This window comes from Girardinichthys multiradiatus, chromosome 9 (genome assembly GCF_021462225.1).
Source record: "Girardinichthys multiradiatus isolate DD_20200921_A chromosome 9, DD_fGirMul_XY1, whole genome shotgun sequence".
In the NCBI taxonomy this organism is placed as follows: Eukaryota; Metazoa; Chordata; class Actinopteri; order Cyprinodontiformes; family Goodeidae; genus Girardinichthys; species Girardinichthys multiradiatus.
In genome coordinates, this window is record NC_061802.1 from 35552605 (window position 1) to 35668959 (window position 116355).

Below are 116355 nucleotides of genomic sequence, written 5' to 3' on the forward strand. Positions count from 1 at the left end.
TGTGTGGCCTCCACGTGTCTGTATGACCTCCCTACAACGCCTGGGCATGCTCCTGATGAGACGGTGGTCTCCTGAGGGATCTCCTCCCAGACCTGGACTAAAGCATCCACCAACTCCTGGACAGTCTGTGGTGCAATGTGATGTTGGTGGATGGAGCGAGACATGATGTCCCAGATGTTCTCAATCAGATTCAGGTCTGGGGAACAGGCGGGCCAGTCCATAGCTTCAATGTCTTCATCTTGCAGGAACTGCTGACAAACTCCAGCCACATGAGGTCTAGCATTGTCCTGCATTAGGAGGAACCCAGGGCCAACCGCACCAGCATATGGTCTCACAAGGAGTCTGAGGATCTCATCTCGGTACCTAATGGCAGTCAGGCTACCTCTGGCGAGCACATGGAGGGACATGTGGCCCTCCAAAGAAATGCCACCCCACACCATTACTGACCCACTGCCAAACTGGTCATGCTGAAGGATGTTGCAGGCAGCAGATCACTCTCCACGGTGTCTCCAGACTCTGTCACGTCTGTCACATGTGCTCAGTGTGAACCTGCTTTCATCTGTGAAGAGCTCAGGGCGCCAGTGGTGAATTTGCCAATCCTGGTGTTCTCTGGCAAATACCAAGAGTCCTGCACGGTGTTGGGCTGTGAGCACAACCTCCATTTGTGGACGTCGGGCCCTCATACCATCCTCATGGAGTCGGTTTCTAACCGTTTGTGCAGACACATGCACATTTGTGGCCTGCTAGAGGTTATTTTGCAGGGCTCTGGCAGTGCTCCTCCTGTTCCTCCTTGCACAAAGGTGGAGGTAGCGGTCCTGCTGCTGGGTTGTTGCCCTCCTACAGCCTCCTCCACGTCTCCTGGTGTACTGGCCTGTCTCCTGGTAGTGCCTCCAGGCTCTGGACACTACGCTGACAGACACAGCAAACCTTCTTGCCGCAGCTCATATTGATGTGCCATCCTGGATGAGCTGCACTAACTGAACCACTTGTGTGGGTTGTAGAGTCCGTCTCATGCTGCCACGAGTGTGAAAACACCACCAACATTCAAAAGTGACCAAAACATCAGCCAGAAAGCATCGGTACTGAGAAGTGGTCTGTGGTCTCCACCTGCAGAACCACTCCTTTATTGAGTGAGTCTTGCTAATCACCAAATATTTCCCCCTGTTGTCTTTTCCATTTGAACAACATCATGTGAAATTGATTGTCAATCAGTGTTGCTTCCTAAGTGGACAGTTTGATTTCACAGAAGTTTGATTTACTTGGAGTTATATTGTGTTGTTTAAGTGTTCCCTTTATTTTTTTGAACAGTGTATACAAAAACTGAAGACTTGTTTATATAAATAATGGCTCACATTATTATAATAGCCGAAGAAGCTGACCTTTCCTTAAAAACATGAGGTGTAAGCTTTTCCAATTTTTTAAAGCTTAGACCTGCCGATACAGTCAGATTAAGGTGGGTCAATATAGAAATTACAGTTTTCAAAATACGTCTTCCTACCCTTCACGTTATAACAGGTAATTAATTATTCATATAAGAATGAGAGGCAAAGTCCAACTGTGTCATTTTTTCGTAATAATTTAAAGATAACATTTGAAATTTCCTTCAGAATCCTATATCCATTTCCAGCATGTTCTAAAACAGACAGCTCAAAAGGACGAAACCGAGCAACTTTGCTGCTCTGCCTTCCTAGTATTTAATCAGCTCCGTGTCAGCAAAATGTAGCCAAGGTTGGTCCTCACGGACGCCAAGTGGCAGACAGCTCCTTTTCGACACCAACAAAACTCTTTTACGAAGCGACCAAATCTGCTAAAGTTTGAAACAGTGAAGGACGAAAATGACCATCACCTGAAGAAGTCTAGGTCTCTGTTAGAGCAGCCTGGAAAAACACCTGAAAAAAAATAGTTTCTTTTTAAACAGTTCCTAGCACTTGTTGAGCTTCCTCTGACGACAAATTAAAACACCTCACTGATCATTCTAGTTGCTAACGTCAAGCTTTCTGTTGCACACTGAAAACTGCTGCGGTTAGTGCAGCCTGGAAACTCATCATCAGGAGTGTTTTTAATCAAAAAAGGATGGATTTTGAAATCATTGACAGGCTGATTCCTTAGTGCATTTAAAAAAAACAACAACTTTGTTTTCTTTAAAACAAAGCTTCTAAGTACCACATTTTAAGCAAATAATTAGATTCATGTACATATCACTGTCAAAACTGAGCCAAATGTTCCACAATAGGTTATACATAGCATCACTGTAGCCCTCATAGAAAAATGATTTCAATTACCAAATTCATGACTACATCATCATCCTCAGGTTTATTCTACTGAACTAAAATACAACGTGGAATCAGAGCCCTTATTCCTATATACAACATCATCAGTCCACACAGTATTAAAACTTCACGGAGGTCAACTTGGTGCATTGCATCATAATTGTTCAGTAGTTTAGGTCAGCCCTGCACACTGATCCATACCATTTGTACAATTACTAAGGTCAGTGTGTAGGAAACAGTAGCAGCATTAACAATAAAAACCATCCATGGGAAGAACAGTTTGCTCCGGCTATCCAAACAGATACATTCCAGCGAGAAATCAGGTAAGATATACAGTAGAAAAGGGAGTCCTGCAAAATTGCCAGTTTGGTCATCAGCAGTTGTATTTAGCTTGGTTTGCTCTGTTCATTAGTGGAGGAAGCGGCTGAGGTCTTCCTGAATCTCAGCCTCATCCCAGGGCCCGTGGATGTTGTCCTTGTGCCTTTGCAGCCTGACCAACAGCAGGGGACAGATTAATGTAACACTCACTAAGGCCAGGGATAAGAGCACAGCTCCCCCAAGTGACTGGGATCCCAGACCTCCTACCCCTCCGACACACACTCCCGCACACACCCCAGTAAACTGGCCGGGGGCATTCTCCCTTAACCTCTGGAGCAGACAGGGCCACAGGGCGAACACTAGCAGTGCGCATGTGAGCATGGCAAAGGTGTGCAGAGTACCAGGTAACCTTGAGGCCAAGCACACAGAGGCAAACAAAGCTGCGTTTAAAGAGAGGCTGCCAGGGGGTGAGGGGTGGGCGTAAGGAAACGACACCAGGTGGGCCAGCAGCATCAGAGCCGACATGGCATACACGGTGTCTGTGCTTACAGACTCTGTTAAAGTTTTTAGAACCGGTGAGAAGCCGAAGGTGAAGGAAAGGAAAAGAGCAGCACTCTGTGAATCCGCCAAATGTGTGCGGTTCTCACTGCAGGATTTAGTCTGAGATGTCAACGCTTGGTACAGTCCATAACCCAGGAGGGCACTCATGAGGCTGGTCCAAAGCAATGTCTCCGGGGCAAGGAGACCCTGTAAGAAAAAAAGAGAACGATGTTTACTAATCACGAACAGTATGAAGACAGAAGCTGTTCTACAGTTTACCTGCTCCATGTAGAGCCAGAGAGTGATAAAAACGGCCACACAGGACAGCTGCTGTCCCACAAAGCCTGCTTCTTTCACTACGGCCCAGTAGCGGTACTGTCGGATGCCCTCATTCCTCCGCAATTCCTCCAGGAACCTCTGGTCCACGTAGTTGTCAGGAAACGGCTGCCCTTCCCACAGCACCTTCCGCCAGGGCACAGACTGACTCGGGACCCCATCTGGCCCCATTGCCCTCTTCATCATACAGACACATTATAGCGAGTTAGTAAACAGCATAATACACTGGTCAAGGCACATGATAGAACAGGTCAGTAAAGTATACAGCTAACTCAATGAGAACCTAATATTAAGACTTGTGTCTTTAATTTCTTTAGGGATTTAGTTTAAAAAATAAAACACCGATAGCATGGAAAAGCTTGAGTTTAAAGACACTTTTCAGTCTGCTGATTTTCCACTCTAAAATTAGGGAATTACCCGAATCTGCTCAACGAAAATGAGTTATTTTTGCCTTGTGTGACGTCGCCATGGCGTTTGGGAAGATATTTTAACTTGAAGCGGCATAACAAATAGAAAACAATGACCAGCACATCTTGTTTTATAGCTGAAAGCTATATCTAGAGTAATAGTTTTTCATGAAAGCTCTCGCTTGACGCACAATTTACCCTAGAAAACGAATTTAGTTCAAGTTATTGACAGGTTTGGATGTCATTTCAGAAGTGGTCATTCCTAATTACTGCATCGACTGTTTAAAGATTCAAATAAAGGATAAAGTTGGTATGAATGTTTGGTGTTTTTGTTAAATGTCATTTGCTGAGGCGTTTTGGCGGCTGATCAGCCAGACAGCAGGGCCGATGTACTGGTTCCTCCGGTTTGGCGTGAAAATAAAACCAGCCTAGTTCTACTAAACACGCATTTAAAAAGCAAAAATGTGTTCAGAGCTGATTAAAGTATCTCTGCTTAAATATCATAAGCGTCGTCCACCTACCTAGGCTGGGATTTTGTTGTCGCTAAGGGCGCAGATGCGTTAACCTCAACTCCTCGTAGTCCCGGAAGTAAAGGACTCAATTGGCTCTCACAGCGCCCCCTGTTGTCTTCTTCTTTTTGAGATTTTTGGCGGGTGGCATCCAACGTTAAGATGCGTTATCGCCATCTGCTGTGCTGGAGTGTGGGCCAGAGTATCTAACTGAGCTATTTTATATTCAGAATCAGAATCAGCTTTATTGCTAAGTTCGTTCATACAAACAAGGAATTTGACTCTGGTACACTTTGCTCTTTGGTTTTGTTTAAGTATTACAGAATATACATATTTACAATGTACAATATACACATATATAAATAAAAAGGTGCATTTGCAACATCTGTATGCTGTTGTTTTGTACTATATTGAATGTTCAACAGAGAAACAGCCTGGGGGAAGAAACTGTCTCTGTGGCGGCTGGTTTTAGTGAACAGTGCTCTGTAGCGGCGGCCTGAAGGTAAAACTCTAAACAGTTTATGTGCAGGGTGTGTGGGGTCTGCAGAGATTTTAGCAGCTCTTTTCCTGAACCTAGAACTGTATAAGTCCTGGATGGAGGGAAGGTCAGCTCTGATTATTCTCTCTGCATTCCTAATTATTCTTTGCAGTCTGGACCTGTCCTGTTTTGTGGATGAGCCAAACCACACTGAGATGGATGAAGACAGGACAGACTGAATGATGACAGTGTAGAAGATGACCCAGCAGCTCCTGTGGAAGGTTGAACTTCTTGAGTTGCCTCAGGAAGTACAGTGTCTGCTGGGCCTTCTTTCGAACAGTGTCTATGTGTGAAGACCATCTCAGGTCCTCAGAGATGGTGGTTCCTAAGAACCTGAAGTGATCCACGGCCGATACAGTGTTGTTGAGGATGGTGAGGGGGGTGTATGGGGGTGGTGTTCTCCGAAAGTACACCACCATTTCCACAGTCTTGAGTGGGTTTCTGCAAATTCCTGCAAATAATCCCGTTTGTCTTAAAAATCTTATAAATACTCTATTTATCATTTCATGTTTAGCTAGTACTGTGTTCACTTTTGATGTTTCCATACCATGCTTCCTTAATTCTTGCTTTAATTTTTCTCTACTCACCCTATATTTTTCACACTGAATTAGAACATGCTCTACTGTTTCCAAATCCATTCCACAATCACATCTGCCTGTTGGATGTTTACCCAAAATATGTAATGTTTTATTTCATCGTGTTTGAGCTAATCGTAATCTTGTTATGACTGCCCGTTCTTTCCAATATTCTACAATTACTTCCATTTGACCTACAGATTTTTGTATTTGGTTCCCTCCTCCCAAAGCCACTGCCATTCTGATTTTACTTTGTTCTTAATAACAGATTTTATTTCAGATTTACTATATGCAATTTCCATAACTCTATCTTGACTTAAAGACTGTTTGGCTAAACGATCTGCAACTTCATTACCTTCTATTTCTTTATGAGCAGGAATACACATGAACTTAACTATTAAATGAAATTGTATAAGTCTAAATACAATTTCTAAAATTTCATATACCAAATCTATATGGCTTTTGGGTGAGAAACCCATAATCGACATCAAGGAGGACAGTGAATCTGAGCAGATAAGAACTCTTTCTATTCAGTTTTGTTCTACCCATTGTAACGCCATCAGAATTGCAATCATTTCAACTGTAAAGACAGCTAAATGATCTGATGTTCTTTGTTTCAAAGATATGTTTAACTCAGGAATAAAACATGCAAATCCTGTTTTACCTGAATCTGAATCCTTAGAACCATCTGTATATATTACCAGAAATTATATGTATGTGTTCTCAATTCTATGATGTACTACATCTGTCCAATTCCTCTTATCTTTATAAATCTGCATTTCTTTGTGGACATCTAGATCAACATTAATGCTAGGAAACAACCAATAAGGTGTAACTGAATAGGGCACAGCTGTGCTAAATCTCTTCCCTTGTAATCCCATTTCCTCACCACATTTGTTTGCTGCCCAAGCAAAACAGTCTACTTTTGCCTTTCCACTTTCCCAGCACAGCTATAAAGTTTTAACTCCTGGATGTCTTTCTACCTTATGCCCTTGCAAATTTGCCCAATAATTCATCATAACTTGTTTATATCTTTGATGCAAAGGGAGCTCTCCCATTTCCACCCGTACAGCCAAATTTGGAGAAGTTTTCATAGCCCCACAGCATAATCTCAGCACTTGATTCTGAATTATCTCTAATTTATGAATCACTGTTTTTGCAGCCTGTTTATATACTACAGATCCATAATCTAATATTGATCTTATCAGAGTGATATATATTGTTTTAGAACAGTTTTATCTGCCCCCACTCTGATCCTGTTAAGCACCTCATTATATTCATAATTATCTTACATTTTCCCTCAATATATCTTATATGGTCACCCCATAGAAGTTTTGAGTCAAATTATATTCCAAGAAATCTAAAGTTACTATTTGTTCAACCTTCTTTCTACTAAATACAACTGTTTTAGTTTTATTCTACTGAGAATTTTACCCCCAAGTATAAGCCAAATTCTCAACAGATTTAATAGCATTTTATATTTTTTCACACACTAATGCTGTCATGATTTGGGGTTCTTTGGTTTTTGGTTTTGGGGTTTTTCCTTATGTTTTTCACTCTTCAAGTTTTGAATCATGTTTCTGTTTATTTTCCTGGTCATGCTTTTGTTTTGTCGTCTTGTTCATGTTTTGTCAAGTTTGGTTTTCGGATCTGGTTATGCTTTAGCTTCATGTTTTTCTAGTTTGTGTTCAAGTGTCTCTGTTTTGCTCCAGTCATGTTTTGTTCTGTTACTTAAGTTTATTCAGTTCACCTGCTTCAAGTTAATCTGTCTCCTTACTCCACCTGGTTTTCACGCCATATATTCACACCTGTTCTGTTAGTCTTCGCGGAAACATCTTTCACTCTCATGCTCATGTCTTGTTTTCAAACCAAGTCTTGTCTTTTTGATCATGCCATGCCTGTCTTGCCTGCCCGTTTGTTTTGTTTCTGCCTCCTGCTGTGAGTGAGTTTTTGTTATTAAACCTTTTTCTTCACTTACCATCACGCTGCCTGCTCGTCTGCATTCTGGGGTCCAATTCCAAGTAACCCGTGACAGAACCGTGACAAATGTTAAATTTTTTCCCCTTCTCCATAAAGCCCCATCATCAGCGAATAACAATTGCATAATATCCTGATCAACTCCGGAAAACATATCATTAACCATAATCGAAAACAATAAAGGACTTATAATACTGCCCTGTGGAGTTCCATTTTCTACTCTACATTTATCTGATCTTGCTACACCCATCTGTACCTGAATAACTCTATCTAATAAAAATGTTTTAATCCACTTGTAGGCTCTTCCTGTTATTCCCATGTTATGTAGTTTTATGAGTAATTCATCCTTCCATATCATACGCCTTTTCAATATAAAAAAATATCGCTACCACCACTTCCTTATTAACTTGGGCTTTTCTAATATTTGATTCCAAACATACTATAGGGTCCATTGTACCTCTTCCTTTTCTAAACCCACTTTGATATGCTGACAGTAATCCTCTACTTTCTACATAATATGTAATCCTTTCAGTTGTCATTCTCTCCATAATCTTACATAAACATGGTGTTAGTGCAATGTGTCTATAACTTGAAGGATTTGTTGGGTCTTTCCCTGGTTTGATTATAGGAATAATAATTGCCTCCTTCCAATTACTACGTAGCCTTCCTTCTTCCCATATTTTACTAAACAAGCCTAAACGTTTATCTTCGATTTTGTTTCCTAAGTGCTTTAACATAATATAGCATATTTGATCTTTACCTGGTGCCATTAATCCTGATTTTGATATTGCTCTCTTCATTTCTTGCATGGTAAATGGAGTATCCATAATATTACCTATGTTTGTTTGATTATCTAAGATTATAGCATTCTCTTCCCTTGTCTGTTCCCTCCAATTTTTCCCTTGTTCTGTTAAATTATCCGAACTATGAATCTTTGCAAATGTGTTTGCCATTATCTCTACCTTCTTCTCATTTGTTATAGCCATCTCTTGTTCATATTTTAAAATTGGATATGTTCTCTCCTGTCTATTACCTCTAATTTTCTTAATCATTCTCCATACATTATTTATAGGTGTTGTTCCTATTGTTTCACAAAAATTCCTAGATTTTTCCTTCTTTGCTTTTTTAATAAATTTTCTGAGTTGTGCCTGAGCTCTTTTATATTTAATTAAATTTTGAAAATTGTGTTTTCCTTAATATTCTAAAAGCTCGATTCCTTTCTTTTACAGCTTCACCACACACTTGTGTCCACCATGGTACCGCTCTATTTTTTTATCTTACCCTTACTCATAGGGATTGTCAATTTTGCTGCCCTTAGTATAATTTCCCTGACTTTTCCCTCAAAATCCTCTACATCTAAATTTAAATTAATTTCCTCACTTTGTTTTTCACATAAATATTTAAAAATATCCCATTTAGCTTTGTCAAATACCCATCTTCCCTGCCTTTCCTCCACTTCTATCTCTATTAGTATGGATCCTACACAAAATTGGAAAATGATCACTACCAATTGTTGTTTCCTGCACTATCTCCCACTCACATATTCCAGCTAAATCTCTTGATACTAGAGTTAAATCTATTGCCGAGTAGTTTCCTGTGTGAACATCTATTCTTGTCCCTTTTCTGTCATTCATACACACCAAGTGATTGTCTTCCAAAAGTTGTTCTATTATGTCCCCATTTATATGTTCTTTGTCCATTCCATAAATTGCTATGAGCATTAAAGTCCCCACACCAAATCATTTTATTTCTTTTCTGTCCCTGAATTCCCTTCAGTTTGTTTAGATCTAATCTTTCACATGGATTATAATAATTTATTATTATAAATGGTTCTGCATTAATCCAGATCTCCTCTGCAACAAATTCATCTTCCTTCCCTATCTTAATCACTCTGTAAGGCAAGTCCTCCTTAATAAAAGTGGCACAGCCACCTCCAATACCTTTCTCCCGATCACATCTTATAATGATATAATTTACAATTCTAAAATCTAATTGGGGTTTTAACCAGGTTTCTTGTATGCATATCACATCTGGGGCATCAACTAACTTATTAATAAAGTGCTTTAATTCCTGACCATTAGATATTAACTTCTTGCATTCCAATGTAGAATCAAGACCATATATTAGCTATCCTATCCATGCTGCCTCCTGATCAGCCTGAGCACTGAGGTCATCCCTCACTTCCTCCCAGGTTGGTCCATGAATACCAAGATGATTTGCTGCTGCTTTCACTATTATCTGAATTCTCTCTGTTTTCAACTTTATTTCCATTGTTGCATTTATAACTCCTGCAATAAATGTCACTAATCTTTTTAACTCCATATATAGTTTATTTTTATGTGTTTGGTTTACCTTTACCTCCATCCTATTTTCCATCTGAATTTCTTTCTTTTGTTTTACCACTTTGACTGCCTCTGCGTATGAGATTTTGTTTCGTACTCTAGTCTGTTGAACCTGCACCTCCCTCTTCATTACCTCACAGCCCCCATATGACACACTGTGGTTCCCACCACAACTGCAGCATTTAGGTTGTCTGCTTTTATTGCACTGTTCATCTTCTCCACATCGTGCACACCTTCTTTTTTCCTTACATGTCTGAGCTGTGCGGCCAAATCTTTGGCAGTTAAAGCACCTCAACGGTCTTGGTACATCCTCTCTTACATTATAGGTCATGTATCCCAAATATTCCTTTGCTGGAAGTTTTTCCTCAAATTCCAACAAAATGCTTTCACTATTTCTTTTTTCTCCATTTTTAAAAGTCTGAAGTTCTCTTACCTCCTTAATTCTCCCTCCTCTGATATTTGATTTTATTCAACTGAGACATCAGCAGGTATTCCCCAAATCACTCATTTTTGCCATTTTCCTCCTTCTTTTATGTGGCTCACTTGTCACTTTCCACATTCCTATTTCTTCCTACATGCTCTGTCTGTTTGTTCTTCTGTGTTACAAATAATCATCAAATTTCCATCTCTTAGAACTTTTGCAGTCACAATTTCCCCAACTTGATTCTTAGAATAGTAGATAGTTTAACTGGATTAATTGACTGCAGTCCTTTTTCATCACTAAATCTGACAATTACTTTAAACTCACTTATCTCCCCCTCCATTTCTTCTTCAGATTCAGCCCAGTTTATAATCCCCCTTCCTTTCTTTCCTGTACCTGCCTCCGCTGAAGAGTTTACTCTTTTTGGACTCATCCTTTCACTATCAAAATTTTCACTACTCCTGTCGCTCTCAGTACCTGTACTAATGTCCCACTCTGGCCTATTCACAGCACAGCCGTGCCTACCCGCCGTTTTTCTCGTCAAAAGTTCTTTAATTAATTCACGGGATTTCCCGATGATATCTGGTGTGATCCCTCGACGCCGACTTCCAGACGACCGACGTGGCTTTACTTCTCTTTCATCTACATCTTCTTTTCCATTTCTCAATGTATGCTTCTTAACCATTAATAATCGTCCTTATCTTTTAACTTGACAGATTCACGTTCAGTTGTTAAATTCAACAAAACAGTTTCTGTTCAGATTTTCCCCGAAAACCGCCTCCGCACCACACTTCCTCTGCCATGTCCAGGCCTCAGGTTCCTCCCTCTACAACCATGAAACCATACTAATGATTCTCATTCCTGACGCCTCCGGCCCCTGTTGTCAGAAAGGATTACAAGCATTCTATTTGTCGAGGGCCAAGAGAGTCAAAATTAACAAAAATAAATAATCAAATAAGTCGCCAGATTAACAATTATATATATGATGATTTAAATAAGGTTGAAATGCATATACGTACTAATAAATACATTCTCCTAAATCAATATGAATAATTATTTAATTATTTGAATGTTTAAATGATTTATAAATCACATAAATATTGACTTAAATATGTAACTCATTAACTGACATGTTTATAATTATTTTTGTATTTTGAAATTATTATTCCATAGTCCTTATGAACAATGTTTTTTTGAGAAATCGTTTATCTTTGGTTGTAGCATTTCTGATTCTAAATATCTGCCAGCCATATTGTTAATGATTTTATTCGTTTCTTGACAAGGTGTCGGTGCTGAACATACGTGACCCCTTCTCTACTGAACACATTAGACTGCACCAACAGATCAGCACATTGCCTAAAGGGTATCTTCATAATTTTCAGCCTACAAGTCTTTGCCTAAAAGGATTTGTGCACCACTTTTAAATGTTCCTGTGTTATGATGTTTTATAAAGCCTCTCAGAACACAGACTCCATCCGCTTCCGTCGTTGGTAAAGCCTCAGCCAGAAAGGGAACCTGTAGGGGTTGACAGTGGACTAAAGGAGCTGCAAACATCCAACATGATGGTACGTTCTGACAAAAAATGAACAGAATTGTCATGTGAAGTCAGAATTTGAAATAGCAAAATTGGAGGGTTCGCACCACCTCCAACCACAAATCCAATATGGCTGCCATATACATATGCTGTATACAACACTTGGTGGTAGTCAGTAAAAGGTAAATCTGCATTTTTGATGATTTCTTTCTGATCAAACATGCTCTTGCAGTATTTGAAAGTACAACATGCAGAACTAATAGTAGTTAGCATGGTCACTGTTGAACTGGATGGTGAGTTTGGTGTCACAGAGGTTTTATGTTATATAAAGAAATTTAAGAAAGTTCTTGACATTTATCTGTCTGGTAAAGGTTAGGAAAGTCATTTTAAAGGTTTTTGGAGCTTCAACAAACAACAGTGAGAGCCATTCTTCATAAATGGAGAACACATAGAACAGTGGTGAAGCTTCCAAGAAATGGCCAATCAACAAAATTACAACAGGAGTGCATCCATACCTCATCCAGGATCTCAAAAGCCACACCATCATTTAAGCACTACAGACCTCATTTATCTCAGTCAGGTCAGCATTCATGATTCAAAAATAAGGAGTTCAAAGGCAAAGACCAATGATGAAAAAAAGAGCACAAAGGCCCATTACACATTGACAAAAAATACATTTTGATAATCTCCAAAACTTTTGGCTAAATGTTCTGTGGACTGACAAAGTGGAATTTTTTGTTAGGTGTGTAGCCCACACTGAAAAAAAGGAAACTGGCATCTGTTGAATCCATGCAAACGTCTTTATTAACTTTAACAAGATTGTTTTATGTACTGAACGAAAATGTAATTGCATTGTGTAGATACTACATAATATACATAGTCTGTGTTTTAACATGTTCAATTCATCTTGGGATAAAGTGAATCACTCATGTTAGTACAAGGTTTCTCGCAATATTGCTCTCTTAAAACGAGAAAGTTTAAAAGAAAATCCCGCCCAACGGTATCTGACTCCTTTACATCAAGCAAGTGCAAGGTGCAGCTCAGCTCGGTAAGTATGGAATCTATTTCAGTATTAACTTAGCAGCGATGTTTAATATATTCTTGGATAGCAACATGAAAGACCAGTTTTTAAGGGATATATTCTTGTCGCGCTGTTTAATGGGCATATCCAGAGTTTCAGCTGCCATTATTAAATGCGCCACTTTCTGTACAAGCTAACTTTTTGTTGCTAACTAAATGTTCCTAACTTGTTAAATCTAACAGACTAGGACATAAAGAGGCAGAATGAATGACTTTGTATAAATAAGCTGTGCCATATTTCGTGCTGTTGCGACGGCGTTTGTAAAGTTATTAACGTTAAGGCGTGGCTCCCTTGTAGTTTTTCACCATGCTAATGCTGTCTGCTAAATTAGCATCTGCTCTCAAATATTTGATATATCGTTGACTGGCGTTGTTGGACAACCAGGAGCACATCTAGTGTTTCTGGCCATTTTTCCGACAGTACAGGGATTACTTAATGGGGCCATTAATGGAATGCTGCAAAGTACATTTTCGTTTGCTCATTTATTTAATGTTGGCTGCAGTCATATTAGTAAGAGGCGGGAAAAAGACGCTTTGTCCATCACCAAAGGCTCTGGCTTGAGAGCAGGTACTCTGTAAGCGGAGGGATACGGGATTCTCGTTTTTCCCTCAAACCTAATCAAATACACAATCTAAAAACTTCAAAATGCTGTTGTGGACACTTTGTGACCTGCACATTCACCACGCTATGAAATAATAACGTATAATTATGTAATATTACGAGACATGAAGCAAATACTCGTAACTACATTCCTAGGACGGGTGTAGCTGTACACCACGCGCGCTTTTGAAATCCCTCCGCACAGCATCCGTCTCTGGAATGTAGTTCAGGTTCTGTGCGAAGTTCTGTTTCCCGAACTTCTTTAGGTTTTGGCTAGAAAACAACTATGTCTCGTGATGTTACGTTATTATTTTATAGCGTGGTAATTATGTAGTTCACAACTGTTCCACGAGAGCGTTTTTGAGTTGGTGGATTGTGGATTTGAGGCAAAGGTAAAAGTTCCGTTCACTGCATTGTTTTTTGTTGCTGTTTTTGCTGCAGATTGACAGACCAAATCCATCTCTGGATATCCTGTTGTCAAGTCTTTCGCTGTGGACTCTAGTGTTTGTGGTGGTGAGATACGTTTTTGTTATGTAATCCAATGTAGAAGATGTATGAATTCTACTTTTAGAAACTGTTTTTTTTTTTCATTGTTAAGGAGATAAATAGATGCTGAATATGTGCTTTATATTGAAAAGTGTTCTTAATATTGTCTACATCAGGTATGTTAATAAATGAAGTAACTTTTCAAGAAATGTCACAAGAACGTAAATACAAGTATAAATATACAGAACGTATAAAAAAATCATTAACTTTTCAGTTAATGATTTTTTTTCATTAACTGATATACAGGTCCTTCTCAAAAAATTAGCATATTGTGATAAAGTTCATTATTTTCTATAATGTAATAATGAAAATTTAACATTCATATATTTTAGATTCATTGCACACTAACTGAAATATTTCAGGTCTTTTATTGTCTTAATACGGATGATTTTGGCATACAGCTCATGAAAACCCAAAATTCCTATCTCACAAAATTAGCATATTTCATCCGACCAATAAAAGAAAAGTGTTTTTAATACAAAAAACGTCAACCTTCAAATAATCATGTACAGTTATGCACTCAATACTTGGTCGGGAATCCTTTTGCAGAAATGACTGCTTCAATGTGGCGTGGCATGGAGGCAATCACCCTGTGGCACTGCTGAGGTCTTATGGAGGCCCAGGATGCTTCGATAGCGGCCTTTAGCTCATCCAGAGTGTTGGGTCTTGAGTCTCTCAACGTTCTCTTCACAATATCCCACAGATTCTCTATGGGGTTCAGGTCAGGAGAGTTGGCAGGCCAATTGAGCACAGTGATACCATGGTCAGTAAACCATTTACCAGTGGTTTTAGGCACTGTGAGCAGGTACCAGGTCGTGCTGAAAAATGAAATCTTCATCTCCATAAAGCTTTTCAGCAGATGGAAGCATGAAGTGCTCCAAAATCTCCTGATAGCTAGCTGCATTGACCCTGCCCTTGATAAAACACAGTGGACCAACACCAGCAGCTGACACGGCACCCCAGACCATCACTGACTGTGGGTACTTGACACTGGACTTCTGGCATTTTGGCATTTCCTTCTCCCCAGTCTTCCTCCAGACTCTGGCACCTTGATTTCCGAATGACATGCAGAATTTGCTTTCATCCGAAAAAAGTACTTTGGACCACTGAGCAACAGTCCAGTGCTGCTTCTCTGTAGCCCAGGTCTGGGGAATGCGGCACCTGTAGCCCATTTCCTGCACACGCCTGTGCACGGTGGCTCTGGATGTTTCTACTCCAGACTCAGTCCACTGCTTCTGCAGGTCCCCCAAGGTCTGGAATCGGCACTTCTCCACAATCTTCCTCAGGGTCCGGTCACCTCTTCTCGTTGTGCAGCGTTTTCTGCCACACTTTTTCCTTCCCACAGACTTCCCACTGAGGTGCCTTGATACAGCACTCTGGGAACAGCCTATTCGTTCAGAAATTTCTTTCTGTGTCTTACCCTCTTGCTTGAGGGTGTCAATAGTGGCCTTCAGGTCAGCAGTCTTACCCATGATTGGGGTTTTGAGTGATGAACCAGGCTGGGAGTTTTAAAGGCCTCAGGAATGTTTTGCAGGTGTTTAGAGTTAACTCGTTGATTCAGATGATTAGGTTCATAGCTCGTTTAGAGACCCTTTTAATGATATGCTAATTTTGTGAGATAGGAATTTTGGGTTTTAATGAGCTGTATGCCAAAATCATCCGTATTAAGACAATAAAAGACCTGAAATATTTCAGTTAGTGTACAATGAATCTAAAATATATGAATGTTAAATTTTCATCATGACATTATGGAAAATAATGAACTTTATCACAATATGCTAATTTTTTGAGAAGGACCTGTATAGACTTTTTAGCAGCTTGTCATGCATTATTAAATCAAAAACATTTGGTCGATTTCTTATCAGATACTAATCCATTATTTTCCTTTTTCTTCTTTTCAGTGAATGATGTTGTGAATGTGGCCCTGTAAAGCATGCCCCTCAGTTCTACCAAGTAGGTCTAAAGTATTAAGTCATTATAGAGTAAAAACATAGATATCATGGGAATAATCGTTTTCCATGTCCTCATTTAAGCTGCAATTTTAGGACACTTTTGATTCATTTGAATAGAGTTCATGTGTCTGAAGGCCGTCGTCAATAAGAGTGCTGTATATTTAGTTGCCATTTATGTCCTTGCAAAGATCTTGTCTTTGAAAGGAATTATTGGGCTCATATTTATACACACTTGAAGAAAACGTAGGTGGTAACTTGCCCATTTTTTGATTGCAACTTTCAAATGAAAATCTTTGAAACACTTGAATCCCATAAGAGCGGAACACATATTTCATATTCAATAACAAATTTTAAACCTGAAATCATAACAATAGCTAATGCTGTTCCACTGGAATCTGTGGAAACCCCTGTTGATGACAGTGTTTTTAATTTATTTATTTATTTCCAATTTTTGTCTTTCTTTTGACAACTTGTTAAAATGTTATGTGTTGTAATAACCTTTCAGGATGACATTGATACTACCACGGAGAGTCTCATAAGAGGACTCTGCATTTTCCTCATCGAGGACCCTGATGACCTTATGCAGGAGTACATGGTAAGTTTGTGTAAACATAGGCAATATGCTAAGCACAATATTTTAATGATGTTACTTGGATTCAAGTTTAAGTTATTTACCATTTTAAATGTTCAATATCACTGGGGTGTAAAGCAGTATTTTCCAGTTACTTAAGAATAAACTGAATAGGTTTTTGTGATCTATCTATCTATCTATATCTCTATCTCTAGATATATATCTATATATGTATGGTGTGGGTGGGTATCTGTATAAAATTTTACTTTGAGGCATTCATGCAATTATTTCATAGTTGCTTATCTTTAGTGTGCCACTGTGTGCTTTTATATTTTTTTTTCATATTTTTATACAGTTTTGCCTCAATTACTGCTCTGGGTGTGTTCATCTTTTAGGAAATGGCATGTTTTATTTGATTATTAAATTAGTTGATTATTTAATCGATTAAATGGAATTAACCCAATTGTTTCAACCCTACCTGTAAAGGATAAAAGATCTAAATGTGTTTTAAAAAAAATCTAAAAATAAATTCTTGTTTTATCACCAGGACATGACTAAGTCTACTACACCACAGTGCCATAGAAGCAACAGCTGTTGGAATCTACATATCTAGAGGAACTCCCAACAGTGACAATAAGTGCAATGTGTGCATCAAACTCCATTTATAATATAATGCTGTTCTACAACGGATGTAAAATGTGCCATTTTGACAGTTCGTCCAGGTTATAGAATATAATGTGTGGGTAGGGAGGGGTGGTGGGATCTGATACCAGTTTTGTTGTACGTATTGGAGCAATGTGTGCATCAAGACACCATTTATAATGTAATGCTGTGCCATTTTGACTGTTCTTCCAGGTTATAAAATAAAATGACTGCACCAATGAGCCAATGCAATAATTGTTAATGAGCGTTTGCATTTAAAAACAAACTGACATTTCATGTGTGTGGGGGTCCAGATACCAGTTTTGTTGAACGTTTTGGTGCAAATTCTTTTTACGCCATTTATAATGGCTGTAAAATTTGCCATTTTAACTTTTTGCAAGTCATTGAATAAAAGCTTTTATTGTGTCAAAATGTTTTCTAAATGTTAACGTATTTGGTGGGGGGAAGTGGGTAACAAGATGTTGAAAATAGATTGTAGAATAGAACTTAATTTGCATTTAAAATTTGGTTTTAATTTAGAATAAGGTTTATTTTTTGAGTAACATTTATTTTTGAAATTTTTAATGATATTAAAGTGTTAACATTATCAAGGTGTCAGCATATAAAATGAATGTTGAATTTAAGTAATCAAATTGTGTTGGAATAAAATGACTGAGTTGTGCTGAAGTCAAATGACAAGTGAAATGATAGCAGAACTTAATTTATTCAAACACATTTTAATCATTTTGTAGTAACATAAAATACTTGTATTTACTGAATATAACAACTTTGTGTTAAATGAACACAACAGTGTAGATTGCTGCCAAAGTAAAAACTTTGTGTGCAACCAATGTCCACTATTGAATTGCTTAAATCCAATGCATTATTTTTTTCAGTGCATTACATCTGGTTAAAAACATGGTGATGGTATTGTGGAGGCCAGTGACTGCTTCTTCAGAACCTGGACGAGTTTTTGTAATTGATGGAACCATGAATCCTGCTCTCTACCAAAACATCTTGATAGACAATGTCCAGCCATCAGTTAGTGACCTTTATGTGGGGTTTATGCTGCATGACAATATTCCAAAGAACACCAGCAAATCCATCTCTGAATCGCTCACAAAACCCAAATTAAGGGTTTTAAACGGCCTACTTAAAGTCTGGACCGAAATACAATTGAAATGTTGTGTCATACTAACAGAGGCTGTTAATGCTTAAAACCTCTCCAATGTAACTGAATTAAAACAATTATAAGACGAGCGGATCAAAATTCCCCCACAGGCATGTAAAACATTCATTGCTAGTTGGTTTGGATAACTTTTTTATCATCCAACTGAAATCATTTGAAACTGCTTTTTTAATTTACTCATGTTATCTATTTCTGAAGCTAAAATTAGTTTAATGATCTAAACCATTCAAGTGTGACACAAAAAAAAAGCAAAACTAGAAGAAATCTGAAGGGAGGCACATGGCTCAGTGTCATCTGCTTCAGGTCCTGCTGGGACGTCCCAAACATTTCCTCACTGCACTTTTTATTTGAGCAGTTTCTGATGACACAGATTGATGCCCATGAACAACTCTTCTTTTTTCTTTATCACAGTTAATTTGATCACATTTGCCTCCGAAATAATTAATAGTAACAAGTTTCTTTTAATAAGTACTAATAAGATGCAACCTGTGATGCTTGTACCACAGTTTGAGAACCAGTGAAGGAATAGACTGGGTGCTTACACTTTCTCTGTTAGTCTGTATAAAAGTCAACTGTACAATAGTCATTTTAGAAATGCCCCCAGACATTTATGGGATCACGTTTCCATTTCAAATGACATATTTCTTACAGATGGTGTCAGACTTCAACGGTGTTTCCAAGACCGGATCATCCACACGGTATAATTAACCATCATGGGTCCAAATGAAAACTATTTCTGACAAGAATCCCAAAATGTCATGTTTCAGTTCTCCAAGGACTGTCAGCTCAGAAAGGCCGACTCCCTGCGCACTGAAGAACTGTCTGATCATCACGTCTTTAGAGCCCCACACAAACAAGACAGCTGATATCCAATAAAGGTTTTCTCTCTCCCAGTAAAGCAGAAATAATCCCTTTCTTTTTTCAGGGGCATCTGAACTACTGACTGGTTCAGACTGTCCTTACGGGTTTAACAGCCTCCAAGGCAATGGCTTGGCTACCAGCATTTTAAAGTTACGTTTTCAAAACTTTAAAAGTTTTTAGTTTTGCTTATCTCGAGGGTTAAGGTCCTTTTAATGAGGGCAAAGAAAGTGCTGAAGCATAGGGTAATGCAGCATCATCCCTGTAACACCAGCTGCTGCACACTGCCACCCAGCTGGCAAAACCAAGGCTTGCACTCCATTCCCATGCTTTGGAAGACAAATTTGGCTGTTTGGAAATATTTCCAGTTGTGAAAAATGCAGACGGTCATGGAGTGGAAACTAAATAAGAACCACCTAATGCTCCTTTTATTAAAACCACGGTTGTATAAGTAGCATTTCTGTTAAGCAGCTTACTTCAGGCTCTAACTGAGCAGATAGCCCAACTAAATGGGCTTCTTGATACTTTTGTTACTCCATAAAGAACAGAACAGCACATAAACAATTGAAAACTACAACTAAATTTAGCAGATTTGCATATGTTTGTGATAAAATCAGACTAACATCAAAGAAATGTTAGAACATTGTTTCAACAACGAAAATTAAAATATTATTTTAGCAGCAGCAGGCACAGTTCTGTTTAAAAGTAATCAGATCACCCTATACATTTAGTTTAAATACAGTGAAGCCTCAACATCGTTGTATTTTTACTCAAGGTTACCATGGGACCCTCTTGTCAGCCCGGGCCTATGTAGACACATAAGGAAAGACACAGATCAGAAAAGATAGTCTTGTTTAATTTACAAGTACAGGACATTGGTGGAATACATGTCATGTTCCCTCAACCTGCCTCCACTGCTCCATCAAAATCATACAAAATATTTTTTAAAGAGTTAACGGAGCACTTTATTTCTTCTCAGTAACATAGAAATACTATTAGAAAACTTATATCATACCAGTCTGGAAAAAACATTTTAAATTTATCAGAAGTTAATTATTAATCTACTATCACAATCCTAAAATGCACACTCACACAACAATGAAAGCTGAGCAGACAATCAATCAGAGAATCAAGTTTTATAATAAATTTGCATAATATTAGCACAGGTAACAAATGTTTGGTTTTAAGCACTTTAAACATAAGGCTCCATAGTAAAGCTTTGATCTCATGATGTGTCTATACTCTTATAGCAGAGATCAACTAACAGTGAGCAGTGAAGTCAAGTAAAAAGAAAAACCATGAAAACCCACAGCAGATTCCTAATAGAGAAGAGGCAAAACAACATGAATATAAACCTTTAACAGGCGATACCTTCCTTTAACGCACCTCTAAAACACCAGAAAGAGACGACATCTTCTCAGAGGAGCTGGGCTGTAAGCAGACACCCACAAGCATCTACGGATGCCGTGGATTCCTTTTCTTCCACTCCACAGTCCTTAACGTTAGTTAGCACAGACCCACCTGAGCAATCCGCACACCTGACTGTTTGGTAGGCGTGTTCACGGGCCTCAGAGACACGTTAAAAACTGACCGGTAATAATTCAAAGGTAGATTTCTTTAGGGTAATAACGACATGCTACCTGACTGGTTGAACCTCCTCCTCCTGTTTGGCAGAAATAAGTTATTCAGGCAGCAAGTTGCTCCTTCATTGTCTCCCACTCAGAGAAACATTAGAAAAATAATTGCATATCATAAGCAAGCTTATTACGTGTTCTGTAAAGCCCTACAGCAGCTAAGAAAGGACCTTAAAACAGCATAGACCTTTAAAGAGAAAACATTTTGTTGTAAAAAGATGGTGGAGTTGGAGGGATGGGCAGGCAGAAACCCAAGCAGCAACAGGGCTGAATTTGTCCTGATCAAACGTTTCTGTTGGTTTTTGCAAACATTTGAGAAACATCATGGTAGAGAAAAACAAAACAGAACATCCCTAATGTAACAGTATGAATGTGTGTTAGTTTCTTGATTTCTGTCCGTCCAGTTAAGGCGATGTTATGTGCGAATTTTCCTTTTGTCCTCAAAAAGCGAGCGGACTAAATAGACCTGGACAGCCGACACCACCATCATCACGACGAGGTTCACCACCGACCAAAAGTTCACCCTCTCGAAGTTGCTTTCCTGGATGTTCCGGTCGCGAGCCTCGAACGCCCGCAGGAGCGTCTGGATCTGCATACTTTTTCCCAGACGAGATTTCACGTTGTTGATGGTGTCCTGGAGGACAGAATACAACAGATAGCCAGGATCTGAAAATAGAGCTACCACAACACCTTTCAAAAGTAGTCATTCATTTTAAAAGCTGTCATGTTTTTAGCTCCCTTTACTCTGATACCCCGAAATAAAATCCAGAGCAACCACTTGCTTTTAGAAGTCACCTGATTAATGAACCATTTCCACCTCTGTGTACTTTAATCCAGCTGTTCTGCAGAAAATTCAGAGGTTTGTTAGAAAACATCATGGAGACAAAGGAACACAGCCGACAGGTCAGAGAGAAAGTTGTGGAGATATTTAAAGCAAGTTTAGCTTAGGAAACAATATCTGAAGCTTTAAACATCTCACAGCGCATTGTTCAATCCACCATGAGCTTCAAGAGGTCCATAGTAACTCTGAAAGAGCTGCAGAGATATACAGCTCGGGTGGGAGAATCTGCTGACAGGACCAGGATTAGTTGTGGAACACAAATATGGCCTTTAGGGAATAGTGAGAAGAAGAAATGCATGAGAGGCCTTGTTTGCAGTTTGGCACAAAACATCCAGGGGTTGCAAACATCTGGGTGAAAGATCCTGGTCAGATGAGAGCAAAACGGACAATCTTGGCCAACATGCAAAACACTCTGTGCTAAAAATAAACTTTGCCCCTGAAAACACAATCTCCAGAGTAAAAAAGCAGGGACAGTAAAACCGCACTACTATGTGTTGGTCTATCAAATGAAATCCTAGTAAAATGCATTGCAGCTTGACGCTGTAAAATGACCAAATGTGGAAATGTCAAGCGATAGTAATTCTGCTGCATGTGATCTATATGGAAATCCTGGTGAACTTGGTTACCATCTGTAAAGCAAATCCAGAGTATGTTCCTAAATGAGCAGTCCTGTCAGGGCTGCTCCTTCCTCCTTGAGAAGACAACTTCCTCTAAATCTGGAAAACGCATTTCCTGCTTTTTACCATGTCATGCCGCTGTGGCTTCTGACACAGATAAAAGTCTTTTCTAGAGAAGGGGCAGTGCTAGTCGATGTGGAGAAACTGAAACAACGAGCTGCTGTCAGCCAGTAGATGAGAGTTCATGATGCTCTCATTTCGTTTGACATACACCGAATCTCTTAGGATGCTTCTTTGTGGGGAACATATTGGGTCACAAATGGGACAGTGACAAGTCCCTCAATGGGAGACAACAGAGGGACAAAGTCCAAAACACTGAAGCGAAAATACAAAGAAAAACATATGCATATATTAAGTTTTAGATTTCGAATGATGCTGTTTAGATCAAATGGTTTAGAAACATGGAATCATTTCAGGTGGTGAGAAAATTTCCACCTCACCATAATGTCTTCCAGCTTCATGTCCAGAGTATCTATCCCAATGATGTGCTCCTTCCAGTTGTCTGGGTCTTCGGACGTATCCATGTTGTCCAGGATTAGTTCAAAGAACACGAGCTTCTCCGACATGGAGCTGAATGTGTTGTCAAAGCAAAACATGTAGTCCCCATCCTCCAGAGTTTCCAAGCTGAGGGACAGAACAAGCTTTGAGAGAGACCTTGAACATGCAAAAGAAATCAATGGACACATTGCCCCCGCTGCTCACGTGTGGACGCCATCCGACTTGCGTTGATCGTTGAACAGCAACTGGCCGGATGGAGAAGAGATAAAGAAGTCTACGTCGAGACCCGCACCGTCTAGCACCTGTTGATGGTGAAGGTAAATGAAAGAGGCTTAGATGTCACCAGGGTTCAAACTCAAATGATGCCAGAGGCCAAAAAGTTCCTCCTAATGAAATGTCAGATGCAGATTTACATAATTAAATCTAAATTAAAGTATTTGCATGCATCCTATCATTTTATAGCCAGTACACATTAATGACTAGTTAATTTTGTCAGCATTCAATGCCTTCTTAAAGTACCTTATTAGGATTTTATGTGACAGATCGGCACAAACTGCATCATGACTGTCATGTGGCAGGAAAACAATGGTTTTCATCATCTTTTAACATTAAAAATCTAAAAACACTGCTGTTGTGTGAAGGCCTTGGAAGTTTGCTACAGAACAAAAAGCATCATTAAGACCAAGGAACACAGCAGATAGGGCAGAGATCAAGTTGTGGAGATATACAGTACAGACCAAAATTTTGGACACACCTTCTCATTCAAAGAGTTTTCTTTATTTTCATGATTATGAATATTGTAGCTTCACACTGAAGGCATCAAAACTATGAATTAACACGTGGAATTATATACTGAACAAAAAAGTGTGAAACAACTGAAAATATGTCTTATATTCTAGGTTCTTCAAAGTAGCCACCTTTTGCTTTGATTACTGCTCTGCACACTCTTGGCATTCTGTTGATGAGCTTCAAGAGGTAGTCACCTGAAATGGTTTTCACTTCACAGGTGAATAAGTGGGATTTCAAGCCTTATAAATGGGGTTGGGACCATCAGTTGTGTTGTGCAGGAGGTGGATACAGTACACAGCTGATAGTCCTACTGAATAGACTGTTAGAATTTGTATTATGGCAAGAAAAAAGCAGCTAAGTAAAGAAAAACGAGCGGCCATCATTACTTTAAGAAATGAAGGTCAGTCAGTCCGAACAAGTGGGAAAACTTTGAAAGTGTTCCCAAGTGCAGTTGCAAAAACCATCAAGCGCTACAAAGAAACTGGCTCACATGAGGACCGCCCCAGGAAAGGAAGACCAAGAGTCACCTCTGCTGCAGACGATAAGTTCATCCGAGTCACCAGCCTCAGAAATCGCAGGTTAACAGCAGCTCAGATTAGAGAACAGGTCAATGCCACACAGAGTTCTAGCAGCAGACACATCTCTAGAACAACTGTTAAGAGGAGACTGTGTGAATCAGGCCTTCATGGTAAAATAGCTGCTAGGAAACCACTGCTGAGGACAGGCAACAAGCAGAAGATACTTTTTTGGGCTAAAGAACACAAGGAATGGACATTAGACCAGTGGAAATCTGTGCTTTCGTGTGATGAGTCCAAGTTTGAGATCTTTGGTTCCAACCACCGTGTCTTTGTGCGGCGCAGAAGAGGTGAACGGATGGACTCTACATGCCTGGTTCCCACTGTGAAGCATGGAGGAGGAGGTGTGATGGTGTGGGGGTGCTTTGCTGTTGACACTGTTGGGGATTTATTCAAAATTGAAGGCATACTGAACCAGCATGGCTACCACAGCATCTTGCAGCGGCATGCTATTCCATCCGGTTTGCGTTTAGTTGGACCATCATTTATTTTTCAACAGGACAATGACCCCAAACACACCTCCAGGCTGTGTAAGAGCTATTTGACCAAGAAGGAGAGTGATGGGGTGCTGCGCCAGATGACCTGGCCTCCACAATCACCGGACCTGAACCCAATCGAGATGGTTTGGGGTGAGCTGGACCGCAGAGTGAAGGCAAAAGGGCCAACAAGTGCTAAGCATCTCTGGGAACTCCTTCAAGACTGTTGGAAAACCATTTCAGGTGACGACCTCTTGAAGCTCATCAACAGATTGCCAAGAGTGTGCGGAGCAGTAATCAAAGCAAAAGGTGGCTACTTTGAAGAACCTAGAATATAAGACATATTTTCAGTTGTTGTGTTTCACACTTTTTTGTTCAGTATATAATTCCACATGTGTTATATAGTTTTGATGCCTTCAGTGTGAAGCTACGATATTTATAGTCGTGAAAATAAAGAAAACTCTTTTAATGAGAAGGTGTGTCCAAACTTTTGGTCTGTACTGTATATAGCAGGGTTAAATTATAAACAATATCCAAAGCTTTAAACATCTCACAGGGGACTGTTCAATCCATCATCTGAAAACTGAATAAGTACGGTAAAACTCTAAAGACATGGCTGCCCATCTAAACTGACAGGCAGGGCACAGAGAACATTAATCAGAAAAGCAGTCAAGAGGTCCATGGTAGCTCTGTAGGAGCTGCAGAGAAACCCAGCTGTGGTGTGATAATATGGCAACAGTCCAACTGTTAGCCGTGTTCTCCACAAATTCGACCTTTATGGTAAAGTGTCAAGAAGAAAGTCATTATTGAAAGACAGCCATAAGAAATCCTTGTTCGAAGGTGGTTCAGCAGAGCATTGACTCGAGGAAGCTGAATATAAATGCACTTTTCTTTTTCTTTCTGCCTTTAACATTTTGAAAATCACAAATCATTGAATTACGTAGTAATTTGTGACGGTTTCATCACATGAAGCCCCAAAAAAACACATTAAAGTTTGCGCTGTAGCAAGACATGATGGGAAAACGTTTAAGGGGCATGAATTCAATTGTAAAGCATTACATAGACTGTAGTTAGATGTCTCCCCCAAACATTCCTGTTCTACATTAAACTGAGACATTATAGTGTTTCTTCTCAAGTCCTTCCTCGTACAGCACTGAAAGTAAAAACCTTCATACTTAATCTCTGAGGTTAGACACCACAAAATGTAGAAACGTCCAGGAATGTCCATCATGGCCACAGCCAAACAGCATTGCTAAACTTCTGTACCCATTTGGGACCAAGAAAGACATTCATTTTGGGAAATAATCTGTGCACTGACAAGTAAAACTGGTTCCTGATAATATGAAAAATCATCAAGGTGTGAGCCACAAAGCCAACTTGTTCTGCTGATCTAGATGTGATAATTTAACAAGCAAGAAACTGTTGCGGGTAACAGACTGTCCAATCTTTATAACGTGTTTATTACCTGATATTCAATCTCTAGTGAAGCCTCTTTCTTCATGGTTTGGTAGAAACACTCCTTTCGTCCTGCAGGTAAGCTGAAGGTGAAGTCGCTGTCCGTAGCCTGGGAGAAGGAAGCCTTCACTACCAACCTGTCCGAGACTAGCGAGATAAACACGGACAGAACCCACAGGACGACCCGGACCGGCTCCATGCTCAAACCTGTGACCCCAAGATCCCAAAAGAGTTAAAAATCCCGCTTCAGCAGCCGAACCACGAGTCACTGGGATGAAGTCGAAGCTCCGGTGAAAATTTTTTGGCGTTCACCAAAAGTTGACTTCTATCAAACTCTGCTCAGCGAAGACCGCTAAACGATTAGGACCCCGCCCGATAATAAAAACAGATGTATTTATTGCTCATGTTAATATCCCGTTACGCTGAAATACGTTTAACATATTCATTTTTCTTTTTGTGAAATTTAACATTAGTAAATTAGGCCAATAAAGAAACATAATTCTAACAGGCAAGTTTTAGGGGCTTTACTCGAATTGCAATTTGGGATATGTAGTTCTTCTGTGCCATGTGGGAGAGACGACGAAATTCGGTGTACGCAAAACGTAAAACAATCCATTTAAATTGTGTCCGAGCTATATTAATCTCAGTGTTGAAAATGTCAATTTGTACCTATAAACCAATCAGACATTATGGAAAGATTATATAAATGTCTATAAATGTGACGTAATTGGGATTTAAGATTTGTTTTATCTAACTACCTAAATGGAATGCTGCTCATTTTGCTGTTTAAACATTTCATTCATTTGCAGTTTTGGTCATTTCATATCCGACTTTTCAGGAGTGAAATGGAGTCATCGGCTGCTGCTTTATATTGACCATACATTCTTTCATACCCAGCAGGGTGTGCTTTTTGTAAAGGAAGAATTAAAGTAATTTCCTATAATTTGCTCATAATCTCCTAGAGTGGTTCACAACCTTTTCCCACAAAATAACAATTGAATACTGTAAGTCAATTAACAAGGCTGTGTAATAACATCAACAGCATCACAGCCAATGTATTGATTTCTTTTAATCATTAATATTTCTCACATAAATGTGCTTTGCCATTATCCTTTTTATAATACAGTTTCCTTTTTGAAGAGGATCTCAGAACCGCACACCTATGCCCTATGAGGATCCACCCCTAATTTTGAGAACCACGTAAGAAAATGCAGTTAAATGAGTAAATCAATAAATCAGGTAATATATACATGCATACATGCAAGAAGTTGCTCAGAGTTGGTCATAATCTGTTGTAATTCAGAAGAATCAACTAGCCCAAACCGGAATTAGAATCGTGATCATTGGAAATATGGTGTAATAATATACAATCAAATTATATGTGAGACTTAGGAATTTGTATTGCTATTTATCGGTACAAAAACATTTAGCCACACAGAAAAATAAACTGACATGCAATGGTTTAAGAACAGGTATATGTGTTGTTTGCGGTAAAACATAGAAGGAGGGGACAATATGGCAACACATGTACACAAAAAGGGGTAGATAACAAAAATAGAGCCATGCCATACAAACATTTTTTCTCTTAACTACAATCATACCAAAATTAGTAAGCCACAAGTGGGCCCAAACTCAAGGGGCCACTGGTCTAGAATAGTGGAAGTTTTCAAAGGTTTTATAGTTGCATTAAACACAATGAAAATTATTCTACATGTAATGTTGTGGAGCACTATCTTACAATCTAATCTATACACAAAACAACATTTTTAAAACAGATATGGGTTTTACAAAAGACAAAAGTAGTGTATGTTTGCTGGACTCCTTCAACATAGCTGGCATTTTATAATAAAAATCCCAAATACATGAAAAAAAAAAAAACGTGTTAAGACAAGCCATTTCCACTGAAGCGTGGGATGATTGTGCAATAATTTTAAATAAGGCGTACATTGCTAATGTGCTTATCAAAAAGTGTGACGCGTCTAGTCGTACAATCACCAACTCATCCTCAACACTGGAGGCGGGGCTTTGTGTCAACTACGTCACGCCCAAGTTTCGTATGATTAGTCGACAAATTTTCTTCTGTGATTTGATTGGTCAACCGTGGGGCAGGCGTTGAATTATCCGGAGCCCAGCCACTCTTCCAGAACAGTGGCTGTTGAAGCAGAAAAGAGACGAACGAAAGGTCCGTGTAACCAGTTATGCACACCCTGAAGTGTGGGTTTTAGCTTCAGAGCGCCGTGGCCTGCTTGTTTTTTTTTAATTAAAGCAGACTCACGGCCAACACACAGCTGGTTTTCGGTGAATTGTCTCGCCGCGACAAACCAGAAACAAACCAAATAGCGAGGATGTCGGTCCCCGCTGGAAGATAATGAAGAGGCTGCGCGTTTTGTTGGTGTGTCTCATTGTAGCTCTCCTGTGCTGGTAAGCTTGGCCTCCTGTCTTCCCTCACAGTATTACCACATGTTTAACAAAAAGGCGTCTCAAGAGTACTTTGACCCCTTTTTATATACATTTGTGCCCCGGCTTGCTTATATTCCTTGTGTTTTGCGGCACAATATTCACGAGTTTAAATGTTTACTGAGACGAATCGCCCCTGCTACATTAGCTAACGATATCTTCTTGTTTCAGCTTGTTGTGTTCAATATATCTGTGAGTCTGAAGAAAACAATTGACTTTTTCTGCTTATCACCATTCCTAATCCCCCTCTGCTGTTTAAATGGGTGTTTGTTGGGTTAGTGATGAAGCCAGCTGTTGATGGCAGCTCAGCTAGCTAAATCTAAGTTGGTCAGTGTTGACATATGTTACTCCGTTGGAAGATTGTAACGTTCATGTAGGTCAAGAAATACAATTTATACAATAATACAGAAAATATACAAAAAAAACCTGGATTTCTAGTGCATAGTTCTCATTTTTTTCCTAACCCATAAATGTAAGGCTGTAAAAGAAAATTGAATTTATGTTTATTTTGGCTAACTAACCTAAAATCAAAATGACATTATGACCCTTATTTAGAAAAACAGTCTATTACTATAAATGAATTTAGGCATTGTCTTTTGGTCTGGTTAATATAACCGTTTTTGTTAAAACCATGTAACTAGTTAGATATGCACCAATCATTCAGACAGATTAGAATCAGCCCATTATCCTTTTTTGTTTGGGCCTATATTGGTGATCAGCAGGATAAATACTATTGTTTTTCCATAGAAATTAAATGCAAAGAAGTCCCACGATTTCAACACATCATGCACATTTTGAGTTTATTAACAATCAGATAACTGTTTGGGACATGGGCATCCATAAATAGGGATCATTTTGTCATCCCTTTCTTTTCTGCTGGATTCAAAACTTCCAACTGTATCAAAGAACCAATAGAACATGGGAATCGGAATCTTCCAGGAAAATTGGCAGCTGATTGGTGCATTTTTAAAACATTTTATTGTTAAATCTGCAGCTGGGAAGAAATTCAGAAATTATCCCTGTTTTGGGCCCAGTCAATAAATAAAAATATTAATTAGCAAATTTTAAAATTATTTAACAAAATAAAGAACAGTGTTCATAGAATGTTTTGTGTAAACAAGTTGCATTCTTAAAATAACGATGCATGTTTAGGCAGATTTGTATTTTTGTAGCCCAACTCTTCTTAGAGGCACGCAGCAGGTAACAATGTGCTGGATTTATAGAATTGGATTAAGAGTCCAGCTAACGTGCCAACTTTATCCAGCTTGTTGACTCTGGAACAGCTAACTATCCCACTGAAAGAATCCAAACTGTGCTTCCGATTCCCTCTACTCTGGACATTTTGTCGCTTTAACCCTTATAGAGTTTGTCTTTAAAAACATGAACGGTTCGTTTCATGCATAGTTGAAAAATAATCACTGTCTATTTTAATCTTTTGCTGTCTTTAATTGGATTCCAAGGACATTTCCCGGTGCTTTATGTCCAGTTACAGAACTGTAAGTTTGTTTTTGTATGCAGGGTATGAGGATCACATCCTCATACCTGAGGCCTTTGGACAATAAAACAAAAAGAACGCACTTTGCTTTTCTCATTTCCTCAAAGCATTAGAATCAGACTTTTAGTGCTCGTGTTTTATTGATCCCGCCAGGGATCGGTGTTTTGTAATGCCATCATTACTAAATAAAACCTTTTCTAGCTCAGGAAAGTGCAGAGCAATGCACTGCTAAGGAAATTTTGATTCTGTGTTTGCTTGAAAGGAGAAACAAAATTTAAGTGTTCCATATCTAATATTCCACCTATTCAAAAATTATAACTAGTTATTTTTTTTTTTCAATGGATTATTTCAATTCCTTTAGATTATTTTTAAAATACATACAGTGCTTAACTATTTATCCATGCAATAAAAAAGGGGGGATTTAAAATCTCTGCAAGAAGCAGACCAACACACAGTTTCTGTCTTTAAGAACATCAGTCGTTGATGCAGATTGACATAGTTGTGATTTATATCTTTTATTTTGATCACTTCCAATGAAACTAATTAAATGTAAATAATTTGAGTGAGCTGGCCTTTGATTACAGCCTTAGAGCCCAGATGTTTTATAGGACCCCATAACATCTATTATGTTTTTTTTTTTTAGATAGATTTAGATTTTTCCCCAAAGTGTTTTTCTTTCTCTTTTTATTTTAACCAAGTCAGTATTTTCAGATGTACACACGTTTTCCTAAAAAGAAATACCATGACAAAAAATATTTGGAGAAAGCAGGAGGACGAAAACAATAGAGTGGATTTCATACAGCAACGCTGACTTGTTGAAATCACCTTGCCGACTTTTCTAGAACCCAACAAATGGCTGCGCTCTGACATGTTCTGCAGTCATTACCAATGCAAACGGTTTTTAGCGTGCTGCTGTTAGCTTCTCGTCACCTGGTGCCCTCCACTTACAAATTCCCAGTTCGAATGGAGAAAAAATGGGAACGCAGGCCTTGCAGCAACACCAGGGTTTCCATGGAAGCATTGTTTTTTTTTTTTTTTTTGGCTGGAAGTGCAGCTGTTTGTTTAAAGGGTGGTGGTAAATGGTTATTTGGAGGTTTTTCGTGACCAAGCTGTTTTCGTGACCAAGCTGCTTACTTCCTCCTCCGCTATCACATTGTCAGCAAAAGGGATCTCGCTGCGTTTACGGCATGCCAGCTCAGGCTGTTGAAATCTGCATTATTGGAGATTCTGTGTTTAGGTCTTCTGAGCCCATCTGCATGAAGGTGCTCATTCCCAGCCAGGTGGACCGTCAGTAATGATAGCTTCCTTGCAAACATGTATTTTCTCTCCATTTAAATGTTATTTGTACTGCAGTCCATTTTATAGCAGGTTATAACTGTGTTTATGTTCTGTGAAAGCTAATTTTATGTTGGTTTAAACCCCCTCAGCGTCAAAAAGGAATCAGATTTAGTTTTTTGTATTTGCAGTAAAGCATTTTTAAACAATGGGTGTCTCCATCAGTTCATCTGTCGATGTTCCATAAGCTTATTAGACTCAGTTATTGAAAGATGATTGTGTAACGTGATTAAGACTTAAAAGATAATTCAGCAGCTGACTTACCAGGTGAAACATTTTATTTGCACTCCTAGACTGTAGGTCGTTGAGCAAACATAGGTAGAACATGTGCTAAAATTTGGAGGCAGTTGAATCCTTCTTCTGTTGGTTGACTAAATTTGCTATTTTTCTAAGTTAATTTGATATGGTTATACAGCTAGAGTTGTAATGACTTAAATGTTGTGTTTTTCTTGTGCTTTGACCATTGATCCAGTGAGAGAATGGAGGCATTTTGCTTGAAGAGGGGAACATTCACGCTCCTGTAGCTCTCATTCTGGAGCTGGCCTCAAAATAAAGCCCTGCTTTGTAGCAGCAATGCAGTATGTTGCATATACATGCTAACAATAACGGTTGGTTGGAAACTGCAGATCAGAACTGGTAACAATGTACTTGAGTGTTCCCCTGAACTTTATACTGTGGTTAAAACAGAATAATTTTGATTACAGTTGTAATATGTTGTAACAATTATTTGTTGTTTTGATTTTGATTCTCAGGCCTAAGCAAAGCATTTAGAAGCTGCTTCATTTAGTTGTCATTTTTAGTTTAAACATCCTTCTGACGTGCTGTTAAACCGCTGCGCTGCTTGTAATTTGCCGTCTCTGAGCTCCGTCTGACCATGAATAAATAACAAGTGGATAAGACGATGTCTCTCATAACTGTGTGTCCCGAAAATATAGCTAGCAGCACAGGATGACAGGAGGTATCGCGCGGCATCACTACACATCAAACCTGCGTCGCAAGTGTCCCTGTAACAGTCCTTTCCAACATAATGATGGCAGATAAGCTCAGTGTATCAATACTGTTGCTAATCGAGCTAATGCTTTTAATTAAAATTGTATATATCAGTTTCTTGATCTTCTCATTGGAAATTATGTTCCGAGTCCCGTTTAAGCTTGTAAATCATTGGTTGGTTGCACAAACCCTGCGTCATCACTACATCACTGCTTCTACCTGTGAAGCCGGCTTGTCCTTGTAGAGGTCAACCGATGCAGGCCTTAAACTACTTGGCTTAACCAGTCCCCCTGACTGGTTAAGCCAAGTAGTTTAAGCAGAGGCAGGCTGACCTTAACACCCCCTGCCACATTTTTTTTTTTCTTCCACAAAATGCGCAGAGATGGCAAGTGAGCGTCTTAATCACCTGAGGTGTTTTGTGACGCATTTTCTGCCTTGATTCGCAGCTTGTTTTCACTCATGCTTATGTTTCAGTTCCGCCTAACTCAGCCTTTAATGGGCTTCCCCAGGTTGTTAGGGCACTTAGGGCGAATGCCGTCTGTTATGTAAAATTTTAATACATGTTCAGTAAGTGCAGATGTAGAATAACAAACAAATGAACCTTTATTGATTTATTGATATTTATTAGTTAATATTGATTAGATTAAGCCTGTTTTAGCTAAAACTCAAAAGCTGTGTGTATGTGTTAGTGTTCGCTTACATGCACAGGGCTTAAATAGTGCAGGCATTAGGTTATTATCGTTTGAAAATGATACCAACAATGTTCCTTATACTGTACCGACCCTAAGCAGTTGTTGTTCATACAGAACATAGTTTTAATGTAAGAGTAAAGTAAAGTCAAACAAGATATTTCAGAGCAACTGCCTGTTGATTTATTACGTAGACATAATATTTTGCTGGTTTACTCCTGTTTTCTTGAAAGTGATTTTAATCAACATTTTGCAACTGTGCTGAATGCCGTTTGCTTTCAGTATTTATGGAAAGCAAACTAAATCAAAGCGCTGATTAAATTGTAAAGAGAATGATGGGAAAGTCAAACCAAGGCAAAACAAGGGTTACTTAAAACAAGTTATATTTGATAATTGGTGGTGCAGGGGTAAAATGACCCGTATTCGGAGGCTTCAGTCATCCAGGTAGCCCGGCGCAGGTCCGACTTCCGGCCCAGGCGACCTTTGCTGCATGTCTTCCCCCTCTCTGTACCCCTTTCCTCTTAGCTTACTGTCAAAAAAATTAGAAAAATAAGGTCGCTGGTGCCACAAAAAGTGACATTGTCATGATTAACTTTGGAAATCAGGTCTTTGAGTTTTTTTTACTTTTAAAATGTATAACTGGATGAGAATTACTTACCAATAATTTTGAAAATTAAAACCCTTACTACACGTGGTCAGAAATTGACCACTTTTTATTCTATAAAGTGGTAAATCAACTGGCCAATGGGGAACTTGGCTTAAAATTGTGTAAAAGCCTTTATATGTCTAGAACCACATTACCATTGTCCAATCTCGGGGTACAGCCCCAGTGGTTTGGCAGATCCACTTTTATGGGATGCGATGGAGCCGGGCCTGACACGGGGTATTGTTTCTGCTCACTGCTCATGGAGGCTAATGGAAACAAAGAGCTTTCTTGCTCCCTGCTTTTCCTGTGCTCTGCTTTTTACAACACATTTCTGAGGTGTTGTGAAAGTGTTTTCAGATCAGACCTAAAGATTGCAATTATAACCCCTGACTAAATAAACATCTCGCGGTTTATCTCTAACTCCAAAAGATGACGTGAAGGAAGTAGATGTAAATCATTGAGGAACATTTCTCTGCTGCTCTAATGAATCTGCAACTTTACCTTCAATTAGCCCTAATTTTTAATTCAGATGCTTGTTTTTTGTTTCATTTAAAATAAAAGACAGTCCCATTCTGTTCCTTTGCAGGAAGATGATGTGTTTCAGAGAATAGGTAATCTTGTGTTTTGAGTTGAATTCAAGCTAGTAGCCTGAGGCTCTGTCAGTGGTTTGAAATAAAATACTTCTGTTTGCTGTGCTGGGGAATCATGTTCCGATGGTTGGGAGTTTTAAAGGTAGGAGCAAACATAAACATGATTATGCATGTTTGCCTGTGTGAGAGCAGGGCACAGCTCAGAACGGAGCGCATGAAAAGAAGCATTTTAAATGTCTGACGATCAAATGTGTACCACATTTTTAAAGTACATGTAGATGCAGTAAAACTTTATTTAGATCGAGTTTACTTTACTTTCTCTGCTTTTTAAGACCAACACATCGACTGTATTTTTTTCCACTTAAATGTCTTGCTTCTTCTCCTCCCTCCTCTTTATCTACCCTTTACTTTTTTACTGTTTATGGTTTTTTGCAGCTACCAGACAGCTCTTACATCCAGAACTATTAAAGTTTTCCTTTTTCGTATTCTTTGTTGTTACAGACTTCTTTGTACCTGTGTTTAATAACTTTTAAAAGGGGCAATTCATAGAAAGGGGCCCCACCAATGGCTGACCGATGGAATGACTCGGGAACATTGTGTACTGAGGGGATGTTCTGATGAAGCTGGTGCAGAAAACATTCACCCTCAGTTGGCTGCAGCATTTAGATAATAAACTGATAATAAACTGATATCAGACTTGACGTACATGTTGTTGCATTGTTCCATATTTACTAAATTAGAGTGAGAGTTTTTGAGAGTTTTTTTTTTAGCCAGCTGTCTCGACAGTATTATGCCATCGATGCTCGCCCAAACTAACCCGGACCAGCAATGTGGCTTCTGCATTCAAACTAAATTATATCACATGAATGAATCCTTCCGTCCCTTTGTCCTGCACGGACGTTCCCAACGTCACTTTCCCAGGCCTGTTTGATCCCTGTCTGTCTGGAACCAGTGAGATGCTCTACATGCAGTTTTTTCAACCAACCCTGGTCCTCAAGGCGCACTGCCCTGCAGGTTGTAGATATTTCCCCGTTTTTACGGACCGCATCCACATGATTGCAGTTCATCAATTGAAATCAGGTGTGCTGAAGCAGGGGAGCATCTAAAACATGTAGGGAAGTGTGTCTTGAAGGATACCATGCACTGCTCTACAGCAGTACATTGTGAACCAACATATACATACAGATGTATGTTTTGGATTTATATTGCATACAATATACAATAATAATACATCCCCTATTCAAAAAGTGTTTAGTCAGTCAGTCATTTTCTACCGCTTATTCCATAGTGGGTCACGGGGGAGCTGGTGCCTATCTCCAGCAGTCTATGGGCGAAAGGCGGGGTACACCCTGGACAGGTTGCAGGGCAACACACCAACAACCATGCACACACTCATTCATACACCTAAGTGCAATTTAGAGAGACCAGTTAACCTCACAGGCATGTCTTTGGACTGTGGGAGGAAGCCGGAGTACCCGGTGAAAACCCACGCATGCACGGGGAGAACATGCAAACTCCATGCAGAAAGACCCCCACCTGGGAATCGAACCCAGAACCTTCTTGCTGCAGGGCAACAGTGCTACCAACTGCGCCACCGTGCAACCCCCAAAAAAAAAAATGTATTTAATAATACAATAAAAAGGTTAACATCCCAGATAGCACTGTTAAACCGGCCATTCGTAAATGGAAAGAGTCTGGCGCCACCGACAGCCTTCTTGGCCTTGGCCACCTGTTAGAGAGAACCATAAGATGTCTTCAGCAGGAGAAATGAAGCTGGTCAGAGTTCAAGGGAAGATCAGTTGAGTCAGATATAGGGCAATGCTGAAAGAAACCTGTTAGAGGCCGCAAACGACTTGGGACTGGGGTGGAGGAATATAATCCTAAACATACAGCCAGAACTTCCATGGAATGACTTGGATCAACGCATGTTTGTGTGTTAGAATGGTCCAGTCAAAGTCCAAACCTAAATCAATTTGCAAATCTGTGGCAATACTTTAAAACTTATGTTTACAGACACCTTTCATCCAATTTGACAGAGCCTGAGCTGTTTTACAGCGAATGGGCAAAACTGTAAGTCTGTGGATGTTCAAAGCTGGTAGAGACGCACCACAAAAGACTCACATTTGTAAGTGCAGCAAAAGGTATGAATACTTTTACAAGGTACAGTAGCTACAAAATATATGAACTCCTGTCTTTGGTTTTATGGTTTGGTTGTTTGGTGCTTTTGTTGAATAACATATTTTTGCTGCAGTTTTCTTAATGTTTGATGAATAATAACCCATTAAGGCCATTTGTCTTTGTATAAGTATGACGTGCAAATCTCCGTCCTGTTCAGTTTGCGATGTTTCGTCAGAACTCTTCTGACTTGTTAACTTAACAGGATCCGTTGCTCTTCGTCACCTGGTGACTTGACCTGCTTGACGTTTGCAGGATTGCTGCCAAACGGAGGTGTGTCTCTTCAGCTCTCCTAAAGAAAAGCTTCTGTGTAGATTTGTAAGGATTTGTGTGCGTCACACTACTTTTGTGATGAGTTAGGGATTCTTGCAGATCGGTTAGCCAAACAAGAAATCCGAAATAAGAATCGAGATCAAGTGACTTCATTTAGTCAGTGACTATCATGTTCATGCCGATGCAGGTCTTTTAGCCCCCCAGCGAGTTAAAAATGGAAGTTCTCCAAACAGAAGTTGAACTCGAGTTTTAAGAAACACTAAACTGTTGCTGCAGATGTGACATTAAAACAATAAATGCAACGTGCAGGAAAAGATTTACAAGTTTAAGCATCTTAATTAACAAAAAACAAAAAAACCAATTTACCTTCATTTTGCAAACAAAACAAACTGTCTAGAAAGCAACAGCGCTTTTCCATAAAAGTGTGTTTTGTTCATTTTTATTTTAAACAAATGAGGTTGTTTTAAACTGCCGCTACGTTGCTTTTAGTGAGCAACATGATTTGCACATCTATTACTGGGTAGCTGTGCATGTCCTCCAGTGCTGAAAGTCGGTGTCTGGAGGAATAGGTTTCAGTTGCAAGAGGAAATAAGCAACTTTCTTTCTTTGGTGTTCACCCTAAAAAAGAACGATTAAAAAAAACACCAAAATACGTATTGTTCCTATTTTAACAGAAGTTAAAGATGAATTTTAGTTGTACATTTTTCTGCTCTGAGATTTTTATTGCTATGTATTGATGTATGTTTGGTCCAGAAACATTTACTGTTGATGTTAATACAGATTTCTACTTTAGAGCTTTCAAGTGAGCAGCCATGGGTCGTATGTCTAAAGTGAACTTCTACATCTTGATTCCTGCAATATAGCAAGTCAGCACAAAGCATTGAAGTACTAATGGAACTAAGCTCCCAATTCAGACTCGCAGTTGTTTAATGTTGCAATGACTATCTATTAAGGTAGTTGTTTTTTTCCCCCATCATCACGTGCTGTAAGCTTTAGCATCACTGTTTTACATATGATGATTAGTGATATAAATACATAACTGCTCTGCAAAGGATAATAACCTGGCAAAACGTACATCCAGGCAGCCTTTTGCATATTTTATTTTGCACATGTTCATAATATTCCACAGCTCTCATGGAAGCTATATTTAAAGTGAGAATTTAAATTATTAGGAATGTGGGGCTTCGTATTAGTATTAAGCAGCAAACTGCTGGTTTGCAATAGGACATTCTTGGGGTCTTTGTCAACAGGTTTTAGAGGTCTGAGATCAATTCTGTACTTCAGCCCAGTAAAAGGAGGCTGGGATAAGGGAGATACAGCTTCTCTTCTTGTAGCAGATCTGTGTTTGCAGGAAGCCTCAGAGCTGTGGCCATGTGGGCAGCAACCAAACTATTTGCCAGTTCAGTCACTGTCTCCTGGCTGCTATGACGACCAACAAGCAGGCAGGATTATGGAGGATCAGCAGGGTTTACAACAAACTGCTGCTGTACATTGTTTCATGCTTCGATGTGAAGGAAACGTAGTCCTTGCTTGCACACACATACAGCCCATCGTCCCAAAGCAGAGTTTCTCAGGGTCTCCCTCCTCCTCCTCCTTCAAACAGTGATGGCGTGTTTTTGTCTGCTGGGCAGATGTGCTGACCTACTTTGTCTAGAGAGGCCTGGCCCATGTCCCTGCCCTACAATCCTCGACTGGCCGCGTGGATCCTGGATTGTCTCCTGAGCCGTTTTTTTTATCTCTACTGGAGCTTGTAAGGATGTAAAACCCATGCTTACTCTCTTAGGAAAATACATCCATCAGGGTGAAGAGAGCTACATTGTTTTGGGCCTCTTGGTTGGCCTTTTTGCCCCATAAACATATCATTAAGCAAGTTGACCTTCTCGCTTATAAAGAAAATGTTACTAAGGTGATGCATCTGAAGGCTGTTGCGTCTTTCTTGCAGAGTTAACTATTCTCGAGCAGCCATCTTCACATAATATGGTCACAAAAATATGCTGAAGTTCAGTGAGAAACATCACAAGACTCTCCTTTTCATCAGGTCAGGAGACAGTGGTAATTCAGTTTAGCTTTTTGAAGCAGCCCATTTTTTTTGCGAAGAGCAACAAGCTGCCCTCGGGTGCAGATCAGGAGAGCAGCTTATCTTCTCCGGTTTGGTTACCCAGAGTGAGATTTGCAGCGTAATGCTTTGACAAGTGGGTTTGTATGAGTGGGCAGAATCGCAAGGTCAGCTTTGAGTGTCACACTAGTTAAAAATAAACGCAAGGAAGAGCAGGAACCGAAGTGACAGTTGGTTACATGTTCTATATCTCACTGCCTTTGAAAACTTGCATTCACCAGGAAAACATCCTGCCTGCGAGGGGATGAAAGCACACTTTGCATGCCGTGCAGCTGCTGATATGATTGACTTGCTGCGGGCAGATTCATTCTCAACTTGAAGCCTCTGTAGTTTCGTCTTCTCTGCATCAGCCCACTGAGCCATTACAGGAGCGGTTTTTACTCGTGGTCCCTGGTTCGTAATTGTCTCAAAGCCAGCAGGAAATATCAGGAGCTTTTGGCAAGTCGGAACCAGTTCAGCCAGTTCTTAAGGACGCTGCAGCCAGTGAGCCTTTTGTAGCCTTTAGAACGTGGCTTAAAAGCTGAGTGATGTCTTTTAAAATCCTGCAGTAATTCCCAAGTGAAGCAGGACGTGGGCATAGAGGTCAAGTGAGGAAGATGGTATTTGCATACTGCTGAGTTATTTGACATTCCTCAAGCTGATCCTTCGTTAGCTTGGCTCACTGCTTGAATGAAACACATAGAAGCATAAATATCCTAGTGATGGGTACGCTTCTTTAAATCTGTGTAAGCATCTGTATTTAAACTGAAAGTAGGTCACTGTGGCCCCAAATACACCCCCAAAGTAGATGCCCTCAGATTGGCTCCTGATTTTTTTCTCCTCCTCCTTTTACTGACTTTTCCTTTTTTTTTTTTAAAAAAACCTTTTGTGGGAATGTTAGCTCTGAGGACTTTTTGTCCATTAATGACGTCGAGGGAGCCTCCAGTGTGTTTAGTTTGGGCTTACATGTATTTGTGTAAGCATTTTATTGCCCTTGAGTTGAAACTCTTTTTAATCAGTTTTTTTTTTTTTTTTTTTTTTTTTTTTTGCATGTTTATAATTTCAATATGAGACGTGGCTGAACGAGTCCAGTTCATCGTATTTGCATTTGTCATCACGAAAGTTCATAGGGATGCTTTACTTTATGACGTGTCCACGATTGGTTTGTTAAACACATCTGCAGCTTATCTTTGCTTATCTGACTGATTAAAGGCCGAAAAATGTATATATGCAAAGTTAGGGGGGATAAATGTCCTTTTAACATAAATTATTTATAAATAAAACATTTTGGTTTAGTTTGGAATAATTTCAAGTCCAAAAGAAGAGTTTTTAAAATAGTTTGCTTCTCTATATTTAAGGGATTGCTAAAGATTTTTTATCTTAGGAAGTGAGAAGTTAATAAACTGCAATGTGAAATAAGGATATCAGCATCTGTTAAAGTGTGAACACAGCTTAAATTCCTCCGAAACATTTTTAACCACTTATGTCCCTCCACCACTTAAAGGCCTCGTGTAAACTAAGAGTTTAGCTAAAAAGCACTTGGGTGGTTTGAATGATAACGATGTACGCAGCAAATCTTCCAGAGAGATACAAGTTGTAGCAAGCAGGATCTAGTATTTTCTGTTTGGATAGGGATGTTTGTGGTCACTATATTGTTCCATATCTGACTTATTGTATAGAGGTATGGGGCAACACATAAAACCAACATTAAGCCTCTGTTTGTGATACAAAAGAAAGCGATGAGACTTTTATATAAAGTGAATGTTAGAGGACATATTAATAAATTGTTTATTCAATCAAATACCCTGAAATTAAGGGATTTTGTTAATTTAAAAATTCTATTAGTCACATTTAACGATAGAGATTATTTGCCATTTAATTTACAAAAGTTCTTTGTTTAAGATCAAGTGATAGAAACAGCAAAAAAGAAGTATGATTTCAAAAGTACAACTGTGCGCACTACATCAAAGGAAATGTGTATCTCTGGAATAAAACTGGAACAATTTGGTTAAGGAGTGAAAAATGTCCAACTATTCACCAATTCAAAACACATTATGAAGAATAAATTCATATGTACTTCTGAGGTAATATTGAGGAGACTGATATAGTTTGCAACTTATACTGTAAGTTAATATATTGTATACGGCCATTACATTTATTTTGTAATCATTGAGGAAGGGGCAGGATTATACAAGATTTGTCCTCTTCCTGTTCCGTCTTCACTTGTGTACAGTAAGTAATGTAAGAGTATGTGTTTGTGACTTAATGATGAGAATTGTTAAATCGAGTGAATAAATTGATTGACTGATTGTTTTGCTGGTTTCGGGAGTGTTTGGCTTGTTTGTTGTGACCACTGTTTTTTGTCATGTCTTCCTGTGGTGTGGAAAGGCTAAATCTGACATGCAGCTATGTTATTTCTAACTTCTGTTGTTGCTAGACATGATTGGCAACCGTCAGTATTTAACCTTTTAGAAATATTACATTTTACCATTTGATGTTGATTTTTGTCCTGTTTTATATGTTTCCTTTTAAAAAGGAAAGCATTATTTACCATAGTTGTTCGGCATCTTGTCTTTGTAATTTGCTGGCAGGCTGAATCAAATGATTGCATGACCTCCTCAGCAGCCATTAAGTGCTGCAAAGGCCTGTTATTCGCCCATTTATTTAAGTCAGGTGTGTGAAGGCAGGGAAACACCTAAAACATGCAGGACAATGGGTCCTGAGGACCAGCATTGAAAACCACTGCAGTAGAGTACCTCTGAGTAATACATTTTGCTGGACATTTGGAGTTTACTTACAGACTTTGGGGCTTCTATAAAATGTTCCGGTAAATCATTTGCCATGAGTTGTAAAGTATCAATAGCATTCGGATCTAATAATACACAACATCTTACGAAAAACAGACGTTGAACGGTGACGAGTGTTGGAAATTGAGTCATCAAACTTTGGTCAGCCAAATATGAAAAGCTAGGAGAGTGGAGACAGAGTGGGTGCAGACAAATGGGATCATCAACTTGAGGTGAAAAATGACTTCACCTCAGGTTGATAAACTTTGGATGTAGTTTTCAGCTCTCCACAGTCCCAGCACTTAGGTCAGCATTAATAGCATTTTATTTGAGCAAAAAGAGATTAAGAATGTGAGAAGTGACAAGAATACAGAAAATGTTGTAGTGTTTGTAGTGTTGAATATGGAATTGAAATGGTTCACCTTCCATTGCCCTGCATATATCGCCCTCCGTGGTTGGTTATTGTAAATCCTTGGCTTTTGGTAAAGTTAGTGGGATTTCATGTTCCTGAAAAAGAACATTTTCATTTCATTTATTAATTCTCTTTGAAAACGTGAAGTTCACATTTTCTATAGGTTCATTATCTGCATATCTCACACATGTATTTCTGTTAATTTTTGTGATTATAGCTTACAGCTAATGAAACTCTCAAATTCAATTTCATGTTATAACCAGGGGTGAAAGTGAGCCGGTACGGTCCGGTACTGCGTACCCTTAAAAGATTCTGCGCCGGTACACAGTACCGGGAAGAGGGAAGAACGGCTGTCTGCTATGAAGCAGTCATCCAGAACCAGTTACGGCTGCACAAATTCACGAGCAAACGAAGAACAGATCCGCTACCAAAAGCCAGTCTAAAATACGACTTAATCTGTTTATAAATATAGTTTTTTTTCCCTTCATTCCAAATAGTTTCTGAACTGTTCTGCTATGCTGGAGCCTCAATGTTCTTGCTTTGCTTCTCTCCCCTTGGAGTTCGAGGTTTTTGTGAACGGCCAGCGTTTAAAATGAGCACCGCTACGTTTAATGTCTGTCTGCTCGCTGCTAAATACCCCAGTTAAAAGCAAAGGGAGAGTAACTAGTTGTGTTTCATGTTATTTTGCTGAATTACAACAACACAGTACAGCTCGAAAAACCACTTATGACCAGAGATTTCACATACACTACACGAGAGCGCATGCGCGCTTACCTCAAACACAGAGCGGTTGCCAAGGAGATCAGTGCGTTCGATTTAATGGACTGGGAGATTTTACACAGGTGGTGCACAGACATAAAAAACCGTCGCTTGCATTAGGACAGTACGAACAATAAATCACTGACCATCTACAGACTTTAAAATAAAAACTACAAAAACAACCGAAGTGTCAAATATTTTATTTAAATGAAATCAAAACCTGACCACAATGCAGAGAACAAAAACTTTTTTGTTCAAAAGAAAAGACGGAAACTGAAGATGAAACGTTATGCAACAGAAAATGGTTTATCATTGTTTCATACATGGCAGCTCTTTTACAAGTGAAATCTATAAATATATAGATTCTAAATTGTCAAGTGATTCTAATTTCTGCCTTATACAGACAGCCTACAGTAAAGTAAAATATTGATACATTTTAATTAGTTTGAGTTTGGACTTTGCTGAGAGAGAGAGAGATCTCGAGGGGGCCACAGATGAGAGTATCATTTAACACACACACACATTTTATACAAATATATATATATACACACACACATACATGCCCCCAGTGCCTCCCCAGACCCCCCTCTAGCTCTGCCCCTAAGTACCAGCAAGAATTTAAAACTACTTTCACCCCTGGTTGTAACCTACATAATCATGGGGAAGATCACTGAGTTGACATCTGTCAAGGCTGTTCAGAGTTGCTATAAACATATTTATGGAAAATGTAGTGGAAGAAAGAAAGTCTTGGAAAAAGGTGCACAACCGACACGGAAAAGCCCAGCTTCTACAGTCAGTGATGATTTGGCTGTCATATCAGCTGTTGGTCTGTGTTTTATCAAGACCACAGTCAGTGCAACCATCTACCAGGACATTTTAAAGCACTTCATGCATACCTCTGCTGATAAGCTTTATGGAGATGCTAATGTTATTTTCCAGCAGGATGTGGCACTTTCCCACACTGCTAGAGGTATCTGTAGCTGGTTCATTAACCGCTGTGCTTGATTGGTCAGTAGACTGGACAGACCTAAGCCCCATTGGGCAGTATTTTCCAAGGTGAGCCCTCGAGACACTGTGTCCTCCAACTTTTAGATGCATCCCTGATTATGTCATGAGGTTCTCTAGTGGTCTGGCAAACAACCATTGATTTGATTTCAGGTAACACTAGCAATGGCTTTGTCCAAGCTTTGGAAAAAAGCTCAAAAGTCTTACTGAAAGCTTCATGATTGATTTGGTAAATCTCCATACCAACGAAGCACAAATGTTTTCGTTTTTAGATAAATCTTCGTCGGTCTGATGTTACCTGTTTTGTGAATCTGAAAGAATTTACAAGCAAACAGCATTCAGTAAGTCCTCATGTGTCAACATGTTGTTATCCGTTAGCTGTCGATCAGCCTTTGATGTTAATAAAATCCAGCTGGCAAAAGCTCTGTTGATGACAGGAAATGGGTTTGCACAGATGGTCGTATCCTATTGCTTGTAAGTATGCATGTTTAGTGCTTCTCTCCCTCTCCACAACCAGGGTGACAAGGTGCTAACAAGAGTGTCCATGTGAGCTGGTCTCTTATGACGTAATTATATTTGACCACTGACAGAGGGTGCACTTTCTTTTAACCACGTTTGTAGATAAAGGTGCTTGCTTATCACAGCTGGTGTCATTGTTTACAGGATGAACTCCAGCTTGGTTTTTGTTGTATTTCTACCTCAACTGCTGAGCTTCTTATCACAAGAATGAGGCCACCCATTTATTTTGATCAGTTCCTCGTTGCCTTCTATCAGTTCTCACTTTTCCTAACTTCTTGACCTTTTCTGTGCCTGTTTGTCCTCTTTTGTCCATTGTGCTCTGTTATGCTGAGTTATGTATGCTTGCTTGTGCTAACTCTTTTAAATGCATTTCACCCAACTTACAACCTTACTGTAAAAGCTTCGGTTATATCTCGCTGGTTGTCCCTGTAACCAGGGTTCACAGCTGCTTCAGGCCTCATTGGCATCCAGCTTTCTGACTTCAAGGAAGCTGGAAGGATTGCTGCTATAATCCAAGCTCTGGCAACTCTTTTTACGAGAAAGGTGTGATCAGGAAGAGAACCAGTGGAAGTGAAGGTGGAGATGATTAATTTACAGAAATCAGGTCTGACTCATTAACTTTTAAAGAAGCACATGAAGATTTCAGCTTTGTACCTAGTTGCTTCTCATTAATGTCAGTTTTTTTTTTGTGCTTTATGCACCTTCTTAATTGTAGTATTATGTAATTATTTTATACTATCTTACATAACTTGGTTTCTGCCAAGGAAAGCATGGTATATGTTAAAAGCTCTCTTTGGTCTGGTTGGTCATATATACTCTGTATTTTCCTTTGTTATTTTACGCTCAGCAGCTTTACTTGTGTTTTTCTAACTGATGCTCTTGCGTTGCCTTTATCCCGATGTTAATTTCTTGCATTGCTGATCAATGTCGCTCTGTTTCTGTTGTATGTACCCCAGTCAAGATGTGCATTGTTCAGAGCAGAGCTCGTCTGGCTCAGGTCACTCTGCCCGGGACGAAGACCCTGACAGCTATGAGCAGGAGCAGGACTCCACACAAAACAAGGTAAAGCCTCGGCACCTTTACTTCACTCAAACTCACTAACATCAAACTCTTTGTTTATTTAACGTGTGATATTCACTCTGCTTTAATGAGTTGCACATTTCAGAAAACCCTAAACTTGCAACCACAAAATGTTCTCTTAGTTGAAACAAAGTATATGAGATAGATGGAGAACTTAGCTCTGCTAGTGCAGGTCTTAGATGGTGAGCAGTATTAATAGTCTCAGGGCTCGTGTTGAGATGAATTAGTTTGCTGAAATCTAAGAGGCTAGTGGTGGTTGGAGTTGGGTCTCTTACTTTTATGACCCACTAACCCCTGTCAGTGTATGAAGGGAGAAAGGATAGTTTGAGGAATTAGGCGTAGGTGATCATGGAGACCAGACTGTAGCTATGGTAGATGTCATAGCCTGCCAAGTTATACTTAATAAGGTAACAAGGCAGCAACAAAATGTCAGTAAATGGAATAATCTGTCGTGGAAAAGACACGTTTGCTCCTTGGATAAAATCTCTGTTATCTTTGTTGTAAGAATAACTTCATCTGTGTTTTCTGTTCCTTATCAGCTTCTGAAATGAGCTTACCGGAGGTTTGGCTACTCTTTAGATTCTTCCTCTGTCCTTATTGGGCAGAATAGAAACAGTGAGAATGAATTTACTCCCACTATTAATGTGTCTATTTCAGGCACTCCCTATTTGGATACCGGCCTTTGCTTTTAAAACTTTAGATAAAATCATTAATAACTATTTGGCAAAGGAGGAAGCCAAGAATCATACAGAAACTACTATTAAGCCCAAGAGAAAAAGGTGGTCTTAGTTTGCCTAATCTGAAATTGTATTACTGGGCAGCACAACTTCGTGTTGTGGTCAAATGGCTTGTACAAGATGAAGAGACGAACTGGATTGGTCTGGAGTACAATGCCTGCCAGTTGGTACCTCTTGAAGTGATCCCATTTATGGAGGGGAAGAAATGGAAAGATTTAAAAGTTGAAATGAGTGGATTATCTGTACGCACAGGGTTTGGTCCCTGGTGAGGAAGAAAATAGGAGCACCTTTAACAATATCACACATAGTGAAAATAGCCAAGATTGTTGACTTTTTTCCAAACAAACTGGATGCAGGATACCAGAGATGGGCACAGCAGGGATTAATAAGAATTAACCAGTTATTTAATGGAGAAACCCTTAAGTCATTTAAGCAGCTACAAGACAAATATGGATTATGCTCTAAAGATTTTTACAGATACTTACAATTAAGGGATTATGTTTTATCACACAATGAATGGCCTACTTTGAAACAAAATATAGTACCCTTGGAAAGATTTGATAAAATGCGTAGAGGAAAATAGTAAGAGGAAGATTGTGTCTAATATATATAAACATTTACAGATGCATTTTTCTGATAATTCTATAGATATAAAACAAAAGTGGGAACTGGAACATTGTTATTGAAGATGAGGAGTGGGAGAGGGTTTGTGAAAATGGTCATAAGATCAACCATAGTCCAGGTTGGAAGGAATTTGATTGGTAATTGAAAATGAGATTCTTTAAATCGCCCATTAGTATATCAAAATATGACATGCTATATCAAACATAGCAAGAGCCATTTGAAATTATTTTGAGACTTCGTTATAATCCTTTACCAGAGTCATAAGGTGCTGCAGTCCTCTTTCTGATGGCCTCACAGCTCAATGATCCCACCGTGGTGTTTACTCTAACTTCAAGAAGCATCAATCTAAATGTTTGAGGGTTAAACAGGGCAAGCCTCCTTCAAAATGCTATATCCATGTGTGGTATTTTAACTAAATATGGAAGAGTCTCATTTAAGTCCTCATCTAAATAAAATAAATTAGATTTTACAGAAAGTTTAAAAAAGTTTTTCTTTTTGTTTTTCCAGTTTTGTCATATTGAATTTCTCATTGTTGAAATATTTATTATCAAACTCATTCCTTTTTCTTTGTAGCGATGCCGTATTGTCTGTCTGCAAAAAGGTGAAACCGGCCAAACATTTTAAACTTATGAGATCTTATTACTCGGACCTTTAACGGTGCTGCTTTGTGTTTGTTTGCAGCCACATTTCGAAATGAGTGATAATTTGTAGAAGTGAGTGTTCTGTATGAGGGCTGAAGAAAGGCAGTCATTGTGAGCTCCAGGCACAAGCAGGCTTGCCGGGGCAGTTCACCAAGTCTGTCAGTCTGTCATCAGCCCCTGAACATCGGCTTTGTCCATCAACAAAAGCTCTTTTCACGTCCAAAAATGCGAATACCTTCTTATCTTCCTTTCTTTTTTCTGAAATGTGCATTTGAACTGGATATTTCCTTTCAAAATGATTTGTAACTTTGTACTGTAACTTTTCTGTTAGAAAATCTGAGAAATGTGTGATTTTGCTGTAGGTGGTGGAAGACCAGACGACACACACCTCAAACGATCTAGGATTAGAGTCAGAGAGGGCAGCGCGAGAAAAGCTTGCAAGCATACATCATGAACAGGTAAGAAAAACATGGCTCTTAGTAAATGTTTTCTACATTACACAGTTAAGCACAAGATTATTAATTCCTTTGGCAGATTTACATAAAGGCTAATTTTTTTTATTTCTGAGTGGAAGTAAGATTACTATTCTGGAGGAGCCCAGCCAGTCCCTACTCTCTGATGTAGACTTTTTCAGCTGGTCATTGAGAGGGGTACAAAGAAATTTTGACATGTAATGTAGATAAAAACATATTTTTATCTTTTGAGAGGTTCCTATCTCATTTGAGATAAGAACCTTGGTAAAATTGTTTTAAGTCTTCTCGGCAGGTAAGTAGGAGTGCAGCGAGGGCTTGTCGTACGAGATCCTGCGATATTAAAACATCGTGTATTTCTGCTACCTCACGAGCCCCAGCCAACTACTCTTAAGTCATTTGTTTAGCAGCATTTTGGGTTTCCAGTAGAAATGAGAAAGTGTGACAGACAAGACACAAACAATATGTAAGCACTGCAAAAAAATATTAGTGTACATTGTGGCTAACGCTTGTGAGGCACCCTTAAGTTTCAACATTTTATTCATCTGATTAATCTTTTGTGTGTGTATGTGTGTTAGATAAATCTGTTTGTGTTATGCACTGAATTTTTCACATTTCTTTGCCTTTAAGTTTAGAACATAGTGAGGCAGTTTCTCCTTTGCCAGGCTTGAAAACTTGGGAATGTAGGGTCTGTAATATGAGAGGAAACCCAGAACCTTGCTAAACTCCCCAACTGCTGTTGGTGGTTTGTTTTTCAGTGCTTGCACAGGAGCATTTTCAGCTGGGTCCATGGTATATCCCTCTTCTGTTATCATTCGGCCCAGGAACCTAATTCTCCTCTTGAAAACAGCACATTTGTGTGGGCTGAGCTTCACCCCATGTTTCTGGTAACGTTGTAGGACAGCACGGAGGTGGTCCATATGACTGTCAAATGATGGAGAGTGTACAAGGTTATCGTCCAAGTCTGGCTGGCAGATGACATCCCGGATGACCCCTCAAACAGTCCTACATGCTCCTCTGGAACTCAGCAGGTGCTGATCTCAAACCAAAGGGTATCCGGTTCCACTGATATAAACCCCAAGGGGTTATAAAGGCTGTGAGAGGCTGGCTCTCAGAGTCCAGAAATCCCTGGTGGTATGCTTTATGCTGGTCCAGCACTGAAAACCAGGAGCTACCATGTAGGGAGTCTGTTCTGGATGTTCTGGATTCTTGGAATTGGATATCTGTCTGGTACAGATTTCCTATTGAGCTCTCTGTAATCACAAAACAGTCTCAATTCACCAGACTTTTTACAAGCACACACAGTTGGAGATGAGTAGGGTTTTCTGGACTCTGAGATCCATCCTCCGTTCAGCAGGTCTTGAAGATAGTCCTTCACCTCTTAGTGAAGAGGTTTTGGTACTGATATGTCTTCCGCACAGGTGTTGTATTGGGAAGGGCGATGTGCATGTTCAAGCTGGGTATACATCCAACATCCTTGTCATCGTATGCAAAAGCATGAAATTCTTCTCTTAACACCTGTCTCTTGGTGGTCTACGTTAACTTGGGGATCCCATCAACATGTGAGACTGGCATTGATCCAGACTATCTGCCAATGTATTGTCATTTGTCACAAGAGGATAAGCTGATTTTTATCTCCTCTAATGCCCCTTTTCCACTGGCTCGATTTGGCCCGACTCGGCTCCACTCGGCTCGCTTCGCGAGAATTTCCATTACTGTTATTTCAGTACCGGTCTCTACTTTTTTTGTACCTCCTTAGCAGGGCTAAGGTTTTTAAAGTGAAAAAATAACTGTTGTAGATAATATGGATATAAATAAAAACTACTGTCTGGCTTCTAACATTGTCATTTTGTTTTGTATACACTACACATCTGACACACGTAGCTTGTATTTCTCTAAAACTGATATTTGGCGGAGAACGGTAGTGCTCCAATACCGCCGTTACGTGTTTCATTTGCGGTTATGCAGCACGACACATGATGCTTTAAAGCTGCGCCTCCAGGAGGTGTTCCCTTCAGCGGAGCGAAGCGGGTCTATAGAAATGCAACACAAAACGCGCAGAGCTGTGTGGAGCTGTTCCGGGCTGGCCAGTGGAAAAGGGGCATAAGTGTCCCAGAACAATACAAGGTAATAGAGTAATGTTATGTTTGGTGGTTTTTGCAATAGAGATGGTAATGTATGCTGACTTCCCCTTACTACAGGTGACTAGTCCATCTTGGATGATCAGATCCTCAGGTAGCTGTAGCGGTATCTCTGGAACAAACAGGCTCTGTCCAACAAACTGTGCTCCTACAAGTGCACGTACACACACAGTGGTAATCTGTTCAGCAGCTAATTGTGTTCCTCTCTTTCCCGACAGCACTGTCCCCACACTTCTTTCTCCCATGATGCGGAGTGTGTAGTATCTTTAGCATTGACTTGCATTGACAGCGCTTTGAGTGCCTTGTTGCTGAAAAGCACTATATAAATAAACTTGACTTGACTTAGCAATGTTCAACGACACTGAGAAAATGGTGCTGATTTTCTTAATATTCTGGGATTTAGCATTGCGTTTGTCCCACTTACCAACCATCTCTTCAATGACGTTGTACCAATTTATGGGTTGTTCTGCAACGTTGGGGTCACTGGATACTAATACGGGAACAAGCAGTGTCTCTGCTGGGCGTGTGCCACAGTCCAAGAAAAACTTTGTTTCTATCCACCCATCACATAGAATTTCACCCCTATTTGCTGCTATTGCCACAAAAGATTCTGTCCCCAACAGCTCAGTCAGTGGTTTGATAGTTGTGTGTGTGGCAGGTGTTGTTTCTGCCACTCGTTTTTGATGATGCTTGCTTGGGCTCCAGTGTCCCATAAAACCTCATTATTCCTTGGTGGCTTGACAGTCATGTTTCACCTTGAGTTTGTTCTGTCTCTCCATCTCGAGACTGAAGGCCTCATTTATTTTTTTCTATCAAGACCTCATCTGTAACTCTGCGGTTGCTCATATGGAAACTTCACTGCCTCACTGAAAAGACGAGTCTCTAATGAGCACAGAAACTTACGCTGGATTAAGTCAGGACTAAACTGTTCTCCTTCATCATCATCACCTGACTTCCATAATAGTTTCCCTCGTAGATCTCTTGCTCTAAATAAGAAGTCCTGAGCAGACTCCTTGGGGTCTTGGTATATGTTCATGAGTCTATGGAGTAAGTTAAAGGAGGAATCTACTTTATAATGTCCCCTTAGTATGGTTCTCAGTGTAGTAAGAGTCAGATCTCGTTTAACTTCCATTAGGTCTCATAAGTGAAGTCCAGGGCTCACTGCTTTAATGACAGCCTTGATAATTTCATTTTCTAGGTAGCCCTTTTTAAGACCAGATTCAATCTGGTTGCTCAGACTTGTGAAAGATAATTTATCTTTTTGTCCAGCCTCCCCTATTTGGCCCCAAATGCAAAAATCTTTTCTTAAAGTTTCTGATACTGTGACCTGTGTAAGATGGCTCGCTCACTTTTCTCTTGGCTCTACTGTGCTCTTCAATCGGACACTTAGATCTTCAATTTTCTCCTCCAGGCAGCGATGTTCATTTGCTCGAGCCTCCTAAAGCTGTGTGTATTCTTGCTTCAGCCTCGCTATTTCATTGGTATCCGTCTGTTGTTCTGGTGGTTTGGAAATGTTCTGGTGATGACTGAATAAATACGTGGAGATCAATTATGAGCTGCTGGAAAACATGAGATTCCTCACACCTCTCAATCTCATCTAAGGTGTCTTCTGCTAGATTAATTAAAACACGTCGAGGCTGTCCTTTGCATCCCTCGCCTCCTGGTTCGCTGCACTTTAAATACTGGCACACCTCAACGAGTTGTGTTTTCTCAAGTGTCCACAGGGCTCTGGTGATTTCATCCTTTTGTTCCTCCATCTTTGACTTTTTCTTGAATTCTGTTGTTGATCTTTGTCTCTCCTGGCTGACTCGCCAAATTATGTTACACACGGAATGAGGACAACTGTAATTCTGGTGCCACAAGTGTTTTATTTGTTCTGTAACACAAAACAGAGCTTCCATAGACAGCAGTACACGACAGCACGTTCCTGACTGAGCTTCTCACCGCTCGCTCACTGCTTCTGCTGTAAAATACACTAAATATATGGTGGAAATAAGTATTGGCTGCTTTTGTGCCTAAAGCAGATGATGCTTGAAAAATCCAGTGCATAACACAAACTGAGATTTATCTAACACACACACACAAAAAAAGATTAATCAGATGAATAAAATGTTGAAACTTAAAGGTGCCTCACTAGCGCAATGCAAAGACACCATCAGAACCACCTCAGCACCGTGCTTAAACCAGCAGCACCTGTGAAGATAATAACCGAAAGGAGACGATGGTGAAAATGCCTTTGCACCTCAGCTGATCCTTAAAAATGTATTAAAATTATTATTACGATCTCGTTCCGTCTTGTTCTAGTAAACTTAATGTTGTGTGTCTTCTCGTCCTATGAGTTTTATGTATTGCCACACCCCTATAGGTAACGTTATCTGTGTGTCTTGTCTTCAATCTGTTAACAGAGCAGTGGACACACATTGAAGAAGGAAATTTGATACAGTGATTGTTGCCTGGAGTTATTTTCTCAGCTAAAAGCCTGGGATGATGGTTTTACCTACATCAGAATATTACTGACGCATTTTTGTGTTGTCTCTTTGCAGACTGTGAATCAATTGGAAGTTGAGACAAAGGAGACCAAGCAAAGCCGAGAGTTGGATATTATACCTGTTCTTCATGAGCCAGAACTTCCCACAGAGCCCCAGGCTCACCTTGGATTGCAGACTGACACACAGGACCATGATCATGACAAAGAATCCCCAGTGCTCACCACTCCAGAACCATTGTCAGAACTGGTCCATGAATCAGCAAATGCTGTAGTCCAAGCTGCGTCCTCTAGTGAAGATCACGATGCACAGCCGAGCCTGGACTCAGACCCATCAGTACCTCTAGATGAAGCTGAAAACGTACCTACCTCAGAGAGTGCTGGCCCCACCGACACAAGGCAAGTTCAGATCCTCTTTATCAGTAAACTGTTAGACAATTTATTTTAAGTTTTGGTTGGTTAACCTTAGTTTCCCCCAGTTTGTTAATTATTATTTTATTACAACCCCAAAAAACTCCTGATCACAGAAAAAGGTGTTTTAATCTTTGACAAAACTTTTTAAGGGACTGGCTTCCTGCTTTGAGAAGCAGGCACCTTTTGCCACCTTTTGTTTGTTTGTTTAATGGCAAATCGACTTCACAATGGAAGTTCATGAGCATTTGGGAGAATCAACAATGTGGACATGAAAGCTGAACTTGGAAGAAGAGCCTGGTTTTTCGGTTGCAATGTTTTTGTGTTTAACGGCGGGACCTTTTAGACCTCTTTTAGACTTTGTTACAGTCCGCTTCAATGGCACTGCCAACAACCAACCTCTATTCCTACTCTCTCCATCTCTCCTTCTTTCCTCCTTGATTTTAGCTTTCTCCCTCCCTTGCTCTCAGTCCGCCTTTCCCCTGATCACCTCCTCCTCCTATCCCTCTTACTCTGCCCTCCCCAGTGTTAGGAGGTGTGGTAAACGCCATGTCCTTTCTTTCCCTCAGTGCAGTGTGGGTTGCCAGTGCAGGCGATGAACTCCCAGTAGACAGCTATCTCTTTGCTGAGCACTCTGATTCACAGTGCAGGCTCATTACCCCCGAACTGGCAACCTGTGAAAACTCCCCTTTTGGCCGCCCTCTCCTCAGGTAAGTTTCTATCCACTGAAAACCAATCAAAGCAAAGCGACAGGTAATCAAGGTTGCAGCTACACCTCTCTGCTGTGCGTAACCATCAATCGCTGGCCTTACACTCCATTTGTGCTTTTATATATTTAATTTCCTCTTACTGTTTTGCCTTCTCCAACCCAGGACTTTAATGAAGGGATTGTTGGTCACATTTGACTCATTATTTCTAACATTTCTGAGGACTAATTTGTTTGTCGATGTTCCTCCCCTATCCATATTTTCTCCTTGATTGGACCCATGTTTGTGATGCAGTGTGGATGAGGCTGGTACAGATGACCCGTTGTCAAGCCAGAGCCAGAGTTCTGATTTTGAAGCAGATTCCAGGCAGTCCAGTCCAGAATTATCAGAGCCGGGAGCAGCAGAACGTGTGGGCCAGAAAGAAGAGGAGCAGCTGGAAGATGTGCTGTCCAGTTTGGAACAGGAGGGCAACGCTTCCCACCTCCACCATAAGCAGCAGGTCAGCAGCTTAACAGTTTCCATGTGCAGAACTTAATCATCATAAAGAGTTTGGAAAATGCTTTTGCAAACACCAAATTACCTAGAAATCTAAGATGTTCAGATTTTTCAGCTTAATTGGACTGGAGCCATTCACAAATTCAAAAATCAACGTTTTTCCAATCAGTGAATGTATGATAACTGAGTATGAGTGACCCCGGAAAAGACGACTGCCTTCGGTGTGAAAGTTGTTACAGAGAAAAGATGACTCCGTTAGTCACTAAGATGTTTTAAAACAAGTTAGTCGAGAAAGAGCAACACATTCAGAAGATAACAGGAAGGCTGAACAGAGTACAGCAAAGCTGTGCTGGTTCATCCTTTTTTGCTTTCAACCTCAGACTGTTATTGGGCATACTCAATTTGGAAATGTTAACAGAGTTTTGGAACCTTCAGAGTTGAGGTAAGGGTGGATGTTCTCTAGGGAATACACAGAGAGATGGCTGTTTAGTAACCCTAGTATTGCTAATCAGTAATTTAAGATGCTGAAGACTGTTTAAAATCTCAACTCTTACCACCGTGTGGCGTTGCCTCTGCTCCTAATATAAATAACTAATCAGTATTGATACATCAAATGCAAGGAATTCAAAGTCAACACAGAATAGCAAGTCATATTTGGAAGATATCACAGGGCACCAGGTATCATCTGTTTGGACAGGATGGTGGTAAACTACTTTGAGAAAGACACTATCCACTTAGAATATTAATCTATACATTAATTTATTCTCTATACAGCTGTTTTATTGACATTATTGTCCACGGCCCAGTCCCTGACCCAACTGAAAAGAAGCAAGAGCAACAACCATTCAGGCTAACACTCACATTTAAAGCTAGTTTTAGATCCACCTCTTTGCTCCACTTCAGGAGGAAATCTGGACATCAGACTAATAAAAGGATGTAATGCTGCTGAAAAACTGCAGCGTCTTAACCATAAGATCAGTGGCCAGGAGGTGTTTGTGGGACAACTCGAAATTGTTTGCTGGATTTGAATAAGTGTTTTGAATAATTAAGCACATCTGTTCCAACAAACAGCAGTCTGCTTTAGATTTCTCTTGCTGGTTTATTCAGGTATCAGCGTTTCCTGATTGAAAGAAAAACTAGGACATGTTTATTTCCGATAAATAACCTGCATTCACTGGGACTGAGCTTATCAGGAATGTCAACGTTGTTTTGCTGATTTGGAGCAAAGATCTAATGACTAATCTCACTGTTGCTGGCAACGATTCTTGTCTGGGTGTACATAAGAGTGGATTTCTAAGATCAGACACACTCGCTAGGTCTAGAAGGTCACTTATATAACACATCAAGAACATTTTTTGCACCTCAGTGCATCTCCATGCTTCAATGGCCAGAGGCTGGCTGAGGACCATGAGCGTAAAATAGAAGCCTCTCAGTTGTTTTTGCATGATACTCAGCTTGAATGCTATTAGAAATAACATAGAACTCTTATACTGCGTAACTGATGTGAGACAACATGTGTCGTGAATTGCCGCTATATAAATAAAACTGAATTGAATTGAAAGTAACTTTATTATTCATATCCACTGTGCTACACTTAATGGATCTCTGCATGGCTGGTATGTGTCCGGTTCAGATGGGAGATGCTAATGTTGCCAGAGAAGCTGATCATTCTGTACCCAGTAAAGATGACATCCCTACCTTCGACGAGTGGAAGAAACAAGTTATGGAGGTGGAAAAGGAAAAAAGTAAGTGAACACAACCCCAACACCGGAAAAGTTGGAGGTTCTGTGAAATGTAAATGAAAATGCTGCGGCATAGTTTGAAAAAACTGAGTATTTCCTAACTTTTCTGCTGTTTCGCAAAAAGTTTTCTCCATGTTCTGTAATCAGCCTAATGTTAATTATTTTTCCTTCCAGGTCAGACTCTCCATACCTCAACCAGTGGCAACCCACATTCAGCAAAGAAGGTCCAGAAAAACTTCAAGAATAACTACGCCTCAGTAGAGTGTGGTGCCAAGATCCTCTCTGCCAACAGTGAGGCTAAGGTTAAACACATTTCTGTTCTGTTGCCAGCAAACAAACACACATGCTCTCCATGGATTTACATGTCATGCTGTCACTCTGTATAAGAGAAATGCAGATGCTGTGCATTATATGTATGTATATAATGTTAGTCATGGCAGTGAATGCTTAATTATGCCTTTTACATTTATTTCTAGAGTACGTCAGCTATCCTTATGGAAAATATGGACCTTTATATGCTCAATCCCTGCAGCACCAAAATCTGGTATGGGCTCTGGTACTCAGCCTTTGCTGTTCATGTGCAGCTTTGACAGAGCTTTCTTTTCACAAGCATTTCCTTCCCCTCAGGTTCGTCATAGAGCTCTGTGAGCCGATTCAAGTCAAACAGCTGGACATAGCCAACTTTGAGCTTTTCTCTTCAACACCTAGAGACTTTTTAGTTTCCATCAGTGACAGGTAAGCTCATGGTTTCTTGCGTGTCGTATAAGCTCATAAATCAAGTGTTTGCACACACCCAGGTGTTTAAATGTTAGGTAACAATGAATTCTTACATTTCTGAGCGTGAGTTATAGCTGCAAAGCTGTCAATTCATATGCACATTTAAACCATATTCGTATAACCACAAGCTTAAAAGTACACTGCTGAAAAGAATAAAGAGAATACTTAAACAACACAATATAACTCCAAGTAAATCAAACTTCTGTGAAATCAAACTGTCCACTTAGGAAGCAACACTAATTGACAATCAGTTTCACATGATGTTGTGCAAATGGAAAAGACAACAGGGGAAAATCTTTGGTGGTTAGCAAGACACACTCAATAAAGGAGTGGTTCTGCAGGTGGAGACCACAGACCACTTCTCAGTACCGATGCTTTCTGGCTGATGTTTTGGTCACTTTTGAATGTTGGTGGTGCTTTCACACTTGTGGTAGCATGAAACGGACTCTACAACCCACACAAGTGGCTCAGGTAGTGCAGCTCATCCAGGATGGCACATCAACAATGCTAGACCTCATGTGGCTGGAGTGTGTCAGCAGTTCCTGCAAGATGAAGACATTGAAGCTATGGACTGGACCGCCTGTTCCCCGGACCTGAATCTGATTGAGCACATCTGGGACATCATGTCTCGCTCCATCCACCAACGTCACGTTGCACCACAGACTGTCCAGGAGTTGGCGGATGCTTTAGTCCAGGTCTGGGAGGAGATCCCTCAGGAGACCATCCGCAGTCTCATCAGGAGCATGTCCAGGCGTTGTAGGGAGGTCATACAGACACATGGAGGCCACACACAATACTGAGCCTCATTTTGACTTGTTTTAAGGACATTACATCAAAGTTGGATCAGCCTGTAGTGTGTTTTTCCACTTTAATTTTGTGTGTGACTCCAAATCCAGGCCTCCATTGGTTAATAAATTAGATTTCCATTGATGATTTTTGTGTGATTTTGTTGTCAGCACATTCAACTTTACACAGAACAAAGTATTCAATGAGAAGATTTCATTCATTCAGATTTAGGATGAGTTATTTGAGTGTTTCCTTTATTTTTTTGAGCAGTCTATTTTATTGGGATTTTATTTGGTGAACGGTCTCAAAGCAGTGTATATCCGAGGTGAAAGGCAAGACACACAAGGTTTTGAATTTAATTTTTTTGCCAACAAACATCAAAAAGTGTGACATACATTAGTATTTTTCTCCTGATTTAATGGTTTGTAGAACATGTTTTTGCTCCAGTTACAGCTGCAAGACTTTTGGGTTGTGTTGCTACCAGCTTTGCACAAAGATAAAGGTTTTTGCCCATTCCCCTTTGCAAAATAGCTTACGCTCAGTAAGATTGAATGGAGAGCATTTAACAACATCGACTTTCAGTCCGGCCTCAGATTTTCTGGTGGAAATAAATATAAATTCCACCTTTTTGCATGGAACAACAGCCTTAAATGCAGTGCCAGTTACATCGACCCTGCGAGAACATGCTGGATTCTTGAAGTCGGCCACAAACATCACATAGTGCTCTTACGTGTTCCCTGTTCTTTTTGCAGATATCCCACCAACAAGTGGGTGAAGCTGGGTACTTTCCATGCGAGAGATGAGCGGATAGTCCAAAGTTTCCCACTGGATGAACAGCTTTATGCTAAATATGTGAAGGTACTCCGTTTTCTTGCAGTAGTAAAACTCTCTGGAGTGCGAAATGAACACTGAATTTATTTATTCTCAGTTGAACATTATAAACTTGACTTACTGTCACATGTGTAAAGGCATTTTACTTCAGGAAAAGCCATTTCTTCACAGTGTAAAATCTACAGCTATATTGATAAAGACGGGCGACACGTTTCTCTTGTAAGAACCTGCGTTCTTCCAACCTGACCCTGAATTTGATATTGTATCTATGATGAACAAGAGATCAAGTCATACTGTTAGATACAGGTTAGATTTCGGTCATTTTTCTTTATTCTTTGCTTTTCTTCTTGAAGATTTTCATAAATTTTAAATGCTTAACGATTTGATTTTATCTTTTGTGATGAGATCACTCCAAGGTTGAACGGGTAGAACAGCTGGAAAAGCAGCCTTTGAAAGTCTCTGGGTCATTTTTGAGACTGAAAGGTTTTAATTTCAGCTCAGTCAACTCAAAGAGTTTATTTATAGAGAACTTTAAAAATAGCCAAGAGCCTTTCCAGTAACTTCCTCAAGCTTTCAACTGTGACTACAGAGTTTATTCTTTGCTTACTGCTAATTATTATTGATATTATTGTTGATGTTGCTAATGCTAATAACAATATTAATGTTGGAAAATCGTATTAATTATCCAGTGTTTTTTTTTTTTTCAAATGTCTTGTTGTGATAAAAAGATACCGTTATATGTTTTTGCCTTTTTAGAATAGTCGCAAAGGTCTAACTGATTGTTTTCTTGTTTAGTCAGATTGTTTAATCAATACTTCAGTTTGAGAAAATGAGGATGATTTTTATTGAACGTTTGAATGTTTACGCCGAACAGGACTGTTAAAATGCAAACATTTAATATCTGTGTACATCTGAATGTGTGTGGACGTAATGAATGTGCTTCTCTCGCATCTTGCTGTTCTTAGCTTGGTATTCTTAGTTTTGGCATGTTAGATGTTTGTTCATGCCTTCAGTAGTAATATTTTCTGCTTGTAAATGAGTGTGGATGTTCTCCGAGTTATGTTTTTTGGCTTTCTGCTCTGCTTCATAGTTTTTATTACATACACAGATGTTTGTTTTTCATGTAGAGCTTGTCTATGAATTTTTCGCATTGTTTGTGCATCGTGTCCCACTTCTGACGCATCTTTCTGCAGCGCCTTGCCTGTGAAGTGTAACTGTACATAACAGCTGTATGTTTGTTTTATCAGAAAGCTGAAAAGTTTGCAGATTCTTGACTTGCTTGTAGCTTGATACGTTCTTTACTGATTGCTTTTTCTTGTTTTATTTCTCTCTTACTCTGTCCCTCTCCTGCTCTTCCGCTCACATCAGATGTTCATCAAATACATAAAGGTTAGCACTCTTCTCCTGTCAAAGCGTGGTAAAAACATGCTCTCTTAAATGGCGATCTACTGTAATGGATGGCCTTTAATGCATGTGGTATTAAACTAGGAGTGCACCGATCGGCCCCGATTTTCTTAATTTTTGGTGATTGACGATCGGCGGATACTTACATGTCAAACCGATCTTATCCACTGGTCTTATCTACTTGTCTGACATGTTGTGCAAGTCTTTAAAATGTGAAAAATGAAAGCCTAAAGGAACTGATTACCAAACGGGTTGGACAATGAAACTGAAACACTTGGTTTTAGACCACAATAATTTATTAGTATGGTGTAGGGCCTCCTTTTGCAGCCAATACAGCGTCAATTCATCTTGGGAATGACATATACAAGTCCTGCACAGTGGTCAGAGGGATTTTAAGTCATTCTTCTTGCAGGATAGTGGCCAGGTCACTACGTGATACTGGTGGAGGAAAACGTTTCCTGACTCGCTCCTCCAAAACACCCCAAAGTGGCTCAATAATATTTAGATCTGGTGACTGTGCAGGCCATGGGAGATGTTCAACTTCACTTTCATGTTCATCAAACCAATCTTTCACCAGTCTTGCTGTGTGTATTGGTGCATTGTCATCCTGATACACGGCACCGCCTTCAGGATACAATGTTAGAACCACTGGATGCACATGGTCCTCAAGAATGGTTCGGTAGTCCTTGGCAGTGACACGCCCATCTAGCACAAGTATTGGGCCAAGGGAATGCCATGATATGGCAGCCCAAACCATCACTGATCCACCGCCATGCTTCACTCTGGGCATGCAACAGTCTGGGTGGTACGCTTCTTTGGGGCTTCTCCACACCGTAACTCTCCTGGATGTGGGGAAAACAGTAAAGGTGGACTCATCAGAGAACAATACATGTTTCACATTGTCCACAGCCCCAGATTTGCGCTCCTTGCACCATTGAAACTGACGTTTGGCATTGGCATGAGTGACCAAAGGTTTGGCTATAGCAGCCCAGCCGTGTATATTGACCCTGTGGAGCTCCCGATGGACAGTTCTGGTGGAAACAGGAGAGTTGAGGTGCACATTTAATTCTGCCGTAATTTGGGCAGCCGTGGTTTTATGTTTTTTGGATACAATCCGGGTTACCACCCGAACATCCCTTTCAGACAGCTTCCTCTTGCGTCCACAGTTAATCCTGGTGGATGTGGTTCGTCCTTCTTGGTGGTATGCTGACATTACCCTGGATACCGTGGCTCTTGATACATCACAAAGACTTGCTCTCTTGGTCACAGATGCGCCAGCAAGACGTGCACCAACAATTTGTCCTCTTTTGAACTCTGGTATGTCACCCATAATGTTGTGTGCATTTAATATTTTGAGCAGAACTGTGCTCTTACCCTGCTAATTGAACCTTCACACTCTGCTCTTACTGGTGTAATGTGCAATCAATGAAGACTGGCTACCAGGCTGGTCCAATTTAGCCATGAAACCTAACAACACTAAAATGACAGGTGTTTCAGTTTCATTGTCCAACCCCTGTAGATGACAGTACACACAGTAGGAAATGATCTAAACCTTTCATTTATATTTTAGAGCACTACCTCATGTGCTGTTGAAACTAGTTTGTATTGTTTTTACGGGTATTGTTCAATGTATTTCAATAAGATAAGATTAGAACATTGAAGCGATATTGTGACCTTTTAAGACCTGAGTGTCAGTTATTAATAAAATCAATATCAGGCAACTTTGGAATCGGCAGGTCAGGCTTTTTAAAGATTGGTGATCGGTCAGAAAACCGCCATCGGTGCACCCCTATAGTAAACGGTTAAAACATCAGAACCATATGCTTCTTATTTGGGTAATATTGTTTTTTGAAGGTTGCATATAAATGCTTTAAAAAAATTTTTTTTTTTTACAGTTTTTATTGAAGCTGTTTTTAGATTATCGATTTGCTCGTTTTCCCTGCAGGTAGAACTTCTCTCTCACTTTGGGGCAGAACACTTCTGTCCCCTCAGTCTCATCAGGTACGATCTTAAATTACTGAATATAAATTCATAAATAATTTAAAACCCCAGCTTTTCTATGCTTGAATAATATTCAAACAAGGATTTAACTTTCTCTGGAAGAACACTGAGCGTTATTTTCGCTTTTGTTTTTTCTAAGGGTGTGTGTTACCTTTCAGATTACAGCAGCTTACTATGAAAAGTTTTATGTTCATTTCCGTGTTTGTCCTTCAGGCAGTCATACTTCTAACTTCAAACCGCAGCTTTTTATCATAGCAATATTTGGCAAATTGAGAAATGTTTTCTGTAATGAATGGGTGGGGCAGATATTTAGGAACCAGTTTAATGACCTAAATATATCTTTATGTGCTGTTTAGTCCCACTGTAGTTTTAAAATGTTTTCTTGTAAATTCCTTCTTTACAATATTTTAAATGTATTTAAACCCGTAGGCCTTATAATGAACCTCAGCCAAATACAGGGCAAAGCTGGAGAAAAACCTATTAAAGGCTGAAAAAGACTCGAGACTGTGGTTGGGGTTCACCTTCCGGCAGAAAAACAACACTAAATCGAGACAAATCATATGTTGGAATGGTCCAGTCAAATCCAGGGCCAAATCTGAATTAGAATCTGTGGCAAGACATGAAAACTGCTATTCAGACTATTATTCACAGTCTCTGCTTCCAATCTGACAGAGTTTGAACTATTTTACAAAACAAATTGGGCAATAATTTTCATCTCCAGATGTAGAAAGCTAGTAGCCTTGTCTGCCTCTTTAGATTTTTACTAGCTAAAAATTGTGAAAACTTCTACTCTCTCACTTAAAATGACAATAATATACATGGAATTTTGTTGTTGTAATGTTTCTACATTACAGATGTGATTAATTGTTTCTACATTAGATGAGATGAATATGTTTGTGAGGAATGTAGGTTGTTTGTTTCTGTAACACATTATTTTTGGTGTGTAGGGTGTTCGGTACCAGCATGGTGGAGGAGTACGAGGAGATAGCAGATTCCCAGTATCCCTCCGAGAGGCTGGAGTATTTGGATGAAGACTATGGTAAGATGCTGAAGGATAGTCTGAGAATATTCACTCAGCCAAGACGGATATTATTAGCCGTCTCCGTTGCTTGCATGCTTTAAATGGTTCAGCTACAAAGAACGAGGAAGGAGTTAAAATTCAAATTTGCTTTATAATTAAGCTGTGTAATACCTGTGCATGACTTAGAATATTTTGCCACATTTGGAAGGCATGTTCTCTCAATCTGTTTTTCGTTCCACATCAGTCTTGAAGTGTGATGTTTTTGTAGAAATGTTGATATTTTTGTCAACTTTTTTGACTTTCCTTGTAATTTTCTATAGACTATCCTCCTGGTTACCAACCATCAGAGGAAAAGGCCTCTAAAAACTTGCTTGGTTCAGCAACCAGTATGTATACACACACATGCAAACCTTCATGCTCATACATGCATATGTAGTCGCTTTACTGTTTAGAGGCCAAATGTCTACAATGTTTTGAGATATTTGAGACAAACATTATTACATCTAAAGTCACTTAAAGAAATACGGAATCAGTTTTTGGGTGTTAAATATAAATTAAATATAAATTGTTTTTTTCTTTATCTAAATCTGACCTCAAATGTGAAAAAAACACCCATCATGTCAATATTTAGTAAACAGAGATGATGTCAATACAGACGTTTGTAAAAACTAGATACATCCCAAGCCTTGGATGTATATAAATATGTAAAATTTTTTGATCCTTAAAAGGGGGTGTACTTTCTTTTTATAGGTAACTGTAATTAGATGTGTCCAAATCATAAATGTAGCATTCTATTGCTGGTTTAGACACTGAAGACTTCAATTTTCCAAAGTCTGATTAACGTTTTTCATGCTGGGTATACTTCCTCATTGATTTGCATAGGTATTTGCTTGTCCTGCTATTTTTATCATCCCTGAATAAATAGTTCAAACCTTTACTGGCAGCTGTGGCTTCATGAAGCGGCCAAATAGCCCTATGTTTATGAGCTCAGTCAGGTATAACATTATTCTTCCGATAGCAGAGTTGAATATTTTATTGGTTATTTTAACCACCGAGCACATTTTAACCAACTTGCTATCTGACATATCCATACACTGGGGTATATTGGGTGTATAAAATTGCTGTGTACTTTCTCCTCCTTTTTTAAACAGCACACAACTCTAAAAAAAATACACATATGTTTTTCTTGAGTGAGTGGAGGATCCCTCCCTAACACTCTGTGACCAGAAAATAATAAAAGCATCAACAGGGCGCTTTGTGCTTTCTCTGTTCTGGATGGATTCTGAGAGGATTGAACAACTTGGGAACGATGAGGGTGGAAAAAAAAAAAGCGTAAGTGACCAAGGGGGAAAAACAGAAATAATGATGAGTCCGTCTCAGCATCAGATTGGACTGTGTGTGAAAAGGGAAAAAACTGTTAGTAATGCCGTGGTGTGTTTGATGTGAGTTTGACCTGAGGCTGCTGCCTGTTAGGAGTCGCATGTTCACAGATGAAGTGAAGTGCGTATTTGTTTCTTTTCTTCAGATGCGATCCTTAACATGGTGAACAACATCGCCGCTAATGTACTTGGTGGCAAGTCTGAACTACAGGATGGAGCAGAAATAGGAGGTACTCACTATTCACTCTTTGAAGTGTCAATAATCCTTTCCATCGGAAAATCCTGAGGATGCTACACTTTTTTGATGGATTTAATTTTGGGCCAATCAAATTGAACCTAAATCACCTAAAGGATTGAAACCATAGTAATAATTTATTTATAAAAAATTCGGCTGTTTTATTTTTGCAAGCAATAATATATGAGAATTATGATTTTAGAAATACAGATATTGAGCATTACATTTTGTGCTTCTTTCTGCTCTAAAGTACTAATGTTTAAACATTTTATATAACCTAAAATAACAGGGAAATAGACTTGAGACCCCAGCACTGTCTGTTTCAAGTAATTAATAAAAATAACAGTTTCAGCAGGCTCTATGCTACTTCTATTTATATTTAACTACTTTTATCAGATTTAAACCATTATCTCACAAAGCTGCCATCAGTATTGATTTTTGTTACTTATTTGATGCATAAAGATGTTAGGGTTAGGGTCAGACACCATAGTTAATGTTTCAGAAGCAACAGTAATTCTGGGAATTAATGAATCAAAACCGTTTTAGATTTTTAATTTATTGTCCTTTCTGTGTGTACTGTCATCTATGGTTATCTGTTTGTATTTCTAAATGTGTGTTTTAGTAGTTCAGCCAGCTACATTTTCACAGTGATGATTAATCTGCTGGCCAGTGACAGAAATCTGCCAGTTCCCCGTTGATCACATCTGGCTGGTGATCAGCAGAAAGATCTGATTCTTTGTTTTTGTTTTGCTTTTTACCCCGTTGAATAAATGTAATGTAAACACATCAACAGAAAGTATTTCCTGTTTTGAGTTTGGGAAGAAACTTGTGCCATCAGAAACTGAATCTGAATTGCTCTGACTGAATTTGTATTTGTGTAATTTGAAATGAAATGCATTGGTTTGAAAAGGAATTTCACTAAACTGAAACTGAATTTTATGGTTTGAAACTGAATTCATTTGCTTTTAAAATGTATTTCGTTGTATTAAAAATTCAGTTTGACTACTTTCACTTTCAAGTCTGTAATTCAATTTCAGTTCCAAAATTCAGTTTTTTGTGTCACACATCCGGGTCCTTGAGGACAGCCACAGATTAATCAAACACAGATTCATCGATTTACGTTTCACATCAGATTAAACTTCCTTTTTTGAGCTGGAGCAGTGCAGCATTTATTAGCTTGGCGGACGTCAATCACCAAGTCAAATGAGCATCTGTAAGAAGCGTCATGTAAACAAATGATGGTCAAACAGTAACATTTATGCTACCTGTAGCTATTAGCTAAACATGCCAGATTAGCATAGTGTGCCGCCGGTGTTACGTCGGTCTGCGTTTCTCTTGCCCTTACCTTAGCATAACTTCTGTTGCCTAGCAACCGTGTTAGCGTGAAACGCAGAGTTGTGAAGCCGAACAAATGGAGCCTGAAGGTTAATTACGCTGTCTCTACTGTGAATAAATACACGGTTTTAATTTACCCTTTTACATATTGCTGATTGCTTATAATGGTGTTTTGTTTTAAAATGTTATTGTTTTATGATCTTGTTCATTATTTAGCCATTTAAAATGTTGAAAATTTGTTTTGCGTTCATAGATATAAATCTAACACTAGATAAAATACATTGATGACAAATACTATTTGTTTAATTTATTTGTAAAGCTTTTAACAACTTAAACACTAACATATTAACTTTAGGAGCAAAGTTTAAATCAGTTTTTTGCAGAGCAGCATAATAATAATAATAATCATTATTATAAGAAATAAACCAAACTTCAATATAAGATTTCATCTGACTGAATTATATCTGTTTAACTTCCACCCATTGGGGAAACCCAGCGGGATTTTGAAAACAATGTGCCGGCAGTCAGCTGTTCTCTCGGGGTTTAGCGCACCTCAACCACCTGGTCAGCTGACAGCTGGTGAGGCGAGCCGGCTGCTGGGGCAGTGGACGAACACATCGATGCATTTGTGCAATTAAGTGATATCTTGATCAGATATTTTAGGTTTACACAGCTACATTCTTATCTAAAAACATTGTTAAAGTTCAGTTGTTTCACAGAATGCGCAATATAATTTTATTCACAACTTTTCCTTCTCCTCCGGCCTTTGCCACTTCCGTTTGAACAATCTACTTTGACCCGCAATGAATCATGGGACACGGAGGATACACTGGACCCATCCTTCACATCTGGGGATAAGAAGGACGCATTTGTTGGAACCTTGGAGATTGGACAGCATTCGTCGCCTCATCCAGGACGTTATCGGCCAACAAATGTGTCCTTTTAAAAGGATGCGGTCCTGAATCTGGACCCAGCAATAGTGAATGACATGAATCAGTAAATCTGTGTTTGATTAATCTCTGGTTTCAAGAACCCGGATGTGTCACACAAAAAACTACATTTTGGAACTGAAATTGAATTACAGACCTGAAAGTGAAAGTAGTCATACGGAATTTGTAATACAACAGAATACATTTTAAAAGCAAATGAATTCAAACCAAAAAAAGGAGTTTCAGTTTAGTGAAATTCATTTTCAAACCAATGCATTTAATTTCAAATTACTCAAATACAGATTCAGTCAGAGCAATTCAAATTCAGTTTCTGATGGCACAAGTTTCTTCCCATACTGGCTGTTTAGGAACAAATATCTTTATGCATCAATGGGAATAATTAGTGGGAATCCCTTAAATTTCTGATAGATTTAAATTGATATTTGTTTTCTTCTATATGAATAATTGAGTTGGTATGCATCATAGCTTTTATAAAAAATGTCAGACTGAGACAAAACTGGAATTATCAAATTCAAAATAAAGAAGAAAACTGAAAATGTTTCCCTGCCAGTAAGCCAGGGAAGATTAAATGTGTTTTATCAATGAAGTATTCTTGTTGAAACATTTTAAGGTGCTCCCAACACTTGTTTCAGCTTGGTGTACAAAAAAAGCTTTAACGTTTTGTTGAAGCTGCGATTTGTATCGAGTTCACCTCTATTTGAAAGCTGGGCCTCTGAAATGGATCCTTTTGTGCCTCATTGAGCAGCTGCTGCTCCTCTGCATTCAGTATGAGGTAGAATAGGTTCATCCATTTAAACTAGTCACTTCTTTTTAGGTCGGTGTCATTAAAAAAAAATCATATTTTATTGATTTGCAACAGTCATGCATCAAGGTTTAATTGGCAGTGCAGCGGAAATCTGGGGGACATTTTGAGTTATTAACCTGTAAAAATTGTATAATTGATTGACGGAAGAAAATGCATGAATAGCAGATGAAGCTGAAAGAGATTGAAGAGGCTTATTGATATTATGTAAATGTATTCGAGGGATCTCTCAGTATTTTTCTACCTTCTTATTAACTTCCTTCAGATTTGTGCTTTTGATGTTTGTGTCTTCTTGTTTCCAAACAGCAGAGGAGAAGTCACCCTATGAAAGCATGTGCTTTTTCTAACTAATTTATTAATATCAATATTAACAATACTGGCAAAGTTCTAGCAGTACAAATAAACACCTAAAATGAAAAGACTGTCTAAAACTTTCTCTAAAATGTCATAGAAAAGCATTTAGTTGATAAAGGACTACTCCACATTTATTACCACCTAAAATGGCTCAAAGCACACAGAGCAAAATCACATCAATTACACATAATTCAAACATCACGTTTAAAACTCAAACACTCAGTTTGGGGCTCCTGACTGTTGAAGTGAACCTGAACACCATGATGAGATCAAAGAAGCTGCCTGGGGCCTTCAGAAAGATGTAGCAGCTTTTGAGTCTGTTGAGGCGTTTAAAAAATGAGAAATCCACCATTCCTCTGAACAGAAATGTCTCCATGTGGAGGACATTGAAATCAGACGCAACATGTCAAGGTCTGGTTGTCCAAGCAAATTACAATGGAACCAGACTACAAGATCCCGATAGAAATCTCCATAAAACCTAAATGTCATCACGGGACATTTACAGCAGTCTCCTGATACTGTTGATATAATAGCTCATGTCTGTAGAATCAGAAAGTGACGGAGCAAGTTTAACTTTCATGGGAGGTGTGCAAGGAGCCCAGACTGATCTTTGCCAGAGACAAAGACTAAGACTTCTGGAATAATGTGTTTTGGAAAGAAGAGACTAAAACAGAGTCAATTAGACGCCCTTTAGTGCAGCAGGACATGGCTAGCTCACAATTATGTAATCCACCATGAATTCTACCATGTATCGGTGGGTAAGTAAGTAAAAAAAATTAGACAAGTTTAGGCAGATCTGAACCCTGCAACATGACGATGACTTTAACATACTAGTAAATCCACAAAACACTGAGAGTTAAGAAGTTGAAAGTCCTGGGCCTAGTCAAAGTCCAGATCTTTTTCCTCAGATAGAAAACACATTTTATTGCTTTTACAAACAAGTAAAGCAAGGTTAGTTTTGTTGTTTGAATGCAATTCAATCGCCTTATTTTTCAGTTATAGAAAATGAGGTTAGACAATGGCATTGAACATTTGTTTTTTAATAAAGGTTTAATGGGGTGTCCTAATATTTTTCCACATGGCTGATTTTGGCCAAATAAACAGAACCTAAGAGCTTCATCACCTTTCATATCCAACTAAGAAACACAAACTCAGTTCCTCTTTTTTGCTTGTTTTTTTTTTTTTTGTGCCATTTCCTGCCTTTCTTCCACTTTCTGTAAGCACTAGTTGGTCTGTCTGTCTGTCTGTCTGTCTGTCTGTCTGTCTGTCTGTCTGTCTGTCTGTCTGTCTGTCTGTCTGTCTGTCTGTCTACATTTTGCTTAGATTAAGTTCTTTGAAAACTGGGTCACTTTATTTCCCCCCAGTGTGAGCCTATGTGTAGCCGTAGTGTGTGCTGAAGGAAGCAGATGTTTACTCTGCTTCTGACTGGAGGTCTTCTGCAGCCTTTCAGCAGGACGTTGTCTGCTTTCAGCTTCTAGGCAGAAACCTCAGCTATGCTGGAACAGCAGGGGGGTTGACGCCAAGTCCTCTGGTAGTTCAGTTTACCACATGGAGAGGTTTCTGAAAATGTCTCAGCTTTTTTGTACTGCAATCATGTTGAAAGGGATGACATAACAGATTTTCACTTGATAAACAGGCTAAACTAAATATACCAATATAACAAAATAGATTTAAAAAAAGGCATTTTGTAAAAACCCTTACTGCCCCGTTACGCCTGGCTCCTCACAGCTACCAGTCTGATTCCAATGTACACCCACAAAGTTGGAGGCAGGCTGCAGGAGAGCTCAGTTCAAACTGGCCTAAACTGGTTTCCCTTTACATGGAGTGGGGGCTCCCGGCACATTGTGCAATGTGTCTACCTCCCATTGAGGAAAGGGGGGCTATTATGCAACTGGTGAACTGTTTTTCACTCTCACTGATTGCTCTGATGTGTAGGTCTTCCGGTGACTTTGTTTATTGCGGTCTCATTGTGAAAATCACAGGTAATTCAACAGAGGAGGGGGGTGAAATAAAGGAGAGCACAGATGTGAAAGTTGACTCACCTGAAGCCTCTCTGGACTCTGCAGGGTAAGATCAATCCACAATAAGATGTCATCACTGTTAACTGATTTCCTTCATGCAACTATGATTATAATTACAGTACCTTTCAACATTTTTCTTTCTTCTTTTTCAACATACAATGGAATGATTTAGATTTAATTGTATGGACGTGTTAAAATTGTCAAGTCAAAGTCCAGACCTTAAAACAATTTAGGACCTGTGGGAAGAGCTTCTCTATCCAATCTGACTAAAGTGAGCTATTTTGCAAGGATTTAAAAGTTGGTAGATGCATAGCCCAGAAGACTGTAAATACTACAGCTGCTGTAGGTGGTTCTTTAAAGCATTGGCTCACGGGCTGAGTACAAACGGATGCCACACTTTTCAGATTTTTGTGTATGAAACATTTTTAAAGCTGTGTGTCTTTTTCCATTTCTCCTTACACTGACTGTGTTGGTCTCAAATAAAATTCCTATAAAATATCCTGAAGTTTGAAGGTTGTAATGTTAAAAAAACGTGAAAAGTTCAGAGTGTGAATCCTTTTTCAAGGCTCTGTGTAGGTCAGTGAAAGACACTAAAAGCCTGTTGTTTTCCTCAGTCTGGACCCTGCAAAGCCTGAACAAACTGCAACAGAGAAGCTTTCTAATACCTCTAGTGACTCTACTTCCTCCTCCTCATTATCTGACTCCAGTGAGGACAGACAGATTGTCACACTTGTGGAGGAGGATGAAGATGAGGAGCCAAAACAGTCAACTGTCACACTGTTGGAGGAGGAGGTCGAGGAAGAGGAGGATAAATGTGAGGAGAAAATGAGGAGGTATGCTAACAGGAACCAATGGGAGAGTCAAACATACTGTCCTTTCTCCTCCTTGTCCTCCCTGTCTCTGTCCTGCATGGCCACGCTGCCTGAGCTGCTTCATCGCTGGTGCTCTGCCAGGGTGGCAAAGGAGCGACTGCAGAGCCTCAGGAGGAGGCAACTTAACACTGAGACCCAGACTGATGAGAACATCTCTGTCCAAAGACTTCCAGTCATCCCTGTCCCAACACCTACCCAAGAAGTCTTCCCTCTGACGGAAAAAGCTCCAGAATCGGAGGCTCTGGGTGAAATCCACAATCAGGGGAAGCCCTTAGGTGAGGTACAGACTGATTTACAGGTCAATGCTCAACCGTCTGACATACACACTCCAGAGCTTAACATCCTACTAGAGCCTAGTAGAACTGCCACGATTCCCCCCCACACTTCATCAGCCCCTCACAGCACCATGATGAGGCCCACCCTCACACATGAGGAGAAGCTCTTACCTCCTGTAAAGGATGAAGCCCTTGACCCTGTCCCCACTCCTCCCCTCCAAGCTGTCTCTATCCCAGAGACGCAGCCGGTCGGAAGCGCCACACTGACACTCTCTGTCAGTCCTCCCCTGCTGGTTCTGCCCCTGGAGACAGCCTCTTCAGTTTCCTCATTGACACCCGTCAAAGAGCAGCCTGTAGTTTCTCTTCCTACCGCATCAAGGCCTGAGAACCTTCTACCCCCTCCCACTGAGCTGCCAGCCGCCGTCCCACCAGCTGACAGCCACACAGACTCAGTAAAGTCGGGTACAGATAATGGTGGCAGCAAACAAAAGCAGAACACTGATGATCCTCAAATCCAGGGAGAACAGGGGAACAATCTGTCCCAGACAGGACATCCCCATCGGACCGAGGACTTTGTGGAGGAGGATCTGTTAAACACTAACATTCAGCGGACAGCAACAGACTTCTACGCAGAGCTGCAGAATGGAGGAGATTACTCCGGGGGAACACTGAACGGAGGCGCCGTTCACGGGTCCAGTCAGAAGGAAAGCGTGTTCATGAGGCTTAACAACAGGATCAAAGCTCTGGAGATGAACATGAGTTTGTCCAGCAGATACCTGGAGGAACTGAGTCAGAGGTAAAACCTTCAAAAATCCAAAGTTTAACTTAAACCCTACAATAGCAATTTGTTGTTAAATGTTGTGAACTTAATGAAACATTTTCATCTTTGCATCTGTCCTCTTCAGGTACCGTAAACAGATGGAGGAGATGCAGAAAGGCTTTAACAAGACCATCATAAAGCTGCAAAATACCTCCCGCATCGCTCAGGAGCAGGTCTCATGACGTTCAACCCAAACATTTTGAAACAAATTCACCCATTAACAGTAAATGCGTGTATTTACTGTAGTGTTGCCTGACAACTGAACCACACTTGTTGCTTTTTTTGTCATTTTGTCAATGAATACAGGACCAGAAACAGACTGACTCTATCCAGGTTCTGCAGAGCCAGCTGGAGGATGTTACCAAACTGATGCTCAATCTTACAGCTACAGTGAGCCAGCTGCAACGAGAGGTAACATCTGCTGTTCTTAATCTTTTTAACTGCATTTAAAACAAGTCAAAACCAACACACTGAAGGTAAGGGATAGGCAACCTAATGTGGAAAGATACGGTGCACCTTTTTTTTTTTTTTGGCAAACTACACAGATAAGGAAAAACATGATCACCTAAAAATGTGCAGGTGTGACTTTTTGCTGCCAAAACAGGACTGGAGGCATGAACTTCACTAGATCTAAAGGTGTGCTGTGGTATCTGGTACCAGGAAGTTAACAGATTCTTTAAGTCCTGAAAATTGCGAGGTGAGGCCTCCATGGATTGAACTTGTCTGTCGAGCAGGTCTGTCAGATTGGATTGAGTTCTGGGGAATTTGGAGACCAGGTCAACACCTCAAACTTGTGGCTGTGCTCCAGAAATTATTACAGAACCATTTTTGGTTTGTAGTAGGATGCTATCCTGCTTAGACAGCCAGCATGGGCACCCTGACTGCTCTGCAGACCCACATGCAACAAACTAAGATGTTCTGTGTATTCTGACACCGTTCTCCCAGTTAACCAGGATTAACCTCAGCAGTTTTGTCGTGGCCTCAGAGGGGGATAGTGGAGCTTTTTGAAAGGTAAAGGTGGAGGATGGTTTGGAAGGGGAAACACTGTTTATGTGAACTCAAAGGCCTTCAGAAGCAAAGATCTCAAGACCTATTGTGATACTTTTGTTTATCTCAGTTGAACACATTTGAAAATGTTAAGAGTGAACTAGTACTGGCTTTACTGCAGCCTACGCTCAGCTGCAGAGGAGGTTTCAAACCCATGCAGCATAAGTGGGTGGGATGCATGTAACACTAGCAGTTCCAGTTTTAAACAAGAAATATTTTTTTGCTTGTTTGGCTTCACAAAGTGGACACACTGTGCCCAGGTGGATTAAATACAGATGTTCTTGATGAACCATTGTATGCGAAATGAACTGAGAAGAGCCAAGTGTCAGGCAGACGCTATATCCTACATAATAATTTCTATTAAATTTCTACACCACACCCAGAAAATGCCACATCTTGTACAGTCCCTACCACAAAAACCTACAATTATTTTTCTGTGTGTTTTGAACTGTTTAATTTAGTCTTCTATTTAAAGGTACTTTTCTTTCTCCTGTACCAGCATTTAACTGAACTTTTCCTCTACAGGTATCTGACCGTCAGAGCTACCTGGTGCTCTCTCTGGTCCTGTGCCTGTTGCTGGGCGTCCTGCTGTGTCTACAGTGCTGCTGCAGCTCGTCTCCTAGCCCTAAAGCCAACTTCACTCCCCTTCCCAAGAGCAACCACTACCCCAGCCCCAAGAGGTTTGCCTCACCCTCTTAGTGTGACACTCTTCCAGTGAATGTAACGCTTAGTTTCTACAAGCGTCTCATTTGAAGCTCCTTGAATTACTTAAATCGTCTCGGATATGTAGTTATGTAACAAACACATCTTTATGTGATTCCTGGAACATGCTGGACTCCTTCCATTTGAAGGTTTTGTTAAATGCCATCAATCCTGTCATACCACTAACTGAAGTGAGCGTGATGACAAGGTTAACAACCCCTAATAAATGTCATACATGTTTTTCCTTCATCAGATGTTTCTCTTCTTATGATGACATGAGCCTAAAACGTAGGGTGACGTCCCCGCTCGTTCGCTCCAAGTCATTTCAGCTTTCCTCTACAGAAGGTGAGAACCCTCATCACAGTAGACCCATGTCTCTCCTTCAACTTACCTTTTAAATCCATGCTCTGCCACTCTTTTAGCCTCTGCCACTGAAACCTAAGCAGTGATTATACTTGATACCACAGTCAGCACATTGCAAAGACTTGTCGCAACTATTTCAGGCCAGCTGCTTTAAAACGCTGCACTGCAACGCCCAGGCATTTCCAAAACTCTGTTCATTTTCTCCATCTCTCACTTCGTAAATCTTTGCTGTTTACTCATGCAAGCTGGAGCCAAAAGGCAACACACAGCCACACTGAGAGGCTGGTGGAGGCAAGAAAACATGGAAGCCTTTAACTTGGAGTACCTGCATTGCCATGCAAAAATGTTCATACCCCTGTTGAAGGTTTTCATATTGCAACCACAAACAGCAATGTTTTGGGATTTTATGTAATACACCTACAGGAATTCGTGAAGTCAGTGGTCCCCGGTATAGCTTGTGGCAAGCTGCAAACATGTAGTGGAAAATGTTCTGGTCAGAGGACAAAATTGCACTTTTTGGACAACACGAAAAGTGCTGCGAGTCAGAGTCTTCGCACCACGAAACATGGTGGTGGCAGCATCATGCTGTGGGAATGCTAAATTCAGCAGGGACAGGGAAATTAGGTCAGCTGATGAAAACATATTAAATACAGAGCAGTCCTGGGTAAAAAATATATTAGAAGCTGCGAAAGACTTGAGACTGGGGTGGAGGTTCACCCTCCAACAGGAAAAGGAGCCTAAACATACAGCCATAGCCACAATAAAAAGATTTAGATTAAAGTAAAATTCTTTATTAGAAGACTCTTGTCAAAATTTAGAAGTATATCTAGTTCACAATCTGGGGCAGGACTTAAAACATGATGCATACAGATGCAGTCCAGCTAATTGGACTGAGCTTGATCTGTTTTGCAAAGAAGAGTAAAGAAAAATTCAGTTTCTTGAGGGCTGAATACAAATGCATGCCGCACTTTTCAGATTATTTGTTTTAAAACACTTTGAAAACCATGTATCATTTTCCTTCCAGTTGTTCAGCACTAGTAAAACACATTGAAGTTGGTGGTTGTAAGATGGCAAAGTGGAATGTGAGAAATTTCAATGGATATGAATGGTTTTGCAAGGTATTGTACATCGCCCCCTGCTGGTCCTTACCACTGAGCTGTGTGTGCGTGTGTAGATCTCGCCCTTGAGGCAGAGCGGCTGTCATTGCCTGCTCGTGCCCACATGCAGGCTTCAGGAGTGTAATAATAGAGCACAATGCTTCACTGGCTCATGCTAGACGTTTGCAAGTAGCGACGAGTACTGAACTGGGGCTGTATGTCCTATGATGTCAGTTTAATGTTGGATTGTAATTTTTTTTTACTAATTGTTTTTGCTTACTGGTTTCTTACAACTGTAATCTGGGATCAGAAGGAGGATTTTTAACAATTTTGTTACAAATAAAAACTACTTGCAAGGTCATTTCATGCTTGTTACGTGTATGTATTCCTGTTTGCCATTCCATCATTAACCTGGCCCCTCTCTCCCCTCCCCAGTAGGTCCAGATGACTTGTTCATTGTAGAACCTCTAAGGTTTTCTCCAGAGAAAAAGGTACAGTGTCTGCTGGCTGTGATGGCCGCCTTACCTAAGTGCTGTGTGTTCTCTAGTGTCAGTCGCTGTGTACAGTGCATCTGTTACATAAAGCAGGGAATCACTTCCTGGTCAGATTTCCTATTTCACAAGTTGAGGGAAATATGCTGATGTCTAGAGTTTCAGCCCATTAACACCTGCTCTTTACTGAGACTGGTTTTTGCTACTACACATCTAAAGCATCTCCCACACCCAACAGGCAGTTGGATAAAGAGATTTCACAGCACACCTCCAGAGTGACTTGTAAATACTGTAAGATGATTTTTATAAGTAGTAACTTTTTTTCCACATCATATGCTCCATTATTTCCTAACAAACCTTTCCACCATGCTCTGACCAGTTTGTGTGCCATCAGTGTGTAGCTCTAAAGATGTCTATGTAACATTGTATTGTTACAGGTGCATCTCAGTCCTTTAGAGCATTACCAGAATATTGATGTATTTCAGCAATTCAGCTGTGAAATCCTAACGCAGAGTGACACATTTCAAGATTTTATTTCTGTTCATCTCAGAATCAGCTTTATTGGCCAGGTTTATTCACACAAACAAGGAACTTGACTTTGGTTCCTTTTTGATCTCGGTGTACAAACATTTAAATATAAAAATTATAATTGATAAGAAATAGAAAGATTGACCTGCTGCTGCCAGTCAGTCAGGAAACTGGTGATCCACTGAGCGAGACTGGGACTCACAGACCGGCACTGTGAGCTCAGTGAGCTTCTGGTGGAGGATGTCTGGGTTGACTGTGTTGAAGGTTGAGCTAAATTTTACAAACAGGATCCTGGCGTACGTCCCTGGATGGTTGAGGTGGCACAGGATGAAGAGTAGTTCCATGTTTGCGTTATCATCACTAGATTGTCTTCTGATAATGCCTTACAGCTGATAAAAACTCAAAAATCAGTTTTAGAAAATTGATTTAGGCCTGCATAAAAGGGTTTTTAAATAAAGAATTGTGTTAGAAAGTATGTCCATGTACAGTCTATGCACTCAGTGCTTGGCCAGGACTCGTTCTACACATGAATTACTGCATCAATGCAGCATGGCATGGAGGAAATCAGACTGTGGCCCTGCTCAGGTGTTCAGAAAGCCTAGGTGGCCTTTAGCTCCTCTACAATGTTGAGTCTGGTGTCTGATCTTCATCTAGACAATACTCCATAGACTCTCTTTGGGGATCTGGTCTGGCCAGGTTGTTGGCCAATCAAACACAGTAACACCATGATCACTGAACCATCATTTGGTACCTTTGGCAGTGTTGGAAAGCTTGTCAGCAGGCGGAACCAAGAAGATCTCTAGAATTTCCTGGTAGATGGCTGTGTTGATGTTGGACTTCATAAAACCCAGTGGACCAACACTAGCAGATGACGTGGCATCCAAAATCACCACTAACTTTGGAAACTTCACACTGGACTTTAAATAACTTAGATTTTGTTCCCATCCACTCTTCATCCAGACAGTGGGACCTAGTTTTTCTTTCCGCTAAACTATTTTGGACACTGAGCAACAGTCCAGTCCCTTTTCTCCTTAGCTACAGTCCCCACCTTGTGAATCTCCCCCAAACTCTTGAACGGACTTTGCTTCATAATCCTCCAAAGGCTGAATGTTGGTTTTTCATTAGCTGTAAGCCATTACCATCAAACCTGAGAGAAATAAACACTTGAAATACATCACTTTGTTTATAATTAATCTATATGAGTTTGACTGAAATTACTAAAATAACTTTTAACTTAGTTTTTTTAATTTCTTGAAATGCACCTGTAAATGTATCTTCCTCTGAGTTTTAAAGTAAGGTTCTCCTCTTCTTCTCCTGTGTTGTTTGTTCTGCAGAAAAAACGTGGCAAAACAAAATCTTTGGACAAAGTTGAGACCTTGAAGCCATTTGACCCCTCTCTGCCCCTCACAAACGGGGATCTAAAATGCAACGGTTTCCATTCGAGCCTCCCTGCAATGCCTCCCCCACCCCCTCCTCCTCCTCTCCCTCCTCCCCCCGTGTGGCATCCTCTTCCATCTACAGACCAGGTGGCGTCTTTGCCCACTCTAACGTCGAAGGAGTTCCCCTCTGAAACCAGCAGCTGCAGCTCCTCCACTCAGTCTGAGGAATCATACACTAACCGCCTTTCCCCCCCTTCTCCCGTCTGCCCCTCCGCCAGCATGTGCAACGGCCACGGCGTTTACGCCCCCCTCACCCAATCTTCCACCATGTCCCGTCAGGAAAAGCGCTCCATGAAGCGGCAGAGGTCTCGACAGTCAGAGCTGCAGTTTCCTCTTGTGCCAGGGGGAGGCGTCGACTCTTTGCCCAGCCTGCAGCAGCTCATGAAGGGAAACAAAGACATGAGTGTTGGGACCATCAGGGCGACAGCCGTCACTGGACATGTCTGAAATGCTACACTTCACATTTACACAACACCCTGTTCACTATAAAAATGACTGTATCCCAAAGAACCACATTTCCCATGAACCTCCAGGCGCACAGTTGAAGTGAAAAAGAGTTTAGCAGCATTAGCTCATCCAGACCGTATCCACTCTTGTCAAAGACCTGTTCACGGTTATGTGCCTTTCTATATGTTGAAGACCTTTTAATTGTTAAAAACTTTAAAGCTGGACGAGCTGCTGGTGTGCAAAGAGAGACACTGTGGTGGAGAGCGACACATCAGCACACATTCGGTACAACAGGACTTGTTTTATTGAAAAAGCACATTGTCTCCAGATAGCGAAGCATCAGTTAATTTTTTCCCCTGTTCTGAGCACAGTGAGAAAGGTGCTGACCTCAATTCTATGCTCCTTCAATAAGTATTAGACTGCTGGTGTTTGATAACAAGTGTCATTGTAAGGGAAACGTGGAGCACACAACTTTATCTCATCCATTTTTTCCTTCTGTTATCTTTTATGTTGTTCTCATCTATCTTGTTTGAATGGGACCAGAGTGTTCAAAATCTTACTGTGAACCTGTCTGATGCATCTCTGTTACAGTTTGAAACCAACCACGGAGCTGAATGAAGAAAATAACTTAAAGTTCTTTGTCCTTTTTAGCTTCTTATTTAATTTGACCTCAGATTACAGTTAGAGAAGCAGCAGTCTGTGCATCCTACAAGCTCATAATGAATCATTCCCCTGCTTTACGTAGTTGGGCTGGGCCCAGAAACATCAAGCACACAAACTGTATGTTGACACTTCATATTGGATTCTATATATGATGTGAACAAGCTAGAGGCATTCTGGGATCTGTTTAAATGTTTTAAGCCAGTCTGAGCCATGGTTGTTTCCTGTCCCTCAACCTGTTTTTGTGACTTGTAAGAACGTGCTGGGGAAGCTGAGTCCAATGTCTACACTCTTTTCACTCACACAACTACCGGGATCCTGCAGAACAATCTGGCCCACCGGTTTATTTATCTATTTATTTATTTAAAAAAGTCTATAGATTTTTCTAATTGAGGCACTGGTTTGTCAGTTTTCCAGTTCTACTGGGTCACTGTGGTTTATGTGAGTTTGTTACACAGAAATGTTAGGCATGATGGATGGCTCAAATACATATTCCTTTTTTCCTTGTTATAATATGTGAAAAACCTTTTTGTTAGCCTCTTAAATATCAACTATCGATGGATCAGAAGACTGCTGCTTCTGTCGGCAGAGCTGCTGTTCAGTTAAAAGGAGGTGAAAGTGCTCAGCTGAGTCTTCATTACTGTCCCTGCTTTTAAGTCTCCCTGTATGTTATCACAACTGATACCACACAATGCTGTTTAAATTCTCCATAGCGCTGCATGCAGCATAACCTAAATACCCTGCAGAGTTCAGGGTGTTTGTTTTTAACAGGTGAAGTTTTCCTTGGTGTTAATAGGGTTTCTGATTGGCTCCACGTGGTTGGTGTCGTGTCATTTCTGCTGCTTGATCAGGCTCCACATGATTTCCCTCACCTCTGACCCTTGCTGCACTTCTACTAGTCATTGTGGAGAAACCCTGCCTGCTTGCATTAATGTCTTTTAGTTTTAGGTATTCTGTCACTAAAATGTTTGTGTCCTCGCTCTCACATTACACTCCACTTGTCTTCTATCCACTCATTGTGTGCCCCACCTTGAAAAGATCCTGATGTTTTGTAAAGAGGAAATGAATTGAATTAAAGGGAACGCAACAAAGATTAATCTGATTTGCAACACTATTAATGTGATTACAAATGTTTCGCAAGCTAAGCAAATCCTTTATTTTATTTTCCACCCTTTAATGTGGATGACATGTTTACCTGTATGCATGGGAGATTGTTGTTAGTTTCATGGGTGTGTGTTTGTCATGAAAAAGACTACTTAGAACCTGCTTCAATCCATAACAGAAGAGGAGGAAGCACTTCTAGAGAATTTCTAGAGATGCACGTGCACTTTGTATGACTCCTCATGCCTTTTTTTGTTTGTTTTTCTACTTTGTCAAGTGCTGTTTTTTTTCTGTCGTCCCCCTCCCCTCTTTCTCTATGAGTACTCCAAAAAGCTGCACAGTATTTTTGAGCAGGAATGAGTTACTACCACAAACTGTAGTGCCATTAGAAACTGTGAATTCTTTCTAAATAAAACCTTTTTTGTTGTCTTTCATTTAGTGTTTGGATTTTATTCATTCGCCTGCAGATTCTATTGAGTGGGTTAGTGGTTTTAAGGGAAGTGTCTGGCTTTAGATTTAGTGAAAAAATGCTATCTAATAAGTGTTTTTCTTATATGCTATTTCTGCACATTTGCTATTCTGTGTAACTGCAGTTACTCAAAATGGTAAAATTAAACATTTTATGAGCAGAGTCGGTTTTGTTGGGGGGCACAATCTTTTCAGAATCAGAAATTTGACTCCGGTACACTTTGCTTTGCTCTCTGTTTTTGTTTTTGTTTGTTTAATGCCTTATAAGATATATTTATGCATATATCTTTATGTCCTTAAATATACATATATACAAAGGTGCAGGAGACATAGAATTTAGGTTTATTTAATGGTTGCCAAACAGGAAAAAAAAAAAGAAATCTTCAGACCTATGGGCTGTTTTACATGAACTTTTAAAAGTCTGGTATTTATACATTTAGGAAATCTGTCTTCCCCTGACATGTTTATGCATTGATCCTTTGATATTAACCATTTGCCTTGGTGGTATAAAACACAAAGTACAGGCTTTTTCAGGCAATTTGCCAGTTCTGGTTTCTGACAGGTATGACCCTTAATTATTTACCTGCTGATTATTTTATCAATTATTATCAAGAAGTTTAAGTAAAAAACAAACTCCTTTTGATATATTACATGGAGAGAGAGAGCTATTTCAAGTTTTTATTGTTCCTTTCAATGATTATGGTTATGAACAGTGGTAATTCATTTTTGCTTTTTATTTGGAAATGAAGGTCCCAGAGAACGAGTGGAAAGACAGAATCCAAGCTAATTGAGGCTCAGTGTGAAGTTTCCACAGTCACTGATGATTTGGGGATTCTGTATGAAGTATTGTCAAGAGGAAGATGTGACATCAATGCAGATGAAATGAAGGCCACCAATAAAGAAACCTGGGCTTCCGGAACATCTCCATGTAAAGCTGCATTGATGTATCATGTATGGAGTGTGTACCATACAGTACCTGGAATAACTTTTCAAGAGCCCAAACGTCCTTTATTAAAAATAAGTTTTTGTCTTATACAGTCTAATTATCTGAGAAACTGAATTTGTAGTATTTATTAGCTGTTAGCCATAATCATGAAGATTAGCAGAAATAAATACTTGAACTACATCTTTGTGTGCAATGTGTCTATATGAGTTTCACTTGAATTACTGAACCTTTTGATTATATTATAATTCACCAAGAATGCACCTTTAGTAGTTTTTTTTTTTTTTTTCAGCAGGAAACAAACTACAACATTATCCCTCCTATGTCCCTAACCTGTGTGTTATTTTTATTAAACTCAAATAAGTGCATCAGTATTTCTTTTGCTAATCACCAATCAGGGCGATCAAGAGGAAAATACATCCACAAGCTGCACAACATGCAGTCAATGTCAGCTATGAGCACTGGACAGAAAATGAGAAGCCAAGTCCAGTGATGACTTTATTTTAAAAATGAGACAGGCAGAAAGTCTGACTTCTTGGAAGCAGAGAAAACCGACTGAAGGCAGTTATTTGTTTATGTATCTATTTTATTTTATCTTTGTGTTATGCTTTTTTAATTGGATGTTGTTTTCTTTACTCTTCTAATCTGCAAATCTTGTTTTCGCCGTTTGTCAATACAATTTACGCCTCAGTTCCTCTCAGACGTTATCTTCCAGCCTGAAGGTGGCGCTGTAAGTAAAGCTGGACACTTCTTCCCCGTTTTCTGTTTACGTTTGTCCTGCAACATGGAGGACGAAGTGGATATTGACATCGAGGGAGACGATTTTGATAGCAATCTGGGGTAAAACGTCGCTCTGTTTGCTGTTGTGTCCGGTTTTTGCTGTCTTGGGGGAGTTCTGTTTCCCTAAACGCTGGTTAACAGGATTATTTTCAGTGTTTCGGTGCAAGTTAGCCTGTCTGTTACAGCTGGTTTCCGTCTTGTTGCAGAGAGGTGGACGCAGCAGGGCTAGTCCAGGAGCAGTTTATCAAGCCTGCGGGCAGAAACAGCGCCTGGATCCTGGTAGGACCTGATGAAATCCCACCGCTTGTCTATCAGGTGTGACTGTGGGACTCAGTGCTCTGTCTTGTTTGCAGCCTTGGGAGCTGGACAGCTCCATCAGCCCGGAAAACAGAGAGGTGATAGAGAGGATGCTGCTGGAGGAACAGTATCCTTTAACCACGAACCTGCAAATGGATCACTGCACAGCTGACAGGCTTCAGAGGGATGCAACTTCTAGTGTTTTGCAAAAGCTTTCATACATCTTGGACGTTTTTCAACTTTTGTAACGTTACAACCTCAAACGTCAATGGGTTTCTGTTTCATTCCTTCCTGACTGCGAGTGGCAGTAAACAAAGTGGATATGTCTCCTCGCGCTCCGCGCAGGTCGAGATTAAATGTAAACAAAGTCACGCACGTGACACGTAGCCCACCTGGGCGTGCTGTCTATAAGTAGCACGTGGAAGGCTACGTTCGGTCTCTTTGATCTTCTCGCTGTTGACCGTCGCGTGTTTCGCAGGTTGGTCGCTCCTATAAGTCCGTGTTTCGGCGCTTATTGGGTATTGCAGGTCTAAGAGAGGTAAGCACACTGTTGGTGTGATAAGGCGTCATCCTGCCGGGGACTTTTTCATCGGAGTGCTCTTTGTAGCCCTCTAAGGCTGTGGTTGACGTGTCTCTGTTTCTGTGTTCATTCTAGTAGCCGGAAGCTTGATGCTGGCGCTTCTTTTCCCCTGTTGAGACCGGGTGGGGAGGAGCGGACAGCTGCAGTTTTCAGGTGAGTGGAAGCTGGATGTTCTGACTGCGTTCTGTGCTGCACAGTTCTCGCTCGGATTGCCTGGCTCGTTTCTGTATAGGAGAGCGGTGTAATTAAATAGAGGCCTCTGATCGCGTTCAGTTTTATTGAAGGCTCAGTTTCCCTGGTGCCTGCCTGCATTTCCCACGTCTGTGATCGGGATGCTGGCGTGCGCCTCAGGTAGAGGACGGACATGATCTGTGCCCAAAATGCCAGGGCATGGGTCATTTCAGGGAGACTCTGACGGACCCATGCATGAACTGCAGCATTTTGCCATTGCCTGTTAGAGAGAACAGGCTACGTCAGGTAGAGAATCTCCTCTTCGCGGCCGAGGTGCCACCCTCAGGGATGCCTCAAGCGTGTTTCGGGAGGCGGGGGGATGCGCCAGCGGAGGGACGCCGCAGCCCACGGAGGAAGAGCCCTCGGCTGGAGCGCCCATCTTGGCAGGAAGTGGACTCTTTGAGGACCAAGGTGGAGCAGCTCAAGGCTCTACTCAAGGCCCCAGAATCTACGCCTGCCTTCCAAGCAGCTGCAGCTTGGGAGTCGGGGAGGACCTGGAGGATGATGGAATCTCTGTGAGGGCCTCCAATTCAGAGTTTAAGCCCCTTGAGGACCAGTGGGAGCCCTTCCCGGACCCTCGGGATCGTGAGGGGGATCCCCCGAGTATTGGAGGAAACGATGGCTCAGGTAATTCCCTCGGGAGTTCATTTAGCTCTCGCCCAGGGGAGTAACCATGCCCGCTACGGGCAATTATTTTGGCAGCCTTGGCCAAGGTCGACTTGGACGATGCACCCGTGGCCCGGCCAATGGGAAATCCATTTTTTCGCCGGATTCCGGCAGGCGGCAGAGGGCGGCCTGAGGGCTGCAGGTCGACGGTGGGGAGGTTTTCACAACGGCACCTGGCCTTTTGGAAAACCCACTGCAGGGATGCGTGGGTGTTAAGAACTATGTTCCAAGGGTACAGGCTGCAGTTCTGCCGTTGGCCTCCACCCCCATCGGGGGTCAAGGTGACCCCTGTCACAGATCCTGCACAAATTGCGGCCCCCCTCCTCCGGCGGGGCGGATCGGGCGACGTCAAAGGTCCTGGCCCATGTCAGAGCACTGTGGATAGCAGTGAACCATCAGAAGAGTTCTCTCATCCCGGCCCAGCAGGTGGTCTTTATTGGCATGGCCTTGGATTCAGTGGCCATGCTGGCTCAGCCGACCTCGGACAGGGTGGACAGGATTCAGTCCCTGCTCCAGTCTTTTCGAGCGGGTGCGGCACCCCCAGTCAAACTGTGGCTGAGACTGTTTGGGATGCTGGTGGCGGCCTCGGCTCTGACTCCTCTGGCATTGCTTTATCTACGGCCCTTGCACAAGTGGTTCAACGGCCTCCACATGGTCCCCAGGTTGCACCGGCAGGTCAAGGTGTGGGTTACACCCGGCTGCGCAGTGCTCCTCCATCGCTGGTGGGACAAAGCATATCTGCAGCCTGGGGTTCCCCTCGGTACGGTCCCCGCAAGGCGGGAGGTGGTGACTACGGACGCATCACCTCTCTGATGGGGAGCAGTGTGGCAGTGCAGGTCCGTCTCTCTCTCTCTCTCTCTCTCAATAGATGCTATTGCGCTGGCTTATGAGTGTGTGGGGGCAGCTGCCCCTTCTGGTGCTGTGTGCCATTCCACCAGGATTGTGTCTACGTCCTGGGCGGCACTGAGGGGCGTGCTGCTGGGGGATATCTGCACGGCGGTGTCATGTGCAACACCGTGCATGATGGCATGCTTCTACCGCCTCAATGTGGCACATGAGTCCGCACTGGCCTCGGCAATCCTGCCTCTGGCCCCTTCTACTGACTGAGAGGTGGGTGGGTTCTACATTCCTCGTGACATTGCTGGCATAAGTCATCCACTTTGTTTACTGCCACTGGCAGTCAGGAAGGAATGAAACAGAACGGAAGTTACGCTGTAACTGTGGTTCTGTGAATTCTTGGATGACTGCCAGTCACACTGGTCACTCGGAACTTCTCCCTGCGAGAAGATCCCAGAGACCGAATGTAGCCTTCCACGTGCTACTTATAGACGTATGCCCAGGTGGGCTACGTGTCACGTGCGTGACGTTGTTTACATTTAATCTCGACCTGCGAGGAGACATATCCACTTTGTTTACTGCCACTGGCAGTCAGGAAGGAATGAAACAGAACCATAGTTACAGCATAACTTCCGTTTATTGGAATGTTATGTGTTGGAATTATGATTATCGATTGTTACTTATAATTCTTGATATTAATTAATCATAATTTGACAAAATTAATTTCTTAACCAAAATCCTCGTTTATGAATCGAAGACCAGAGATGTCTTCTGGTGTTGTAATTGTGGCTCAACGCCTCTGATAATTACAACCGTTAAATACTCAGTAATAATTAATAACTATTACCAGAGATGTCACTGTTTAATCGACTGTTTCTGCTGAAACGTGTGGAACGTTTAACCTTATTTTGACTGACGAATCACTTTTGCACAAAATAAACACAAACCACTTCTCTTTATCCATGTGAATATTTATTAAATCACAGCCCTGATACAATCAACTCTTCCGATTTAATAATCTTCACCTACTCAAACATGCAAAGTTCTACACAAAAAGGGTTAAAATATCTAACTAAACAAAATAAAGCAAAACGGCAGTGTATGGGATCAAACCAGCAGTTATGACAAAAATGATAATATGACAAAGGGATGTGGTGGTGAACAGAGTACTCGGTCATAAAACCTCCCCCAACTCTGCGCAGGGTGAGCACACAAAGGGTAATAAAACTTTTGGCGGCAAGCTAGTAGGCAGTAAAGTTAAAGACAAAGAATGGTTATAATAACAGTCCAGTCTCACAGCGCACCTGCGCTTGCTCTCAGGTATTCAACAACCCCGCAAAACACACACAAAGCTGGGTAGCTCAGCGGCTTCCAGACATCCAACACGGCACATCAAGGTTTCAATAAAAAGGTTACATGCACATATAATTCAGAACATATTAGATTAAATGGTGAATCTCATCGCACTAAAACCTCCTCTACCCTGCCCAGACTTTTTCTAAGAAATAAATAAAAATAAAGGATGGGTTTTACTTGTCGTTGTCTTCCTTCTGAGCGGAGTTGAAGAGAGGAAACAAAAAAGTTGCAAGTTAATGTGTGTCCACAGTTAACTTTGGGAAGAGCGGTCAATTTTTGTCCTTTCTCCTCCTTGGCAAAAAGGAAAAATATGATCTGACCGTCAGCAGTCGACTAGAACCGAGCACGGAGGGAAAGTTGCGTCTCCTTGAAACTCCGTGGTTTTGGTTACGTGTTAAACTCACGTCTTCCATCGGCAAAGTGAAATTTGTGGCCTTCTCATTCCAGAAACCTCGTTCATGAATTTTTCGTTGGCCAACGAAGGAGAATAAATGAAATCCACTTGGGACTCTTCTCCAGAAGTGATGCGCTTCAGTTGCTGATCCGGTCTCCAGCTGAAAAGCAAATGGTGGGTTGTCTCATCCTGTTATATAGTTGACGGTGGCCTCAGGGCTGCGACGCCCCCGTCTTATTAGCCGCAGGGGCCGCTGGGTTTTGTGGGACAGACTATCCTGCGGTACAAAATGGCCGATGACGTTGGAAACGCATAGTGGCGTCCAACAATGTGCAAATGGTCCAATATTCAGCAAACAAGTGGTCCAACATATGTAACAGACCAAAAAAAAAAGTGCACATTCGTTAGGTGAAAGGAAAACCTTACTTTCTGAGGTATGTCTCTACCAGCTGCAAGCAAAAGTTCAAGCTTAGTCAGACTGGAGGAATAGCATTTGTTAATAATATCTACTTCTGGACTATAACTGGACCATTCTGACACATAGATGCTCAGATCTAAACAATTCCAGCCTGTGATCAAAGCACATTCTTCCGCTTGTTTGCTTCATTTCTTATGGCTTACGTCTTTCCATCTTATCTGTCTGATAACAGACAGATTTGTGGATTTCACAGCTAATGGTTTTCCTGTTAGCAGATTCTCTTGGATGAGCGGTACATGTCTGCACCTCCTCCAGAGTTACCATGGGGCTCTTGGCTGGTTCTTTTATTTATGCTCTCATTTCCTGGGCTGTCGGCTTTAAATTTCTCCCCAACTTTATTCCTGTCCTGTCTGATGTGGCCCTTGGTGCTTGTTTGTTTACCAGTGTTATCGAACAAACCTCTGATGTCTTCACAGGACAGACATATTTGTTCTTGAGAATAATTTTTACAGAGTTGGACTCAGAAATTTGGTAACGTCTGAAGGTATAAAAGTTCTCAGGCTAAATTTAAGCCATCAGTTAATCAGTTAAACGTTCATTAAGCATATTAGCCTACCTTATGGTGGCCTCTTCTCATTTCTGTATATGTACCTTTACAAATGGGTGCTTATAGATGAAAGAAAAAATTGCTTCAAATTCTGTCAGGGTGTTATTCTAATTTTTGTTTTAGCAAATGTTTAATCAACAATATTCAGCTTAATGTATGATCCAGAATACATCAAATAACAATCTGCAGCTGTAAAGGTTTTGCTATTCTGGTAGGAAAATCGATCCAAAATATTCATTCATCTTCTATACCGCCTATTCCATAGTGGGTCACGGGGGAGCTGGTGGATATCTCCAGCAGTCTACGGGCGACAGGTGGGGTACACCCTGATCCAAAACAGCTGTAACAACAAAACCCAAAAAAAAACATTAAACATCGAGCAATTGTACTTAACTCCACTTGAAGGTATTACTTGACGGGTGAGAGGATTCCTGACATTTTACCCAGTGATCCCAGTAAAAAGCCCAAAGTAAAGAAGTAAGTCACTTTAGTTTTAAAGTTCTCCCCCACCTGTTATTTTTGTTGAAAATCTTTCTCTTCAATATTCAGATCTCCAACTAAAAGCTCAACGTCGGCCGCTGCTTCCTCTCGCTGGTCCAAACAGGAGAAAGAGCTGTTTGAGGAGGGACTGGTAAGCTTCTTAATTTTAATGGTGTATGTCGGCTTGAAGAGAATTTCGCAACTTTCTATTTAAAAGACACGAGTGTACTTTGTACATAATTAAACTGGAAGTGTTCATATCACTTTTAAAATTACAGGTTTTTGCGATGTAAAAAGATGAAGCAAAGAAATAAAAAAAATATATGTTACACTTGAATTGCTAAATGTTTTTAGACCTTTAATGTGACATATATCCCGTGGTATTCAACTGGAAAACTATTATATATAAAATTTGAATATAAAAAAAGCACTCTAAATGAAGATTTTGTTGAAGGACATTTTTGATTTAGTTGAGCCATAGTTCTCAGAGAGGTTACAGAAGATCATCTGGTTCTCATTGTACAAATGTATCTGTAAGGGGAAGGGTGCAAAGAAAATCCACAGAATTTTAAATAATACTAAGCCAAAGAGAAGACAGCCAGCAATGTTAATTATGATTATGATGTGACGACAGGGATGTTACAAAAACATGACGTTTAATGGCTAATGCAATAACAAAAAAGAAACTGAGCATAGAGGTTGCCAAGAGGTAAAAAGATCACTAGATTGGTTGGAGGAATATGCAGTTAGGACTGGTTTTGCTTTACATGTGACAGAAATTGATCATTTTCCATATGTCTGGACTATGTCTGGAGTAAGGTTGTGAGACAAGCTTTTTCTTACAAAGGAAAAATCTGATTTTGTCCAAAATCTCTCAAACCAAGAGGGAGAATCTCTTATAGTTTGATAAAACCATACTTTAACCATCGGGGCACATGTTGTGTGTAAAAGCAACACTATACAAATACCCACAGTGAACACTCATTCTGAAAAAGGCTGCAGGACACCAGTTACAGAGTGTGATTTTTTTTTAATCAATAACCTGGACGCGATAACTGTATTCAATCATGTTTTAGAATTTTTTTTATATTTATTGATGCCGTCATGAAACAGAATTAACAATACTGTCACCATTAATTGGACCGTATTGTTGTTACGATAAATCAAAATTCTTGCCACGATGAGATATGTTTCACGATAACATTAAATGCCTATCCCTAATTTTCAGTAGTATGTGCCTTTTTGGAACAAAGTTTTTTTTTTTTCTTTCTACTTTTTGAGGCTCAGTATGGTCGAAGGTGGACAAAAATCGCCAAGCTGGTGGACAGTCGAAGTGTTCTACAGGTCAAGAGTTATGCCAGGCAGTACTTTAAACACAAGGTGAGACCACCCGACTGTGGCCCACTGGTCCACACCGATAGCAACATTTTCAAGCACATTTCTGTTTGTAATGGAGTCTTACTGCCTTTCCTGTTTATTCAAACTAAAGGCTAAATCTGACCCTGGAGCTGCAGCTCCCTCTACAGGTCCAGAGCAGGATCTGCAGCCTCCTCTGCAGACTATGATCAATACTGTCCGCATAGAGAGGCTTTCTGATGACGAAGATGTAGACATCACTGACGACCTGAGTGAGGATGAAGGGGGGGACATCATAACTGAATTCAGTGGGCCAACGGGGCAACCAGAGGCTGAGACAGAGACTGAGACCCCAACAGAACGGCCCACAGAAGAGCAAAAAGATCTGACTCTGTTAGAGAGCATCAATGAAACGACAGAACAACCCTGCCAGAAATCTCCTTCTGGGCAGAGTCCTCTATCCGCTTTTATCTTTTTTTCCCCAGAGGAAGTTGGAAAAACTACATCAGATGAGAATGTTTTAAAGACAGAACATCCTGAGATAGAAGCTCAGACAGACTCAAAGGTGACGACTAATTGCAACAATTACCAGAGCTCCCAGTGTGACACCTCAGCACATACTGGTCAGCTCACAGAAGCATGTCTTGACTTCACAGGTAATCCAGATCAGGAGTTTGTTTGTATCTTAGAGTCCTGCACCTGTCAGTTAGTTATTGTGTTTTGTTGGCAGATTCTGCTGAAAACATTGGCATCCATGGACCAGACAAAGACCAGGAGGAGCAGGAGGATGAAGACGAGGAAGTGGAGGAGCTCAAGGCCCCTGAGCAGGAAATTGAGATGGACACAGTGACGATCACAGAGGATGAGAAACAAGCCATCCCTGAGTTCTTTGAGGGTCGACCATCAAAAACCCCCGAAAGATATCTGAAGATTAGAAACTATATCCTGGATCAATGGTAACAACAAACCCTTTTTACCCTGACTTCAGCTCAGCTGTAGGGTAGAACTGAGAGCTATTTTGTGTATCATTAGGCTGAAGAGCAAGCCCAAATACCTGAACAAGACGTCGGTCCGTCCTGGTCTGAAGAACTGTGGAGATGTGAACTGCATTGGGAGGATACACACATACCTGGAGCTCATTGGAGCCATCAACTTCAACTGTGGTAAACTTGCAATCTTTGAGCTACAGTTACTTCTGCAGCTTTTATCTTTGTTGTTTTAGCATCTAGGCTTATGCTTTTTTTCTTTCAGAGCAAGCGGTGTATAACCGTCCAAAGGTTGTGGACCGGACCAAGCCGAAGGAGGGCAAAGATGTGCTTGAGGCTTATCAGCTAGCTCAGAGATTGCAGAGCATGGTAGGTTCCTGAATATTGTGACTGTCTGCAAAACTTGGGCTTGGTAGACTCGAGCTAACATCTGATTGGTTGCAGCGGACCAGGAAGAGGCGTGTGCGAGACTTTTGGGGAAACTGGTGTGATGCTAAGGATTTGGAAGGACAGACTTATGAGGTATGGACACTGTCTAACTCGCCTGTATACTTCAGCAAGTGTATCGGTATTTTTATTTCTACTGAATCTGTGAGGGTGACATGTTTTTCAGCATCTTAGTGCGGAGGAGCTGGCTCAGCGGAGAGAGGAGATGAGGAAGCAGCCTAAACCCTGCAAGATATCCAGATACAGAGGGTGAGCATGATGGATTCAGGAATCGAGTATTAATTTGTACGTTGAAGACGATTAAGCATATAATCAATCTCTGTCCAATAGGTCTTTTGATCCATTCCAGCTGATTCCTTGCAGATCTTTTGAGAAGGATGTACAGGTCAGTAAGCATTTGTTCCATTGTTTAATCATACTATTGCATATCTATCTTGCGTTACAAAGGCAAATGAAGATACACTGCCTTAAGTAATTAACAGTCCATCATTGATACTGCACCATTTTTAATATGATTTCCATCTAAACCGGGCCTGCCATGGCATTTTTGTACATTTAAAAAAACATTGCCCTGCATGAGCATTGCATCTTAGCAACTCCATATAGACTACTGGTCAGAAGTTTTAGAAACACTTTCTGTCTTAATGGGTCTCTTTGTTTTCATGACTATTTACATTGTAAATTCTCACCAAAGGTAACAAAACAATGAATGAACTAGCATGGAATTATGCAGTTAACAAAAAGTGTGAAATAACTCTAAAAAGTTTTATATTTTAGATTCTTCAAAATAGCCCCCCTTTGCTTTTATTACTGCTTTGTACCCTTGGCATTCTCTCCATGATCTTCATGAGGGGTTCACAAGAAATGGTTTTCCAAAGAGTCTTGAAAGAACTTACCAGAGATTCATTGAGAGACACCCAGAGGTTAATATTTCAGTCATCACAGTAAAGGGGCATCTACTTATATTTTAGTTTGCTACATAATCCCATGTGTGTTCATTCACTGTTTTGATGCTTTCAATGAGAATCAATGTACAATGTAAATAGTCATAAACATAAAGATAACCATCAAATGAGAAAGGCGTTCTAAAACGTTTGACTGGTAGTGTATATACTACATTTATGTGCCACTGGCCCTAAATTCATGCAAGTGCTTCTGAAATTTTCCATCAAACTGACCCAAAATTAGGTTACTTGGTGTCATGCTACGCTATGCAGACACTTGGTCTGCTCTAATGAAACATCACTGACCTCAGCATACCAAATGCTTGCCGTTGCTCCAACAGTAGGCCATCAGTAGTTCTGGATCCAGAGCATCAAATTAAAACAAGTTTAAGGCCTAATATGGTGCTGAGCTGCACTTGCCAAAATGATGTCACACACTTTATTGGGCCAATATAGCAAAGATCCAAGGAGATCTCTCTTTCAGAACTCCTGAAACAGTTCTGCTCAGTGCACCGTTTTCACATGCCTAGCCTTTCATTGAAACGTTCCAGCATCATAATCTCATGCTAAGTTCTCGAAGCTGCTCCAACAGGAGGTTAATCTGTTCTACTTTCTGATTTTTTTCAATAATTAATTTACCACCCATACATTTTGCATAGAGCATGCCACTTTCATTTTCAGATGGTCAGGCATTCATTAAGGAGGAAAAGGGATAAAATGCCACAGTAGCCAACTTTATATTTTACACCCTTCGTCCCGATACACATGCCCTATACAGAAGGGAGCTCATCATAAGTGACACACATACTTCATAGGGGTAACAGGATTTGATGTTTTATGGATTGTTCTTCAATTATGCTTTGACCAACATAGAAACAAACGTTTTAGATTACCCAGGGGTAACAGGGAAGATGAGAAACATTAAAACAGCAGATTTAACACAGATGTTGCCTTTTACATGCAGTATGAGACAAGTCTTATTGGAATCACTTGTCTTAGGAATGAATGTCTTGTTTTTGTGACAATAACTATTCCATTTATTATTTGAAACCATATTTTGCTCTAATGTTTGTCTCACTTCAGTCTTCTTGAGGTTGTCTTCATTATGTTTTTCTGAAAGTGTTTGCACAACCGTGGAAAGTCCTACATATTGGTAGCTGTGTTCCACTAACATGCATTCATCCAACCTTTTTTATGTGGCATTGGGATTTCACTGTGGTTTGTGGTAATATTTGCTGAGTATCGTTATTAAACCTTTTGAAAATCGTACTTGTGGTTTTCCACAGGAGCCATTCCAGGTCATTGTATGTGCCGAAACTCTTCTCATCATGGACATGGTACATTATAAACACAGCCTCATCCAAAATGGTTTCTTATTTTGCTTTCAGTGTATCATTCAATAAGACATCCCAGCAATTTTATTTTATTTATTTATTTTTTTCTAACTATATAAAGTCATTACATGTTTTTCAATCCTATGTTCAGCATGCCCACGTCTCGAGAGGGGAAGTCATTGGTCTGTTGGGTGGAATGTTCGACCAGGAGGAGAAAGTACTCAAGGTAGGAGGCAATCTGGGTTTATCTATATTCTTAATTATTCCGAAAGCTGACAAACAGTTTTGTGTGCAGATCTGTGCAGCAGAACCATGCAACAGTGTGAGCACAGGCTTGCAGTGCGAGATGGATCCGGTGTCACAGACTCAAGCCTGTGATGTGCTGTCGTCACTGGGCTTTAGCGTTGTGGGCTGGTACCACTCACACCCCTCCTTTCACCCAAACCCGTCAGTGCGGGATATCGACACACAGGACCAGTTCCAGGTAAAACGAAACAATAAAAGAACTTGTGCAGATTTCTCTTCAATACCACACCAAAACATTTCTAACACTTGTACAATATTTTGTTACGTTACAATGACAAACGTTTTCTAATTTATGGAATAGCGAACACAAACAACCTATTTTTACAAAGAAACGTCTGGGAAGTGTGACATTTATTTGCATTCAGCCTCCCTGAGTCAATATTTTGTAGATACACCTACAATTAGTACTGCAAGTATTTTGTTGTGTGTCTCTACCAGCTGTGGTTTTTACCATTTTTTTAAAATTTATTTATTTTTTTGGTAAAAAGGCTCAAGCTGAGTCTGATTGGATGGAGGCAGTCTGTGAGTAGCAAGTCTTGCCAAAGATTCTCTATTGGATAAAGGTTTTGAATTTGACTGGGCCTGTTTTACCACATGACTATGCTTTTGTCTAAGCAATTTAATCATAGCTTAATTGTATATTTATGTTCATAGTCTTGCTGGAAGGAATACCCCTGCCCCAGTCTTGAGTCTTTTGGAGCTTCAGATATAATTTTCCTGGATTGCCCTGTATTTAGCTTCACATGTCTTCCCATCACCTCTGACCAGCTAGCTTCTCTGTGTTTAAGCAAAGCATCCCCACAGTTTTATGATGCCTCCACCATGTGTTAACAGTAACAATAGTATGAGCAGAGTGATGTTCAAGGATTAATTTTCTGACACACAGAGTTTGCAAAAAACATAATTTTGGTTTCGTCTGACCAAAGCACCACATGTTGACTGTATGACCCCCACCTTACTCCCCAATCTAAATTATACTTTTTTTTTCTCTGACAAACCTCTAAGGCACCACACAGTTGAAGCAGATGCATGACTTCTGAATGCAAAGGGTTGCCCTAGAGTTTATTTATTGGCAAAACGGAGGATTAATGCATACATGAATGGAGGTCACACTTTTCAGATTTTTATTTGTGAACATTTGGAAGCTATTTTTCCTTTCAATTACACTTCTCAAATGTGCAATAGTTTGCGCCATTGCAGAAAATTCCCATTTGTTGGATAATATATGAAAGGTTGAATACTTTTGCAAGGTACTGTACATGTGGACATGTTATCTGATTCTCTGCTCTCTGATTCACCTAGAGTTATTTTTCCCGTGGTGGAGCCCCCTTCTTAGGGATGATAGTGAGCCCATATGACCCCGCTAACCCTTCACCACACTCTCAAATCACCTGCTTGCTGGTGAAAGAAGGCCAGGAGCCCTCAAGCCACAACAGTATGTGAAACACACTCTTACACACAGTTAAGACATAACTCAAAATATCACAACTGTTCAGATCAAGAGGTATAACAATCAAGCTGACAGTGAAGGTTCGTGGAATTTTGTGCACAGTGAAATGGTTTTTATCTTTGAGCTGAGATTTTCCTTTCTCTCTGTTCCTCCACAGAGCTGCCTTACAGGTTCAACTTTCTGTCATCACAAGATTCTCCTGATTGGGAACAGACCATGAGGAGGGCTCAGTGGATCATCCAGAAGTATGCTCAGACACACGGGTCAGTGACAATCAGGACTAAAATTCCTGCAGATTATGGATTATTCTGGGGTATCTGTAAAACGTTTGTTTCGTCTGGTTGGGCAGGAGTGTACAGATGGACCGATTGTTTCGGAGAGACTCTAATCTCACCTGTTTGGAAAAGGTAAATTTGACTCCTTGGTTATTTTGGTGGGACACTTTCAGTAGCTCATGGCTGTAACTTTTTCTCTAGATGATGGCGTCTTTGGCAAGACATTTGGAACCCCTGCCAGATGGAGAGGGAGAGGAGTTCCTCTCTGAGATCCAGTCCCTGTTCTTGTCAGACTTTATCTCTAAGCAGAAACCCTCATATCAGGAAGAAGGAGAACCTTTAAACATCTCAAAGCCTGTGCAATCAGACGACATCGCTTTTGAACAGCCGGTCAGTCAAGAGAAGTTCCACAGAGGAGGAGAGGGTGCTGAAACAAACAGCCGCTCAATTTTGCATTTAGGCGCCGTGTTAACTGAGCACGACTACTTACTGTGAAAAAAAATAACTTTTTTGACCATATTATTTAGCAGGGTATAACATTTGAAGTACATAAACTGAACAAAACGCAGCATTTTTGTTGTTGCACCTGTTTTTCATGAGCTAAACCCAAAGATTTGAGACTTTATGTGTACACAAAATTGACAAATGGATAATCTCAACAAAGAAGTGCTCACTAACAGATTTAGACAGATTTGTGAAAAATATTTCAAAGAATTATGCCTTTTGTGTACAAACAAACAAAAAAAAGTCTTAGACCCCTGGGTTCCACTCATTAAAAATGGGAGCTATAACAAAAGTGTTGCGTTTATATTTTTGTTCAGTGTATGTTATTGTTTACTTACAGTTTTATATTATAAAAAATCTGGTAGGATTGTAGTTTTAATCATTCAGTTAAAAGAGATCTCTTGTATATAATGTCTTTGTTTACTGTAGTGAAGGAATTGGTTGTGGAGTTAAATAAAGATTGATACGATTGTTAGGGGTAGACTCAGATTTAAGTTGTTTATAAGTATCAATACCATGCTTTGATATCACCCAAGAGTCCTTACAGTAATGAGAAATCAAGTTCATGTTTGAGACTGTGTGTGAGAGAGATCCTTCGATCAGTTCAGTATTACTAAAATAAAACTATTTTTGTATTTGTTGTTTAACTGTATTTATATATTTATTTGTATATCTTTTGGCAGTATTTTTCTGATATACCTCCACAGGGATTTGACTTCAGAACTACCTAAAGCTTTTTCTGCTCCTTCAGGGAAAGAAGTGGAGCCGACTCAAGGCAGTCTTCTCAACTGCTTTGGCTCCCACATCAACAGATGTTACCAGACTCATTATTTAATGCTAATTTAGTCATTTTTGCTGCTTATGTCTGAACTGGGGTCACATTTTCTGCACAGTGTAATGTTTTTGTAAGTAGATCAACAAGTAGTACTTATTTTTTCTGTCTGTAACTGTTTGTGAATGCAACAGTATTGTAAATAGTTTGTCTGCTACCTGATGGTATTACTTTTCACCCCCATGCTGTTTGCATGGACATGTACAGGGGTTGGACAATGAAACTGAAACACCTGGTTTTAGACCACAATAATTTATTAGTATGGTGTAGGGCCTCCTTTTGCAGCCAATACAGCATCAATTCGTCTTGGGAATGACATATACAAGTCCTGCACAGTGGTCAGAGGGATTTTAAGCCATTCTTCTTGCAGGATAGTGGCCAGGTCACTACGTGATACTGGTGGAGGAAAACGTTTCCTGACTCGCTCCTCCAAAACACCCCAAAGTGGCTCAATAATATTTAGATCTGGTGACTGTGCAGGACATGGTAGATGTTCAACTTCACTTTCATGTTCATCAAACCAATCTTTCACCAGTCTTGCTGTGTGTATTGGTGTATTGTCATCCTGATACACGGCACCGCCTTCAGGATACAATGTTTGAACCATTGAATGCACATGGTCCTCAAGAATGGTTCGGTAGTCCTTGGCAGTGACGCGCCCATCTAGCACAAGTATTGAGCCAAGGGAATGCCATGATATGGCAGCCCAAACCATCACTGATCCACCCCCATGCTTCACTCTGGGCATGCAACAGTCTGGGTGGTACGCTTCTTTGGGGCTTCTCCACACCGTAACTCTCCCGGATGTGGGGAAAAAAGTAAAGGTGGACTCATCAGAGAACAATACATGTTTCACATTGTCCACAACCCAAGATTTGCGCTCCTTGCACCATTGAAACCAACGTTTGGCATTGGCATGAGTGACCAAAGGTTTGGCTATAGCAGCCCGGCCGTGTATATTGACCCTGTGGAGCTCCCGATGGACAGTTCTGGTGGAAACAGGAGAGTTGAGGTGCACATTTAATTCTGCCGTGATTTGGGCAGCCGTGGTTTTGTGTTTTTTGGATACAATCCGGGTTAGCACCCGAACATCCCTTTCAGACAGCTTCCTCTTGCGTCCACAGTTAATCCTGTTGGATGTGGTTCGTCCTTCTTGGTGATATGCTGACATTACCCTGGATACCGTGGCTCTTGATACATCACAAAGACTTGCTGTCTTGGTCACAGATGCACCAGCAAGACGTGCACCAACAATTTGTCCTCTTTTGAACTCTGATATGTCACCCATAATGTTGTGTGCATTTCAATATTTTGAGCAAAACTGTGCTCTTACCCTGCTAATTGAACCTTCACATTCTGCTCTTACTGGTGCAATGTGCAATCAATGAAGACTGGCTACCAGGCTGGTCCAATTTAGCCATGAAACCTCCCACACTAAAATGACAGGTGTTTCAGTTTCATTGTCCAACCCCTGTATGAAGAACATGAGATTTTAGTGGTGCTGTGATGGGCAATGAGTTCCCCCTAACTGGGCCCCTAAATTAATTTCTGTTTAGGTCCTTCGATAACCTTGGGTCGGCCCAAAAACTAAATTTTTCCATGGAAATTAACCAGAGTACGGTTATATTTACAGATTTTAAACTTGTAGCCACTTTGTTCTATAGTGAGACTGATTTTATGTGAAGAGGAACCTTTGTTCTGCAAATGTGTTTCTGCGGGGAATCATTTGAGAAGCAGGGACATCTTTAGTTCTGCATTTCACGAACGTTACGTAACATGCCATGATTAACGAAGCAAGGTTGGGCGTCGCTATAGAATAAGATGTTTTTGCTCCGTGTGTAAAGCTAAATTTGGACCAACGCGAAGACCTCCAAGGCACCGCCGTCTCTGAACCGTGGTTACCAAGGTTACAAGCTATCAAACAGGACAGCAGTGCCGTAAAGTGATGGTCTGCCAAAAACTGATCGGGTCTGTTCGGGCGCGTCCCCGCGGAGGAGCGAGCCCGAACAACTCTGGTTGTCAGAGTTTTTTCTCGGTGGTTTAGTTCTTCAAGTCAACAAAAGAAAGACAAATAAAACAGTTGATCGTTTATCCTTTCCTTCTTATAAAACTTGCGACGTTCTCACTGTGAAAGTTTCGGTTTTACGCTTTCGTCATAAATATCTGCAAATTTACATTTTAAACTATAGCAGTAAAAATAAACTTGTAATCATTTATCTGCACTAACTTTGCTTGGATTTAGAAGCATTCTGTCACGCAACTGTACTGTGATGGATGTAACTTAATAAATGCCAAAAAATAAAATAAAATAAAAAAGGTTTGTTGACCTATATTGTTTTTTAAGGGGGTTATTATTCATTTATTTTGAAAACAAAATTAGAACAGGTAGTGCCCAATGAAAACTTAGCAAAATTTCAAAATTATAAACTGTATTTCACTCAGAGGAACTACATTTTACAGATCTCACTGAAGGTATGAAGTCCCAACTGGCCGAGAATCAATGTTTTTCTCAGCAAAACAAATTATGGCCAATATGTACTGACCAATGAAATGTAATTTCTACCTTAAATGACTTTGTTTTACTGATGAGGTGAATTTCACAGACCTCTCTGAATGCTCGCTGTGCACTTATAAAATTGTTAAAATAGCCAGAAATCCAGGTGATTTTCCTCTGCCAAAAATTGATTATGGCCTTTTTCTCTGACCATTGAAATGTAATTTCATCCTAAAAGTGCTCTGCTTCAGGCTGAGAAATTATATTTTACTGATCTTACTAAACACTGCCCATTACACACTAAATAAAATGCACAACATGAAAAATATTGCACTATTTTGTTTGCCAGAAAGTGATCAAGGTTTGTTTTCTGACCCATTAAATGTTATTTCTGCCTAAAATAACTTTATTCCATTCAGAGGGATGCACATAATCCATCCCACACTAAAGAAAAGCCCAGCATGGACAATATCTGGGTATTTCACCTGCCAAAAGTGATCATGACTTAATCCATGACCCATGGAATGTAATTTCTGGATAAAATTGATTTATTTCATTGAAATGGATCATATTTAGTAGATCTTGGTGACATTTCCAACACTGCTCCAGATAAAGAGTTGGAAAGTGAAGTGAGATGTCAAAACTGAATGAAATAAATCAATTTTATGCTGTAATATTGACCATACAAATATAACTGTTTTATTTGTCTTTCTTTTGTTGACTTGAAGAACTAAACCACCGAGAAAAAACTGACAACCAGACACTCCGCTGACAGGCTGGGCGCGCTCCTGCGGCAAGTTCCTCCCCCTCTCGCTGCTCGCTCCTCCGCGGGGACGCGCCCGAACAGACCCGATCAGTTTTTGGCAGACCGTCACTTTACGGCACAACACCGGAAGGACAGCTCTATATGGTTCTAACAAAGTTGGAACACCTTTAGATTACAGTGTGCTACGTTATAGTTGTCTCTCTCTGTTGCACTGATAATACAGAAGTCCCGCCTTATAGAGGAGCGCCTGCTAAGAGTAACAATAATGGCTTTTGTATGTAGTAACTTTTTAAGAAACGCTCGCCGTTTTTATTTTCATATACATCTGACTCGAAAGTCCCAGCTCTGTAAACGAGCTGATTTGAAGAATAAACAATTCCCAGTAGATTCTAACGTCATCTTTTTAAAAATCTCTTCTAACGTTAGAGTCTGTGCAACTAGACAGTCTGTTTTACTATGTGGCAACGTAAGGACGGTGTGTTCCCGGATAGGTTCGGTCCACACACAGTGGAGCCGACACTTCCACACCTCACACCCCGTGAGAGCCCTTCCTGCTCCCCTCCTATGGATGGTCCTCAAACCTCTTCAGAAGCTTCTTGCTATCCTGCTGGGCAGGTAGGGAGCAGAAGTCCTAGCTGTTATTGTTCTTGACTTTAGTTATTTTGGCAAAACCTGAGCATGAAAAAACACTTTGATATAGACTGTCCAATTATAATTATATTCTGATTATGGATAGTTAATATCAATGTCAACAATGCTGAACATTTTAGGTAAAATAACTGAAAAGAGGACCTTTCCGTAAAATGTCATTTTAAGAGATCATACACAGGGATATCGCATCATAACATCATTACTCAGCATTTTGAAAGAGGGTTGCCCCATTTAAGGTTCAGACAATTAGTTCTGTCTGCTCCTAACTGTTCAAGTACTAAAGTACTAAACACAATAAGATCTAACGAGCTATCTGAGGCCTTCACAAATAATGTTGTAGCAAGAATTTAAATGGGTCTCAAATTGATTTGAAGTCAGCTATTTCATTAAAAACACTCTACAAGTGTAGGACATTCTGAACAACTGTCATCATGCCCAGGTCTGGCCCTCCAAACACCCTTGTCATGAAAGCAGACTGCAACATGCCAAAAGAAGTCACCAGAAACCCTAAAATGTCACCGAGGGACCTACAGCAGGCTCTCGGTACTGTTAATATGTGGGGCGGGATTGGCGACGGTGGCAGGAATTTGTCCTGTAACCAGTGGGTTGACGGTTTGAATCCCTGCTCTGTCCATCGCAGTCGTTATGTCCTTGCACAAGACATTTCACCTACCTTGCCTGCTGATGGTGATCAGAGGGCCCAGTGGCACCGAATGTATGGCAGCCTCACTTCTGTCAGTGTGCCCCAGGGCAGCTCTGGTTACAATGTAGCTCACCACTGTCAGTGTTTGAGTGGGTGGATGACTGATTGTAGTGTAAAGCACTTTGGGTTCCTCAGACCTGATAAAACACTATACAAGTACAAGCCATTTACCGTCAACTTGCCTTTGCAATCAGAAAGAGCCTGCCCATGTTTAAATTTCATAGGACGTTTGCTGGGAAGAAATGTATGCGCCTTGAACAAAACATGAAGCCAAGACTGACCTTTGCAGAGATAATGTAGAGAAAGATCAGGACTTTTGGAATAATTTTCTTTGTACATATGAGTCTAAAATCTGTTTGTTTGGACAACAGAATGGAGATTATGTTTCGCATAAACCAAATACTGCATTCTAGGAAAACAACCTAAAGCATTGAGTTGGAAGTGTCATGGTGTGGGGATGCTGTGTTGTAGCAGGATCTAGATGACCTGTTTATAAAAAAAAAGCTGAGAAAGAACTAGAGAGTGCCACATGACAGGGACCCAAAACCAGTAAATACACCAAGGAGTGGATAAAAACTAATTTCAGGGCCCGTATTCGCAAAGATTCTCAGAGTCCTCTCAGAAAGCTCCTATCTTAGCCTAAAAATCCTTGTCAAGGACTCCTAGCAGGACTGATTCTGTTCTATGCTGAGCGACTACCTTAGTGAGTAGGTGTGACGCTGTCTTCTAAGGGCTCTGATTGGTTGCTAAAAGAAAACAAAAATTTGCTCCTAGTAATCAATGGAGGGAAATTTAACTGATGATAGGATTTAGACTGAATTCAGAAATGTGTAAATCATGATGATAAAACAAGCAAGATTAAATAATTGTCATACAGCATCAAAATGCTTGTACGGAGCTTATTTACATGCTCATCATTATTTTGATTTGCTTATTATGTTTACTCGCCATGCTGGGCATTTATATACTGCACCTATTTCATATGAATTAATTTCATATTCATTTTAAAATTCAGCATTTTACTGTGATTTCCTTCTTGTATAAAGAGGTTTGATTTAGTAAAATGACCAAAACAAAACAGAGGAAAAAAAGGGGAGAAAACTGAACCGAACAGAGCCTGCTGGTGTAGGAGAAGAGAGGAGTGTTGAAAGGTATTTCCGGTTCCGGTATCACAGTGCGAACAAACAGGCATTCCCAGCAGATCAATGCGTCGTTCCCTCTGCTTTCAGCACCAGCCAGAAATGTGAGCAGGTCTGGTACCTGCTGCAATCACAGGCTAGAGAGGAGATAGCCTGCTTAAGACACTCTTAGGCTCACTAAAAGTCCTCCTCACTACTCTTAACATTTTTTTACTTTAGGAGCTCTCAAGGCCTAAGATGCTTTGTAAATAACTTTTATCTCACCGAGTGAAATTTCTAAGAAAAATCTTGGAATTCAGTGAATTCTAAGATTTTTCTAAGAACGACGTCACAAGGAGCTACTTTTAGTCTTAGGATTCTTTGTGAATATGGCTTCTGGTCTTTATCATTCTTCAAACATCTTGCTATTCAAAGTGAGGAGTGGGACAAACTGTACTCAGATCGACATCAGAGACTAGTAGATGGCTACAGAAAGCATCTCACTAAATGTTTTTCAGCCAAAGGGGGAACACTAGCCATTAGGGGACAGAGTATCTTAACTTTTTCCTTAGTTAACAAACATTTTGTTGATATCTTTAGTTTTAATAATTGAAACGGGGTTCATTTATGTTAAGTATCATTAAATCGCTTTCTTTTCCAGACATAAAAAAGTTTAGAGATATGTAAACATTTTCTAATAAAGAACTAAATATATTTTTGTACTTTACTGTAAAAATCACCAAGTGCCAATATGACTGAATTACATTTTTATTATAAAGTAAAACAAATAAGGCAAACATCGCAGTTATTTTATTAACCAGTACAATTATTACTTTCTGACAATAAGAACTAAAACATTGTTTTCATGCTTTATACAGAACAGTTTGCTGGATAAATTATCCTGTTATTTGCTGATTAAGTAATAAACAATTAAAATAGTAAAACTCAGTATAATGCTGGATTACAAGAGTGGCTTTTGAGTTTCCTAAAATAAAATCCAATCTGTGCTTTTCTCAGGCCTCCAGGGAAGTGATTCCAGAGACCTGGACCATATGTTTTGGTTCTCTCTTTGGGATAATTAAAAAGCTGTCACATTGAGGGCTCATAGGACTCTTGGGTCTGCCGTTGCCTCTTTGAAGACTGGATGATTGATCTCAGTCTGCATTTTCACAATTCTGTTTTATACTTTCCTTGTTTTTCATTCTCTACTTAAGAGATGGCAGTTTTTCTAACATGAAAGAAGCTTTGAGGGATTGCTTTGTTGAGCATTACAGCCCCATGTGTGATTATGGACTCACAGCATGGGCCCTGTTTTCCTCTCTGTGCAGGAGTCTGAGGAAGTGGTGGGTGGCTCTACCAGACAACCGCCGGCAGCTCATGCACGTATGGTTCCGGAGGCGCCGCTGGCATCTGGTAGTGGGGTTAGGAGTTACTCTATTAATTCTGGCCCTTCTTCTCCTTACACACCTGGATGAGTCCCCAGTGACAGGGCGGCTCCGCCTCCTGGTGTTCAGCAGGGAGACGTACATGGAGCTGGCAGCTCTGACTTCAGAGGCGGTGAGAAACGAGGGCGGGAATACGGTTGTTAATTAATGACGTTTTACCCAGATCCCCATACGGTTTTAAAGAATCAGATTTGAAAACAGTCAGTACAGGAAAATGATATCTGCAGAGATGGATGGTGTATAATAATTCGACCAATATTTGTTAGTAACTCTATGTTCCAGCACCTGGAGGAGTTTGCAGAGCAGCTGCTTCCTGTCACTGACCCTCTTCACCAGATGGTGGAGCAGTCGGTGCAACTCCTAGCGCAAAGGAACAAGGACATCCCTGAAGTGTCCAAAGTCCCCTGGAGTGTACATGTGGTGGAAAGTTCTCAAATCAATGCCTTTGTCCTTCCAGTGAGTAAAAAAGAATCACGGACCAAAAACCTTTTTTCTTGTTCATGCTCTTTGTTACTGCAGCACAGTGTGTGACTCAGGTGTGCATCATGTTTGGTCTTTTTCTGTAGAATGGGAAAGTGTTTGTGTTCACTGGGATGTTGGGAGCTGTGGCAGATGTTGACCAGCTCATGATTGTACTTGGACATGAAATGGCTCATGCTATACTGGACCATTCTGTAAGTTCAGTTGATATTGCTTTATTTTAATTACTTTTGGTTGTGATACGTTTAGCTTTTCACATCTTTTACTGTCTATGATTTGGAAATTGTTTATTGCTAATAATAATAATAATAATGCCTTACCAAAGTATTTATGCCCATTGAACCTTTTCCATATTTTGTTATGTCTTTTGGAAAACTGACTTTTTATGCACCTTTCTTATAACAGTGACTTTTTGTTGCCACTTAGTTGTAATGTAGGCAGATTCTCCAACCTGAGCTATGGATGTCTGCATCTCCTCCAGAGTAACAATGGTCCTCTCAGTTTAGGTCATGTGACTTTCTCCTTGACCTTTCTGGTGCGTTCTATGATGCTGTTTGTTCACTAATGTTCTCTGACAAACCTCTGAGGCCTTCACAGAACAGCTGCATTTGAGGTTAAATTAGACACAAATCGTTTACTAATCAGGTGACTTCTGAAATCAGTTGTTTGCACTGGATTTTATTTAGGGCTGTCAGAGTAAAGAGGACTGAACACAAGGGCCTCACGTATGAGGATAAGTCAAGGTCACAGGCAGTCCACATGTCTAAGAGCAAACTAGCAAGTTACAAGCCATTGGTGCACGAATGGGGAGTTGCTTCTTGACATTTTTTCATTGTTTTCTTAAACAAACTCTTATAATTATGTCATATAAGGAGGTATGCATTAATACCACCTTATTACCACCATCTGAGTCGTATTATGTTGACTCTGGCTCCAGTTTCAGATCTTTTGCATCAGATGTTGATATGACTCACTGACGATCCCCTCTTAACTACTGTCTATAGTAAGCAATGAGGTGTTGATTTATCACTTATTTGTTTTGCAGAAACTGTTTTCCTACAGTTATAAAAGCCCATTCGTTCTGTTGTACAAGTGCAATAAAGTTTTGGGTATTTCAAGTCTGAAAATGTCCTGGGAGGAGATGCTTGGAGGAGATTTTAATTAGCTGACGGGAATGAACATCGATGACCTCGACGTTACCAAGTTAGTGTGCTGTAATGGATTGGCTGTTAAAACCTCTAAATCTGTTACAGCGAAAACATTTCAGCGAAATAGATGAGAACAATCAATATGTTCCAGCGGCCTCATTCCCCAGTCAGAAAGTTTTAAACTCCGCTTTTTCTGCCTTTAACCTTATTCCTACTGTTTATACTCTGCTGCTTGCATCTTTGTTCCTTTTCTCCCCACTACCTCCAGGCAGAACAGGCCAGCCTGTCCCATGTTGTGGACCTCCTGTCTCTTATTCTGGTGACAGCCATCTGGGCATTATGTCCTGGAGACAGCTTGGCATTGTTGGGAGGGTGGGCAAAGGACAAGCTCATGGAGGTGAGGTATTACTATTCATGATTTCAGTCATTTGAATATTTGGATCTTCATGGTATTAAAGTTGAAGTAGGAATGATAGGAAAAAGAAATCATACCCAAGAATTACATGAGCTTCAAAGCTTGACATGTAAAAGCTGCCGTTTTAGATTCTTGTATGTTAAAGTTCTCTTCTTTCACTTTTTGCAGCTGATGTTCAACCATCCCTACAGTCGGAAACTGGAGGCTGAGGCAGATCAAGTTGGATTGCATTTAGCTGCTAAGGTAACATGACTAAGGTTGCTCCATATTAACATTCATTTTTAAGGTTTTTAGTGAAAGCCAAAAGTCACACACAAACCTAGAAGGCAACATCTAGAATTCAATGTTACTGTAAGGTTTAGATATAAACCATTTAGGTTGCAAGCACTGGTGTCTTGTGCTACATTTGTGCTTTTGCACATGGGTGCCAATCATTTTTGACGGGTGCTGTACATGTTCTGACCTTGTACTTTGGTGTTCACTGTAATAAAAACTAAAGGAAATAACTGGAATAATCTTCTGTGCATCTTTTGCTCAAACACTTCTGCCTGTAAGGCACAAGGGGGCACTGTTGTCAAACTGAGCTAAATTCAGGCTTTTTATTTGCATATTGTTGTGTTATATGATGTGTGTATTTTTGATTAAGGGCTGTGTGTGTGTGTGTGTGTGTGTGTGTGTGTGTGTGTGTGTGTGCGCGTGCCTTTTGTACATCTTTCCCAGGCCTGTGCGGATGTGCGAGCAGGCCCCGTGTTCTGGCAGCAGCTGGAACTGGTAGACCAAGTTACAGGCAGTTCCACTTTGCCCGAGTGGCTGTCTACACACCCCTCACACAGGAACAGATCCGGTCAGATGGACCGTCTCATACCACAGGTATACTAACACACAACAAACTGCATTCAATTCTGTCTCCACTTACCAATAAACCCAGTAGTTATTCATGTAATTGTCTCAAGTCACAAACTGAAATCAGATGATTTTTCATGCTTGTTGCCTGTTTGTTGTTTTGGACAAAATGGGTAGCTTTAGGTGCTGTTAGAAGACGTTTTAATGGAACTAATGAAGCATCTGGAGAGATGTATAGCCACCTGCAGAGGAAAAGATACAGGGCCTTAGGAAGACAGGAAAACCATTTTGTCTGTGCCAGGCCCTGGATGCCTGGCACAGACATAATGTCGTGTAGGATTTGAATTTTTGGATCTGAATGAGAACAGTCTTACCATTAGCCACTCAGTCTCACAGGACAGGAGTCTCTGCTGGCACTGTGGCAAGACAATCAATGGTATCTTCAGGCTACGGAGAAATCAGGAGGCAATAAAAATAGTAGGTTCCATAAACAACAACAGACATGGTTGTGTGTTTTAGGCCAGCGAGTATTTTAGGTAGCCGTAAGTGTTGCTGTAGTTGGAATATTGCCGCTTCATCAGATGCTCCGAGCACTAAACTTGAACAGATGGGGAAACCTCTAATCGTCCATCAGATGGCTAAGTTGTGGAGTTTGTGCATCACTTACTTCCCTGTGAGAGAAGCTGACCTCTAGCAGCAGTTGTTGTCAAGGCGAGGATGTAGCTGCAGGCAGTGAAGTGATGAACACTGCGGTGTGGGTATTGTTTGTGTGTGCGAGCTGATAAAACTCTGCTTCTGGTGTGATAATATAATACCCTGCTTGCACCAAACAGTTTGATCCAGGCAAGCAGCACAGATGAACTGGCTAGCAGATGAGCTCCACCAACTGAAAGTGATGCATAATGTGATGTTTTTAACCTTGCGAGGGGGTGACAGCCTCAAGCTACTTAACCTGACTCTTCTAGGGGCACTCCACCTCCACAACTGCACTCATCATCCTTAAGCAAAGCAAATTAAGTCCAAAGGTAGAATGAGAAGGACAGGCTGTCAAGTGGGTAGCCAAGTGCATGTTCGTACATGGCTTTGGAAAGTATTCACACTGTTTAAACCTTTTCACATTTTGTCCAGTTACAACCACAGACATCTGTGTTTTTTTTGGTTGGGGGGGTTATGTAGTAGATCGACACAAAGTGGTGCGTAATAGTGAAGTGGAACCAAAAATTCACATGGTTTTCAACATCTTTTATAAATAGAAACCTGATAGGTTTGGCGTGGATTTATATTCACACCCTCTTCACTCTCATACATATAAAAAACCCAGTGCAAATCACCTAAGCGAAGTCCATCAGTGTGTAATATAATTCTAGTATAAAGCCATCTGTTCTGTGAAGGCCTCAGAGGTTTGTCGGAGAAAATTAGTGAACGAACAGCATCATGACGACCAACGAACAAAGCAGACAGATCAGAAAGAAAGTTGTGGATACGAACAAAGCAGGGTTTGGTTATAAAACAATATTCCAAGCTTTGAACATCTCAAAAAGCCTGTTCAATTCATCACCTGATCTTAGGGATCCATAGATTAGGTGGGACAATCTGTCAACACGACTACTATTAGTCATACAATCCACAAATTTGGCCTTTATGGAAGAGTGGCAAAAAGAAAGATTTCCCACAAGTCATGTAAGGGACACAACAAGCACGTGAAAGAAGGCGCTTTGTTCAGATAAACCCAAACCTGAACATTTGGGCCTGCATGCCAAACGCTATGTGTGGTATTTAACATATCAACCCCACAGTAAAATACAGTGGTGGCAGCATCATGCTGATGGGAAGATGGATGGAAGTAAATACAGGGTACTCTTAAAGAAAATATCTGTTAGATGCTCCAAAAGAATGTGGCAGAGGTTCTCCTCCAGCAGAGCACAACTTTACTTTGGTCTGTCACATAAAATCCCAGTAAAATAAAACTGTAGTTTGAGGATAGTTAAGTTACAAAAGATAAAAAAATTCAAAGGGGCTGGAATATTTTTACAATGGACTGGGATTCTTAGTAAAGTATGGGAGAGGTGACATATTTACCTACTAAAAAGTAATAGTATGTTATACTATTCATTCTGACTGAATAAATGAATAATTATTAAAATGTTATATATAATAATTAGATATTTTTGTAATTCACACAAATTAAAATACACTATATTGCCAAAAATATCTGTCACCAGCCTTGACTCGTATATGAGCTTCAGTGACATCCCATTCTTAATTCATAGGGTTTAAAATGATGTTGGTTCAACCTATAACAGCCTCCACTCTTCTGGGAGGTCTGTCCACAAGGTTTAGGACCATGTCATGGGAATGTTTGACCATTCTTCCAGAAGCACATTTGTGAGGTCATAAACTGATGATGGCCAAGAAGGCCCGGCTCTCATTCCCCACCTAATTCATCCCATGGGTGTTCTATCGTGTTGAGGTCAGGTGACCTTACTTTGCACTGGTGCACAGCCATGTTGGAAGAGGAAGGGGTCCATCTCCAAACTGTTCCCACAAAGGTAGCATCGAATTGTCCAAAATCTCTTGGTATGCTGAAGCAGTCAGAGTTCCTTTCACTGGAACTAAGGGCTCAAGCCCAGCCTCTGAAAAACAACCCCACAGCATAAACCCCCCTCCACCAAACTTTACACTTGGCACATTGCAGTCAGACAGGGTCTCCTGGCAACTGCCAAACCCAAACTTGTCCATCGGATTGCCAGATGGAGAAGGGCAACTTGTCATTTCAGGAAATGCATCTCCAACGCTCTAGAGTCTAATGCTGATGTGCCTTACATCACTGCATCCAATGCTTTGCATTGCACTTGGTGAAAAAACATGCTGCTCTTTTTTTTAGCATGAATAATGCAAAGAAATGATTATTGAGTCCACTCTGTTGCCTTACAGAGGACAGAAAAATATATACGTAGGGCATCCTCATTGTTGGTTGCAGCTTTAACTTGATTTCTTTCTTTAAGTTAGAGCAATGATTTAGTACGGTGATTTATTAAAGCTGTATCTGTATCTTGTTTTTTTTTGTTCATCTGTGCAGGCTCTGGAGCTGAGGGAAACTTGTGCATGCCCTGCGCTTCCTCCTATTGACCCTCGAGCTGTCTTCTCGAAGACTGTCCACGAGTTGCTGGAAAAAGCTAAGGAGCAGGGGGTCAGAGGGCTGGAGGGGACCCACGAGCCACAATCCGTTTCCACTCCTGCAGGACTGGCAGTTTCTCAAAATGTGCTTGCTTCTTCTTCAAAAGTGGATTGGTTAAACAAAGACAGGGTCCCTGCTGTCACGTCTCCTCTGCCTGCTGCTGCAGGGAAGGAATCCCATCATGTGCTGCAGAACTCCAGCCAGCAGGGGAGTTAAATCCAAACAAATCTTCAAAAAACTTCACTGACTATTGGCAGATTTACTAGAGCTTGAAGCCTTTTGTTTCTTTTCTATATCTGTATAGAGCCACTTAAAGTGGTCCCTAAGCTCAACACATTGAGATCCCAACCATTACATTGTAGGCCACAGTAGAAAATGATGTTTGAGAAAGCTTTCTAAAAACAGGTGGATGGGAGTATAATAAATAAAAAATCAGGGCAAAAAGTCAGCAAAACCAAATTGAAAATGCTGTCCATGTCTTGTGTCCATCAAGATGCCACTTTAATTAGCTAACCTTGACCAGGGAAATGCTGCATTAATTAGAAAAGCTTCCATACTTTGTGAGATTTAATATGTGCATTATTTATCGATGCACGGCAACAGCAGGGAAGAAGCACTTAGGTGTGCATGTTTGATGCTGCACCCATAGTGAGGTGAGGACATCTATGTTCTCGCTGCGACTGCTGCATTCTCATGCAACACACACTTCATGCACTTTATGCATTTTCTAGCGTGAGGGACTTAATCGGGTAAATTGATGCTGGGCTGTTGTAGGACGCAGCCCTCTGCATGGGAATATCAATGTCAAGGCGTCGAGCTTTGAGAAAGAATTTTATGGGATTTTTTAAAACTCTTATTTAACAAGGCGAGCAGTGTGAGAAAACATTGATATTTCCAGCAACAGCCTTGGGGAGCCGTCACGCACAGAGCTGGGGAGGGCAGCCATGGTTCAAAGCTAATTGTGTTCTTTTATGTGCGAGTGTGTGCTGAAATTAAATGGTACACTTGGATACCCTATGAAATCAAATTCCAAAACTGTGATATCATTGCTGAAAATAATTTTATTTACAGTTTTTGATGCTTTTTAGATGCAGATCCAGCTACCAAAAGAACCAGCAAAGAGTTTTTCCACATAGCTGTTTGAGCTTTGTTTAACTTTAGCAGGATAGGGTCTGTATAAGAATCACGTCTATATTGGATTATGTGGTTTGTGAACGCTTTCAATCAGTGCATTGAATTAAATGAAAATCCCATTGAAAATGAGAAATATATCCTGTAAGCACTTTTATTAAATTAAAATTTTATTCAAAACTAGTATCTTGTCTGTTTTTATTCCTCTGTAAAACCCATGAACTCACATGGATCAAAGCCTCACATTTGCTGCAACAGAAAAAAGGAGGAAAACAAAGCGTATCTGTTCTGTTAGTGAAATTATTGGCCACCTAAGAACAGCAACACTAGCCAGTTAGACCAAGTGAAACATGCGATGCTTTGTAAAGAGCTTCAGGTGTTTCTTTCAGGTGTTTCTAGAATTGCGCGCCTCAAGGTGGCAGCAGGTTGGAGTAGCTCTGTTACTTTTGATTCTGATTTATTCTTTGTTTGGAACTCTTCCTCTTGTGGTGGATACAGTTGATTTTTTTTGGATGACTGTCCTCTCCGGTGTCGGATGCTGTGCAGCTTGGAGGATTTTTCCTAATACTTTTCTACTTTTGGACATTTGTTATGATGCATTGCCATGCCAACAGGGTTGTTTCTTACAACCGAGAGCAGCTGATTAATATCTCAAAAGCTCAAATAATACTTCAACTTCAACCCCAAATCCCCGATGAGTTGAAAAGGAGACGCCATGGACGCAGAGCAGGAGCTAAGAGAAAAGAGAGAAGGAGGAAGTTCAAACCCTCTCTTCTGTCCATTATGATGGGCAATGTGAGATCGTTGGGAAACAAGTTGGATGAACTCCAAGCCCTACAAAGGACTCAGCCAGAGTACTGGGCATGCAGTATTATGTGTTTTACTGAGACATGGCTGCAGGATCATATCCCAGACTCCAGCATCTCTCTGCCGGGCTTTTTAACCATACGAGCAGACAGAGATTTAAAATGGAGCGGCAAATGTAAAGGAGGTGGACTGGCAGTACTTGTGAACAACAGATGGTGTCAACCAGGACATGTAACTGTGAAGTGTCATCTCTGCAGTCCAGATATTGAACTGTTGGCAGTAAGTTTCCGTCCATATTATTTAACCAGAGAGTTCACCAGTGTTATTTTGGCAACAGTTTATGTTCCACCTTCCGCTGTTGCCGACACTGCATGTGATGCCATCAGCTCAGTTGTTGCTAAGCTACAGACACAAAACCCCAATGCTTTTGTGGCAATTTCTGGTGATTTTAACCATGCTTCACTCTCTGCTACACTTCCAACGTTTCAACAGTTTGTCAGCTGCTCTACCAGAGAAAACAAAGCGTTGGATTTGTTTTATGCAAATGTCAAGGACTCATACATCTCTACAGCAAGACCTCCTCTTGGCAAATCAGATGACAATCTTGTTTTTCTCTGCTCAAAATATAAGCCCCTTGTTCAGAGACAACCTGTAATAAAGAGGACTGTGAGAAAATGGTCACAGGAAAATGAAGAAGCTCTGCAAGGTTGTTTTGAGGTTACAGACTGGGACGCACTGTGCCACCCACATGGAGAGGACATCAATGCCATGACTGAGTGTGTAACCGACTATATAAACGTCTGTGTGGATAACATCAACCCCACCAGAACCGTGAGATGCTTCCCCAATGACAAACCTTGGATCACCAGTGACCTGAAGGACCTGCTTAACAAGAAAAAAAGAGCCTTCAGAGAGGAAGACAGAGAATTATTGAGGAGTTTACAGAAGCAACTTAAAGTCAAAATAAGAGACAGCAAGGAGGTGCACAAGAAGAAGCTGGAGAGCAAGCTCCAGCAAAACAATATCAGAGATGTGTGGTCAGGGATGAAGAAAACCACAGGCTTCAAGCAGAAGGATGATCAGACCGACGGAGGTCTGGACAGAGCCAATGAACTGAACATATTCTTCAATAGGTTCAGTTCAGAAACAAGCTTCGCATCCTCCTCTCCTGCTCACAGCCAAACAGACATTCCACCCTCCTTTGACCCACAGGAACCACAGCTGTCCAGTAACACCTCAAATGTTTTATCTTCCACCTCAGCCCTAGACCCTTCTGCTTCTACATGTTTACCTTCAACCATATCAGAAGATGCTGATGCTTCCTTTGCTTTCCCCTTCCACCTGTGTCTCAAGAAGTCAAGTGAAGAGACAACTGGAGAGACTGAATCAGAATAAGGCTGCAGGTCCAGATCATGTCAGCCCTAGAGTCCTGAAGGCCTGTGCAGAGCAGCTCTGTGGGATTCTGCAGAACCTCTTCAACCTTAGCCTGGCCCAGAAGAAGGTTCCGGTGTTGTGGAAGACCTCCTGTCTTGTTCCGATACCAAAGAAAACTCACCCATCAGTCCTCAATGACTATAGACCTCTTGCCCTCACATCCCACATCATGAAGGTCCTAGAGAGACTCCTGTTGGCCCACCTGAGTAAGCAAACAATAAACTATCAGGACCCCCTTCAGTTTGCTTATCACTGTGGAGTTGGAGATGAAGATGCCATCATACACCTGCTTCAACAAACCCACTGTCATCTGGACAAAGCCAGCAGCACTGTAAGGATCATGTTCTTTGATTTCTCCAGTGCATTTAATACAATCCAACCTGATTTGCTTTGTCAGAAACTCCAGAAGACTCAGGTGGAGGCCCCAACAATCTCCTGGATCAAAGACTACCTGACAAACAGACCACAGTTTGTGAGACTGAAGGGTTGTGAGTCTTACCAGGTAGTCAGCAGCACAGGAGCACCACAGGGGACTCAGATCTGCTGTAAGACGGAGCGCTACAGGAGATCCTTCCTGCCCACAGACATTGGCCTCTAAAATGGCTCTTTGAAGAAACCTTCATAATTAGCTACAACAACATTTAATTTCCCTTTGGGATTAATAAAGTATTTTTGAATTCAATTGAATTACCTTTAGTTATGTGTTGTAGCATTATTATTGACGATAAAATATTGATGCCACGCTCCTAGATTCATAGATTGTTTCCTTGCTGGCCTGTCACAGCTAATTTAACAGATTTAAAGTTTTGAAATCTCATAAAATATTACCACAAGCCAATCATAGTGAGATGAAAGCCACCAAACTCCCAAGAGTCAGCCTCAGTACTGCTCCTTTGTAATTTCTGGCAACTATTACAAGCTCCAGCTTCTTGAATTTATGATCAATCTTGTCATTTATGTACTGGCTTGTGTAAGTATACATACTTATGACAATACAATACAAATTTTACCACAACCACAAATGTAAATGTATTACATATGGATTTTATGTGACAGGCCAACTTAAAATAGTGCACTATTGTGAAGTGGAAGATAAATGATATGTGCTTCTCAAATGTTTTTACAAATACAAACCTGAAAAGTTTGGCCTGCATTTCTTTTCAGCTTCTTTGAGTCGGTACTTTGTGAAGCAGTCACCTTTTACTCCAACAATAGCTGCAGGTCTTTTGGTTTGCATCTCTACCAGCTCTTCACATTTAGATACTGAATGTTTTGCCAGTTCTTTGCAAAAAAGCTCAACTTTAGTCAGATTAGCATCTGTGAACATCAGTTTTCAAGTCTTGCCACAAATTCTTATTTGAATTTAGGTCTGGACTTTTACTAGGCCATCAGAACAGACAAACTGCTGGCAAGCAAAAATGGTGTGAATAAAAAAAAGTAAAATGGGCAGGTTAGTTGTTATTTGAAACTTGAAAACCTAAGATATAAAAGGCGAACATTAGAATTTTAACATTGAACATACTATTGATCTAAACCATTGCATTGTAGCTTTGGTTGAACATTTAAGCTTTATGTTTAGAGTCATCCCGCAGGAACGCAAACCTAAGCCACCAGGCACATAGTCCTGTATTGCTTCCATCCATCCATCTTTCCTGCCTCTGATGAAGAAAATCATCCCAAAAGCATGACGCAGCCACCACCATGTTTCACAGTTGGGATGGTATGTTCATGGTGTGTGGTACCCCCTACCTGGCGTTTGGCAAACTGCAAATGGGATTGCTAATGGCTTTCTTTTAAAAATACCTTTCTGTTTGCCAGTCCCCAAAAGAGCCCAGATTTGTGCAGTACACAACCAATAGTTGCTCTGCAGATAGCTTTTTCCACCTGAGCTATGGCTCTGCCTGCTCATCCAGAGGTACCGTGAGCCTCTTGGCAGCTTCTCTGATTATGTTTTAGTATGTTTGCAGTGTTGGCATACTATTGTCTTTAGTGGGTGGAAATATTCAGTGGAGTGTAAATAGTTTTGCAATGCATTCTGTGTACTGAAACAGCTGTGGAGTATATGCGCCTGTTGGATATGTGCTGCTGTTAAATAAAACTGAGAAGGAAGCACAATTGCTGCTTGTAATACAGATTTCCTCTCTCCTGGTCACGTTGTTAACTGCACAGTGAGGCAGGCGTTCTTCTCACCACTCTTGGAGAAATTGGAACATGAGCAGGCAACAGATGACACACTTACACCCAGAGGTAATTGTAATGAGCGTGATACAATACAGACAAGGCCGAGTGAGTAATTGTAGCTCACTCTTGGACCACGGCAGAAGGCTTAATCAAGGAAAACCAAGAGACAGCAGTCAGAAAGATTGAGAGCACAGAAATAGAAAACAGGCACAATGGAACCTTGGGGTCTTTGTGACAAAATCTTTTCATTTAAATCAATATGTTTGAACTTGTCCTTATATGAAGGGTGTATGCAAAAGTCCTTGCCTTTAAAGTTTCTGCAAAAACACAATGCCTCAGTCAAAAATGTGAGAATCATATATCTGTTTTATATCTATAAATTCACCTTAAGTCTCAGTTTGTTTTGTTTGTATTTCCCTCTGCCCACTGGAGACGTCAGACAGCTTCTGAGACCCTAGACAAAGCGCTTGCAGGTATTTTGAGGTATTGACAAGCAAAAAAACACAGAGAAGCCAAAGCCAGAGCAGGAGACGGCAGCACACCCACCAGAGAAAGCAGGATGCCTGGTGGTGGGCAAACTCAAGATGCTGTTTCCCCCAACAAAAACACTCCCAGAGGGTCAGGCCAGTGAAAGTGCAGCCCAGCACATCTGCTGTGTAGGTGGCTGAATGACGTCCCAGGGTGCAAGCTGCCTGGCCTCTGACCTCCCTGCAGTGAGTTGCTCAAAGTGGCTCATCCTCAATACTATTTTGTGGAAACACACACCAGCACATGCGCAGCTGGCATCTGTGGCGTGCACAGGGAATATGGTTGTGGTAAAAGTTGCTGCGTCCTTCCGCTGTGCATTAATTATAGATGTGGCATGTGGGTGTCTGATTGATATGAATATTTTACTGCTTTTAATCACTGCCATTGCCAGAGTGATGGAGCATCTGGCTGTATTACCTGGGTAATTAAAGAAGCTGTCTCACAAACGCACTCACGCAACTCTCAGAGGCTGTGTCTGCGATATGAGACAGAAGTACTCAGGAGGCTTACTAATGAGTCCAAATTAAATTTGGACTGTTTTGAAGCAATGCATCCCGTGAAAAGGTAGTATAAACTCCTGATTCATTCTTGTCATCTATCTATGTTCATGCTTTTCAAAAGGGCCAGATGCAAAACAATACAAGAAATAAAATTCTAGACCTACATTTTGTGTACTCAGTCACAAGGATCCACTTGACTGAATGACAAATGTATCTTTATGTACAGTGTTCAGTGGCAGCAAGAATTAATTGTTCTGATGAGAGTCTTTAATCATTGTCTGGATTAAAATCATGAATAGGTTTAAACTGTCGGATCATGTCCATCCTCTTCTTACTGGAGCCAAAGTAGTTATTTATAGCAATCAGGGCAAAACCGTGGGGCTCATGCAGCCTG

At 40.5% G+C, this 116355-nt stretch overlaps 5 protein-coding genes and 1 long non-coding RNA gene across 11 annotated transcripts; 4 read left to right on the forward strand and 2 right to left on the reverse strand.

The window, feature by feature from the left end:
* Window positions 1-2041: 2041 nt before the first annotated feature.
* On the reverse strand, window positions 2042-4518 carry pigc (phosphatidylinositol glycan anchor biosynthesis, class C). The gene is made up of 3 exons (XM_047375231.1): window positions 4393-4518; window positions 3408-3641; window positions 2042-3335 (listed from the first exon to the last, which is right to left on the reverse strand). Exons 2-3 carry the CDS (start codon window positions 3633-3635, stop codon window positions 2679-2681), a joined length of 885 nt encoding a protein of 294 aa, XP_047231187.1. The 5' UTR covers window positions 3636-3641; window positions 4393-4518; the 3' UTR covers window positions 2042-2678.
* A 15523-nt stretch (window positions 4519-20041) lies between these two features.
* tmed5 (transmembrane p24 trafficking protein 5) lies at window positions 20042-26518 on the reverse strand. The gene is made up of 4 exons (XM_047375232.1): window positions 26162-26518; window positions 23061-23158; window positions 22799-22982; window positions 20042-21474 (listed from the first exon to the last, which is right to left on the reverse strand). Exons 1-4 carry the CDS (start codon window positions 26348-26350, stop codon window positions 21256-21258), a joined length of 690 nt encoding a protein of 229 aa, XP_047231188.1. The 5' UTR covers window positions 26351-26518; the 3' UTR covers window positions 20042-21255.
* Window positions 26519-28276: 1758 nt separating this feature from the next.
* suco (SUN domain containing ossification factor) lies at window positions 28277-80082 on the forward strand. 5 transcript variants are annotated; one of them, XM_047374513.1, is made up of 24 exons: window positions 28279-28572; window positions 45334-45439; window positions 47822-47917; window positions 52614-52954; window positions 53536-53676; window positions 53968-54172; window positions 55802-55913; window positions 56085-56212; window positions 56387-56454; window positions 56538-56645; window positions 58226-58331; window positions 59673-59693; window positions 61654-61709; window positions 62657-62748; window positions 63051-63116; window positions 64256-64339; window positions 69768-69852; window positions 70421-71749; window positions 71859-71946; window positions 72080-72184; window positions 73346-73500; window positions 73776-73867; window positions 75418-75473; window positions 77336-80082. In XM_047374513.1, the coding sequence occupies exons 1-24, from the start codon at window positions 28520-28522 to the stop codon at window positions 77885-77887; spliced, it is 4245 nt and encodes a 1414-aa protein (XP_047230469.1). In that variant the 5' UTR covers window positions 28279-28519; the 3' UTR covers window positions 77888-80082. The 5 variants fall into 5 exon arrangements, with proteins under 5 accessions (XP_047230474.1, XP_047230469.1, XP_047230471.1 ...); XM_047374515.1 differs by having other exon boundaries at window positions 75421-75473; XM_047374518.1 differs by lacking the exon at window positions 75418-75473 and having other exon boundaries at window positions 28277-28572; window positions 77336-77522.
* Window positions 80083-81814: 1732 nt separating this feature from the next.
* mysm1 (Myb-like, SWIRM and MPN domains 1) lies at window positions 81815-95942 on the forward strand. Its single transcript, XM_047373715.1, has 20 exons — window positions 81815-81899; window positions 82046-82118; window positions 82193-82263; window positions 87631-87702; window positions 87775-87856; window positions 88987-89085; window positions 89195-89717; window positions 89792-90017; window positions 90094-90224; window positions 90313-90416; window positions 90492-90569; window positions 90661-90743; window positions 90825-90879; window positions 92725-92775; window positions 92924-92998; window positions 93068-93256; window positions 94381-94513; window positions 94686-94791; window positions 94878-94935; window positions 95005-95942. The coding sequence occupies exons 1-20, from the start codon at window positions 81844-81846 to the stop codon at window positions 95296-95298; spliced, it is 2559 nt and encodes an 852-aa protein (XP_047229671.1). The 5' UTR covers window positions 81815-81843; the 3' UTR covers window positions 95299-95942.
* LOC124873225 lies at window positions 82284-86277 on the forward strand. Its single transcript, XR_007039470.1, has 3 exons — window positions 82284-82674; window positions 82792-82869; window positions 86254-86277. It is a non-coding gene; the product is annotated as an uncharacterized LOC124873225 (long non-coding RNA).
* A 3557-nt stretch (window positions 95943-99499) lies between the features above and the next one.
* Window positions 99500-110694, forward strand: oma1 (OMA1 zinc metallopeptidase). Of its 2 annotated transcripts, XM_047373840.1 has the most exons (8): window positions 99500-100014; window positions 103200-103428; window positions 103599-103772; window positions 103883-103990; window positions 105213-105341; window positions 105528-105602; window positions 106080-106229; window positions 109282-110694. In XM_047373840.1, exons 1-8 carry the CDS (start codon window positions 99665-99667, stop codon window positions 109594-109596), a joined length of 1530 nt encoding a protein of 509 aa, XP_047229796.1. In that variant the 5' UTR covers window positions 99500-99664; the 3' UTR covers window positions 109597-110694. The 2 variants fall into 2 exon arrangements, with proteins under 2 accessions (XP_047229796.1, XP_047229797.1); XM_047373841.1 differs by lacking the exon at window positions 99500-100014 and having other exon boundaries at window positions 103288-103428; window positions 103583-103772.
* Window positions 110695-116355: the final 5661 nt, after the last annotated feature.

What these genes read in the sequence shown, in the direction of transcription:
- pigc (XM_047375231.1), bottom strand. Translation starts at nt 3,635, where the DNA reads ATGGGGCCAGATGGGGTCCCGAGTCAGTCTGTGCCCTGGCGGAAGGTG. An exon ending in TCTGGCTCTACATGGAGCAG is followed by an intron (nt 3,336 to 3,407) that starts GTAAACTGTAGA and finishes TTTTTCTTACAG; the next exon opens with GGTCTCCTTGCCCCGGAGAC.
- tmed5 (XM_047375232.1), bottom strand. Translation starts at nt 26,350, where the DNA reads ATGGAGCCGGTCCGGGTCGTCCTGTGGGTTCTGTCCGTGTTTATCTCG. An exon ending in CACTAGAGATTGAATATCAG is followed by an intron (nt 23,159 to 26,161) that starts GTAATAAACACG and finishes CACCATCAACAG; the next exon opens with GTGCTAGACGGTGCGGGTCT. An exon ending in AAGTCGGATGGCGTCCACAC is followed by an intron (nt 22,983 to 23,060) that starts GTGAGCAGCGGG and finishes TCTGTCCCTCAG; the next exon opens with CTTGGAAACTCTGGAGGATG.
- mysm1 (XM_047373715.1), top strand. Translation starts at nt 81,844, where the DNA reads ATGGAGGACGAAGTGGATATTGACATCGAGGGAGACGATTTTGATAGC. An exon ending in GAAACAGCGCCTGGATCCTG is followed by an intron (nt 82,119 to 82,192) that starts GTAGGACCTGAT and finishes TCTTGTTTGCAG; the next exon opens with CCTTGGGAGCTGGACAGCTC. An exon ending in AGCCATCAACTTCAACTGTG is followed by an intron (nt 90,225 to 90,312) that starts GTAAACTTGCAA and finishes TTTTTCTTTCAG; the next exon opens with AGCAAGCGGTGTATAACCGT.
- suco (XM_047374513.1), top strand. Translation starts at nt 28,520, where the DNA reads ATGAAGAGGCTGCGCGTTTTGTTGGTGTGTCTCATTGTAGCTCTCCTG. An exon ending in ATTGTAGCTCTCCTGTGCTG is followed by an intron (nt 28,573 to 45,333) that starts GTAAGCTTGGCC and finishes TATGTACCCCAG; the next exon opens with TCAAGATGTGCATTGTTCAG. An exon ending in GTATTTGGATGAAGACTATG is followed by an intron (nt 62,749 to 63,050) that starts GTAAGATGCTGA and finishes AATTTTCTATAG; the next exon opens with ACTATCCTCCTGGTTACCAA.
- oma1 (XM_047373840.1), top strand. Translation starts at nt 99,665, where the DNA reads ATGGCTTTTGTATGTAGTAACTTTTTAAGAAACGCTCGCCGTTTTTAT. An exon ending in TCAATGCCTTTGTCCTTCCA is followed by an intron (nt 103,773 to 103,882) that starts GTGAGTAAAAAA and finishes CTTTTTCTGTAG; the next exon opens with AATGGGAAAGTGTTTGTGTT. An exon ending in CAAAGGACAAGCTCATGGAG is followed by an intron (nt 105,342 to 105,527) that starts GTGAGGTATTAC and finishes CACTTTTTGCAG; the next exon opens with CTGATGTTCAACCATCCCTA.